This window comes from Podarcis erhardii (genome assembly GCF_964252035.2).
Source record: "Podarcis erhardii genome assembly, chromosome: 1".
Classification (NCBI taxonomy): Eukaryota; Metazoa; Chordata; class Lepidosauria; order Squamata; family Lacertidae; genus Podarcis; species Podarcis erhardii.
The window spans coordinates 53746301-53872977 of record NC_138497.1 but is presented as its reverse complement, the minus strand read 5'-3'; the positions used below and the strand labels follow the sequence as shown (position 1 = coordinate 53872977).

The 126677-nt window shown below is 42.6% G+C and overlaps 2 protein-coding genes and 1 long non-coding RNA gene across 5 annotated transcripts; 2 read left to right on the top strand and 1 right to left on the bottom strand.

Moving 5' to 3' along the window:
- Nucleotides 1-10116: 10116 nt before the first annotated feature.
- Nucleotides 10117-29179, top strand: LOC309326219 (1-aminocyclopropane-1-carboxylate synthase-like protein 1). The gene is made up of 15 exons (XM_081834756.1): nt 10117-11959; nt 14558-15174; nt 16682-16741; nt 17505-17575; nt 19251-19320; nt 19435-19501; nt 19909-20006; nt 21080-21157; nt 22396-22496; nt 23665-23754; nt 24989-25034; nt 25580-25721; nt 26778-26920; nt 28355-28508; nt 28723-29179. The coding sequence occupies exons 1-15, from the start codon at nt 11302-11304 to the stop codon at nt 29019-29021; spliced, it is 2694 nt and encodes an 897-aa protein (XP_081690882.1). The 5' UTR covers nt 10117-11301; the 3' UTR covers nt 29022-29179.
- Nucleotides 29180-33013: 3834 nt separating this feature from the next.
- LOC309327609 lies at nt 33014-38785 on the bottom strand. The gene is made up of 3 exons (XR_014150592.1): nt 38184-38785; nt 36198-36264; nt 33014-34175 (listed from the first exon to the last, which is right to left on the bottom strand). It is a non-coding gene; the product is annotated as an uncharacterized lncRNA (long non-coding RNA).
- A 5369-nt stretch (nt 38786-44154) lies between these two features.
- EXT2 (exostosin glycosyltransferase 2) lies at nt 44155-122617 on the top strand. Of its 3 annotated transcripts, XM_081834934.1 has the most exons (15): nt 44155-44388; nt 47142-47191; nt 48202-48767; nt 49143-49232; nt 56316-56432; nt 59965-60160; nt 63124-63263; nt 63676-63769; nt 86154-86285; nt 94624-94813; nt 104138-104304; nt 113560-113703; nt 114252-114380; nt 115621-115703; nt 121204-122617. In XM_081834934.1, the coding sequence occupies exons 3-15, from the start codon at nt 48232-48234 to the stop codon at nt 121340-121342; spliced, it is 2157 nt and encodes a 718-aa protein (XP_081691060.1). In that variant the 5' UTR covers nt 44155-44388; nt 47142-47191; nt 48202-48231; the 3' UTR covers nt 121343-122617. The 3 variants fall into 3 exon arrangements, with proteins under 3 accessions (XP_081691060.1, XP_081691059.1, XP_081691061.1); XM_081834933.1 differs by lacking the exon at nt 47142-47191 and having other exon boundaries at nt 44156-44388; XM_081834935.1 differs by lacking the exon at nt 47142-47191 and having other exon boundaries at nt 44166-44265.
- Nucleotides 122618-126677: the final 4060 nt, after the last annotated feature.

Below are 126677 nucleotides of genomic sequence, written 5' to 3'. Positions count from 1 at the left end.
TTCAGTGTAGCAGCAGCTTGAGTTATGAGACATGGAAGATTCAATGATGCAGCCAATGATTTCATTTGATTTTTTTTTTTTAAAGGCCTTCAGCCTTTCTAACTTAAAGATCAGGGCCCAGTACAGGCCACATGATCTCCTGCAATGACTTTGCAAAGTTTTTTGCAGATAAAGTCGCTCAGATTCGAGAAGAGGTAGACTCCACTGTGGGAGCAGGGCCGGGGCGGGAGAGTGCTAGAGTCCTGTCTAGTCAAGTTGTGTGGGATCAATTCCAATCTGTTACCCCCGAGGATGTGGACAGGCTGCTTGGACAAGTGAAACCAACCACCTGTCTCCTTGATCCTTGCCTATCCTGGCTTATAAAAGCTAGCCAGGAAGGACTGGGTGATGGGCTTCATGGGGTGGTGAGTGCTTCCCTCTGTGAGGGAGCCTTCCCAGACCCGCTGAAAGAGGCGGTTATTAAACCGCTTCTTAAAAAACCATCTTTAGATGCGGCCACGATGGCCAACTATCGCCCAGTCTCAAATCTTCCATTCTTGGGCAAGGTGATTGAGCGAGTGGTTGCTGAACAACTCCAGGCACGCCTGGAAGAAGCGGACCATTTTAATCCCTTCCAGTCGGGATTCAGGCCTCATTATGGGACTGAAACTGCCTTGGTCGCACTGGTTGATGATCTTCGGCGGGCTAGGGACAAAGGTGAGAGCTGTTTCCTAGTTCTGCTCGATCTCTCAGCGGCGTTTGATACCATCGACCATAACATCCTTCTGGACCGTCTTGAGGGGCTGGGAGCTGGGGGCACTGTCATACAGTGGTTCCGCTCCTTCCTCCTGGGCCGTGTTCAGAAAGTGGTGGTGGGGGATGAGTGTTCAGACCCCTGGGCTCTCACTTGTGGGGTGCCTCAGGGTTCTGTCCTCTCCCCCATGCTTTTCAACATCTACATGAAGCCGCTGGGAGAGATCATCAGGGGATTTGGGCTGGGTGTTCATCAGTATGCGGATGATACCCAGCTCTACCTCTCTTTCAAATCAGAACCAGTGAAGGCAGTGAAGGTCCTGTGTGAGTGCCTGGAGGCGGTTGGAGGTTGGATGGTGGCTAACAGATTGAGGTTGAATCCTGACAAGACAGAAGTACTGTTTTGGGGGGACAGGAGACGGGCAGGTGTGGAGGATTCCCTGGTCCTGAATGGGGTAACTGTGCCCCTGAAGGACCAGGTGCGCAGCCTGGGAGTCATTTTGGACTCACAGCTGTCCATGGAGGCACAGGTCAAATCTGTGTCCAGGGCAGCTGTTTACCAGCTCCATCTGGTACGCAGGCTGAGACCCTATCTGCCTGCGGACTGCCTCGCCAGAGTGGTGCATGCTCTGGTTATCTCCCGCTTGGATTACTGCAATGCGCTCTACGTGGGGCTACCTTTGAAGGTGACCCAGAAACTACAACTAATCCAGAATGCAGCAGCTAGACTGGTGACTGGGAGCGGCCGCAGAGACCACATAACACCGGTCTTGAAAGACCTACATTGGCTCCCAGTACGTTTCCGAGCACACTTCAAAGTGTTGGTGCTGACCTTTAGAGCCCTAAACGGCCTTGGTCCAGTATATCTGAAGGAGCGTCTCCACCCCCATCGTTCTACCCAGACACTGAGGTCCAGCACCAAGGGCCTTCTGGCGGTTCCCTCACTGCGAGAAGCCAAGTTACAGGGAACCAGGCAGAGGGCCTTCTCAGTAGTGGCGCCTTCCCTGTGGAACACCCTCCCACCAGATGTCAAAGAGAACAACTACCAGGCTTTTAGAAGACATCTGAAGGCAGCCCTGTTTAGGGAAGCTTTTAATGTTTGATGTATTTTAATATTCTTTTGGAAGCCGCCCAGAGTGGCTGGGGAAGCCCAGCCAGATGGGCGGGTCATAAATAAATTATTATTATTATTATTATTATTATTATTATTATTATTATTATAAAGGGTTGTTCCAGTCAGTCCATTATATGTAATTTTAACTGTATCCAACTGAGAAGTCATATCATTGTAAAGATCATCTTTGTGTAATAGTCCCTGGAATCTTACACAAATACCACCATCTGAGACTGTGTACCCACTATACCTTTAAAGCACATCATTTCTCTCAAAGAATTATGGGCATTGTGGTTGACACCTGACAGAGTTTCAATTCCCAGCTGAGTGCCACAGCTGAGGTCCAAGATCTCAGCTAGGTCTCATCACCCAGACATCTCAAAGCAGAGGAACACACAAACATTCAGGGACCCACAGCTTCCTCAGAAGATGAAGATACTATTGAGTGTCATCAGCACATGGTAGATTCCTGACCCAAATCTCTATGCAATCTCTCCCATCAGCATCACATAGATGTTAAGCAGCACAGAGTGTAAGAGGAATCTCTGCAGCACCCCATGAGATAATTCCTAAGGTGTGGAGCAGTCATCCTTCCAGCACCATCTCCTGCAATTCCCTGGTTAGGCAGGAAGTACTTGTTGGAGGGTTTCCAGTCGCTAACCCTGACTGGTGGTGTGGAAAGATATTAAAGGTGACTGAAACATCTGGGAGAATCAACAGAGTCACATGCCCTATTTCTCCGTGCAGTTTATCCACCAGCCAACCAAAGGAGTTTCTCTGTAAAACCGAACTGAAGTGGTTCCATCTAAATACATAGCCTGGAACTGACCAGCCATCATTTGTGCTATCACTTGCCCAGGCATGACAACTCTGAGACCACCATCGGTAAATGGGCTCATCAGATCCATGCTTATTTCAGAAATTTCTGTTCAAAGCACAAGCGATGGAAGATCTATGTTCACAGCAGGATACTTAGTGAATGCCTTTGTTTTGCGGAAACTTGGCATGATTCAGGGATGTGTTTTCCTAGCATGCTTAGGATTCATATAATGGGAGTGGCAGATCAAGGTTTTTAGTTAGCTGTTATCCATCTCTCTCAAGAAACAATAGAGTGTGCCTCAGGGTTGAAATAACTAGACTGACTGTTGTAGTTGAATGCAGTGGAATTCCTATTAGTGGCAGGGTGAAAAAAATGTAATCCCTTCTACTTTGGGGAGGATTTCTCTGAAGCAGTTTATAGCAGCTTTAGGGTAGAGTGGTGTGGATTTTGATTGGGGAAATGATATGAGGAGGAAGGGTTAACCCTCCCCTCCATTCCCATGGCTCCAGTCCAAATTGGATCCTGTGGCTGCTTTGAAGTCTTTTAAAAATTATGGTATCTCCTGGGGAAGGTATAGTCTGGATTTCAGTTAAAAGGCAGTTTTTCAGCCCATTCCTTCCCTTTGATGTCTAAGCCTTGAAAACAAAACATGATACTGGAAGTAACGCAAGTTCAATTTGTCTTTAAAATAATCTCCTATGGAAAATAATGGGAGTCTCACAGCATGAGCTTCTGAACTCAGAAATGGATGAAGCTGTGCAGCATGCAGAAAACATGTTTGGTCACAGGATGAAGTGCTGCATTATGTAGTACAGGGGTCACCAACCTAAGGCCCATGGGCCGGAAGCGGCCCGCAGAGGTCATTTGACTGGCCCCCGAGCTGCCCCCGAACCGAGCTGCCCACTCACGTGTTGTGATAAACCGGCGCAGCACAGGGAGTCGCTTCCGCTGCGCCAGAAATGGCGTCTGCGCAGATGCAGATGCCAAAAATCGTGGGTGGGTGCGCACTCTCATGCACACACGCGGTCCAGCACCCATGGGACTGAACCGGTCCAGGCAAGATAAACCTTGCTGACCCCTGATGTAGTCTCATCACCTTTTGTTCCCCAAGAACGTCATCAGATTTTGATAACGCATTACGGATTGCTGCATTTCATTCAGTTGTGATGACTGTATTCTTGAATAATAAACTCATCGCTGTAGGACAATATGACTGTTGTCCTGCTGTGAGGTTCTCAATATATGCCAACTTCTGTTTTTCCAGCTCTGATTCCCACGTTTCTGGAATTTTAATTCTTAGGTCAAAGGTTCTGTGTGTTTCTAAAAATAAAACAATCCTTCTATAAAACTACGTTACAAGGGCCTCTGTACTCTAGCCACTGCAGTAGTTGAACTACTAGTGACTTTCGGACAAATGTCACCAGTCTTCAAGAAGGCCAAGGAAGGAAGAAGCAATTTTGGTTTAGAGAGCACATAGGGCAAGGTAGACCTTTGAAGCCATGATATCAGCTAAAGAAGATTCAACTACCCATTGGCTCCCATCCTTTCCTTGGGCTCTCCTTTAGGATTGAATTAATGGACCTGCTGAACAAAGACATTTTGACAGTTTTGGTGCAGGATGCACTGTTCATAATTCTCAAGGCTCCTTAAGAACTTGCCGAGATGGAATATGAGGAAAAAGCAAAATCAAGAGTGGAAAAAGAAACAACAAAAATAAACTGGAAAGCCTGAATAGTTCAGTTGGTTAGAGCATGGTGCTGATAATGCCTAGGTTGCAGGTTCGATCCCCATACGGGACAGCTGCATATTTCTGCATTGCAGGGAGTTGGACTAGTTGATTCTCAGGGTCCCTTCCAACTCTACAATTCTATGATTCCAGAAGTCTATGAAATTAGCTGCAAAAAAGGACCTTTCAGGATTGTTTGATGGACATGTAATTCTAAATGCATGGCAAAGAAATGCCTAGGTTGTTAATCTGGAGATCCAAACAATGCTAAGTCATACGATGCCAATTCCTGGTCATTGCACCAATGTGAATTAGGTCCTTCAACCAGGGCTCTGCAGGCCTAGCAGGGCCCAGATTAACATAGGTAGGAATGGTGTATACATACAAATTGTGATGCATGCCATTCCATCACACCCATCAAAGGGATTTAATGGGATGCCTTTAAAGGGAATACGTATCAAGCATGGGACTTAAGGCACAACATGTCATTCCCACTGCCTTCACGTATAGCCTTCGATAACTGCTAGTCTGCTATTATTAGTACTTCATTCTAGATGAAAGGGAATATTCATTTTTATCAAAAGATTTGCATCACTTGCCTCTGGTGGTGGTGGGATTATAAACAGGTCTGAATAGGGATGGGAAATAAATTATTTCAGTTTGCATTTTAAATGTGAAATTACCTAATAATTCATGGTGTCCAAACAAAACAAAAAAATGAACTGAAACATAGCTCTCTTGAAAACTGCACTTATTTGAATTTTGCAGTGCACTCCTTATGCAAAGGATGTGTATAGAATTATATAAGGCACACTCTTCCATTGTCTCCCGAGACAGAGGATGCCAACCAATATTAGTAAAAAGGGTCCTATAGGATGAGTGTATTAGTGAAAAGGATGTACAAGAAAGCATTATATCAAGGGGAAATTGCTTGTAAAAAAATCATTTTCTAGGCAAAATTGCATACAAAAATATGTGTATTAAGAGAAAATAAAAGGACCCAAAAATGTGTACAAACTGTCATGTAGACACTTTTAAAATGTTTGCAGTTATATGAGGTAATGAGAGTTAACCAAACATAAGAATGGAAAAATGAAAAACAGAGAGCTGAAACTAACACATTCATTCATCTCTTGAGGGAAATAAAATGCAAGTACAGATACTGACAATTCAATTAGAGCTAGTAATATCATTTGTACATTTAAAAAAATGTGAGCAGATCATGCATTTCTACTAAAAAATTTAAAAGCAGACCCTGAAAACTCAAGCAGCCCCCACTTGAGCTAGATTTCAGGACACTTGTAGCTCTGGTGTTTGGGGATATTTAATTTAGAATAAGTAGACTATAAAATTACCCATGGTATGCAGAAAGGGCCGCTTCAGACTGCTGTTTTATAGTAAGTGGTGGAGCAACATGTTGTTGATACCTTAATAGTGTGGTATTAGTGGATGTATACTGGATTGCCTACACATAAACTCACTTTATCATTTGTTCTGCAATGCTTCCACAATGTTCCCTCATTGTTGTGTTCAGACTTTAACTGCCCATTCCATCATCCATGCTCCCAACAACTTGAATTCTTTCACTTTTTTTTTTAGTTACTTGTGCACCCATAATTTCATCTGTACATTCATACATATACTAGTGGCCAAAATTGTGGGAACCTTTTGGGAAAAGTGTATTTCTGAGGTTTGATGGCTCATAACACCACTTTTTTTGGAGTAATACCATAAAATTATATATCAAAGGAAAGATAATTTAATGAAGAATGTAATGGAATAACTTTTATGAAGGATTATTTATTACAACAGCAGCCATAAAGAAAAAACGTGAAAAAATGAGATAAACAATACTTAGTTGAGTAACCTTTAGTTTTAATTATGGCCTTACAACGCTTTCCCATGGAGTGAACCAAGTTTTTTTTAGTTCTGCAGCTGTAATAATCTGAAACCAAGATTGAATTATTGCCTCTGTTAATTGGGTTTTATTGCTGGGTTGCTTCTGACAAACAAGTTTCTTTCATCGGCTCCACACTTCAAACCATGTTCATGGCAGCTTACAACATTTTTAAAAATGCATAATCGCAACATAAGAATAGTAGTCGTAAACAATAAATGAAACATTAAAAAAATATACAACCCAACTGAAAAATTTCCACAAGGTCCAACAGCAACAACCATCCCAACAATGCCCCCCCCCCAAAAAAACAAGAGCCCAGCCTAGGATTCGGTTCAGCAGCCTCAGCTTTTGTAGTTGGTCAGTCAGGGGGGCCTCCCCCCCCAACAAGCTAAGTGGAAAAAAGCCTGCAATCTGTACACTTCTTGTGTTTGCTATGATTGCTTTGCTACACCATTGCTCATTTCCACCAAACAGAACAAAACAAAACGCCCACTCTCCAAAAAACAAAAGCCCACATGAATGCTGGTATCCAGCATCAACCTGAAGTATATGTGAGTCGTTACATCACAAAGAAGCAGATGCAATGCAGCACATTGCCAAGGCCCCCTTGTGCTATAGCGCAATTAGAAGCTGGACTAAAAAGAAGAAATAGAACATTTGTAGTACAGTGGTACCTCGGGTTAAGAACTTAATTCGTTCTGGAGGTCCGTTCTTAACCTGAAACTGTTCTTAACCTGAGGTACCACTTTAGCTAATGGGGCCTCCCGCTGCCGCCGCGCCACCACCGTGCAATCTCTGTTCTCATCCTGAAGCAAAGTTCTTAACCCGAGGTACTATTTCTGGGTTAGCAGAAGTGTAACCTGAAGCGTCTGTAACCCGAGGTACCACTGTATATGGGATTTCAGGAGGAAACTACTGGACATACAATGCAAAGTAGTGTGACTGCTCCAAAATCTTTGAGAGCGCAAATCGTATTTACTTCAGGAGTGCAGATAACCATCTCAATACCACCAAGTGTATAGATAATTATAAATGCACAATAAATAGGATGTAGGTTTTCTCCCATTCTTATTCTACTAGAATCTGGAGTGAACCAATGAAGCTGGACATTGGAAGACTCAGGACCTAGAAAGGAAAATTCTGCTTCACACACTGCATAGCTAAGGTATGAAATTCACTTCCACGGGGTGTAGTGATGGCCACAGGGCCTGCCCAATACATTTCGGCGCCTGAGGCAAACCACAAAATGTTGCCCCCCGCCAGGGAAGAAGTGGCGAGTGAAGATCTAGATCAGGAACAAGGAAGGACTAAAGATCTACACTGAGATCTGCTCCCCTAAAGATCTGTTGCGGAACACCAGTGAGGAGAGTGCTCAGGTACTGCTTGAGAACTTCTCACAAGCAACTGGTTGGCCACTGTGAGAAGAGGATGCAAAACTAGATGGGCCTGTGCTCTGATGCTCTATTTTTCTATGGCCATGTGTTAGCAATTTCCAACAACACATTGCTTGTTTTCTTGTTGGCAGACACTGCAATGTGCAAGGATGCAAAGAAACTTCTGGGAAGTCTTCAAAAAGTTAGTTTTTCAGGCGCATTTTAAAACAAGATAAGCAGATATTTACATGCTCCAACCCACCGCCCTTTTCCTTTGTGGAAATTGCGAAATTAGTTTGTTTCAACTGAAATCATCCTTATGGGAAAATTCATCCGCTTTGGAGAACAGAAAAGAACAAAAACTCAAAAGAAACCAATGCTGGCATCCAGATACTTCTTAACTCTGGACCAAAGTCCCCACCCAGCCAAGATCTCTTGGCTTGAACATGTTTTTCATGCTCCCAGTTCAACAGCCTGGTATGTTCCAGCCAGTGAAGTCCTACTGCAAGTCCAAATTAGGTTGCAAGTTCAGCATGCTTTTTGGCTGATCACCCAGGAAATGTGGGGGCCTACCGCCATCTGTTGGTAAGTGTCTTTCACAGCAGATGCAGCTTTCAAAGAAGAACACGAAACGATCCGTTTTGTCTTGCACTTTTGCAAGCTTTCAAGTGACATGGAACTTTTCATTAGTCCAGGTAGAAACATTGCTAGGTCTTCAGCATGGGAGACCATCCTCTTAGATGTGCGATATTCAAGACATTTCAGAGAGACTGTCTAATTATAAATCTCTCTCTCTCTCTCACACACACACACACACAGAGAGAGAGAGCATGTAAAGGTTAAGGAGAATTCTGAAAGATATGAAAGTTTGCAATTCTTGAAGTGGGGGAAGAGAATTTTTATTTTTTTCTCCCCTTTCTCTAGAAATCAGGAGTGTTTCTTAATCTGAATATTTAAAGGCCTTTCTGCACAACTGGTCAGGATTGCAACCTTCAGATTGAGGAGCCTACAGAGAAAGAGGGGGAAGGGGTAGAATCTGGCAGCCTAGATGAAAATTGGGGAAGGGGGGAAAAGAAAAACATGCCTTTTCCCCCCTTCCCCAACTCCTGAAGCGCCCTTCAAGACCTGAACAGAACTAGCTTTCTGCTCAAAGCTCTCAGGTGTCCTAAAAAGCACCCCTCTTACAGGGTGGGATGCACTACAACATTGTGTTGCAGTTCTCAGAAGATAAAAATAATAAATTATAATTACTATGCACAACTCACAGCACATTCCTATTGGTTGAATGGGGCTTACTCCTAGCTAAGTGGGAATAGGAATACAGCCTAAAGTTTGAAAATGGTCCTTGGCTGATATCCAGTTATGGTAACAATAATGGAATAGGCCAATACTTAAAGAAAGAAAAATTGTTAAAAGCTGAGATTTGGTAACTCAATATATAAAAAAGAATTACAAATCTCAAGAAGAGGAATAGATTATTTGTACTTATAAGAGAAAGAACATTTGGAAAGCTGGCTCGTACTTTTGAAGTGAGTGTAATATTATATTGTTCATATTCAATATTTATTAATAATTTATTTGAAGGTGGGTAGAGTTGTTTTTGCTTTTTTGCATTTATACATATTGTATGTATTGTATAATTAAAGTATTATATGAGTTTATAAATATTAGCAAATGCATTCAAATGTTGAATTGTACTAATCTGTAGAGTATAATCTATACTTTTTGCATATTTCACTTTTTGAAGGGTAACATGTGCAATAGTTTATGGGCCAGTGTTTATCATTTCTTCTTCTTCTGGCTTGCACAAGCAGAACTCAACATTTCTTTCCCACCGCATCTTTTTGCTGTTGTGCAGTTGAACAGAACCATAACCAGGAAAAATGTGGGACTGTTTCCCTTTGAAGGAGAATGTTGGCAAACTGGAATCACTTGGGTTGTAGTTATGGGCAAAAGAGATCTCTTTGGGAAGTGCTCCTTTGGGAGGAAGGCCAATACATAAATAAAATAAATAATTGAAACAGAATAATAATAAATAATAAAAATAAATAATAAATAATAAAAAAGGGACGCGGGTGGCGCTGTGGGTAAAACCTCAGTGCCTAGGGCTTGCCGATCGCATGGTCGGCGGTTCGAATCCCCGCGGCGGGGTGAGGTCCCGTCTTCGGTCCCAGCTCCTGCCCACCTAGCAGTTCAAAAGCACTCTTAAGTGCAAGTAGATAAATAGGTACCGCTTTCTAGCGGGAAGGTAAACGGCGTTTCCGTGTGTTGCACTGGTGCTGGATCGCCAGAGCAGCTTCGTCACGCTGGCCACGTGACCCGGAAGTGTCTCCGGACAGCGCTGGCCCCCGGCCTCTTAAGTGAGATGGGCGCACAACCCTAGAGTCGGACACGACTGGCCTGTACGGGCAGGGGTACCTTTACCTTTAATAAAAAAGTACTCCTAAAGTCAAAGGAAGTGTATGTCAAACCTCCTAAACCAGCATAGGAATATAATGCAATCTTCTTCTTCTTTTTAAATGGAACATCAAGGTCTGTGTAAGTAAAAATTAGCTGAGTAACGACTGCACCTGCCATAGGCTTTACTTTCTGTAAAACCAAGCTGTATGCACAGATGCGTAGAATCGCGACCTGTTGTACTGTGATCATAAAAGTCATAATTTTTGCCCATTTCTAGCGTATAATTATCCCTGAAACAGGCGGGCTTTTAAAAAGAGAAATAAAAGTCAGGCAGATCTGGCTTCCTATCCCCATTCCTAGAAGTTTCAACCGCTGCTATATATTGCGGCGTTTTCGGATCCAACACTGAACTGTGCCGAGCTTGAATCCTACCAGCGTGCGCACAGAACGCGCTTCTGAACAACCTGCAAGCGTTAAAAGCGCGTTTTCTCATCATCACAAAGACAAGGCAAAGCCTCTAGAGGCCGCTGGATCTGGCAGAGACTCGGTGTCCTTCGCCCCATCCTGTTATTTATTTGCCCGTTCTGGGAAGCTCGCCTTCTCCGCAGGGCTGCTGGTTCCGTCTGCTCCGGCCAGCGTTGGCATCTCCGAAAGGGGTCGGCCCTGAGCCGCCTGCGAGGGGCGGAGCTTCCCCTAAGCACCGCCCCCTGGTGCCTTCGCGCGGCTCCGCTTTGTTTAGCCCAGCCTAGCTCGGCCGGGACGGGTGATTGACACGGACCAAAGTTATCCCGGAATAAAGGAAGCACGCATGTGCCATCACACCGGATGTGAACATGCTCATTTGGCCTCCTCCGCCTCCAATACCCGGGAGCTCGCTTTGTTTTAAAAAAAAATCAGAAGGGGGGGGGGGCAGCAATCGTGCCAAGCCGTGCCAAGCCGGTTTATTTCGCGCTGCGGCTGCCGCAGCAGGACAAAAAAAGAGAGGGAGGCAGGATAAATGCATTCGCCTCTCGTCCCGCTTCCTAAAGACGATCCCCGACAGTAAAGCTTTAGCACCAATAAACTGAAGCGGGTCAAATCCGTGCCAGCCCCAGATGAGGGTTTCAAGCACTCCTTGCGCCTTGCCGGCCGCTTCTCCCTAATGCTCGTCCCCTGCGCTTCCTGCTGCTGTTGGGGAGCTGCTGGGCTTCCCCGCGCCGAGGGGGCGGCGGCAGGTTCAGAGGCCGGGGGTCGAGCATGGATTTCCGAGGGAAGAAGTACGAGCGGGGCAGCAACTGGTCGGACCCCGAGGTGGTGGAGCTGCTGCACTTGTGGGCCGACGAGTCGGTGCAGGCGGAGCTGGAGAGCTGCCTTCGGAACCAGCACGTCTTCAACCGGATCGCCGAGGTGCTGCGGGAGAAGGGCATCCACCGCACGGGCGACCAGTGCCGGGAGAAGATCAAGAAGATGAAGCTGGAGTACCGCCGCATCAAGGAGAACAACAAGGCCCCTCGAGGGGGCAGGACTTGGAAGTTTTACGACGTGATGGATCGGGTCCTGGCCAGCCGGCCGTCCCTCGCCTACAGCGCCGCCGCCGCCGCCGCCAACAGCAGCAGCAGCAGCGGCGCCTTGCTGATGGCGCAACAAGTGCTGCCGCCGGGGAGCCTGGTGGAAAGCTACCGTCCCCACTTGGCACCCTCGTCGGCTCTGCCCTTCCCGCCCTCTCAGCCCCCGGAGCTGATGGAGATCAAATGCGAGGAGGTGGATTCCGAGGTGGAGCAGTGCTTGACGCCGGAGCCGCCGCCTTCTCTCACTTACCAGCCGGGGGGCTCCCCCGAGGAGGAGAGGGCCTTTTTGGACGACTCGCCCCTCTCCAGGCTGGAGATGCCCATCGAGACCAGTGTCTCGCCCTCAGGTAGGACGGCGGCGGCGGGCTCGGCTCACTTAACGTCGACATGGCAAGGGCCTCTTGGTCACAACAGAGCAGGCCCCACCCGAGACATGTTGGCACTGGAGGGGGGCATCACATGCTGCCCCCCTTCTCTCAAGTCAAGGTACACAGTACCCAAGGCAGGTGAGCGCCCCCGAGGCAGACAATCCCACAAGCACCTCCTTCCCTCACAGTAAAAATACAACAATACATTAAGTAACCAACCATTTGCTGTCCTGCCAGGAGCTAACACTGTTTTTGTGGTGCGTGTTAGTTATGTCAGCAGAAGATCGGAAAGCAAAGAATCCAATTTCTGAGGGATCTGGCTTTCAGAGTGGTCAGTTACAATCTCTCCTTTGCTCTATAAAAGATGAGGCATATGCTCCCCACCCCACCCCCCAGCCAATCTGTGTTTTCCCACAGAAGGACGAACCCTCTATTTTAGTTACAAAACTGTCATTTTTAATCAAGTGCCTTTCCCTGATCTCTCCAAAAACTCCCAGTCCTTTGATGCCAAGCCCCTCTTTCCTGCATTGAGACTAGGTTTACCTGTCCTCTGGTTTTGTAATACAGCATAATTTCAGCCTCTCTCTCCCCTCTCCCCTATAACAGGTGTGTTGTGTCCATCCCCCTCCCCCAATTCCTCCAAGGGTTCTGATGTGCTGATTTGAGAAACTTTTATCCTATCTTTATCTGAAGCCACAGAACATTGCCTTGGGCATGTTTCAGGAAAAAAGGCAATTAAATAAATAAACGGTATACTTTGGGCCTCTGAAACACTCTGAGGCAATGAGTTCTGCAACTAAATGCCCTTTGCAGTTAACAAATAGTAACCTGAGTTTACAGAATGCTGACTTTCTTGGAATTGTCCCATGTGTCAAATGGGGAACAATGCAAAACAGTAAACTAAATCCATGACTCAAACTACAAAAAAAGGTTTAAAATAGAGGTTTGGGTGATTTCTGGGTGAGACAGGCTGCTTTGGATCCTGGAGCAGTGGCGGACTTTGGGCTTAACATTTCAGTGGCACCTTGTGCAGCACCAAAATCCCCACCTCTCACCTTCCATTGTTCATCATTATAGCAGTGCTTCCTGTGGGGCCCTGTGACTCCACAACTGGTTATAATAATAATAGCAACAATTTATTATTTATACCCTGCCCATCTGGCTGGGTATCCCCAGCCACTCTGGGCGGCTCCCAACAGAATAAAAAAGCGATAAAATATCATACATTAAAAACTTCCCTAAATCCACCTCTGCCTGGAGTTTTAAATGCCACAAAGCAAATAAATAACTAAATGCTGAGTCTACAATAATACCTCTGTCCAAGTCACCTTGCATGAGGGAAAATCTATACCACGAGCAGATGTACCAGTGTAGATGCTTAGTTTGGCATCATTGGTATCAGACTTCAGAATGTGAGCTTCCACACCATCCATTATTTGGAACCATTTATAATTCTGACTGGTGGCTTGCTGGCATCCACCAAGATTGATCTCCAGCATCGGTGATTTTAGAAATTGAAACAGTGGCAGCCACATGCATTGCAGGGAGTTGGCCTAGATGGCTCTTGGGATCCCTTCCAATGCTACAATTCTTCCAACCCTACAATATGATTCTATGTCAGTTTCTGTAGCTTGTTTGAAGCACAATGCTGAATGAGTTGCATCTGTATATCAGGTACTTGTTGCAAAAAGTTAAAGGGTGCATTTCTGGATGTGCAAATTTCATGCTAGGAAACATTAGGAATAGAACTGAAAATAAAACTGCCAATACCATAGTGCCACTGTATAATGTATAAAAATCTATGGTGTGACTGTAACTGCGTACAGTTTTGGACACCTTGCCTCAAGAATGATATTTGAGAGCTGGAAAAGGTTCAGAAGAGGCCAACAAAGGGGCAGGAACCCCTATGAGAAAAGATTACAACATTCAGAATTTTAGTTTAGAAAAAACTTGAGTAAGGGAACATGATACGGGTGCGCAAAATTATGGAGAAAATGGATAGGCAAAAGTGTTTCCTTCCTCTTACAAAATACTCCAACTTGGGGGCATTCAGTGAAGCTGGGCATTAGAAGATTCAGGACAGCAAATACTTCTTCACTCAGGAAACTTCCCACAGGAAACTATGGGATTTGCTCTCACAAGAGGCAGTGATGGCCACCAACTTGGATGGCTTTAACAAGGGATTAGGCAAATTCATGGAGAATAATGACTACTAGCCATGATGACCTTCAATGTGGGAGACACTAAGTGTCTGAATACCAGTTGCAGGGAGGATACTGCTGTTGTGCTCAGGTTCTGCTTGCTGGCTTCCCCCAGGCAGCTGGTTAGCCACTGTGAGAACAGGATACTGCACTAGGTGGACTGTTGGCCTCACCCATCAAATGCTGCTTATGTTATGTTGATTTATCAATATCCTTACTAGTTTGGTTTGCTTTGAGATTCTGCTATGGACAGGACTAATACTAATTAAAGGCAACAATGGCAGGCGGTTCAAGCAAGTCTGACTGTAGTCAAGAAGTGTGAAATGATTTTGTGCCTCAAAGGAAGGAATTTCCCTTTATCTGTTTCCTCCTTCAGGTTTCAGTGAACCCAACATGGCTTCGTCATCCCGGATCCAAAGTCTGGGGCCACGGCCTGGCTTTTCCACCCTGCACCGCCTGCGGAAGAAGCGGAAAGCCCAGCGGCTGAAGGATCCCCTGGACGCGCTCTTGCTGAAGACCCTGGCGGCACAGCGGGACATGGAGGAGCGCTTTCTGCAGATGGAGGAACGGCGGCTCCAACGGGACCTGGAGGCGGAGGAGCGGCGGATACAGCTGGAGCAGCGACGCTTTGAACTGGAACGGGACCACGAATTCCGCATGTTCAACGTCTTCGCCCAGATGCTCAGCATCCTAAAACAAAGCAATAACGGCTCCTTTGCAAGCGGGCTGCCCCAGGGCATGGACCTTAGCCAAGCATTTTCCGATAGCACTGGGGCAGGCGAAGGGGCACAGCAGGAAGTGAGGACCACACAGCTGGTGCGGCCCGTCTTGGACAGGACAGCCTATGTGTTTGATTTCTGCAACCATAGTGATTTCCAAAGCAGCCCATACCTCTCGGTTCGAGGCAATATTGCCAACATCTTCAGGGGGTCCACAGAGGAAGGGTACAGGGCCTATCATGCCGACAAGTATGAAGAGGACAAAAACCCCACGGTGAGTAAACTCTGTTTCTGCTGTGTGCCTTCAAAAACAAAAATTATTATTTAATATGGCTATGGATTTTCCACGCAGATCAAGGTTCAGCATAATCAAGGAAGAGCTCTCTGCTGAGGAGCTTATATTCTGACGTGTAATCAAGGGTGAAGAAGGGTGTATGAACAAAGGATAAATCTGAGCACGTGCACTTACGAAGCCTGGGCTTCATTTTGGTTGGGGGTAAAAACTAAGACTGTAATCCTCTGTATAGGTATGGGAATAAGCTGCATAGAGTTCAACAGGATCAGCTTCTCTCAGTATTGGGCCGCCCAGGATTGAAGCAAAGGCTAAATGGGAAAAGGTGGCTTTGAGGAGGAAAAGGGGATGGAAAGTCTTAATTGAGGCATCCCCCACCTCCCGCCACTCCTTGGAGAATTTAATATAGTGAGTGAACAGAATCCTCCTGTTATTTAAAAACAGCTGTACATCCACCCACCCAGAGAAACTGGCAGTTACATGCACGACTCCTAAATTTACACAATTTACATAGCATTGTATCTTTTGATAACTTTCCTGGAAAAAATGTTAGCCCAAGGGGACTTATAATTATGGGTTTTTTTTACAATTCGGGGGCCATGTTATCGTGACCACTAAACCACAGTCTAACACTATGTAGATGAGTCTCCATGTGCCCAAGTGATACACTGGACTAACATTTCTTCCTCTTTCCTTCTCCTCCTCCACATCCATGGGTGTAGCCAAGTAAAACAATAGAAATAACTAACTGACCAATCACATTGGTTCTACCCCCCCAACAAAAGTCCTGTCCCCCACCCCCCAACAAAAATCATGCCGATGCCAATGTCTTTTGCTTTCAAATAGGTTAGCATGATGTATGTTGAACTGGACTTGAAAGACTCAAATCCTTACTGGGTAATTTTGGACCAGTAACTATTTATCAGCCTAACCTACCCCCCCCCCCCCGGGATGTTGTGAGGGGGGAGATGAGATCTGTGCACACCACAAATTATTAGAGAAAAGGCAGTACACAAATGTAGTAAATAAATAAATTACCTGGGTAAACATGGTGACTGCCCAAGCTACTGTCTCCAAGAAAAATAGTATCTATACTTACTGACCTGCATTTTCTTTCACACTGTATGAATGATGAAGTGTCTATATATGAACATAAATGAACGGCATGAAATGATTTCGTTGAGGAATATGAATATGTGCCGTGTAAATGCATGCAAATTTACAGCTGAAGCCTCTCACGTAACTATACAAAGAGAGAAATCTTGGATTCAGAAACATGCACAAGTGAATTGAAGAATAAATTACATACTCTTTGTTTATATGCCTGATCTTTTAAAAAATCTATTTCCCAAAGTGCTCATTGGCCCCAGTACTTAAAGGAACTCTGGTTCACACATTTTTTAACGGGGTAATAGCACGTCAGGTAATGTGAAATACATATACATGCAGTGATTGTTTTTCTTAACAATACTTCTGTCTCTGTCTCCAGGGCATCATTAATTTTGGCACCAGTGAAAACAAGCTGTGCTTTGATCTGATGTCCAAGCGGGTAAGAGAATCATAAATGTGCTTGATTCCTGAGCTGTGCTCTTTCCCTTCCCAAATCAGTTAGCCCTCAGAGGCTTAATTTTACATGCTGAAGCATCTTGATATGAATACTTGTTGACCCCTTTCTTTTCCATTTGTGCCTTTTCTAGAGTAGTGGTGGTGGGAACATGGCACCTCTCTTGGGTTTCTTGCAGTCAACCACTTCCAAATATTGGAGAGAACTTCCTGCCCTATTCCTGGCCCAAGCCCTTGCTTCCCTAGAATGCATGAATTTATCTATCCCCAAAACAACTGGGGGAGAAAGCGGGCCAAGGACCCAGAAGAGGATTGAGACAGGACTCTGCAGAGGAGCTGCACCCTTTAGAAGGATGAAAATGTTTCCCAAGCTAGCAACCTTACACCTCCTTGACCAAGCTTTAAACAATAATAGAAATCAAAATTATTGTTGTTCTTTTAACTTAGGGCGTTTCTTTGACTTTCAAATTCTGGGTACTTCTAGAGACAATGTCTCTTTCCAGAATGAAAGTCCTCTTCTGATAATAATGTTGCAGGAGCACTAGCAGTGTGCCTGTTCCCTTGAAAGGAAAAGGGATGGACTTGCCTTGCTGACCAATATAGATTTGCGTGTTTTGGGTTTTGTAACTTGTAAGACGAATGCCCTCCAGCAGGATGGGAGCATTCGGTTCTACAGGTTTGATTCTTACCTTTTCCAGACCAATTTGGCTTGCTTAATTATTGTGCCCTTTCCTTCTCTTTGCTAATAGCTGACGCAAAGTGACATGAACGTCATAGAACCTCCACTGCTACAATATCCTGACTGGAAGGGCCATATGTTGTGAGTAGTAACTGCCCTGTATCTTTTCCCCTTCGTAAGTATCTTCACCCTATTTTCTGCACCTACAAGGAAATTATTATCCTGTTCTGCAGGAAATTGCAGGTGTAGTACAAGCAATAAAGAGAGCCTTTTCCAGGCAGGCAAAGTCAGATATCTCTAAGCAGGTCAGGATCCCGGTCAGCTGCTCTGCTGAGCTGTGAAACATGTTTCAGCAGAGAGCTGGGGCCATCTAGAATCTTGAGGTTTGATGTTGGTTGGTTATGCCTATACTATTTTTCTAGAAAAAGAGGTGCAGGAACTCACCATGAACCCTTGTCTTAGAATGGCAATGGTGCCCATTTGAGAGGCACCAGAACTGAATTCTGGTGAGTTCCAGCTGGGAAAAAAGCCCTTCCTCCCTGAGGAACTGGCTGACCTGAATTAAAGTGCCCTCCTGCAGGAGGGGCTGTAATTGGGGGAACACCCTAAGACTGTGAGAGCCCTGTGGGAAGTGCTGAAACCCATGCTTACCCCCTCCATGGGCAGCTAGTATTTCCCCATCATCTTTATATTCCCTGAGGTAGTGGAAGGGGCTGAGAGGTCATGACAGTTCTGGAGGAGGAGGAGTATTTTTTAAAGTGCCTGAAATGGCTACATGCTATACAAAAAAAAATAAAAAAAAAATCTATGATTGTTTAAGTACCAAGGGTGATGTAATGAGCATGGTTGTGTGCATCTGTGTATAAGAAATCAGAAAATAAAATACATAAGGGGTATGGTGGTGGAAGGGTGTGCTGAATTATTTCAAAATAGCACCTCAAGAGTGCAATGGACTGTTTGCTAACTGTGTGGCATGTGAAGTCTTTGCGCCTGAGGTCGTCTCTTTAATATAGTTGATAATTTTAATAACCATATATTCTGATAACACATTCATTCTCCGAAGGCTGTTGTGAGCATAACTTGGGTGCAGGGGAAGCTATGTACACTGCCTTGGAAGAAAAGGAAGGAAGGAAGGAAGGAAGGAGCTAAAGAGGACTGTGGTAATACCCAGGACATGCAGTTTGAACTGGTCCAGCCAGGAACATAACATATTTGTAACAGGAAGGGCTGATCTTTCAGTGAATTAACTGTATGTATATTCTCCTTTTCCTCAAAGGAGCTCATCTCAAGCATACCAGGGAACCTGTGCCCCTCCATTTGTTGCTGACTACAGCTCCAGCATGACCAACAGTCAGTAGAGATGGGAAATGTAGCACAACAACTTCTGAAGGGCCATCTCCATCCCACCAGGATATGGTTCTTTTAAGCAGGGTTGGGGAGTCAATAACCTCCAGATGCTGTTGGACTCCAACTCCCATCAGCCCCAGCCAGCATGGTCAATGGTCCAGGATGATGGGCGTTTTAGCCCCACATCTGGAGAGTCTTAGGTGCCCCATCGCTGCTTTTAAGCATTTTATACCTTCAGTTCTCGTTGCAACCAGACCTAAAGTGGAAATTAACAATAATAAAGTGCAGGATTTTATGGCATCTTATGTGTGTGAACAACGGAAATGTTTTGCGCTGGCCCAGTAAAACTTTATCCTGTTTCCATGCCTACTGCATAAACCTTCTCTGTGTTCTGGAATGCATCCTGGTGGAGAGCGAAGCCTTTCCTTGGGAGAAACTAATTCCATGGTTGCTTTTATATCTCCTTCAGCTTGCGAGAGGAAGTGGCTCGATTTTTGACCTATTATTGCAAGGCACCTGCACCTCTTAAAGCAGAAAATGTAGGTCAATTTACTTCTGGCTTGTTTGTTCTTTTAGTAATGTATTGGCACTCATATTGATGATTATCCTACCCTAAATGGGAGTAAACATCTATCCCAACATGTCTTCTGCAGGTGATCATACTGAATGGCTGCGGCTCTCTGTTTTCTGCTTTGGCTACTGTTCTCTGTGATCCAGGGGGTAAGTGAGATAACTAGAGAAATATCGGGTGGTATTCAAATTAATGACTCAGTTAGGTGAATTTTGGTAGGCCTATTTTGAGCAAAACATAGTTGAATACAACCCTTAATATATGGATTTGTTGGTTGGTAATGGAGCAGGAATATTGCAAAGAATAGCAACAAAACTGCTAATGTTTATGGTCGTATTTCTGCTGGGTACTCTTCTTTATTCCCTTGCCCATTGTACTTGCGCTAATTAGCTACATTAATCAGGGCAAGTAAAAGTTAACTTCAAACTGGTCTCTCTGGACTCGTAGAAAGGAACTGTTCACAAAGACCCTGACCTCAGCTGCATTGTCCCAGCTGTAAACTTCAGGGGCACAAATTGCAGCAGTGGGATAACCGGCTTTCTTCTTTTGATTTCAGAAGCCTTCCTGATCGCTACCCCTTTCTATGGAGGCATCACCCAAAGTGTGTTTCTCTATGGGAACGTGAAGCTGGTCTATGCCCATTTGGATAGTCAGGTAAGAAGGAGAGTGGACACCCATCACATTCTATAACCTAGGGGTCCGGATGTGGACTGAAATTTCCATCTGCCCCCATGCCAGCATGTCCATAACATCTGGGGGCACCATGTTGGCTACCCTTGCTATTGTCCTATGGCATTTTCTGGCAGCAGGCAACTTTACATATCTTCTTCACAGTTCACTTGAACAATAGTTGCTAAAAAATGGGTTCAGGCTCCAAGTCACGGGGAAAGTTGGGTATGGGTTGCCAAACTGGCTGACAGAGAGGAAAGTATTGCACACAATATATATTTGGTTTTTCTGAGAAGACAAAGTTTCTGAACAGAAATTACCTGTGTGTATCCCTACAGGGACGCGGGTGGCGCTGTGGGTAAAACCTCAGTGCCTAGGACTTGCTGATCGTAAGGTCGGCGGTTCGAATCCCCGCGGCGGGGTGAGCTCCCATCGTTCGGTCCCAGCTCCTGCCCACCTAGCAGTTCGAAAGCACCCCTAAGTGCAAGTAGATAAATAGGTACCGCTTTATAGCAGGAAGGTAAACGGCGTTTCCGTGTGCGGCACTGGTGCTGGCTCGCCAGTTGCAGCTTCGTCATGCTGGCCACGTAACCCGGGAGTGTCTTCGGACGGCGCCGGCTCCTGGCCTCTTGAGCGAGATGAGCGTGCAACCCTAGAGTCGGTCACGACTGGCCCGTACGGGCAGGGGTACCTTTCCCTTTATCCCTACAGTAAGAAGTTTTGGAACACCTTTCCTAGAATATGTTTGCTGAATTTAAGGCTTAAGTAATTTGGGCTGTGAAGGCTGCCTTTGCTTGTATCCAAATCAGCATTCTGGCATTCCTCTGTAGAGGTCCACGAATATCCCTTCCTCAGTAGAAGTTGAACTTCAGCTTCTGTGAATGGCTGCTCAATTCATGATGTCACTGGGAAGTGTGTAAACCATTCTTAACTCTGTAATAACATCCAGTTGAAGGGAGTGGAGTCCTTGTTAAGACTTCTTGAGATGTGCAGCAGAAATAGCTTTTGTGCGGTTCCGAAAGGCTTATGTGCTCATCCTACTCTTTAATGCGTTTCAGGTCACTGGCACCTGCAACCGTCCGTTCCAGCTCACTGTGGAAAAGCTAAAGAAGGCCTTGCAGGATGCACAGTCAGAGGTGAGCTTGCTTCATCTTACAGTTGCTGAATCTTCCAAGGCTTCATTGGTGGGTGGGGCCACAGATTACAGGGATGTTGTGGAATGTAATACAATAAACCTTTAGATTTTGGGGTAATTCAGTGTTGTGCTAATACAGCTGTTCTGCCAGGGCAAGCATTTCTGCTTGCCTGATGGAACAGTCTCCCCCGCACACTGTTCTGGGGTTTTTCCCAAGCTCCCAGAGCGGATTTAGGGGAGGCGCAAGGGGAAGCCCCATTGCTTGTGGGAGTCTTTGCGCTGGCTTCTGCTCACGGGCCAGGTTAGCTGAATCTGGCCCCTAGTTTTGATTCATTTCAGTGGTCCAGGGTGGTCTAAGTATAAGCATTGTTGAGGCCAAGTGTGGTAGAGGCTAGATGTATTATGGTGTTTTTACTGCTGCATTACAACTTTGGAGCTTTGATAGACAACTATTTTATTACTGCATATGGCAGACATAGGCAAACTCTGGCCCAGCAGATGTTTGGGACTACAGTTTCCATCATTCCTGACCACTGGTTCTGTTAGCTAGGGATGATGGGAATTGTAGTCCCAAACATCTGGAGGGCTGGAGTTTGCCTATGCCTGCCATACGGGATAGTATGAATGGACCCTTATCGCTTGCTTCTTCTTCTTTTGACAAAGTTTATGCTCTGTTTTGTTCTCATTTGGAAAAGACTTCTGTTTTTTGAAGGATACCTTCCTACCTCTAATAGCTTCCTTGATTCTGCTCATTAGCCACATTGGCATCTTCTTGCCCCTGATGGAGTCTTTCCTTTATCTGTGATGTACTTCCTAGCTCAGTTTGTATGAATGAGATTTTGAACAATCTCTAAGTATTTTGGTGAGATTTGACACTTTCCACTTCCCCATTCAACTTTCTTTTTACCGATTCCTTCAGTTCCTCTTTTAAAGCCAAATGTGGCTGTGTTGGATTTTCTTGGCAATTGTCCACTTAACATCTATGGGGAATTTGATTGCACTAAGACATTTTTTATTTAAAAAATATTGTAAAGCTATAAAAGAGAATTCAACCAAGCTCCTTTACTTTGCTACATTCCATGATGCATTGGCAACAGGCAGGTAAAAGCAGCCTGATAATGAGGGTCACTAATGTTATAAGCCCAAGTGCCTCAGGACAAGCAGGTTTCTCGACAGGCAGTATTTTATATAAGGTCTCTTCCTCTTTGTGTTTTACAGTTTGATGCTTTTGTTTTACAGGGTGTCAGAGTAAAGGCTTTAATTCTCCTGAACCCCCATAATCCCTTGGGGGACATCTATTCTCTCTCTGAGTTACATGACTTCTTGGAATTTGCAAAAAGGTATGATCTAAGAGTTTGTTTGGAGATGGCTAGTCCAACAGACAAAATATTGTAGGCTGGGATGAGTGAAAATATGCATTTTTACATCTGCCTAGGCTACATGTACTTAGTTTCTGCAGAGCAGGAGTAGGGAACCTGTGGCTTGTCAGTTCTCATCAGACCCAGCAAGCATGGTCAATGGCCAGGGATGATGGGAGTTGCAGTTCAGCAACATCTGGAGGGCCAGAGGTTCCCCACACCTGTTGTAGAGGATGAAGTTCAGCTGAAGACTCAACATAAAAGTTTAGGGACATTTTGTAGGGTGAGGTGGTACTTGAAGGCAAGAGTTGGGTGTGACACTAGACATATTCCCAGAAGGAGCTTTAGCTATAAGGGGCAGCAAAGGAGAATTGATGGGGTGCCATTCAATGGTGCAGGAGGTCTTCATCTACTGGAGAGTAGTGGAGCTGGAGGAGCAAATGCCATGACTGGGGGTAAATTTCTGGTTCCATTCCATTGATATTGCTTACTCTTTAGAAAGAATGCCGGGGGAGAGTTACACCTGTGTAGCATCCTGGTTGCTTCCAGATGACCTATTTTATTGCACATTCATCCCGATTTGTTCCCACAAAGTTTGCAAGGTTAGATATCATTGGTCATTTCTTGAGCATTCCCTCTGATTTGTTTGCTGGGATGCCTATACGATGTTGTGTCAGCAATTGTTACTGCCCAGTTGTCATTCAGTTTCCCATCGTTTTCCTTATCACAAAATGTCCAATTTTAGTGAGGATATTGCCCAAGAGAGCCAAATCAACTTTTAATTGCATGGCCTGAATTTGCCCGTATGTGATTGAATGCCAATAAGATTGAACCCACCCGAAAATAGCAACAATCTGAAAGTGCCCCCTGTTGTTATCAGCAAGCTGCTTTGCGTGTCAGTGAAAAGCAGCCTTTTCGGTGGGAAACCTAATGTCCATGAAGGTTTTGCTGCCATCTTTAGTAATGGGAGAGCAAATGTGGCTACTAGGTGTGATGTTTTTACTTTATTCCTGCTGTCCGGTTTTGGGAGCATTGCCCTACTAAATCCTCCTCTCTAGTGGCAGCCGGTTGAACTGTGCCCGCTTCCTGGCAGCAAGCAGTCTCTCTACTCATTGCCAAAAAATCCTGTTTTTCCTTCCTCTCGTTCTAGGCATGAGCTGCACGTGATAGTAGATGAGATCTACATGCTGTCAGTTTTTGATGATTCTGCCACATTCCACAGTGTGCTTGAAATGGACAGGTAAAAGCATCTTTAGTGCTTCTATCACCTCTTAATGGGGGTCGCCAATACTATAAAGTTATGTGAAACAGAAAAGCGGCACTGAGCAAACACTTTCACATCACAAACTGCTATTAAGAGTCCTGATGGGTTAAAAGTTGGCAGCTTCTACTGGCAGCAGTGTGATACATTCCCTTTTTTAGAGGCTTGTAACTGGGAGAAAGTGCTCTCCATGCTTCTGCACCACAATATCTCAGGGCTTCAAAGGTTGCTTTCTAGCACAGTTTTAACAGTAGCAGCACTGTGAGAATGACTCTCTGGTTCAGGGGCGAGGAACCTGTGGCCCTCCAGATATCAGTGGACTGCAACTCGCATCAGCATTGGCCGTGCTGATTGGGGATGATGGATGTTTGAGTCCAGCAACAGCCACAGGCTCCCCACCCTGGATCAGGACCATGGAGGAGAGGAACAATGTGCATACAATTGTCCCTGAAATTCTTTGCATGTCTATGATGGTTGGAGGTTTTCCTAAACGTGGTGTGGAAATACGCAGCTTGGAAGCAGAGCGGAGAGACCTCAGAGAGTCTTTTGACTCTCTGAGAGCAAACCAGGCCTGACGCATTTTTGTTATGGAGATGGACTACCACAGGGTAATCCAAGCAGCCTTGAGAGTATGTGGTGGTGGGGAAGGTTTTTGAAAATTCTTTTCCTCCATGCCACGGTCCCATGGATGAAAATCCCCTTTCCAAGCAGCTACTTTCATTTCAGGGGGAAATTTTGTTGGTGTCATTGGTAGAAAAGCTGCTCTTTCCCTTCTCTTTTCCAGGTCTTCTGGCGAATCAGAACAGTAGGGAGCCCCTAAGCTGATAAGAGAGGTGGATTTAGGGCAGTGCGACTGGCTTCACTGCTCTGGGCACTGAGGCTAGGGAGCGCTTGCAGGGCATCGCAACTATGACATAGTGAATTGAGCAGAACAGAAGGCGAGAGGCGGGGATGACAAATTTTGGTCTCACGCTGCTGAAATAGGAAAGACCAAAGTCCAGCCTTTCAGATAACATAGGTGACGCAGGGGAGGATGAAGAGGAACTCGGACTGGGTGGGAACTAGAGACACTTGCAGTTTCCTCGATAAGTCTTAGTGGGTGTCCTTGGGAACCACACTGGGGACTGTATAATTTCTTCTGGTGTTTCAGAATACCCTAGAAGCCTCATTGATTTGTTGCTAACATCTACATATGCATTCTCTTTATGCGCAGATTTCCTGACCCGCAGAGGACCCATGTGATGTGGGGAATTACTAAGGTGAGTGCTTTTTTCTTTTCTTTTTAATGTTATTTTCATTTTCACCTTTTACAAACATTTTTAACAAGAAAAACAAAATCTTTCAAATCTCATTTACGTTCCCCTCTACTTCCCTCCCCTCATTTCTGCAGTTACTTATTTTATATCTTTTTATTACTGCATACCCAATTCAAGTCTGTTTACTAATTTTCCATTATCTTCCCCTTGATTATCTCTTACTGCATGTGTTTATATCAATCCTGCTAATGTTTTGATTTGTTTACAATGTATCTTCAAATAATCAATAAATTGTCCCCATTCTGTTTTTAAAAGTCTCTTCTTGATTTCTCATTCTTCTGGTAAGTTTTGCTATTTCTGCGTACTCCATTAATTTTAATTGCCAGTCTTCCTTTGTTGGAACTGTTTCTTCCTTCCATCTTTGAGCATAAAGATGCATTTCTTTCTGATGCTCAGGTGGTATTATTTCAAAAGCCTGGGCCATGCATGAGAGAGATTTGTTTATTCATTGGTTGGCTCAAAAGATTATTAATTTCTGGCGCCTGCAGGATTTTGCTGCTGCTGGGATTCGCTTTGGGACACTGTACACGTTGAATCAAGATGTTGCCAATGCTGTGGCTTCCTTGTGCTACTTCCACGGAGTCTGTGGGCCTGTCCAGTACAAAATGGCCCAGCTACTCCGAGACAGAGGTGAGGCCAAGAATGTCGCACAACCCCTCCCTGCTCTGTTCTCCCTTTGAGAAGGGAGCTTTGCCAAAACTGCAGCTTTTGCTTGTCCAGGATTCTCAGGCTGTAGCGTGGAGATGCTTGCCAATTCAGCAGCATTTTCAATTAAAGCATAAAAATATTGCACAGCCAACAACAGCCCTTTTCATAGCCTCCCCACCATAGACACAGCAATGTGTGGAGTAGGAAGTGACGCCACATACCCAAGCTCTGCATGTTTGGTTGGACATGTGAAACAGCCCCCTTTGCGTGTACAGCTCCCAGGAGATCTGGAGCTCTGCTCAATCCAGGGGTCCAGATTGCCTGGGAGCCCCACCTGCATACAAGTTACTCGCTTGGGGGACCCTTTCAGACATTCTGCCTATGTTAGAGTGGCTTAGATCAGGCATAGGCAAACTTGGCCCTCCATATGTTTTTTGGCCTACAACTCCCATGATCCCTAACTAGCAGGACCAGTGGTCAGGGATGATGGGAATTGTAGTCTCAAAATATCTGGAGGGTTGAGTTTGCCTATGTCTGGCTTAGATGGACCTCCTTATATTTTTAGGTGTGTATCTTAAGATAGTTTTCATGTGCACACCTGAAATGTGACCAACAGGAAATTGCAATGCATTGCATAAACTGACAAGGCCCTGAGGATTTTGCATCATGTTTTGCTGCTGCAATAGTTGATCATGCAGAAGGTGAGAATAAAGAAAAGAAGGCAGTGGAGTGAGACCAACATTTCAATACAAAATATGGGCAGTGTTGTGTAGATCTTGTCCACTTTCTTCTCTGTGGGATGCTTTGTGTGTGCACATAGTTCGCCTGCAGCACCAAGTGATGATCAGTGTTTGAATGAGTTGCTGCAGATCAGCTTGCCACAGGCAGAACTTGCCTACATTCTTGAATGGCTTCAGATGCAATGCTTTTCAATGGAGTCAGTTCACACGCTGAACCACCAGTCATCAAAGAGTTGAGAAATCAAGTGATTTTATATGTATGTGTCTGAACTGCCTTATGTGTCTTCCTCTTGGCTAGACTGGATCAACCAGGTGTACTTACGGGCCAATCATGAAAGGCTGAAAGCTGCCCACACTTTTGTAACAGATGAGCTCAAGACCCTTGGGGTTCCCTTCCTGAACCGCAATGCAGGCTTCTTTGTATGGATTGATTTCCGAAAGGTCAGTGCTCATTAAAGGAGGCCCTGCAGGATCAAACCAAGTCCCTCTATTTTAGCAGTGGTGTGTGTGAATCAAGCAGACATCCAATGTTATGGATTTCAGAAAGATCTGGCTGGTGTGTGCACACACTGTCTCACTGGCAAGGCATTGCTTTATTTTGTAAAAGCAACCTCACCCCCCCCCCCCGCTGCCGCCCCACTTCAAATAATTCATCTTCAAAGTTATCCTTTGAAAGAGCTTACTCAGAATTTTCTGTAAAGTAGAGAAGTAGCATTAGTTGTTCCAATTCAGAAACACATCTTGAGATCTTTTATGAGGGAGTGAAATAGTTTTCTTGTATGCCTCCTTTTCCTAGGTTTGCTTTTTTTTTTACAACTGTAGCATTTTTGCCTTTAGGCGACTGCTGATTTTTTTTCTTTCTAAGAGGGTTTCCCTGAAAAGAGACTCGGCCATTTTGTATTGCATTCATATGGAATCTTGTAATTTAATTCTTTAAGAACTTAATTCTTAAAGAACTGCTTTTGGACTGTTCTGCATATTCACTTTGACTATAGATTTGGGGAGGGGTTGGTACTTTTGTACACCATTTTGAAGACATTTGTTGGGAAGCAGTTTATAAATCCTTATATAATTAAATATTCCCCAGTCTGATGGGTGCTTCCCTTTCAACATCACAGCCAAGGGAAATAAACTTGCAAAGATTGTGGTTGACTTTCTCATCCCACTGGTGGAAGATGGAGTAGTTCCCAGTTCTCTGAAGTCTTTTGGGAGCAGGGCTGTCTCCCGTTCCCAGAAATAGGAAAATGCCTCCCTTATAGCTTCAGACCTTTAAAAAAAAACAAAAAACTGTCCTTATTTTTAGTGGGCAGGGTCTTTTTGCATGATTCTAATTCTATGACTGGGCAGAAGGCAAGTCTGGATCTACTAGTAGATCTATGGGTAATTTGCAGTAGATCCACATGATGTTTCTGACTCCCAGAAGTTTCTCTTCCACACATACACACATCCCTGAGTGATGTTGCCCCTGACTCCTGTCGCTGGATCTCAAGGTTCTATTAAACAGAGTAAATCCTGAGGGTGTGATTCAGCTAATGAATCCCGTCAGCAGACGCCTTGTGTGATGACTTTTCACAACTGAGCTTTCCACCCCTTCTCCTCCTTCTGAAACTGAGGGAAGGGGTGTCGAGATTTTCCCGAGAACAGCTTGTGACGGGGGAGAGGGGGAATAGTTTCACCTGAGAAGCCAAAATCCTTGTTCTAACAGAACGATCGGAAGATTGTGGCATTGAATTGTCCCCCACAAGCCTGAATCCTGCCTGCCCCTACTGCGAGGAACCTCAGGTCTCCATGGTCTTACTGAAGTTGAGGAGATGTGGCTGTAACTCCTTCTTGTGAATCGGAGCTTACTTGTTTCTTGACTCCTTTACTCCCCAGTACTTGCGAAGAGGAACATTTGAAGAGGAAATGCTGCTCTGGAGGCGCTTCCTGGACAACAAAGTCCTGCTCTCTTGTGGTAAAGCTTTTGAGTGCAATGAGCCTGGCTGGTTCCGCATCATCTTTTCAGACAAGATACATCGGTTGCAGCTAGGTCAGTGTTGTCCTTCTATCTTCTCTCCCAGCTGGTGACCCAGCATGCCAAACCCACCAGTAAGATACTGTGGCCGATAGCTCAGACCTGTTAGTTGGTTCTCTTGAACTGCCAGTCACTGCTTGGTTGCTTCAGGACCATAGCTCTCCATCTGAATCCAGCTTTCGTTCCAACTGGTGAGTTTTTTTCTCCCCCCCCCCTTCCTTTCCTCCAGGCATGCAGAGGGTCCGTGAGGTTCTGGAAGAACACGAGCATGGAATCCTGAATGAAGGTAAAGACCAGCCTTGTGAGTCTGACTCGGAAGGCAAAGCGGACAGCGCAGATGAAGTGATATTTGTGTCCCACCATCAGGAGCCAGCCTCAGCTGGCGGCTCCAACCTCGGCGATCTCATTGGCCTCCTGCAGCAGCAAATGCGCTCGTCTGACTGGCTGCAGAAGAATACCGTGGAACAGTTTGCCCAGGAGAAACCAGAGGTCTATGATGTTTTCCGCAAGTTGGTGGGGAAGCAGTAGACAGTTTTGGTGCCCTTCCACATGGATTGCCGCTGGAAGTTCTTGTTGCCCGGCTTTGACTTACCTAATGATATATATTCCATATAGCAGGAAGCCGTTTGTAAACCTCCTTCCTGTGGCCATCTTCTCATCATTCTATTAAACTGGGGCCAACTACAGATGGGTGGCTTTTATTCTGTCTCCACCCTTTGCGTTACAGTTTTAAAATTTTTGTTTCTAATGACCAAGCTCATGCTCTCTTGTGCAGACGGAGAGAGAGATTTTATCTTTGTTTGTACTGCTTCTGGTTCATCTTCACTCGTTTTCAGTTTTTACCTCTAAAGAACTTCTCTCTCTCCTTTTTTTTTTTACATCTTCCATGACCTAAAATGAAATCGAAGTACAATTCGCTATGACCTAAGTTGAATATTTCATTAACAAGTTGTTTTAATACAGAATTTAGAGGCAGATTTAAATGCGCACCATCTCTGATAATCTACTACTGGTAAATAATCAGTGTTTTTATGTAACTCAGCTGGTGTGTATTTGTTACTAACAACACTGAATTCGAGTCAATGTATTTGTAGTAGGAACATAAGAGAAGGTTGCTAGATCAAGACAATGGCGCATCTAGTCTGGCAACCTGTTCTCACAGTGGCCAACTAGAGGCCCATGGGAAGCCAACAAGCAGGATCTGAGTGCAACAACCCCTCTCTCCACTTTAGATTTCCCACAACTGGTATTCAGAGGCTTACTTAACGCTTCCTGCTTCTTAAGCAGGGTTAAGCTTTCGGGAACAGACCACAGCCTCACATGCACTCCCATCTAGCTCTTTTCCTCTCATACTAGAATTTCCCTTAAATGTTTCAACCATGGTTACTTGTAATGGCTGCACTGATGTTAACTTAAAGGTAAAGGGACCCCTGACCATTAGGTCCAGTCGTGCCGACTCTGGGGTTGCGGCGCTCATCTCACTTTAATGGCCAAGGGAGCAGGCGTACAGCTTCCGGGTCATGTGGCCAGCATGACTAAGCAGCTTCTGGCAAACCAGAGCAGCACACGGAAACGCCGTTTACCTTCCCACTGAAGTGGTACCTATTTATCTACTTGCACTTTGACGTGCTTTCAAACTGCTAGGTCGGCAGGAGCAGGGTCCAAGCAACGGGAGCTCACCCTGTCGCGGGGATTCGAACCGCCAACCTTCTGATCGGCAAGTCCTAGGCTCTGTGATTTAACCCACAGCTCCATCCGCATCCCGATGTTAACTTAGGTTAACCCTAATCTTGGTTTGCTTCTCCCCAAAATCTGAAATGTTGTTCCAGGGACAGCCAATGGGGTGCCCTGCAGATGTTTTTAACTACAGTTCCCATCTTCCCTAATCACTGGTCATGTGGATCACGGCTGACTGTAGGAGAACTGTAGTCCAAAACATACTGAAGACTCCACATTGGCTACTTGTGTGTGCTAATCATAGCTAGGGTTTGTGCATATGCCACGACTAACCATGATTAGGGCAAGAGAATTCAAGCCAGGGACAGGGCCTCTCTACTGTGGCAACTGTGACATCAGGTGCACACCTAGAAGTAGCTGAGAGACATGGGGCAGATATACACGTCTTTCCCTAACTTGCAAGTGTCCTTTTGACAATTAAGAGTTGATTCCTCACTCTGGACATTCCTGGCCTGAGAGCACGGCGACATCCAATTATAATTAGGAACCCATTAAAAAACACAGATTCTAGTACCAGCAACAGCATGACGAGGAGAAAAATCAGCAACCAGGTATCTAAAATACAAAGACGACACCCAAATACAGAATCTTTTCTCAAAGGTAAACCAGGTAACTGCTTTTAAAATGTCACGTGGTGTTAGGTCGATGAGAGAAAAACGAGACAATGTCTTCCCTTTTCCTTCCCATTGCAGCTAGAACTGGACCTTGTACTGCCATTAATGCCACTCCCTTATCTCCCCTTCCCATTCTGAATATGGCTGCAGAGAGAAGTTGGGTGTATTTCACCAAACTTCTGAGTGGCACAATGGGAGCAGCTTTCTGCTCATGACCATACTTTGTCCATGTCAAGCATAGCTATTAAGGAAGAAAGGGCTTTCCAACAGTAGCTCAATTGATTAGAGTGGTCTGATAACACCAAGGTTAAAGGTTCAATCCCCTTATGGGACAGCTGCATATTCCTGCATTGCAGGGAGTTGGACTTGATGACCCCCAGGGTCTCTTCCAACTACAGTTCTGTTTCCCTCATTGTTCATCCATAAAGCTAATTTGTGGAGTGGAGGGTGGAGCAGGACCACACACTTTGGGGCCCACAATATCTCCTGCAGCTGTGCATAGTGGGGCCTGCTGAGGGGCTTGGCAACACCCTGATTTCTCCATCATAGGCATACTTTGTGAGCAGGCTGCCATTGGCTTTGGACACAAGTCTATAGAGCACGGGTGGGGGACCTGCAGCCCTCCAGGTGTTGCTGCACTACAACTCCCATCATCTCTGACCATTGAGCATGCTCGTTAGAACTGATGGGAGCTGGAGTCCATAGGTTCCCCATCCCTGGCTTAGACCAAAAAAAAAAAAAAAAAAAAGCATATTGGGAGCTGGCTGCTTGTAGATGAAAAATAAATAGAAAGGAGGGTAGCCTGCCAAGTCACAAGGTCCAGGCTTTTCAGCAGTTTCTTGTTCAAAAGACTTTACTTTTTGTCCTCAGCTTGCTTGGAACACTTACTCATAGTAAAGGACACGAGCAAAACCAAGCATAGCAAAATATATTGGATAAACACTGGGAGCAAATGCTATTTTTAGCTGCTCTGCGTATTCCCTGCTGTTCTCCACCAGATTCCAAATGTGCACAGAAAACATGCAGGAGGGCTTAGCTATTCTAGGCAAGTCCTCCTCGTGACCCTTTCCCTTCTGAACACCCGAATGCAGAAAACGTTGGATGGATTAAAGATGAAAGCTAAGGCAAGCCACGGCAACAGCCTTTCTGTAACCGGCGTTTGAGTTTGCTTTCTCAATGACAGAAGAAGCTGAACGGAGCGCTTCCAGAAAAGACTCAAGGCAAGCTAAGTCAACTCACCAGGCATAAATTCGGGAGTCACTTGATCTGAACACAAAAAGCGAAATGTTGTGCATTTTGGTTGTATTCTTCATGGGCCAGACCACTGCTGATCCCAAATGCTGTATCTCCCAATGACTAGGTGGTTCGCAAAAGTAGTAATCTTGTACATCTTGTAAAATGGACACCTAGCACAGGAATGGCGCACCACTGTGAAGGCTAGATGCCTTCTGGGGGCTACATACCATTTGCAAACCCCTTTCTGTCATCCATCCAGGCAGGGAAGAAACATCAGAGCTCATGGACATGTTCCAGCTAGGCAAAAATACTAAAGGAGGTTGCAAAGAATGCCTAGGCAGGGCTGTGGCCTTTGTATGATTCTGAGGGCCAAATAGAGAGGGCTGAATTTGCCACACACACACACCCCCCTCACCCATGCCTAAGTCTCATCCTCATCCCTGATCTAGTAATATGCCTGGTATAGTAGTGTGTGATACTGTGACCCAATGCTTCGCTTTCTATTTTTATTCCTCTTTTATGTTATGGAAGCACTGGTGAGGGGGTCAAATGTTCCTGGGTCTAGTGTCCAGAGAATACAATGGCTCCCAAGAATTAGAAGCTCCCCATCTGAGAGGATGCATGTAGCCAAGGTTCATAAGTTATGAGATAGGGGACTCCACTTCTAGCCAACCATAACTTTTTCTGTAGTAATCTTATCCTTAAGTACACAACACTTCACTATAACAGACTATGAGGTGATAACTCCACTATCTGCCCTCCTGTACAAGATGCTGTCATCACCAATCCAGCATCGCTAAAGATAACCAGCTGAGGAATCCCAGCTAAGCCCTGCTGCTATTTTGCCCTCCTCTGCAGTAATAATAAGGAACAAATGGAACTGGGTAAGCTGATGCATCTAGAATATGAATGAACAGCAGACAAGGAACCGGCTGCAAGCTGAAGGCACTTTATTTGTGTTCTGAAACTGACCTCAGTCACGCCGCACATGAAGGCGAAAGGGCGGAGTGGTGGAAAAAGCCCAGCTCTGACGTATTTATACAAATTAATAGCTTGTCACCCTGAAGCTGATGAATAATTTTGCGGGATATAAATGGCAAGCCGGAGTCCAAAAATAGATCGGCTTGCTGCAGACCTGTCTGCCTCAGCTACACTGCCAGAATACAAACAAGATCCCTTGCTGGGTTTCTCTGCAGAGCCAAGGAAATCTCTGCTCAAAGCAATGTCCCCAAACCTAAGTAGTAGTGGAAGAAGGAATCACTGCACAATATATACACTTTGCTGATTTGCTTATGTTACCTCAATTGCCCCCTGCCCCTTGGTGGGAATTTCCTGTTTTGCAAGTGAAACTTTTAGTCCTGACATTTTGCTTCTGCAGTTGACCTGATGCAGCATATTCATTCTGGAAAAGCACTGACATGAGACATGCCTGTGGGCATTCAGTGGGCATCAGCATGGCATGTTCCTCCACCCTCAGTCCCCTGCCCTCTTCTCCGTTGGCAACACGTGGACTGGCTGGTGTTATTCTCACATGGCAAAGTTCTTCCCTAGGGCTCCGTGACATCCAGTCATCACCATTCGCATAGATGAGAGCCTCTCCATTCATAAAGAGGCAACACTTGATTCACAATGCACCATTTGTTTCTGCGTATTCCTAAAATAGCATCAGGGTACGTGTTTTGTTTGTGGCAACCTACAGATGCCCTGTATGAGGAGCAATATATATTTGTGGAAGGGTTTTGCATACAGTTCCTCCCCACACGAGAAGCTGCTATGGGGAGGCGAGAAAGGTGATCCATTAGGGAAGGGCTGTAGCTCAGGGACAAAGCATCTGTCTTGTGTGCAGAAGGCTATATGTTCAATCCTTGGCATCTCCAGGTAGGGCTGAGAGAGGCCCTTGTCTGAGACGCCAGAGAGCTGCTGCCAGTCATTGCTGAGCTGGATGGGCCAAGAGTATAAAGCAGTTTCCTAAGTTCCTATTCAGCAGTCTTGGTTGCTTGTGGGCTCAGTTCAGAGACCTGCAAATTCATCTGCATGTGTGCTGCTGCTACTCTCTTTGCAACTGAGGAATGCTTGAGTACAGGAATCCCCCTTCCTGCAATAAAGGCTAGTAGACGATATCCTTACTCTCCCTGAATTTGTCTCATGAAGATAAACACAATAATCTGGAAACCAAGCCTTATGAGGAACGGTTGAGGGAGTTGGGTATGTTTAGCCTGGAGAAGATTGAGAGGGGATATGATAGCCACCTTTCAAATACAGTGGTACCTCGGGTTACATATGCTTCAAGTTACAGACGCTTCAGGTTACAGACTCCAGTAACCCAAAAATAGTACCTCGGGTTAAGAACTTTGCTTCAGGATGAGAACAGAAATTGTGCTCCAGCAGCGCGGCGGCAGCAGGAGGCCCCATTAGCTAAAGTGGTGCTTCAGGTTAAGAACAGTTTCAGGTTAAGAACGGACCTCTGGAATGAATTAAGTACTTAACCCGAGGTACCACTGTACCTAAAGGGCTGGCACATGGAACATGCAGAAGGCTTATTTTCTGCTGCTCCAGAGGGGTAGGACTCAAACCAACGGATTTAAGTTACAAGAAAGGCGAGTCCAAGTAAACATAAAGAAGAACTTTCAGAATGTAAAAACTGTTTGACAGTGGAACAGACTCCCTTGTATTTCTGAAATTTCGACTCTTTATCCTCGAAGCCTCTTAATCTTAGATCTTTTTTAAACATTTCATTGATTTGAAACTAATGCAGCCAATCATTAACATATTCCTTAACTACCTCAAACGACTTCAGCCTCCATTTACCTTCTGTTTTTGTTATTAGATTCTGATATGTTGCCCATCCCCCTTTCATATTTATTTTTTTCACACTCAGCACCTCTAGTGGTGACAACCAATACAGAGTTTTTGCTTCCAATAGATTTTTATACTTTTCCCAAACCTCTATCAAAGACCTTCTTATGATGTGGTTTTCGAAACCTTTATGTACTCGCTTTTTGTCATACCATAAATAAGCATGCCACCCAAATCTATTGTCGAAACCTTCTAAATCTAGCAAATCAGTGTTTTCTAATTTCATTCATGCCTTCAACCAGCAGAGGCAAGATGCTTCATAATATAATTTCAGGTCTGGCAGGGCGAAGCCTCCTCTTTCTTTCGCATCAGTCAATAGCTTAAACTTTATTCTCCGCTTCTTACCCTGCCATATAAACCTTGAAATTTCTCTTTGCCAATTTTTAAAGATAGCTGCCCCCCTGATTACTGGAACGGTTTGAAATAGAAATAACATCTTTGGTAGCACGTTCATTTTTATTATTGCAATTCTTCCCCAAAATGAGAATTGGACTCATCTTCACTGGAGGTTTTTAAACAGAGGTTAGATGGCCATCTGTTATGGATTCTTTAGCTATGGTTCCTGTTTTGCAGGAGGTTGGACTGGTCAACCCAGTGATCACATTATGTTGCTAGTAATGGTGCAAGAAAAACGGCTGCTGTTTGGCTGGTGGGAGAAGGGGGGCGTTCATACCTCTCCAGATTGAGCAGGACGGTTAAATAGATTTATTTATTTTTTAGTTAAACAAGGGAGGTCTCACATCATTGTCGGAGTATGAAATGAGCAGCGGAAGGCTGGTTACAGAATTACACCTTCAATCAACTCTGACCCTGATATCTCAGGGTAATGAGCATCCATTCTGGTGGGCAACTGATGTGGTGCTGTCCTACCCTTTTCTTGGATGAAATGCATTTGAGAGAGTGCATTTGGCAGCAACTCTGCTGCTTGAAACTCTCAAGGATGGGGGGGGGGGCACTCGGCTCGAAAGATGTGGGACGCTACTTGAATGCTAGCAGCTCTGGAGTGATGGGCTCACTTTCTTGTGGCAATGCTTGGCCATGGAACTCCAGTCTGGGACACAAAGAGGTGCAGAATAAACCAGGAGTCCATGGTACATTTGTGGACATGTTCTGTGAAAAACAGGGACACGGTTTTCTAAAATGGCTCCAGGGTGATATTTCCTTCACTGTTTGAAGAGCATCTCACCAAAGGGGACTCCCCCATCCCTATCCCTCTGTCTCACTTGGAAACATTTGATCAATGGCTATCATCTGGACTGACATGGCTTAGGGCCAAACTCCCTGGTGATTTCTTTATTTATTTGATATTCTGCGCCTCATCAAAAGATCTAAAGGCAGTTCACAAGAAAAAAAACATAAGTTAAAACAAAAACAAAACAATAGCCTCCCCCCACAAACACATTTAAAAAAGCTGTAGAATATTAATCAGCTAAATTAATTTATTAATTTTCTATCCCACCCTTCCTCTCAACAGAGCACAGGGTGACAAGAAATAAAACAGCAAAACAATGTGTGATGGCCTGGGAATCCGATTCAGAGGCTGAACTGGAGGAATCCCAGCCTACACAGGAGTCCCCGCTTCCAGGGCCGGCTGAACTGGGGCAGGGCCTTGATTCTGAAGCGCCTGCACCTGTGCCGGATCCTCAGGAGCAGGCACCAGGTGAATCCACTCTGGCCCCGGAGGTGGTTGAGGACTCAGTGCCTACAGGTGAGTCTCCCCCTGGGTCCAGTAACCCTTCAGCCTCTCCTGAACTGCAGAGGCTCAGGGCAGAGAGGCGGAGGGAATTGGTTTCTTCCAGGAGGAGTGCTCGCCTTAAGGCCAGGAGAGGCGGGTCTCCTGGGGGCCGGGACTGCCCCTGGCCTCAGAGAAGATAAAGGCGAGTCAGCCCGGTCCCAGGTTGTGGGAGCAACGTCGTCGAAGAGCTGTTTCGGCCAGCACCCTGTCCTGTTCCTCCAGAGTTCCTGTCCTTGCCCGGCTTCTCGCTGTGGACCCCGCTTCGCCTGTGGAGGACTGTCTGCCGACCCTCAACTCAGGTCCTGGACCTCGCCCCATGGTAACCTCCCCCCTGGACCAGCAAAACAATGCCATTAATATGAGAGAGCTTCCTGTATTGCAGGAGGTTGGACTACATGACCCTCAGGTCCCTTCCAACTCTACAATTCTGTGCCTCTATAAGAGAGAAATGATCAAGTATCCCCATGGAAGGCCTTCCATAAATGGGGAGCCACTACCAAAAAGGCCCTATTGTGGGTCGGCACCAACTAGGCAGGACCCAGCTGTTGCATTATTCACACACTACCATTTAGAAGAAATAGAAGCTGGGGTTACCTATCTGGAAAGTGTTCCCAAGCTGGATTGGAGCCTCACACCCATTTCTAGACCTGCTCATGTTGAACGCACCTGGTATTTGCCTGTTAAGATGCTGTTTCCTACAAACACTGTCAACATTTTTGTGCGTGTATACATGCAATTTTCAGCAGTGAATCTTCACAAGGTGCCAGTCTAGATCAGGAGCATGGTCCAGACTTGAATCTCACAGCTCCTTTTCCATCATGATCACAGCTGCTAGCTGGATTACACTTACAGTCGTACCTTGGTTTTCGAACGAAATCTGTTCCAGAAGTCTGTCCGACTTCCAAAAACATTCGATAACCAATTGGCTGCAGGAGCTTCCTGCACACAATCGGAAGCTGTGTAAGATGTTTGGGTTCCAAAGAACGTTCGCAAACCGGAACACTCACTTCCGGGTTTGCGGCATTTGGGAGCCAAAACGTTCGAGTCAAAAGGCGTTTGGGATCCAAGGTACGACTGTCCTTTTTTAATGAGTGAATAATGCAAGACATAGTTTGGGGTTGGTGAAAAGGCCATTGCAGTGCTGGGGGGGGGGGGCATGGAGAGCTCATAGTTGAGCTTTTCCAACTCTTACTATTCTGAGCCAACATTTCTTAAATGCAAAAATATATCATGTGTTCAGAACATTTGAAAATGGAAAATGATGAAATATCAGTTCCTTGGGAAAAACCTAATTGTGTATCCTAGGAAAAAGCTGATACTGAAAGACACACTATTTCTGTACCGGAAGCTGTCTCATCTCCATGCATCCATCCAGCCATTGCCCCGTTTAGGTATGGGTTAGAATAATCTAAGCACCAGTTACTTGATATTTGGGATGTGAGCACTAGGAACTTCTCTCGCTACATAATCACGTAGCCTTGGGGACCAAGCACATGGAACAGATTGACTTACCAATATAGTGGTAGCACACAGCGTTGTTTACATTTCACAGCCATAGGCAAGTTCCTCCACTGTGACTTATGTCCCATAGACATTTAGCTTTGATCTTTTGGCTTCACGGTTGTCCCATTCCAGAAGTGGTGTGGCAACAGACTAAATGCAGACCTAGACCTAGCTATGCAATGAGTAATATCGTCATCCGCATCAAGGCTGGCAGTGAGAGCACGCTCCCTAAATATAGCAGGGTATAAGGTTAAGGGGAGCCTTGCCAGTTGCAACGGGTGCGTGAACGTGCACATTCCCAGGAAGAGGCCCAGGCAGTACTTACGTTTGCTTGAACCCCCTTGGGAAAGAGCAATCGGCTATTCAAGGGAAAGTCATCGGAGTCACGCAATCTTACGTGTGTTCACTTCAACGGGCCTGCAGTAAGTCTCAGTCATAATTAAAATAGTACCATCAGCAAAATGGGAAATCAGAGCATGAGTAAGTCATGGCCCTTTCGCTTTCCTGGGCGATCATGGAGAAATAGAGGTCCAGTACTGAGGTCTGTTTGCTGAACTGCCTCAACTTTTTACATTCAAAAGTGTTTTTTACATTCAAAAATATTTTTTACACTCAAAAATATTGTGACCAATCTGATTAAAAGCAGTGACCAATCTCTTTAAAAATAAAACCTAACTTTTTAATGACACATTTTTGGGGTATGGGGTTAGGTAGGGTGCATTATATTATATTATATTATATTATATTATATTATATTATATTATATTATATTATATTAATATTTCACCTTTTTCCCCTGACAGGACTCAAGGCAACTTATATATAAAAATAAGAACCATTGAAAACATAGGAAAAGCAATAATTTAAAACTTGAATTAAATTGAATTGAACATTGATAGAATTAAAGCAGGTATAGGCAAACTCGGCCCTCCAGATGTTTTGGGACTACAACTCCCATCATCCCTAGCTAACCGGACCAGTGGTCAGGGATGATGGGAGTTGTAGTCCCAAAACATCTGGAGAGCCGAGTTTGCCTATTCCTGAATTAAAGCAACCGGTGTACAGTGGTACCTCTAGATACGAATGGGATCCATTCTGGAGCCCCGTTCACATCTAGAGGTAAATGTAACTAGCGACGGAGCGTCTGCGCACACGCATGTCGCTTTCTGACACTTCTGCGCATGCGCGTGACATCATTTTGAGCATCTGCGCATGCGCAAGTGGCGAAACCCGGAAGTAACGCGCTCCGTTACTTCCAGGTTGCCAAGGAGTGCAACTCGAATGCACTCAACTCGAAGCATATTTAAGCCGAGGTATGACTGTAATTCTTTCAGAATCAGTGCAGTGTGATTTCATCTGGCTGCATAAGTTAATGTTCTTCAGCCACATTCTGAACTAACTGAAGCTTCCGGGTAGTCTTCAAGGGCAACCCCATGTACAGTAAATTACAGTAATGCAAATGGGAGGTTACCAGAGAATGGGTCACTGCAACTAGGCTACCTCTGTCCATGAATGGTCAAAGCAGGGAACCAAAAAGATGGAAAAAGGCACGTCACACAACCAAGACTACATGAGCCTCTAGAGACAATGCTGGATTGATGAATACCCCTCCTTCCCCTGGTGTATCTGCTCCTTCAAGGGAAGTACAATCCCATCCAGTACAGGCTGTACACCTAATTCCTTGACACAAGAATCATTTACCCATAATGCCTATTCTCTCCCACTTCCTTCAAGGCTTGTTCTATGATTAAATGGCTGTCACTTGATAGCAGAAATCTTCAATGATTTATCACATTGGTTTTAACTGAGCATTTGAATCAATTACATCTGCATAAATGCACACATGTATAATAAAGCAATATGGCATGGGGTGGGGAGAGATAACCCGCATCCTTGCCCCATGTTCCCCAACTGTGGCTATTTGAACATCTTTTTTTAAAAAAGTAAAGCTTTATAAATGCAATCACACAATTAATGTCTTATTTAGCTTCATCCTACATGAGAAGAGATGGCTCTTCAAAGGTGGCACTTATCTGCATTTTTTTTGTACATGCTTGTCTAGAAGTTGTTTTTTTTCAATTCTGTCCTTTCAAAGTAATCACAATGTTTTAAATGGATTAATGTAACCAATTAATCAACTAAGGGTTGTATTCAAGGCTAGTCCTACTCAGAATAGACCGACTGAAATTAATAAGCCTAAATTTGTCATGTCTGTTAACTTTAATGGGTGGGTCTACTCTGAGAAGGACTATTATTCCATCCTAAAACTGTGAACTTGTACAGTACTCACTTACTTGAGAGAATTGCACTCAGTAGGTTCTACTTCTGAGTACAGAATTGCACCCTAAAAACTGGGGAAATTAGCAGTTTTGCTAATCGTCAATATGTCTGGGTTTTTCATCAGAACCAGGAAGTGTCCAGACAACTTTTGTGTCCAGGTTTTTACTTCTTGAAATATGGCAACCCTGCCACCCACACTTCCATTTCTGACCTAAATAGAGCAGCACTGCCATCTGGTGTTGGTCCATGTTACAACCTTAGAAAGAGCTGTCCAAAAACCTATGGCAAATTGCTTAGCAAATAATTTTTCAAGCGGACTTAGATTTAATAGGACAGACCTCACATTTACATCATGGGGGCAATCTATAAGGTGTGATGTGTAGCTGGGATGGGTCAGGCATGGAGAAGCTGAGATAGAAAGGCTAGACTGGAAACAGGCAATATTCCCTTTTGGAGGAATAGCAGGAAGAGGCATTTACTGTACATCAGGGGTGGACAGTCTTCAAGGCCACAAGATCTACTTAGCTTTGACTAGAATCACGAGGCTTTGTAACCAGAGCCAGATGCAAAACAGTAATCTAATCAGAAAGACATATACCAGGAATTACTGTTAAGGAGCAGGGTGTCTGAGCACCTGCTCAGTTCAGTGATTAGCACGAGAATCAAGCTCAGAAGCCCTTTCCACACACCACTGGTTTTCCCTCAAGCATCGTTTTTCAGTCACCCAATTTTAGGCAGAAAAGCTTTTTGTTGCTGTTGTTAGATCATTGGGAGTCGGAAATGCTTGCTGACCTATAGACTCATCCATAGATCTCTTAGTAGGTCTCAGTCTACCTTTTGCCTATCCTTCCTTTGCATTAGTCCAAACAAGATATGCTGAAGAGTGGCCACCAAAAAAACAGCCCCATAAAGACAGAAACTATGATAGGGGATGAATGCCAAGCTGAACTTCATGACCAAGTGGGGAATCCGAACTGTATAACAATTGATTCTTTGTTATATAGAAATACTGGTATTTCCAATTTTGTGTCAAGTTCACCCTCGTGGCAGCTATTGTGTAGCCAGCTACATCCCCTTGTGGCAGCCATTTTGTGACTGTAGCATCACATACGTGGAACAGAACTGTTATCATGGGGAGTCAGACTGATGTCTGGAATTAGCCCTTTAATGCCCCAACATAAGGCCTAACAGACCTGGACCTGGAATTGCTTTCTATTTGTAACCATTCTATTGGGTTGTTTTTGTTTTTATTACGTATTTTGTGATTTTACGTTGTAACCACACTGAGATCTGCGGGTATATTAACGAATTTAATTAATTCATTACTAATAACCATGCAAGAGTTATTCTGAATCTCTCTAGGTAACACATATGCAGTAGTAACTAGCAGAATGTCACATGGCAGGTAAAGTATAAGAAGCAAAATAGTAATGGGGAGGATCAAAGACTGGCTAACTGTTAAAAATAAGCTGAGAGAATTTCTCACACAGCTGCTTTTCATTTCAAGGTCACGAGAACAGCAATTGCTTGATATCTGCTTTAATACTCCCTCTCCCAGAAATGCATAAGGAATGTTACAGCCAGTGATATATAGCTCACATCTGTATACAGTGGTACCTCAGGTTACATACGCTTCAGGTTACAGAATCCACTAACCCAGAAATAGTGCTTCAGGTTAAGAACTTTGCTTCAGGATAAAACAGAAATCGTGTAGCAGCGGTGCGGTGGCAGCAGGAGGCCCCATTAGCTAAAGTGGTGCTTCAGGTTAAGAACAGTTTCAGGTTAAGAACGGACCTCCAGAACGAATTAAGTACTTAACCCGAGGTACCACTGTAATTGATACACCCATTCAACTTGTAAGCACATTGCAACACTATGTAAGAGGCAGACAGTTCACCAACCCAGCTTAGACCCTGACACTCAAACAAGGAAACCAGAGCTAACAGAGTTGTTGCACCCTGGCTATAAGAAGCCATTCCATTGCTGTCCATGGGTCTTAACAACTACAGGGAAAAGCGCAACAGGCTCCTGCCTGGTAGCCTGGTGTTTTACTCAGTAACAGAGTGAAATATACTCGGAGTCGAGAGTGGATTTCATGCGCTTTATTCAGCTCATAGTGGTGAGGAGGAATGGAAGATCCCCCAGAATGTCAGTTTATATACATTATTTATACAATGGGCCCCACGTGATTGGCTAATTCCAGGATTCTCCTGTCAGCCAATCAGGTTGCGGATTCACTTCCACCTGGAGCTGGATTGGGTGGCTCCTGTGGACCAATCAGACTGCTGCATTCTGAGTCCTTTTGTTCTAGGACCAATCAGACTGCTGCATTCTGAATCCTATTGTTCTAGGACCAATCAGACTGCTGCATTTTGGATCCTATTCAACTCAGTACATAACACAGAGACTGCACTCTTAAGCTTAATTTACTTTTGCTGGGCTTCCCTTAGGCTTTAATACGTTTTGTGCAGGCTAGTCCTGTGCATTATGTGTTCTGTAGGTCGTGTGTCTTGCTGTGCTTTATTCTTGTTGTACATGAATAAAACCAGTATGTCTTCACCCAAAAGTGTGCCTATTGTCTCTGAATCCACAAAGCACAGCTGCCCTTGTAGAATAGGTGCCCACAGCATTCTCTCAAAATTCCAGTATGCCATAAATTCCTGGGACCATAAAGGTTGGCAGCCTAATCAAAACACAGGCTCCTACATTGGGTGGGGGTGGGGGACTATTAGACAGCTGTGTCTGAGCCACAAACTTCTGCTTTGACTGGCCCTAAAAACCCCAACCCATTCTAGATCTGGCTGAGAATGTTCCCCCTCGACAGACGCCCCACCCATCTGCAGCATCTCCTTAGCGCGCATTTGAACACCATGAGACCTGCTCTGCTCCAGAGGAAAAACTGAGGGGAGAGACTTTCTGCAGGCAATGGCTTTTCCACCTGCCCTGCCCCACCCTCGTCCCAGACCATGACTTTGAGAACAGCAGAAGCAGCTGGGAAGGGAATAGTTCAGGAATATTTTTTCAAAAGTTGTGTGTCCTTGTTTCTACTTTGATCCTTTTACAGGGTTTTGTATCTTTGGAGTATTTTACGCATTGTGATTTGCTGTTATTTTTATTGGTTATACATTAGTAATTTTTTATTGTAATAAGGGTAAACTGTTTAATTATTTTTGCTGATGTCTAATTTTACTGTTTACTGTTAGATTCTGATGTATTGTTGAATGTTGCTTTATTGGATATAAGTTGTTTATTTTAAAGTTATTGTGACTTTTTATATTGGATCAGATTGTTACTCTTAATGTTTGATGCATTATTATTAGTAGTAGTAGTAGTAGTGTTGAAAGTCGCCCACAGTGGCTAGGACAACCTAGCTAGATGGGAGGGGTATAAATATTATTATACCAGCATTGCAGGGGGTTGACTAGATGCCCCTTCGGGTCCCTTCTCACTCTACGATTCGCCCTTGGTCACATGCTCAGTCCATACAAGGATCTCAGCAATTCTGACGACTAGCTGAGGAGCCCATGCTTAAGAGCCATCTCAGCCACCGGCTTGCCGCTGCTTGCCTTACTTTGGCTTCAGATGGGCGCCGGGAAACAAAAGCCCAGCGAGTGCTGGGCTGCCAACCGTCGTTCCCCGCGCGGAGAAGCTAGAGAACGGTCATCCGCCTGCCAGCGTTTCGTCGCGCCGGAAATGACGCTCGGCTCGAGCGGAAGCCGGAAGCGTCGGCCGCGGCTGGCGGAGGCGGAGGGGCGTGGGAGGCGTACACCGTTTGCGGTCTCTTCCTTCCCCTCCGCCGGAGCGCCGTGAGGTGAGGAGGGCGCCCATGACGACCTGGGTCCTTCCCGGAGCGTAGCCGGCGTGGCGACTGAGGGGGAAGCGAAGAGAGCCGGCAAGCCAGTTCGCGCTGGGGTCCTCCTCCTCGGGCGACCGGGTGAGTGGCACGCGGGCGGGGGGACCCTCCGATGCCCCCTGAGCTTCGGGGTGGCTTCGGGTGTCCTGGCGAGCTGGGGCCCAGCTACTCGCCCTCCGTTGAGCCCCTCCGTTGAGTCGCCCTGCAGGTGAGAGCCATTCGAGGTGGTTTCCTAGCAATGCCTTGCCTCCTCACCTGTGGCCGAAGAATCAGAGAACTGTAGAGCTGGAAGGGACCCCGGGAGTCATCGAGTCCAACCCCTTGCAATGCAGGAATCTCAACTAACGCATCCGTGACAGGTGGCCATCTAACCTCTGCTTATAAGCCTCCAAGGAAGGAGAATTCGCCAACTTCCAAGGGAGTCCGTTCCACTGACAGCACAGCACCCACTCTATAGTCCGGTTCTTTTTTACTCTCAGTTCCTTTTTCATCGCCAAGGTTCAGACACACACGCCTCTGTCAGATTAAGTGCTACTTTCACAGTAACAAGAAGAATGGGAATAAATGGGGCCTGGTGACACACATGTGTGTCGGTGGGTGTGTGGGTGTGGGTCCGTCCTGCCCCCTTCCCCCGTGATGGAAATTCACTGAATCTAAGTGGCTTGTGGGTGTGCCTGTAGAAGAAGAAGAGCCTCTACCCACATACAAAAGGAAGTTGCAGTGTTCATACCAACTTAGGTGTCCCAACACCTGATCAACAGTGTCAGCTTTACTGGTGCCAGTTAACATACTTGATTCACATTAAAAGTAATCTTTTACTCTCGGGGGATTCGGTCTCTTATCTGCTCCCCGGCTGTCATCAATGACTGTGTGGGATAAGGCGATAGTGCTAAGCCTAGTTTTCTGCCGCTTCTTGATCCAAGCTTGAAACCAGTATGCAGGTCCTTAATTTCTGAATGTAGCTGTCCAGTGCTGGAAATTCTAGGCTCTTTTCCCAGTCTAGATGTGAATGTGCACAGAGAAGATAGCTTTATTTGCCTCACTTTCATGGGATCTGCAGAGAATATTTAACCATCTGGTGTTATTCAGGTAGGATGTTGAAGTAAACACTGCACAAACATTTTTAAATGTCAATAAAGGAGTATTTCAGCTTGCACTTCCTACTAATTTGGATCTTTAGTGGCTTTCAAAGCCACTGTTCTTCAGTCATGCATATTCTGTTTTACTGCACTGGTACAGAGCTTACTTCCATTTTCCTGATTAGTATCAGTCCAGTTTTTACACATTTGTAAAGCAATGTGGAAATGACTGGGCATTAGTTGGGGGATATGTATTCTAGAACCCTGTCACTTTCCTTTAAATTATTGATTTTCTCAGAAAGCTACTGATGCTAATTGGGTAGTATCTAATTCTAAATGTGACTGTGAGGATGCAAATGCAGTTTATTATTTTTTTAGAAGGAAACATCATAGGCTTTATTTAATATTATTTGTTTTGTAGGAGTTATAAAATATGATTAAGTATCTCCATGGAATGACTGTGTATGCTGTAGCCTGGCATGGAAAAATATTTTCCTCAGCGACATAAGAACTTGTCATGAATGCGTGATCTCAGTGATGCATCAGGATATTCCATTGTTTGGTGGGAAGAAGGTGTCAATTAGTGTCATTAAAATGCTAATATATTATATTGTAATACTAAGGGTAGTGTTGTTTTAGACACTGAAACCTCGTAATCCAGGTTCTGGGAGGGACACCTTAGTAAGTTAAAGAAGCTTAATGAAGAAGGCTTGCAGCATGTGGATCAACTTGAGGGAGGTGGAAGTGATTGTTTTGGTGCTTTTTGGTAGTAGAATATGAAAACTTTTTCAGATAGATCCAAAGCCCATAAGACAGGCATAGGCGGTAAACTCAGCCCTCCAGATGTTCCTGTTCCTTGCTGTCTTGAAGCTGTTTTTTCTCCAAGGGTGCGAAAGCAGACTGGGTGGTGGTGGTTATGTTGAGTAGACAGCTGCAGTAAGAGGGAGTCTTAACGGTTAAGCAGCCCTTGCTTTTCCATTCCTAATCAGAGTCTGTGAAGTCATTTTCCTGTAAATAGCAGTGAAACCATACTAGGCAGATATGAGGCCCAAATGTAGTCCTGCAGAATAGTAAATGCATAATAGTAAATTACCAATAAACTTGTATTCCTTCTGATTACTGATAGATTTGGCAAAGAGAGCCAAGAACGCTATTTTGCTGAGGCAATCTAGCTGAAATGTTTAAGAGCATACACACCCACTGTCATTGTTGCTACAATACCTGGCATCTTCCTGTTATCTTTGTTCTGCATGTGGTAAATTGGCATCCCTCTAGGCAGGAATGGGGTTGGTCATAGAATAGTATTTTGCTGGGTGTAGTTATGTTGCCCTGGGAATAACTAGTCAGTCACAATTAAAAGTGTTAACACTTCTTAATTTAAAACTGTTATATTACAAATCATCCAAGGTGAAATAAAAAAAACTTTAATCTACCACAAGCCATGATTGCATAAAATATTAGTTTTAGAGAATAAATACCTTAAGATTGTACAAGTAAAAATAAAATTCTGGCAAATGTTAAGTATATACAGTTTAATATGTGACTGAACACTTAACATGTGCATGCCTTTACAGAGATTAGGGTTTATTTTTTCCTAGAAATTGTAAAATAGCAAGCTGCAATATAAATAAAACTTCAGGGCATTTCAGCTTTATCTGTTCTGCTATCTGCAGAGTTGGTGCTAGTACTTAACAAGGACATGTGTTGTTGCTACTATCCTTTTATTATTGTGTTTCTCAAAATGTTTCTTCCCAGGTCCTAACTGTGCCTGCCCAGTTCTGCTTTGCCAATTGTGCAACTGAGAGGTATTTTGTATGCGACATTTTGTACTCCGGTTTGATGCCAATATTGAAGTGCAAAATACTCACATATCAATACCAGATGTGAAGGGTTTGGACATATATAAATAGCATTTTCACCTTTTAAAATATACATGAGAAGTGAATGAGAAATGAGAATGAGAAATAATTACAACCATTGCTGGTACGTACTTAAAAACAGACGTTCCATTTTATACACATGTGTGCCCCTCACATCTAATGCAGTATAACTGGGACATGGGTGGTGCTGTGGTCTAAACCACCGAGCCTCTTGGACTTGCCAATCAGGTTGGCAGTTCAAATCCTTGTGATGGATTGAGCTACTGTTGCTCTCTCCCAGCTTCTGCCAACCTAGCAGTTCGAATGCACATCAAAGTGCAAGTAGATAAATAGGTACCGCTCTGGTGGGAAGGTAAAGGATGTTTCCGTGTGCTGCTCTGGTTTGCCAGAAGCGGCTTAGTCATGCTGGCCACATGACCCGGAAGCTGTATGCCAGCTCCCTCACCCAATAAAGCGAGATGATTGCCTCAACCCCAGAGTCGTCCGCAACTGGACCTAATGGCCAGGGGTCCCTTTACCTTTTCCTTTAAGTTTTGTATAAATGCTGCTGACCATTTAGTTTCCCCTTTTCCCCAGGAAAATGAATTCTGTCTGTAAAACTATTTTGTTTGTTTTTTATTGTAAGCTGCTAAACCCAATCAAGAACCTGCCTTCTGTAGCGGCACTAGATGTTAAATAGCAGTAGATGACAGAAGAAAAATTGAGAGGTAATCCACATTGGTACATGCCAATGATATTGCCTTGTTTGGTCTGTTGAAAAACAACAGTAGCATTTTCATCTTAACTGATATTCTAGTGTGTTGGCGGTACAGTTGCAAACCACAAGAGCACAATAATGTTTTTATTTTATTTTACTTACATGGATTTCTGACCAGGTTGCCACAAATTAAACATACCCTTTTAAATTTTGTTTTTCCATATATTCTGTTTTCCAGAAGCTTGTGGGAAAGGTGGCTTGTTTCATTATGTGTGCGTCAGTCAAATATAACACCCGGGGTCCAGCCCTCATCCCAAGAATGAAGACTAAACACCGCATTTACTACATTGCTCTCTTCTCCATTGTGCTGTTGGGCCTCATTGCTACAGGCATGTTCCAGTTCTGGCCACACTCCATAGAGTCCTCAAATGATTGGACAGTTGAAAAACGCAGCATTCATGATGTGCCTGTGGTCAAGATTCCAGCAGACAGTGCCATCCCAGAACGAGGAGATCTCAGCTGCAGGATGCATACATGTTTTGATGTCTACCGCTGTGGCTTCAATCCCAAGAATAAGATCAAAGTCTATATTTACTCTCTAAAGAAGTATGTGGATGAATACAACATGCCTGTGAGTCATACCATTTCCAGGGAATACAATGACCTGTTAACTGCCATCTCCGACAGTGACTTCTACACAGATGACATCAATCGTGCCTGTCTCTTTGTGCCATCAATTGACGTACTCAACCAGAATATGCTCCGTATCAAGGAAACTGCTCAAGCTTTGGCACAGCTCTCCCGGTACTTACACATATCTTACTGTGAATGCTAGAGCTACAACAGTAAAACAAGGGTAAGGGGACTAAGAGGGGGAACCAGATAGTCAAGGAGTACATTGGTTTTCAGTCTTAATTATTGACCACCCTGTTCTCCCGCTGTTTGGTAATTATTCATTTGGGCTTAAACATCAAGCAGGCCAACTGCAACTCATTTGAGAGTGCCTGGTTCAGAAATCATGCAAATGATGACATTTATGGCTAATCTGTGACCATTGGGCTCCTGCATTTTTTATAGAGCTGTTTTGTTACAGAGTGGCTTTGGATGTGTGCTTATCTCTGAAGCTCTGGTTTCAAGCATTTGTGGTGGTCTCATTTCCCCATCATTTTTCTTTCTCAGTTGGAATCATGGGACAAATCACCTCTTGTTCAACATGTTGCCTGGAGGACCACCTGACTACAACACAGCACTTGATGTTCCAAGAGACAGGTAGGCAACTCTGGGTGCATCTCAGCTTGAAGCAGAGGGGTTTGTATGGGGGTTAACACAGATTGAGTGAGGGACATCCACATTCCCACACTATCCCTGTACCTTTAACCTATCGGCATGCTTCTCCATCTCATTGTTCTTTAGCACGATACATCTTAGGTTGCGTCCTGTTTACAACTTCCTGCTTTCACTTCTCTCTCGGACCTCAATATGAGAGAGAGGTCATCTTTAACTGTCCTCTGAGAAGCAAAGGAGCAGGCATGGCTTCCTGGTTGTTCTCTAGACTAGTTAGTTGGACTAGAACTAGAAACCTTTCTATCTAAGCTATGTGTATCCTACAATAAACAACTTTATTTTTTTCCTACCTACAAGCATCTCTGTGTGGGATTGCAGCAAGAAGAGTCTACTCTCTAACCATGATTAGCTAGCTAAGTGCTGCACTTTCTGCATACTAACGTGTTTCAACAGGGTAATTGGCCCACTTCTCCCAATAGTCAACTTGTTTCTGTTTCTTTGAGACTTTTTAGAACAAGTCTCTAAACAAGATCCAGAGCTATTGGGAGTCAAAGTGTGAATTTATTTATATGTCACAAAATTGTAGAGTTGGAAGGGACCAAGAGGATCATCTAGTCCAACCCCCTGCAATGCAGGAATCTTTTGCCCAACATGGGGCTCGAACCCATGACCTTGAGAGTCTTACACTTCCCCCCCCTCCATTTTATCCTCATAACATCCCTATGAGGTAAATTAGGCTGAGAGACAGTTACTGGAACAAAGTCACCTAGTGGGCTTCAGCACTGAGTGGGGATTTGAACCACTACTCCACTCTGGCTGCAAGTGGCTGAATGTTTTGGACTGGCCCTGTTAACACTTACCCTCCTTGTGCCATTTTGTCAACTTTGCTGCTTCTGAAACTTAATGGAACATAAATATACTGCTTTCTAAAACAAATTACTTCTACATAGCATTTAACTAGTTGGCCTTGATTTACAGCCAACCAAAGGGTATCCTCCTATTGAAGACGAGAACTTTTTTTAAATCTAAGTTTTACATCTTAGAAACATGGCTTCAGTTTGTCTCTACTGACTGTTAGTATCTGCATATCTTTATGTGGAGGTTTTGCCATTGATTTGAGTGGAATTTGGATTGCCCTCAAATTCTTGTGTATATATAGAAAGTCACACTCCAGAAGTTCCTGTACAGAGAGCAGTCAAGGAGTATTTTTGTTTCCTCTGTATGACTTGTCAGAAAAAAGGGATTATTATGTATGTATTGGTATGGGTAATTTAGTTTTTTAGCATCTTATGTCACAATACTTGAATCCCTCCTGTGTATATATGATGTGAGTGGCCAGTAGAGGACAGTCAAGTATTATTATTTTACCATCTAAATGTGTAAGTGTGTGTGTGTTCTTTAGAAAATCCAAGGTATAGTCAGGCTGATTAAATATTTGATATCACTAGGTGTAAGTTTCCACATTTTTATTTATAAAGTCTTATAGGATTCTGTGCCCTCCCCTCCCCATTATAGGTTAAATAAATAAAACATTTTGTCTAACCCATATGCTTTTTTGCTGCCACTTTTTAACTCCAATCTGTTTCTTTAGCCACCTTTTACTACACACGGCAGCAAGGTATAGACATGGGCTGAGCAAACTCAGAGACTTGCATCAAATATGTTATTATTTAATAAAACTTATTTAATATAATAGGGATTTACTTGAAGAAGAAGAAGAAGAAGAAGAGTTTGGATTTGATACCCCGCCTTTCACTCCCTTTAAGGAGTCTCAAAGCGGCTAACATTCTCCTTTCCCTTCCTCCCCCACAACAAACACTCTGTGAGGTGAGTGGGGCTGAGAGACTTCAGAGAAGTGTGACTGGCCCAGGGTCACCCAGCAGCTGCATGTGGAGGAGCGGAGACGCGAACCCGGTTCCCCAGATTACGAGACTACCACTCTTAACCACTACACCAAACTGGCAGGTTATTTAATCAATTAATAATAATAATAATACCCCAGCCACTCTGGGTGGCTTACAGCATATATTGAAACCTAATAAAACATCAAACATAAAAAACTTCCCGATACAGGGCTGTCTTCAGATGTCTTCTAAAAGTTATGTAGTTGTTTATCTCTTTGACATCTGAAGGGAGGGTGTTCCACAGGGAGGGTGCCAGTATCGAGAAGGCCCTCTGCCTGTTTCTGACAGTGCCTGTAACTTTACTTCTCACAGTGAGGGAACCAGCAGAAGACCCTTGGAGGAGGTGTCTGGGCTGAACGATGGGGGTGGAGACGCTCCTTCAGGTATACTGACTGTTAGGAGACATCCGAAGGCAGCCCTATTTAGGGAAGTTTTTTATGTTTGAAGTTTTATTCTGTTTAATATTCTTGTGGGAGCTGTCCAGAGTGGCTGGAGAAACCCAGTCAGGTGGGTGGGGTATAAAATAATAATAATAATAATAATAATAATAATAATAATAATAATAATAATAATAAAAAATAAAATTTATTATTTTTTATTATTATATTACTGGGCCAAGACCATTTAGGGCACTTTGAATTGTACTCAGAAATGCATTGGGAGCCAATGAAGAACTTTTAGGACTGGTGTTGATAAAATCCCGGCAGCCACTCCCAGTCACTAGTCTAGCTGCCACATTCTGGATAAGTTGTAGTTTCTAAGTCACTTTCAAAGGTAGCCCCACATAGAGCGCATTGCAGTAGTCCAAGCGGGAGATAACCGGAGCATGCACCACTCTAGTGTGACAGTCTGCAGGCAGGCAGGGGCTCAGCCAGCATACTAGATAGAGCTGGTAGACAGCCACCCTTGACACAGAATTGACCTGCACCTCCATGGACAGGTGTGAGTCCAAAATGACTCCCAGGCTGTGTTCCTGGTTCTTCAGGGCACAATTACCCTGAATTCAGGACCAAGGAGTCCCCCACACCTGTCCGTCCCCTGTCCCCCAAAACAGTACTTCTGTCTTGTGAGGATTCAACCTTAATCTGTTAGCCGCCGTCCATCCTCCAGCTGCCCCCAGACACTCAGACAGGACCTTCATTGGTTATGATTTGAAGAAGAGGTAGAAGTTGATATCTTCTGCATACTGGTGAACACCCAGCCCAAACCCCCTGATGATCTCTCCCAGTGGCTTCATATAGATGTTGAAAAGCATTGGGGAGAGGACGGAGCTCTGAGGCACCACACAAATGAGAGCCCAGGGGTCTGAACACTCACCCCCAACTCCACTTTCTGGACATGGCCCAGGAGAAAGGAGCTGAACCACAGTATAACAGTGCCCCCATCAGTGCTTGGTTTGTTAATAGTTGATATGCCACTGTTACTTTAGCAGATGTTACTGGTTCTTTAAAAGTGTTGTTGCTAGTTCTCATCCCTGTGCAAAGCTAATAGCCAGTCCCCTTTTCTCCTCTTATGGTTAACTCACAAGTACTCCACCTGAAGCCTTCTCTCTGGTCAGGGTTTTCCAAAGCGATACAGGGTGGAACAGGATCTCCCAGCTGTCACTTCTTGGTTTCGGTTTTCTTCTGAAACCTTCCTCCTGGTCAGGCACTTGAACACTTGGCCGTGAAGACATCACAGTTCTCTTCTCTGATGTCTCCTGCAGTCAACAGTTAGCTTCTGACCAGAGTTGTAGTAACTTAATGGAGAACTTCCTTCAGAGTCTTCCTCTCCAGACTAGCTTTCCCCTACTTCTGCCTAGAAGTCTCTTCACTTTCTGATGGCACAATATTGTGCCTGTCTCTATATTCTCTGTCAGAACCGTTTTGGAATATACTGTATACTTGTCCAGTAGGTATAGGGTGGTATACTACTACTACTACTACTACTACTACTACTAACAATAATGATATTAATCCCATAGAAATGGGTCAGTGGGAAAACACTCACTAACATTGGATATCAGCCAGTGATCTTGAACAGAATGTACACTAAGTGACCTATCACAATGTGACCCATTTCAATTCTCCTGTCCCATATAAAAGCCAGATTCTGCTGTTAGCTGTCATAACGGAAAACCTTACAAGAATGTAAACACCTCTTTTGAAACTAACAGCCTAGCTGCTTCTTGGCCTGCTGCCAACTGAGCCTCCACACATTATCTTTTCCTGGCTTCAGTCACAACTGAACTGCCAGTTTTTTCTCTTCATACCGTTAACCCTTTACCAAACAAGCACTGTTTATAACGTAGCAGTGTTGCTAAATTTAAATTTTCCCTTACCATGTTCCTTTTTCTTCCCACTTGCCTTCAGAAATCTAAGAGTTAATATTTTGCTTCTTGTGCTGCAGAGCGCACACCCAAACTGAAATACTTAACTGGGTGTTGGTTCCCTGTGGCTTTGCTTAGGTAGATGCACACCTGCGTTCTCAAGGTTGATGAAGTGGGGTTAACATTGCTTACTGGATCTAAATTAAAACAATCTGGTTACTATTTCTTAATTAGGAAGGAGAAACAAGGAGCAAAAGTGCAGGAGAAGTAACACATGAGCCAAATTCAGTTTTTTCTTGCTTTCTTGTTCAACACCTCTGAATTCATGTGAAATTGGGAATGTGAGGCTTGAAGGATAACAGCAGCATTCTGCACTGCTGTGCTGCATGTCACTTAAAATAAATGGAAAAGAATGCAAAATAATCACTGGTTTTAGGAGCTAAAACTCATTCAACACTTCCCTCATCTAGGTCTCTTTCTGTAAACACACATGTAGCCTGGGCTGGTATGTTTGAGTTTGCTTCCATTTTTTTATGGGAGGTTTGAAATATTATATTTTTTCAGCACCTTTTGGGTGATTTCCAACATTAGTTAGAATACACTTGTTGAAATCAATGGACATTGAACTCTGGAACTCTGAAAGCAGTTCACAGCATTTATATAGCATTAATTGTTCCTCCTTTCTGGAGTTCAGCAACAGCTGTTTCTGGTTTTTTTTAATGCTCAAAATAAGTCATGGAAAATAACTTATGTAAGATTGTCTATTCTGATATAAACCAAATATTTGTTGTACCCCTCCTGAGCATGAGTTTTGTTGGCTGAGTAGAATGTGTTTAGATGATCAAGGAGTTCATGTGGGCTTGATGGGGTGGGATCATAGGAAAGGTGAGAAGGCACCAAATTTCCATGCTCATGAATGCTGGAACTTCTGCTTTTCACTAGAGGTTGCATTAAATGACTCTGCAAGTGGAAGGCAACTCACACAACAGAACTTGCTCTCCCTCCTGCCTGCAGCCCCTGTACCCACCCAAAGCCTCTCCATGGGGTTGAGGAGGGGGCTACAGAACATTGTCAGCTGTGCCATATGGGGCTGAAGTTAGTGGGGGATCATCTCTTGCAATGGGTGAAGGAACCTTCTGCTCATGTGACCAGTGGAATCCTCTCATTGTCTTCTCAGCCATGAGGGCTACTATTTTCTTTTAAAGTACCGTATTTACAGGAACTTGCACATCACATTTCATGCAAAATCCTCTGTTGGATCCTGATGGTGAGCTACTCTGGGCTCAAAGTATTTCATATTCTTAGGTACCAGTAGCTGCAGCAGCTTGAATGATCAGCTGAAGAAATTTGCTCACAGTTAACTCAATAGTAAATGTATGTAGTGAGCAGCTGCACTGCCCAACGGTGGTCCTTGCACAGTGCCTATAATGGGCATGTATCTATTTCACTGAGCGAAGTTTAAGATCTAAGTGAAGTAGATGCTAGTTGGAAGTAGTGTGTCTGGCCCTGTTTGTTTTAGTGTCTGGAAATAATAAATTCTACTGCTGTTCAGGGGATTTTTGGCATGTACTTGAAGTGATGGGTTATGTTCATCTAATCTCCAGAACCTGAAGTGATTAAAAAATAAAATAAAAAGTATGCTAATTTTCCTGCAATGTGAAAATCGTCTTCCCCATAGGGAAGTGCTATAGCTCAGTGATGGAATATATGCTTTGCATACACTAGGTTCCAGGTTCAGTCTCCAGGTAGGGTTGGGAAAGACCCTTGTTTGAAAGGTAACTTGAATTTAAATTCACTGTTTAATGCAAGCCATACTTTGGGTGGAATCTTGAAGATTCTTCCTTTGCAGTTCTACTGAGGTTGGACTGGGTGTGTGTTCTTGATTGTTTCTTTGAAGTTTGAATAACCTGACATCATATGACATAAAGAGGTTTACAGGAGGAGACACCCGCCTGTAAAAATGGACCTGCTCACGGGATCCGATTCCCCACCCCTGAAATAAAGGCCTATTTACTCAAGGAAGTTTCTTAAAAGACTGTAATCTGAGTTGTTTTAGGTGCGAGGTGCCGAAACTACATATATAAAGAAATAAAAGTTCTCACTTCTCAAAAGCTGCACAGAGACAAAACAGTATTTGGGAGATAATTTTATTTCTGATGTATTATCTGCAATTTTAAGAGTAATACAGCGAAGTCCTTCCCCCTAGAATTTGATGCTTAGGCACACAGTCAACTGTAATGAGAGGGGAAATGTTGTTTGGGTTTTCCCCTGTTGTAAAACAGTGCATGACCCAGATTAATACCACATTGCCAGTAACATGTTCCAAGAGATGCAGTCTTCTTTCAATCTAGATGTGTATACTAGATTCAGGGTATTGAAGATGAGCTTTGCATCGCATCAGGTCATAGGCTACTTTCTGGGAATGGCAGGCTGAGAGCAGCTGTCATCTGGAGGCTCTCTTCACTTAATATTTATCAATGTATTTCAAAAATGTATACCACCTTTCCAGTGGGATTTTCTGGGAATTACAAGTGGGGAAAGTGCTGTTGAACTCAGGGTCTGCTTGCAAGCTTCTCGAGAACAGGATGCTGGACTAAATGTGACAGTGGTCTGATCCAGCAAATCAAGCTGTGCTTATGTTCTTATTTGAACCTAGAATGCCTATGTAGGATCTTCAGATATCTGAACTCATTACATATATTGTTTTTGAATGAAAATGTTTCTAAAACTACAGAGAGAGCTTGCCATTTTCCTCCACTCCACCTCTCTGATTTTCTGTCTTTTGAATAGGTGTTGGGTTGTTGCTGTGGGAGGGGGGAATGTAGCTGTAACTTATCTTTTTCCTTTTCTCCTCAGAGCTCTGTTGGCAGGAGGAGGTTTTTCTACGTGGACCTACCGACAAGGCTATGATGTCAGCATTCCTGTTTATAGTCCACTGTCCGCAGAGGTGGAACTGCCAAATAAAGGGCTGGGGTAAGCTGAAGATGAGTGGGAGAATGCAGCATATTTTGCCTTCTTGCTAACAATGTCATATAATGCCAGCTGCATCTGAGCTGCTAAGAAATTCAGCCCAGAAAACCAAAAGCATTCAGTATCGGGGACAGGGGGAAGCTGGTTGTATAACTGCTCTTGTAATTGTTGAGAGCTATGAAGCCAAAATATGGCTGTGTATTATCTGTCAACAGATTATCTCATAAGTGCTATAGAAAGCCCAAGTTCTAATTACACTTATCAAGGTTTCCTGAGCAATAATGGATGCTTTCCTGGGAACCTCTGACATTTGCTTTAACTAGCAAAAGTTAACAGCTAAAAGTTGGGGAGGAAGGGAAATTTATTAAAGTGAAAGTGGTTTCTGCTGCTCCAGGCTTGGCCACCATCACAGGCTAAAACGTGTGACTTGCTTTCGGGATCATCTGTTTCTGAAAAGGGTTTGTCTCTCTTGTTATGTGTCCCTGGATTCTGCTGCCTTTCCCACCCTAGTAGTATTTGGCAATTTCAAACTTCCAAAATAAGAGTGCCTAATTTTCACTGTCTTGCTTTCCTTGTTGAATCCACTAGAGTAGAATGGCAGTGAAGTGTGGACAGAAACCTTGGAGCAGGAAACCATGCATTTGGTCAGGAACCATAGCAAATGGGAACTGAAAATTACTTTTGATTTAGTGGGTATTTGGGCTTTCCATGGTACTCATACAATAATGTTTACTCCTTTCAGCTTTAGTTAAGTGACTTACATAAACACTCTTTCTCAACTTATCTTCAGCGATCTTTTGCTGAAGTAAGATAGACATTGAGAGTACTGAATCATAGGCATTGTTTCTCTCTCACAACCATTTTTTGACAAACGTGACAGTGTCACTTCTGGAGAAAAGTCAGTTACAAAGGGAGGAATTCAACATTGCGCTTTTCTGAACGTTTCTTCAGCACAAGCATTTTAATTTATCAGACAGAATGATTTGGGGAAGGTGTGGGGGGGGGAGAGGGAAACAAGAGAAAACCTCATTAGTTGAACTATCACAGGTTAGTTGAATCTGGGCCAATAATTTCAGTGAATGGAAAACGGTGCATATTCTTGCAGTCTTGTCTACAGGACACTAATTTGAATATTAAAAAATAGAAAACAGCTAATGTACTTTTCAAGAAAGCAAAACAGTGCACAGTAAATCATTGTCCATATCTTTGCCATACCTGTTGGGGAACCTCCCCCCAGAAAAAGTATCAGGAGACTCCCCAAGTATGTAGAAAAATATTTGTGTATTTGTAAATTAAGAGAAATGCCACCACCAGCCCTCTAAAAACAAACAAGTGCTGAACATCCTTAGTAGCTTCCAGAACTCATAAATAATTGAAGTCAGGTGAACATTTAATTACCGCATTTCTATCCCACCTTTTATCCAGGCAGCTCAAGGTGCCATACAGATTCCTACGCTTCCCATTTTAACCCTGCAACAACTCTTTGAGGCAGGTTAGACTAAGTGACTATGGCTCATCCAAGGTCATAGTGGGTTCAAATCCCCTGAGAGTGGAGATTTGAACCCTAGTCTCCCAGGTCATAGTCTGATACTCCAACCACTTTAGAAGCATTTCACCAATTTTAAAAGATATGTTATAGATTTTGTTTTTTTTTTACTGTTCCTGAAACTTTTGAATTCTTCCACGGGGGGAAAAATTCAAAACAGCCCCCTCCTCCCCTCCAACCCCCCCTTTCCCTCCCTCCCCAACCTCTGTTCTGAACTTTCGCATATCTAGGTTTAGTATAATTTACAATTTTCTTTCATAAGGACTGAAGGCTGTGTTGTGAATGAAGAGAAATATATTTAAAGTTCTGTTCTGCTCACAGTCCTGCATGTTAGGTGTTCACCATTGTATTGGAAATTGATTTCTCTTTTTATTCATAGTTGGGCTTGAATGGCATTTTTTTAAAAATAGCGACTTCAGTCACGTGCCACTTAGATCATTGGCATTTATGGTATTTGCCTGAAGCTGTGCTGATGCATATTTTAACTGTTAATTTGTTTTGGAAATCTGAGATGAGAGTTCAGTTTCATTTTATTACACATCTGTGGCTTTGCAGATATAAAGCCTGGAGTGCCTGCAGTAAGCATGTGGGGAAGACTTCAGATAACAGGTTTTAAAAAACACTAATCTCTACATATATCTTGCATCTCAGAGCATCAAGTAGGAATATTTATCTTCATATGTGCTACAAAGTTGTAAATGTAAGAGGCAGCTATTAAAAGAAGGTAAAGATATGGGAAATAGTTGAGGCATTGGTTAATTTAAGGTCTTACCATAGACAATGAGGTTCAAAGGTGGGATTATATACCTGGTAGCTACCTCTCTCAGAACAACCTGCTGGTTTTTGAGGTTTGTAAAGCAGGTGCTCAGCAGACTGTATGTTGAACAAATGGCTCCAGATTACTCAAGTGAACCAAGACAGATGCAATGAGGAAAGCGACCTCTCTTCCTGACCCAAAATATGGCAAGCAGCTAAACTCTGACTGTTAGAGACACATCTTGAGTTCCAATAACACAGTTGTGTGATTTAAGCTGTAGAATACTGCTTGTATTACTTTTAAAGTTATGAGCACTTCACTGAAGAGTTGCATAGGTTTTTTACAAATTGCTACCCAGTCAGAAACACACTTGTAACTTGGATTTTCTAATATGTGTTTGTTGTTTCCAGAAGAAATCCATTTGATTATAACCGAGTTCTTGTTTTTTTGTTTCTTGTTTTTTGGAAAAGGAGGAATGTCTGCATTGCATCATGGAGGATATAGGTCTTTAAGTTTTATGGAGAACTTGCTGTGTTAATAAGCAGAATTGGTATGGCAGCAGTTATCAAGAGGAAATGTCACTTCTGTTGTGCACTTGCCACATAAGTAGCGCTTAGAACAAGCTGGCATTTAGCCAAATTAAGAAACAATGCAAGAGTTTAATTCAGTAGGAAATCCTTATCAGTATGATGCCAAGCCCCCTAAAATGCTGTGCTGTCCAATCTGCTTTTAAAGACTATTAGCAGTATTTACTGGGAGCGGAGTCCCACTTATTTCAGTAGTGCTTCCTTCCAAATAAGTATGCTTAATCTTGCTACACTACATTGCAGTTCTCTGCCTGCTTGTTCAAGTAAGTCCTGTTACCTTCAGTGAAACTGTCATGAGTGAACATGCAAAGGAACCGGCTGTAAACTTGCAATCTTGTCATACTTGTTCATGGTGGGACTCCTTGTGTATACTTCACTCATAGTTCACAACTATGTATTTTATTTATGTGCTAATATCTACTGCTAGTTGGGTCTTACAGCTAGTATATGAATCCTTCCAGAATTCAACTTTATTGTGCCAGTATAGGATTATTCCCAGCTCACTTCTTTCTAAAGAAAAGAGAAATGCTATGGCTATAAAGCTAAGAAGTCTGAGTCCCGCAGCAGTATAAAGGGAAACACATATCAGATTATCTAGTGAGAATCCTGCAGGATTTGTCAGGCTCTCATTTTTGGGGTCTTCAGTCCCCGTAGGTACTTCCTCCTTTCCTCTCAGATGGCTCTTCATCCTGAATACCGTTCTGAATTGGAGGCTCTTCAAGCTGAGAATGCAGAATCTGTGCTGATCCTGGACAAGTGTACCAACCTCTCAGAGGGAATCCCTTTTACTCGTAAGCGTTGCCACAAGAATCAGGTCTTTGATTATCCCCAGGTGCTTCAGGTAAGTCTGCCTATAGTGCCTCTATCACTTTTGTATTTGATTACAGGAAATTATGGATTGTGACATATGCAATTCTATGCAATTTTTATTCTGAAGAATAAGCTGTATTATATGGTCTGATTACACTTTGGATATTGTTTTTTTGCTGTCAGTTCTAAGGTGTTCTGGTGTGTGATGCTATGTGCTACTTTTTTAATTTAAAGGAGAGAGAGGATGATATACAGCTAAGTCATACTCAAGAGTAGACCCATTGAAAGCAATGGAATTATGGGTGATATTAAACTAAGTTTGAATATGTAAAGTCTATTGCTTTCTTGAATATGAGTTGGTTGGATATCCCCTTTAAGTTCATTGCTTTCAGTGGATCTGCTCTTTCTTTTCTTTTTTAAATTTTTTTGGACTTACTCCAGTGTCCAAATTCATTCTTGTACCGAGCATCGCTATAAGATTTCTTGTCCTCATACTTATTCTTGAGAGAGAGAAATTGTAGGTGGATGTGGCTTACAAATATAAATGGCCATGGACATATTTGAAGACCATATTGCCGTAGTTAAATGTACTTCCCTGAAGTCATGACAAACGAAGTTGTTAAACTAGATTTCATGCCTGTACTGCTGCACCCAGGAAGTGGCAGTTCTGTTATATCTACAGCTCCAAAGTCATATTTCATCAGGCAAGGAAGATAACATCTGGCCTGCATGTCTCTTTAATGGCTGCAACATATACAGCATAAAGGTGCTTTGGTGTAGAAATATGGCAAGGGAGGTTTTGCTCCTAACTATAGCAAACTAACTCATTCTGTATGTAAGTTCAGAGATTAAAAAATGGACTGTTGTGCAGATGTTTAATTAGTTGCAAAAGAAAGATGCTTACAGGTCTGTGTTGAGTGGAAGGAAGGGCTTCCCTGAATTCAAATGTTCTGTCTGAAGATCAAACAATTTCTCTTCCCCTTCTTTAAAGGCAGACAGAATCATCCTAGAATTGCAGTTGTGAGTTTTTGCACCTTTAACAAATAAAACTTTGAGGAGAGCTGTCCTGCAGAGATAGTTAAAATAGCTTTCCCTCACAGAACCCTGCATCTCCATTTGGAATGTCTGGCTGATAACGGTGATAATGTGAGGATATGTATTTATAGTAGGTTTTGTCTAGACAGGAAAAAAAGGCTAGTTGGGTAAGAGGAGCGTTTTCATCCACATCATAGTATTTCCTTTCCCTCTTAAACCCATTTTTATTCCCTTACTCCTAGGAAAACTACAGGGGTTTCTTAACAAGTGATATTTGACTTTTTTGTTCCTTGTAATATAATAGTATATTAATATATGATAAAATAATCTGGCATTATGATTCCGGAGACCATGCATAACAACATGAGAAGAGCCTGCTGGATCAGGCCAGTGGCCCATCTAGTCCAGCATCCTGTTCTCGCAGAGGCCAATTAGATGCTTGTGGGAAATCAATAGGCAGAACCTGAGCACAAGAGCACTCTCTCCACCCACAGTTTCCAGCAGCTGCTTCATAAGTATCAGTGCCTCTGACCAAGGAGACAGAGCATAGCCATCATAGCTAGTAGCCATTGAGAGCCTTTCCTCCAATGAATATATTGTGTGGGGGCACATTTTCCACACAAAACAGCACTGTTTTCAGACACGTACTTAACGGTGTAAAAACATTTGGATTGGGGGGGAGGGTCATAAACCGTAATGCTGTGAAGTAGATACTTGAAGTGGTTTTATATCTTACGGGTTTTTAAATGCATGATTTTATAAGCTGCTTTATGAAAAGTATTCTTGAGAATTGGATTATAAATCTCTCAATCAAATTAATCAAAGTATACTGTGAATGCCAGTACACTTCACAAACCATATTAACCTTCTGGGCAAAATGCAGTTCCTATCACAGGTCCCGGATATAAATTTGTCTGCTACAGAATACACACAATTACAGCATTTTTATTTAGGAATAATTTTATTTCACACACACCCATAAAGATTACATTTTTTAAAAAGAAAGATCTATCACTTTTTATCTTATTGGCTTGCTTATAGCACTGGGTGTAGTTATGTTTCCTAAGAATTCTTCTGAAACTAGAAAAAGTGTTTCACATGTTATCAGCAATTGAAACCCAGAGCAAACTTTGAAATGGTGGTCTAGAATTTGCAGCACTCAGGGTTTTAGGTGCTGAGCCTGCTTCCTGCTCTCTTATAGTACAGTGGTGCCCCGCAAGACGAATGCCTCGCAAGACGAAAAACCCGCTAGACGAAAGGGTTTTCCGTTTTGGAGGTGCTCCGCAAGACGAATTTCCCTATGGGCTTGCTTCGCAAGATGAAAATGTCTTGTGAGTTTTTCCGACTTTCCCCCCTTTCCCCCCTTTTTCTAAGCCGCTAAGCCGCTTATCCGCAAAGCCGCTAAAAGCCGCTAATCCGCTAAGCTGCTAATGGGCTTGCTTCGCAAGACGAAAAAACCGCTAGATGAAGAGACTCACGGAACGGATTCTTTTCGTCTTGCGAGGCACCACTGTACCTGTGTTTTGCACCAACTGGAGCAGAGAAAGCCCAAATTTCCTTTCTTTCTTAAAATTGCATGAGTGGACTTCTGTTCACAGTACATTGGAACCCTCTTCTTACTATCATTTGTTTTTTTGTGAGTTTCAAATCCAGCCTACAAGGCAGCATGTATTCATTATATGGTGTGGTAATAATGGGTATTGACATGACAAATAAATTAACAGGGGAGATAGCGGAATTAAAAATGGACTTTCCTCCCTCTCTCCCATGCCACCTGAGCAGAAAAGGCAGTGTGATGTCTTCAGATGATGCTGGACTGCAGTCCCCATCATCCCTGGCTATGCTGGTGAGAGCTGTAATCCAATAACATCTGGAAGATGCCATGTTAGCTACCCCTTCAAGGGGTAAGGAAGCGTCTTATATCTTATCATGTCTATTTTTGTTTCCATTTGCTACCAGGAAGCTACATTCTGTGTGGTTCTGCGGGGAGCCCGCTTGGGACAAGCTGTGCTGAGCGATGTACTTCAGGCTGGCTGCATTCCTGTTGTCATAGCTGATTCCTATATTCTGCCTTTCTCCGAAGTTCTGGATTGGAAGAGGTAGTTTCACTATAGTCGTGTGTGCTCCATTGTTGCAACTTGTTTGGATCTGGAATGGCTTTACAAAACCAATGCTGAACACTCAGTTGGTAGAGCTTGAGACTCTTAATCTCAGATTCCTGCATTGCATGGAATTGGAGCAGATGATCTTCGTGGTCTCTTCCAACTCCACAGTTCTAAAACATTGAAATAAATATACTTATAGACTGAACCCCATTAATGTTTATCCAGGGCATCCATATCGTATTACATTTATATGGTGTGTGTTGAAGGGAGGGGTAATTCCTTTAGATTTATTTTCAAATACTTCTCCATGGGCTTATCTGTTTGACTCTGTGTGAGGGGAATCCAGTTTTGGGTAATTAACTACCTAAAATTCTCATTGTTTTCCTTTTCACTCTTCTGCATTTAGAGCTTCTGTGGTGATACCGGAAGAAAAGATATCTGAGATGTACAACATTCTGCAAAGCATACCTCAACGACAGATTGAGGAGATGCAGAGTCAGGTAGAGTAAATTTGAGTATAGGCCATGAATATTTTCCTGGGAGCCAAACCTGAATTTACCTGCCTGGCTGTTGTGGAGGTTGAGGCAAATGTAATAATGATTTGCATGTTCCCATATTTTACCATTTAATTAAAGGTGCTGAATATTGCATGTTGCTGAATTGTGCAAAGTACATACAATGAAGTTACTCAGATGTAATTTTATGTATTGTTCTGGATCAACACTGCATATCTGTTAAAATTAAATTACCACCCATATCTTGCCACCTACGTGGCTGATTGGACCTGCTGAATGATTCGCTCCCAAGTAACTTTAGGATGAGGAGGATTTCAAAATTCTTTGACAAACTGGTTTGGATTTGAAGCTTTGTTCATTATGTTTTATTTACCTCTAGGGCTCTAAATGATAACTTGAACTCATTGGGGCCACCAAATGTGTGGCTTAACACACAAAATGGAAGAAAATGGCACCCTCTTGTGACTAACACATTGAACTAAATTAATGTATGAGGAACTTGGTGTTAGCATGCCATATTTGCAAAATCTAGCAAAGATTTTTATATATTTTTTGTTTTATTTATTAAGTTTGCATTCCACCCTTCATCTGTAGCTCTCAGGGTGGTTCACAAGATAAAAATACATAACGAAAAAAGAACTCCTCCCCACCCCACAAACACATTTAAAAGGACCACCTGAATGAAGTTGGTGGGTTAGTAGTGGTCTGTGGACTGCAGTTGGGAATTCCTGTGCTACAACATTTCCTATTAAATACAACACAACATTTCTCTGCAGCAGAAACACATTTTATTAAACTGTGACCTGCATATACACTGTGATTCCATGCAAGTACAAATTAAATTATCCTGAGACCTCTAGCTTTGAGATTTTGTTTTCAAAAAATGTTTTTCCTTAAGGACATGAACATCTGGGCAATGCCTGGTGAAATTTCATCATTCCCAGAAATCAAGGAGAGGGGATTCAGTACTTTTTATGCATCTTTTCCCTAGTCTGACTAGAGGAAGCAGAATAAATTATGGAAAATAAGCAAATATATGCAGATTGCCTACTTTGTATAACATTGATAAGTTGCATGATGTATATAGATCATGGAAAGTTGCTTTCTTTAGGGCGGAATTTTAGTTTTGCTCAATTAATTTTCTTGTGTGCAGATTATAGGCAAATCTATTCATAAACCTCCGGTTTGCTTTCCCCCCAATATAATTACTCAAATACAGTGGTACCTCGGGTTAAGTACTTAATTTGTTCCGGAGGTCCGTACTTAACCTGAAACTGTTCTTAACCTGAAGCACCACTTTAGCTATTGGGGCCTCCTGCTGCTGCCGTGCTGCTGGAGCACGATTTCTGTTCTCATCCAGAAGCAAAGTTCTTAACCTAACCTGAGGTACTATTTCTGGGTTAGCGGAGTCTGTAACCTGAAGCGTATGTAACCTGAAGCGTATGTAACCCGAGGTACCACTGTAGGTCCATCACATACGTAGTATAACACAAACCATATATACATTTAAGAAGGTAGTAGACATCTATCAATGCTGTACATTACAGAATGGAAGCAGCAATGAGTTAGTGATTTTCCAATTGTATAGTCCAGATTACTGACTAAATGAGACACACAACACTCTTAAGTATATTATAGGTATTTGCACACATGTTCATATAACAAGCTACTTCAGTTTTGATTAAAATAGATAATCTACACTGAATTTTAGAAGTAAGATGAGGAAACCTTGCTCTAGGACAGAGTTGTCTAGATTATGAATGAAAGGCTATCAGTATAAAATATGACTGAGAATTGACACTTCAAAAAAATTACTTTAAAAAGGGGGCACCTAATACCAGTCTGAAAATATGCATGTTCTGTTTTCTGAGTACACATCAGTTAAATTCCCAACACTTTCTTCACAATTATGAAGACTGGACATGGCTTTTATTTTTTTTATTTTTTAATAAGGAGTCAATCTCTTGATCCAGAGGCTGTGAGCCTCTGATAAAAAGTGTGCCTGGGGAATGTAATCAGGAGCACAGGGATAGTATTGAGATACATGAAACTAAGCGTATCATAAAACTTTCATAAATAATATGAAAAGCATATTTGTGAAATACTAGGAATCTTCCTATCCAAGTCACTTGATATGAGGCAGTTCTGGAAACTCCAATATGCACTTGGATTATGTATGACGTAATTGGATTACTTGGGGCTTGGGGGGGGGGCGTGTTTCTACAGTTTTCTTGTGCTCAGCCACTTTACCAATATGACAGACGGCCAGAAGAGGTCTCTGTTCCCTTGATTCATACTGATTTTCTTAGCTTCTCACTAGGCATTCTATGTGGGCATAGAGACTCAAGTAGCCAGTTCAGTTAGGCTGGAAAACACTGCCTTTTGATTTGCTACTGGGGGTCATGAAGAATGTGGCTTTGCTGTAAGAAAGTTCATAGATGTGACCTGATAACGCTAGCTATTCAGAGTAGCATTATTGACTCTTTCTGTAAATGCGTGAGTGCTTGTTTCAGCAAACGTCGTAACTTCAGTCCTGTGCTTGTGGTAGATGCCGTCAATTACCATCTAAAATCTACAGTAGTAATACAAAGAGCTGCAAATACATCTCTGTACATTTGTAACTGTGTTTATAGGTACCGTAACCCTTCTTTCGTCTACGTAGGATGCAACATCTGGCAAAGATGTAGGGATGAAATTAGAGCCACATCTGTCAGTGTTCTGGAATCGCAGAATTGTAGAGTTGGAAGAGCTCCAATAGCTCCTCTCATCAACCCCCTCCCCCAACTCCAATTTAGACTGCCCCAGACTTTAGAACCATTGACATAGATCTGTCTGGCTGTCTTGTGGACCCTCCAAGCAATGAGGCACCACACCTCCCATATGTAATTTAGTTTCATACTGCATTTTTGTTAGGAAGTTTAGGCTAAATCTACTTCATTTAAAAATAATTCCTTTTTGACCTGAAAGGGTAAACTCACTACAAGTGATTGGTTCTGACCTGTCTTAATGGAGGAGCAAAATGAATGGGAGGGGGGAGCACAGAGAGAACAGGAAAGAGAGTTGGAATAGCATAGAGCGAGGGAGATGGATGGGATGACACAGAGCTGTGCAGTCCTGCAATGAGGCAGACACCACTGGTTTTGGCTCTGGCCCTGCCCATTGCTGGCATGCAGACTCTGACAGATTACCTCCCAGGGAATGCAGCCCTGCTTTAGAAGTATATAGAGAAGTTACGTGGGTTCTGTAGCTCCTCCCAATGTTAATTTCTGTGGAGTGTCTGGACTGCTAATAACTTCGGCTTACACATTTAAGTGAAGGTATGAGTAAAATAAAACCCTGAATGATTAATGCCACCTTAGCTTAATTGCTCTGTCAAAATGAAGCCCCTGTTGTGGGGTAAAAAAGTTTTCACTATATTTTTTGTAGATTGCCAGTACCTAGGGCATATAATTTCACTCTGATTTGAGTATAACTTAATGAAAACTTCCTTTAAAAACATTAAGTGCAGTGGGTGGGGAGAAACACTGCAACATCACAAAACAGTTGATTCCTTTATTGTAAGGGAATATGTATGGAATGCGAGAGTACAGGTTTTTTTTATATGTCTTCAAGATCAGTTCTGAACCCAAATGCATTTCAAATACAAATTTGAAGGAGGTAGCATTAGAGTCGTAGGTGTCTCTTGATCAGAATGTATGAGGTTTCTTTTTTCTAGCCCTAAGATTAATATTTGTGAACAGAATTTTTTTTAAGGCAGCAGAATATATTCCTGAGCATACCTTCCAATGGCTTTTCCTGAACTCTGCTGTTAGTTCTACATATCATGCACTGAATGCCCACATTTTGCTTGGCAACCTTATTGATTAGTAGATTTTTATGTTTCAGCTCCTATAGAATCTCTCCAGTGACAGACACCTGGTTGTGTGACATTTGTAGAATATGCCCATTCAGAAACTGGTCTCTACCATAGATACTGACTAGCAAAATAGTCCAGGGATGCACATTCTTAGTTTGTGTGAAGAAGCCCACCACCTGCTTAGCAGCTGTGCACTTTTTTTCTTCCCCCCCTTTCTTTTTTTGCCATGGAGCTATTTCACAATAAAGTGATGGGTTAAAGATGGCCCTTGACACAAAGGTTAAAAACATACTTGTTTTCTCTCTAATGTGAAGGGAGTGGGGTGGGGCGGATGTGAGAAGAGAGTGCCGGGACTTGCCAGCAGGTTCTTTTTTTCTGTAGCTTTTCAATCTCTGCCCTTCCATTTAATGTTTTCCTTCTTAAAAGAGATATACTTCTGTAGTACTGTGCAAGCACCCATGATTAAAGAAAAAAAAGGGGGGACAGAGCTTCAAGGTCTTGCTGATTTAAAACTGCTAAGGGAATTCCAAGTTTGAGGGTGTTTGAAAGCTACTGCATCAGCTTGTGGCAGGTAGGAGCCAATATCATAGATGCACAATGGTCTGTGTTGGCCAGGGAAGAGAAAGGGAAGGGGGTGGGGGTGCAGGGATGTGTTTTCTACACTTTGAGGGCCATTCCCTTACCATCATGCTGTCCCATTTTGTGATTTGATCTTCTGTAATATTGGTTTGTATCCCCCCTACTTCACTTCTTCTAAGATTATTATATAGTGCTTTTAAAAGCCAGATGTAGCTTGGGGAGTGATACATAAAAATACATTTGCTTACACATCACAGTTCCGTTGTGACAGTCATTTGTGTGCAGGGCTGTGATACAATTACTGTGCAAGGATGCGAGAGAAGACACCTACATGCTGTAAGCTACATGCACACCTGACACAGCTGTCTGGGAGTGGGATGTGAGGTATTCGCAGCTTCTCGCCCTGTAACAAATGAGCACTGTGAGGCTGGCTTCTAGAGGAAGTCCTTCACAATATCAAGCGACTTTTAGATGTGAAGAAGAGTGTGCATAGCTCTAGACCTTCTCCCTTGCAAACGTGATGGTGGTGGGCTCCAAAGCCCTTTACAGTGCAAATCTTTTGTAAGAGCAAGACTAGGCTATCTCTATTTTCCTAGTTCTTTTGCCTGTTTGGGACTATGTGTCTTTGGACTACTATCCTAATGGCTCTGAGCACTACAGCCAGAGCGGGGGGGGGGGGGGATTATGTGGCTTTCAACTGTGTGGCAAAAGCTGTAAGAGAATCTTGTACTACATACAGGCAGAAGGGTGCTGGCTGAACCAGGGGCAAACTCCCTCATTAAGAGTCTTAAAATGATTTTTGTTAGAATGAGGTTTCTGTTAGAACAAACTCTTACCTGCCTACCACCTTCTGTACTATCTGATGTGAATTTGAACGTCATCGCTACTCAGATGTTGGTTCTAAATGATGCTACATTGTTTGGCATCCTTGCCTGGCCTAGTGTTGAATTGAGAAAAGATTCAAGATTCTTCATTTGCAGGCTCTAGTTTTTGAGTCTCTGCTAAATTTAATCATGGTTGTTGAAATCGCAATACTTTTAAACCCTTCCTTGACCAATTTCATTTATCTTCAAGTTTTAATAACAAATATTTCTAAGGAGATATTTAGCTTTTTGTGCTTCAGCTGCACATGGGGAAGCTGGAGGCAAAACAATAATGTTGAATTCTAGGGAGATGATTTGATGCATACTCTCCGTTGTATGTTCTGTTACAGTGTGGAATACATAGTGGAGTTGGGATTTATCATGGATCATGTAGGCAACTCCGGGCCCTCTCAACTTCCACATATTATTTTTAGGATGTAATATCAATCATTAAAATTGGTTGCTTTTGCAGGAGCCCATTTGTGGACTTATAATTATGATGTGTTACCCATCTGTAAACTTTTTCTTTCTGCTCTTGAGATTTTAATTTCCTAAACTCTGTCAAATAGCTTATCTCTCTCCATCTTTCATGAGGAGTTGTTCTTCTGCATTTTCTATTTCTCAGATCAAAGATTACTGACATTGTGAAAGTCATCATTGGATGGTTTCTTGGTGGCCAGCTTTATCCCTAGTTTTGCTTCTTACCTGTCAAAGTATATTATTTGCTCTAAAACTGAAATTGATTTTCTGATTCCTGGGCACCCAAATTTTGATTGAAAGCATTGTTTTTAGCATTCTAGGTTGTTGTGATTAAAATTGTTCTGGAACTGCTATGATTTAGTCCTTAACAAGTATCCTTTAGACAAGAAATGGCATACATTTGCAGCACAGAAAGGCCTGAAATCCCCCCCCCCTTTTGGGGGGGGTGAGTCTCTGCTGCTGAGGTGGAAATGTATTCCATACTTTTTGAATTAAATCATCTCTTAAGATGAGTGTGCAATATGTGTCCATGTGTTACTTTAGCCCCCAGGAAAAGTACTTGGATATTGTGGAGGCAAAATTTATTTAATATAAACTTACTTTGCCAGGAAAACATATAATATATAAACCAGAGTTGAGGAGCTGTGGTATTTTATGGTTAAGGATTGTGTGGCTTAGGCTTTCTTGTCCTCTTTTCTCTCTGCTGACTTGCTTGCAATGAGACCTTGGGCAAGTCCAGCAATCTAGACTTTTTATAATCAAATTGGCTAAACAGTTTGCCGTACAAGGCCCCAAGCCCACCTGAATTTCTGACACATCTTTGACTGCTAATCCTGCAAACTGATTTGTGTTCATGCTTAATCCCATGCAGTTATGCCTTGAAAGAATAGAAATATGGTGTCCATGTGTGCTTGGAGTATGTGAATGTCCCCATTACCCCCCACCCCAGCCCCTCCTTTTAGTTTTACAGAAACCAGAGGTTTCTTCTGGCTTTATCTAACCCCAGCAGACTTGCCACTTGGAAGAGACATGAGCCAATTGAACTTATGAAACTGATAGCAAGCTGGCTGAACACATGGATTTCTGAGACCACCCCATGTCTGCTAAGCAGCTCTGTTGCCAGCCTGATTTCTTTAAAAAAAGCCACCTAGTAAGCATTCTTCTCAAACTCTCCCTCCCTCATATTAGATTCACATGGAGCCGGAAAACTAGATGTTCCTGTGAGTGGCAAATCCAAAGAAAGCTCTGCATTTGTCATAGGCTCCTGTCACTTCCTGTAGATCTCTGTCTTTGATCTGCTTGTAAGTCACAAAAGTCACAGAATCACAAAAGTGCAGAGAAACTGGAAAAAGGTATTCAAGTTGGTAGAAAAGAACTGCATGCCTGCATACAGGAACAACTACAGTGGTACCTCGGGTTAAGTACTTAATTCATTCCGGAGATCCGTTCTTAACCTGAAACTGTTCTTAACCTGAAGCACCACTTTAGCTAATGGGGCCTCCTGCTGCCGCCGCGCCAACGGAACACGATTTCTGTTCTCATCCTGAAGCAAAGTTCTTAACCCGAGGTACTATTTCTGGGTTAGCGGAGTCTGTAACCTGAAGCGTATGTAACCTGAAGCATATGTAACCCGAGGTACCACTGTACTTCATTTTTATTGTCTCGATGGCTCCTGTTCGCTGAGTGGACAGGGTCACATGTAGATCCTTGCGGGGGGAGGAGTCATCCCACGCTTTTCAGACTGGCCCTGGCTTCCCAGTTGCGCAAACAGGGTCTTTTAGTGCTGAAGAAATTCAGTAATTCAACACGTGGAGTGCTTCTAATTTTATTTCCTTTTCAACTTAATTTCCTTGCTTTGGATTTTCAACGCTTAGCTTAATGGATTACCTTTTTTTCAGCGGAGCTTCCCTTTCGGATTTTTTTCTTCATTTCCTTGTTTTCCTCTGCCCCCTTACTTCCTGGAGGCTTTTTGCCTTTCCCCTTTTGGGGCTCAGGTACCCAAGGCACAAGGAAGTACAGAAGAACCCCCTCACCACTCCGGCAGAGGCAGGGTAGCCGTTCAGCCAGGCTCTGCTTCAGGAATGGCTTCCTGCCCATCAGCTGGGTAGTGCAGTAGCAATCAGATTTCCCGCATGCCATTTTGAACCTACAGAGCCTCAGCTCTTAAAGTGCCATGGCATTTTAAGAATACAGTCGTACCTTGGATCCCGAATGCCTTGCAAGTTGAATGTTTTGGCTCCCAAACGCCGCAAACCTGGAAGTGAGTGTTCCAGTTTGTGAACATTCTTTGGAACCCGGACGTCCGACGCGGCTTCTGATTGGCTGCAGGAGCTTGATAATGCAGCCAATTCTGCATCCTTGGATGTAAACTTAATCTGGGAATAGCCTGAGGGCAGGTGGAGGACCATAGTCTCACTTTTTAAACATTTAAAACTGTCTAAACTCTGGGCTGGTGAAGAAACACTTACGGTAATTCCAGACTTGAAGAGTTGGTGTTTGTTCTTGTTGATAACATGATATATGAGAGAGAGTTTTATATTATAATGTAGTTATATTTCAGAAGGTTGGTTTTACTGTACTGTATCGAGGGGAGGAAAATGATTGGGTTAATGGGTTCCTTCTAAAAATAGTTTAATGGAGCTGATCTTCATATAATTTCTGTTCATAGTAATGGAGCTTGTATGAGAGATACTGTTGGTGGATTTTGCCTGAGCCCTTTTGTCCTTCTGTGAGCCAGTTAAAAGAGATTTATTATAAAACAAGCAAAGATACCCTCTGCTTAATTGGGTAGCAAGCCTGAAGTTTTCTGTACTGCCCGTCTCCCTTTTATGCCAAAGAGGAGGGATTAGTGCTGCTTTGACCTCTTTATTCAGAAGAAGCATTGCAGTGGCAGCGTGTTTTGCTTTTGTTCCAAATGTCTCAACTCTGACCTCCAAGTGGGCTTCAGTCTCCAGGTCAAATGAGACATTTGCAGGAGTAAATAATTTATTTGTTTTTAATGCCACTTTAAAACAGCATGAGTGACTGGTTTCTGTGACCCTTCCCCTTTTTCGTTTAATGTGCTGCTTTTGGCTCTTCTTTAAAGGGGACTCGGTGGAGTAATTTTGACTCTTATCAGTTCGTTGACAGCTATATGAGCTATTACTGGCTCCAGGCAATATATGCAGGCGTGTGAAACCTCTCCTTTTTTAACCCGGGAAAAAGTTCTGCACCAAATGGATTGTGAAGAATATGGAGATGGGAACTGGAGAGAAATCTGCCTAGGACAGCCTCATACTAGACTGCTTATATAGTGTACAACAGATTATTTATTTATCTCCAATCAAAGCGTAGTCTGTGTTTGGTTGTGTATGAAAAAATGAGAATGCACGGATTTTAAATGATTATTAAAGGAGAACGTACGGGCAACTGCTAGATATTTGAAAGGCATTTAATTAGTATATTTGACTTTCGGCCATCTGTCTTCCCCTTGAGGGAAAACAGCCTCTTTCTCAGGCTCTTTAGAATCATTATCACATTGAAAAGAACTTTTATCCATCTGCCATTTGTACTATTTTAGATTGTGTGACTGGAGAGCCTAACCCCACTTTAATCCTCCCAGAGTGCCTCTCTAGATTTCTACCTTCATAAATGTCAACCCTGGACACTTTTCCATCTTATCAGATGTATGAAGCAGAAGCTCTCCGTTTCCCATTAAGAGAGATTGTATGTGTGTGTACAACATAACATGTTTAAAAAATAACTCACCGAAATATGGAAGCTGAAAGTATTACTTTTGTAAGTTTGTGTTACATTATATCACCTCAGGTTTTTTTGATCTTGCAAAGAATATGCTTCTGTTATGCTGGATCTTAAGAAGGATCATGCAGTAAGGTGAAAAAGAATCTTCTATTACGTGGCTGCTTGCCAGAAGTTATAAGAATCCTTAGCATCTAATAATATTTTCTATATTTATAAATTTGTCCATAAGTGTTTTTCCCCTAGTTACCTCATTTCTCACATAGTGTTCTTGGTTTTTATGTAATGAAGCAATCTTTTGTTAGAATTTTGGGGATGCAGTTTTTTTAAACAAAGCATTTACAGTGCTAGATCCTCTACCTGTGAGCATGTCACCTGTAAACCTGCACTATACATTCCTGTGACATCACAGTAAATGGGTGGCATAAGGCACTGGAAGACTAATCAAACTTCATGTGGCTCAAGGAGCGAATGCCGGGCTGAAATAACTCCTTGCCTCCCCTTCTTCTAGGTTTCTCCCTTCTGCAGTTAATTGGAGGCCTTCTTATTTGAAGTCTAGGGGTCCTAGGGTTCAGACCTAAACCTATTTTGGGGCCAGGCATCAGTCCTGAAAATGAGAAACAGTAATAGTGTCTCGTGAGTCTGTGAAAAGTATCTGCTCCTAAGTCATCATATCCACCCCTCATAGTGGGGCTTAGTGCTTGACTTCTGAGCAGACTCTTCATCTTCTGTTTATTAAACACTGGTCACCAGAACAAAATTATCATTAGAGCTTTTCTTGGTTACACACTTTATGGAATACTGTGACACTGAGGACCTTGTGAGATACGAGGCATCCCTTGTGTAGTCTAGGATAAAGGGCAGCCCTGTAATAAAACAGATCCCTATTTGAAGCAAAAAGAAATTTGGTCCTGAATTTCCTTCATATTTAACCTCTGCATTCAAAGGAATTAAATCTTCTATTCCCTTGCTATGGCAATAATGAGAAATCTCAAATAAGATCGATGTTGTTGTGGCAGCAGGCCCTTTGTATTTATTTACTCATGATGTTGGATACTGATTAAAAGTTTCCAGCCATGTTGTAAGCCTGCCCAGTCTAGAGCCAGGGCAGCTGTCGACCAAGGGAGATGGCTAGGGGACATAGTACCAAATCACAGTAGGAAGCATCAGTAGATAGCTCAGAAAGCTGGGAAAGGTGTAAACAGAGCCTCAATTTATCTGCCGAGTGGGTTCTCTAAACACAGTTTTATTGGACAGTGGCTCCTGCTTTACTAACCTCTAACCTCCGTGGTGCTTGGAGGTGCTACCCACTGACCAGCCTTGTCTTTGAACCTCTCTTGGTTCTTGCCACCTCAAAGGCTTGCTGTTGGATTCCTATGTTTTTCTTGGGACTTCACCTCTCAGCTGGATGCCTGCAGCAGGGAAAACTGATCCACCCTTAGAACACTGACATATTTGAAAGCGATACCCTCGAGACTTGAAACCTATTGCTTTCTGTTTCGGGAGCTGTCCGTCACTTGTCAGAAAGTGTAGCTGAATCCTTTTTCACCCTTTTTCAGTTGGCAGTCATATTGCGTTATATATTTATGCATAGCACTGATTTTTGTTCTCCCCATTCCTGGCAAACCCCTCTTGTGTTGGCAGTAACTGAAGCAGATGTGAATATCTGTGGATTTGGGTTTGTGAGGTGATAAGTACAAAGCAGAATGTTGGATCTGTGAAACATTTAGACAAAAGGATTGTAAAATTCCCCTGTAGAATTCCTGTGTCTGTCCTTGCTTATTGACTCATTGCTCTGAAAGATCAATACAGTGGTACCTCGGGATGCGAACGGGCTCCGTTCCGGAGCCCCGTCCACACCCTGAAGCAAACGTAAGACTGCGCGTGCGCAGGTCACGTTCGCCGCTTCCGCGCATGATGTCATTTTGAGCATCTGTGCATGCGTGAGTGGCAAAACGCGCTCCGTTACTTCCGGGTCGCCACGGAGCACAACCCGAAAATATTTAAGCTGAAGCGTATTCATCCCGAGGTATGACTGTACTACAAACTTCGTACTGCCTGGCTGTTTTCTGTTGTTCTGATGTATCTCCTTCAGTGGAATTAGGTATGATTTTGTAGAAGAAATCTCATGGTCTTTCTGCTCTTCTTCCTTCAAAGTAACATTGTTGTCTATAACTATTGTCCCTCCCCTCTGAAATATGGCAGTCCTGAGTCTTTTTGTGTGTGTGTGTGCCAGCTTAAAACTCACCTGTTCACCCAGGCATTATTCATTCCTAGCTTGGTTAGTATATGATTAGCGACCATGGTTTGAATCTAGAGGAGTTGCTGTTGTCTGTTCCCTCCCTCCCAGCCCAACACAATTGCTTGCTGAGTATTGCTGATATATTTTTCAGGTGTGCCAGCCTTGGTTGCTTGAACTGTCTTCATTACTTGAAATAAATTTGATGGCAGGTTATTGTGCAGTCAGTAACCTGTCCTGAGCTCTGTAGGGCCTTATATGTTAGTACCCAAACCTTGAGCTTGGTCTGGTAGCAAATTGGCAGCCAGTGCAAATCCTGAAAAGAGGGTGGGTGGGTGGGGGAACTACCACCTGCATTTAACAAGCAACCTAGCTACCATGTTCTACACTAGCTGCTCTGGAGGAGCCCCACAAATAGCAGAGTGCAGAAATCCAACCTTCAGGTTACCAAGTTGAAATTGGAGGAGGGAGGATATGTTACATCAATGTCCTTGCTTAGATATGCAAATGCCTACATGTGTCTTCACGCAGTATTTGCCATCATTAGAACTGAGCAAGAACATAGAACACTGGCAAGTGTGCCAAGTCTGGCACTAGTAGACATTTGTAATGTTTCTCTTTTGCTATTATGCATCTGAATGACTTGCATAAAATGATGCTTTGAATACTACTGAAATGCAAACTCAGAATAAGGATCAATAAAAGGTAGAGTTAGTAACACAACATATCTTCCCTTTTTAACCTCACCACTGGGACTCGTCTGTGATGTCAGTAGTTTACAGCAATGAAACTGAGAACCTATAGAAGGCAACTCCCAAGTGGCCAATATCTGGAGGGTCAGACAAGGATTTTGAACTGTGACCTTGGTGCTCCTTGTGAATCTGAAACTACAAAACAAATGTTGGTACTAGCTAAGATTTCATTCTTTACATACAGGTTTCTGGTCTGATCAATAATGAAATATTCCTAATGTGTGTTCTTACAAAGTGAGAGTTCAAATTTCCTAGGTTGGCATCTCAGTTTGCCAAATGCTTGCAATGGTAGTTTTAGCTAGGCTTGGCATTAAAGTACCATAAAGACCATGGGGTCAGTTGGTGGCTCGATGATCTCAGTATTCTTGGATAGGGGCCAACTAAGATACCATGGGGGAGTTCACCAGCAGGGTAGAATGGCAATACAAACTTCCTTTTCTCCCTGTCCTGTTTTAAATGCTTTAAAAAGCATTTATACAGCAGTCCATCATTGCCAGGCCTGTTTACTCGTTACTTCTTTGTGGGGTAAAGGTAAAGGTACCCCTGACTGTTAGGTCCAGTCGCGGATGACTCTAGGGTTGCACGCTCATCTCGCTCTATAGGCCGAGGGAGCCGGCGTTTGTCTGCAGACAGCTTCTGGGTCATATGGCCAGCATGACTAAGGTGCTTCTGGTGAACCAGAGCAGCGCATGGAAACACCATTTACTTTTTTGTGGGGAGGGGATGTCAACTCTCTACTTGGTATGAATCTTGGGTTCTCATGTTCCTTCCACCTCAATATCCACAGCAGGTAATAAGTTAGCTGGGCTGTACTATGTTTGTTTTGAATGAAGCATCCCTTGCTCACCCAGTCTGTTGGGGCAAAATTTTCTTTTGTTTTTTTATTTAAAAAGTTCAAGGAAGTATCATGTCAGATAAACACAGTATATCCTGTTCACTTTTTACTCTTTCCTAGAGTGTGAGGGTGTTCACTCCAAGTTTCATACCACTTAAATAATTTTCTTTGGAAAGTAACCTACAAACTGGCCTAATACAATTCTCTTAAGTTACTCTTTTTTTTTTTATAGTGGAAAGCGTCTTCCTTCAGTTTCTATTAGCTTATTATCAAGTTTCAGTGGATCACTGTGGAACTACTTTGAGGGTTTTTTACAGTCAAGCAGTGATAAGTTTTATGAAATAAATAAAATAAACATGTAACGAAATAGGTTTTATCCAATACTATGTAAGTGGAGTTCATGGAATAGGACTTCCCCTTCTTCTCCTCCCCTCTGTGAGCCCCCCAAATCTGCTCTGGAGGGTCCCCAATCCTTGTGAGAGCAATCTGATGCAGTGTGCATTTATGTGGCTTGCCTCCCACATGAAAAAATTGTGAAATCAGCGGGACTTGTATTAATACAACTTAATGCACGTTTGCAGTATTTCATAGGATATCAGGTTTAGATTTGCATCAGGTACAGATGTACCGTTAATGGCAGTGGATATGTTGATAAGTTGAAGCTTGTGAAAATTTATGGCCAGAAGCTGAAACAGAGTCTGGGTGGAGGGAGTTGGCTTTGCAAAGACTAAAAGTTTAATAAAGGACAAAGACCAGTATAAAATTAGGGATAATTGCAGTACTGTTAGAACAGTCACCTCTGTTTTGCTTACCTGGAGGTAGTAAAAGATGTATTGGTTTTCTATAAAGCTTTTCCAAAAGAAAGCCATTAACGTAACCTCTGCCAACATGAAAATGGTAGCACTTCAGGACCTCATAAACGGTGTGAAGTGTGGCACTCTGGGAACACTTGACTCTTGCAGTGGGGCAACAACTTGCAATGCTATGGCGCCTGACCGTTAGGTTAGGCAATTAACTTTTATTGCTTTCTTCCAAGTCTTTCTCCCTTTCTCTTGGCTGATTTTTCTCTTTTCCGACTAGAACTTTGGTCTAGGTGATTGATGCAAGCCAAAAGTTTTCCCCTGCTGATGTAGCCCCCATGTGATTAATCTGTTTTCATTAATATTGCCTTTTTGTGCATTTTGCCAGTATTATTTTTTTCATATTAAGTTAAGACGTTTGTCATTGTGCAGTATGATGAAGCATCTCTAATTATGCTAACAGCAAGTTTTGCTCATGCTATGGCAATAAACTGCAGTATATAACTTGATGCTGTGCAGGCCTGGGGGGACGGAATAGGTAGTTAAGCATGTGCATTTTTAAGGAAAATAGCATTTTTGCCTAAATCAACTTTCCCCTGCTAGGGAGTCCAAAACAACTGGGAGGTCACCAACTCCCATCAGCCTCCACCATCATAGCCAATGGTCAGGCATGATGGGAATTGTAGTCCAAAACATGGCGAAGGCTAGTATCTATGGTTATTAGTTTCAGTGTGTAGATTTCTGCAAATGCTACATTCCTGCTTGATCCTGGCAAAAAGATTCTTCTAAATATCTACCATATACTTCAACTTCTCTTATTAGCATATTGTTGTGCTAAAACCAAGTCTGGCCTGAGTTTGTGTTATACTACCTTGTTAGGGAGTGTGGAAAGTTCCAATATTGCCAATATTTATGAGGTACAAGTGGAAGCGTGCATGCATGTGGAATAAATTGATCGTGCTCTTCCCAATAAATGCATCTTGGTGGAGCTAAGCACGTGAATAGCTAATGCTAACATTTGTTTGTATACCAATGGGTGGGGGACCCTAGCGCACATCGATCAAAATTGGCCTTCCAGATCTCCTCATTCTGCCTGCTAGGCCATTTCCCCTGAACTCCATCCATCTGCCTGATGTCATGTGTAAACTCATGAAGGCCCCACATACCTTTTTGAAATTTTATTCAAATAAGATTTATAAGATTCTAATTGCAACTCCCAGGCCACCCCAATCACATGGGCCTCCTCCCCCTCCCCATAGGCCTTATAGCTGCACAGATGCATTTAAACATACTTTCTTGAACCCAAAATGTCTTGTGCCAGTGGAGAGGCACTACAGCAATGCAACACAGGGTTCCTGGATTCTGTTGCTTCCATGTCCCACTTCAGCCTCTTGTGCCTTATCCCATATGATCCCTGGACCCTAGAAGCAGCTCTTTATGGGGTACATAGCACTGCAGTGGGGCTCAAATAGGAACCTGTAAACCCCATTGTGCAAGTGGAGTTGTGGTCTGCCTTTTCTGGATCAAACCCAGAGAAAGGAAGAGATAACTTAGAGGGAAAAGATGAAACAGATGGGTAGTATAGAAGATGAAATTATTTATCAGGTTTGAATGGTTTAACTAAAGTTATAAACAGAAGAGTGTTATAAATTAAGTGCATCATTCCTTTACATAACAAATACAAATTCCATTAATAGGCAAATTAGTTTTGCGTCTGCTGCTTATTCCTGTGCATCCCTCAATCCTGAGCTTGTTTGTTAATTTACTTTATAAAAACCACAATTTTTTTGTAAGAACCAAAAATTACACTACAATAATAAAGGACATCCACTCCAAAAACAGCACAACAGCAGCTGTTCTTGAAAGCAGCTAAAAGTACAAGTTATTTTGCCTGGTCTGTAAAATACTAAAGAGGTTGAGCTATGATGGAGCTGGCTCATAGACGGTCACAATGTGGATGTCTAATACTGCATATCTACTAGTTCTTCTAGGATGTTGTCACAAACTCTAAAAAAATTAGTGAAGACCAGAATTCTAGTAGGTTCTGGTTCTCCATGATATGAAATGGATTAGAACGGAATGGATCTGTGACCACCTAATAAATTGATTTGAAGGAAATTCCAGGGGGAGGCAAGGATGAAAAGCAGGACAAATAAATAGTCCAGTGTGGAGCTTTAAGCACACAGCCTCATTGCAGAAGTACCTTGGTCTCCACATGCAAAGTATGCATGGATTACCAAATGAGGCAGGTTTAATAGCCAAACAGCTGCAGCTGGTTGACAGGTAGTGATGAAATAGGGCTAAGGTGCCAGAACAACAACAGCAAAAATGCAGAGAAGTTCAACCCAGAAACTCTGTCCTGACACCTTATTCTACAGGGCAGTACCCACAGCTGAAATGTCAGGTTTCATCAAGTGTCAGCTCTCTGATGGAGAGGACTTATTGTATCTACAATCACTCAATTTAATCTGTCTCTCTGATTTAAAATCAAATCAGTCAGAAAAAGTTGTGCCATGTGATAGTGCCAATTACCTGTGTTTCCTTTTCGTCTAAGTTTTTAAATTATGTGCACAGTGGGGGGGGGGGAATCAAAGCTTTCTTTGATGAAATAGGGAAGGGGCATTTCTTCTTAAGCAGAAGAATTTCCTGTTGTGCTTAGTAATGTTGTGTATTGGACAGTACTGGATGACTGACTAGTCATGCTAATCAGTTTTTTTCCTGGAAAAGCAAACAAGGTGGGAAGGATTCACTGAGCTCTGAAAACATCTGTTTGGAGATTTGCAGCCTCCTTGGAAAGTTTTGGATTTTGCCTCAATGAAACACAACTTAAAAGAAGAAAGATTGCTAGTAGATTAAACCCTTGCATCATTATCTTTTTAAATTAATAATTATTTGGCTATACATGGGCATAGATATTTAGGCTATAAAAATTGTTCCCTTTCCTTTCATGTCTTCCTAATTCCCCATCCTTCGTGGGACAAACATTACATTCTTTTTGATGTTTCTAGTAGAAGTTTGAGGAGGTGAATGCATCCTGCAGGAATTGAGTTCTTTATAGACACTCTTACATCATATCACAGAAACCTGTTTCCACAGTATAAAATTGAGTGGAGAGGGCATTTGATGGGGCCAAAATGATTAAACTAATAGCTCTTCACTATTATGAAATAATAGTGCAGACCTGGATATTAACAAGAAAAATACTAATATTTCAATCTGGAATATTTCCAAGTTTCATGGAAATACATGGATGATTTTGCATGCTGTTTGCGAACACCCTCATTAAGGTGTGTGAAAACTTCCTGTTATTGAAGCACTTGGCTTGGAACACCCAATAGCTTGGAACACCCAATAGCAGAACTGAAAGGCCTCTGGATGTTTTTGTTGATTGCAAAAGATACAGAATATGGAAAGAATATGGAGTATACAGATAGGAACATAAGAAGAGCCCTGTTGAATCAGGCCAAATGCCTGTGAAAATCAATTGTGCATTTTGAAAGCAGCACATAAGCTAGTTTGTTTAATTATTCTCATCATGCAGGAACTATTAAAAAATCTTACAGTTCTCCTGATGATTTCCTACTTAGAAGCCTAAGCTAAGGACACATATTAACTAGGATACACATATTAACTGAAGGGAGGAAAACAAAAAAATGGCCATACCATAGACAGATTTATGGGGTAGTTTTCTACCCAAAGCTTGACATCCCCTGTGGTGCAGTTTGCCTGTCATACTAAGCCAAACCATGACTAAGCATGAACAAGCAAGTATGCAGTACGTGGAATAAAAATCACAACCACTTGGCTTCTCCTCAGTCCTGCTTTTATGCTCTTCGGAGCTAAGACATGGTTTGGCTACCTGGGCTTATGCTTACACACACACACACACACACACACACACGGAACCAAATAAACCCAGACGTTAGCCAAGCACAAACCCTGGCTACATCTTGTGGCTTGTGTGGAGCAGATACAATTTTTTCAGATAAACCACCATGTTAGACTTAGTGTTGTGTCTGAACCAGACCTATAGAACATCTGTCACAAGCCATGTGTGTTGTGTCAGGAGAATATCACTTTAATCTGCTTCCCTGGAGCAATTTTTGCTTGAAAAACCACGTGGGACATGTTAGCTAACACATTAATTCTTAAACAGAAACTAAGAATCTAACAGGTTTTTGGGGGGTTGTTGTTGTTGTTGTTTTACCCCAAGTTGAATTTGTATGTCCTAGGGTGGTGAAATGTTACAAAAATTCAGGTCTGCTTCTCTGGGTCAATCTTTGCTGTGAAATACCATTGGGGGCAATTTCCCCTCCCAGTACATTAACATTGGTTGAGGGTGGGGCAGTGCCCCTTTGGTGGGATTTTTTTTGCCTCCAGCACTTTTTACTAATGGAAAGAAAACTGTAAATGATATGGGGCTGAAATTTAGGGACGTTGCATACTACTGTGCAACTGACAAACCAGCACTGTGTTGTAGGTCTATTTCTGTATGAATTCTGCAATGAACCCAGGGTTAACGTCAACCCTGTTTTTCATAACTAACTGACAACTTGGCTATGGGAATCCATGTATTGGTGTCAGAAACTACATCTTCAGAATCTTCTGGTTGGAGCTTGTTCTTTTTATAGGGGACTTGGAACCGACAACTTGTAAAGGATAATGGGCTTGTTCCATTTTGCAGGCACAGAAAAGCACTCTGTATTTAATAGACACTAAGCATTCCCTGTCCTGCTTGAGAGCTTATTGTAATACAGAGACCACTTTATCTGTTCAAGGACAATAATTTATCTGTACGTAGCAGTGAGAGTCTTCAGCCACACAGTACAACTGCATAATTTCATAAGTTGTTTTTAATTCTGTTATTTCACCATGACTACCGTATTTTTCATCCCATAGGACGCTCCGTCCCATAGGACGCACCTAGTTTTTTGGGGGGGAAATAAAGGGAAAAAATTTTCCCTTTATTTCCCCCCCCCCAAACCAGGTCGGGGAAACCGAACCAGGTCGAGGAACAGCGGGATGGCGGCACTGCGCCTCCTTGCTGTCCCCCGAGCTTGTGGGGCTGGCCGATGTCTGTCTGGCATGCAGGGCGCGCCGGGTGGCAGGCTGCTATCCGCAGCGTGGGGAGCCCTGCGGGGAACTCCCGCAGGGCTCCAACACGCTGCGGATGCCTGCCTGGCGCGAGGGGCGCTCTGCTTCAGGGTGCGTTTCGCGCCGGGCGGCAGGCTGCTATCCGCAGCGTAGGGTGCCCTGCGGGAACTCCTGCAGGCTCCCCACACTGCGGATGTCTGCCCGGCGCACGGGGCGCTCTGCTTCAGGGCGCCCCTCATGCCGGGCGGCAGGCTGCTATCTGCAGCGTAGGGAGCCCTGCGGGAACTCCCGCAGGGCTGCCTAGGCTGCGGATGTGTTCCCGAAGCGCCGAGCGCTCTGTTTTCAGCGCGCCCGGCGCTCCGGGAAGCAAGCTGCTATCCGCAGCCTAGCCAGCCCTGCGGGAACTCCCGCAGGGCTGGCTAGGCTGCGGATGTGTTCCTGAAGCCTGGAGAGTGAGAGGGGTCGGTGCGCACCGACCCCTCTCGCTCTCCAAGCTTCAGCGAAAGCCTGCATTTGCCCCATAGGACGCACCCAGGTCTCCCCTTCATTTTTGGAGGAGAAAAAGTGCGTCCTATAGGGCGAATAATACGGTATATTTGTGTTGCTGGTTTTTCTTCACAGTTAGGAAGTCAACCTGATAAGCATCAGTAACTCATGACCAGCTGTGTTATGCCTTTGTTTTTTTATCGTGCTCTGAAATTTTATGCACAGTCAATGCAGTTGAGGGAAAAAACACTGTTTTCCTTGCTGGCTGGCTGTCCTACACAAACACATGCAGATATTCCTCCTGGCTGATACTGGGCCTTGGGGAGGTCTTTAAATTTAAGTGCCTTCTGGACACTTAACTGTGTTGGAGATCTCTGCAGAAACAATTAAGTGGAGAAAATAACTTCTGTAAGGGCAGACCACTTGAGATATGATTATTGGCAAAGTATGTTTCCTTTGGGGTTGATAGTTTTCAGAATCAATTTGATTCCCAAGTCCTTACAAATTTGTTTTGTTGCAGTTCTGTATGAGAAGCAAGGAATGAATTAATTACATTTTTAAAAAGCTACCCATTGCCTATTCTCAGGGCTTTTTTCAGCCAGAACTCGCTGGAACTCAGTTCCAGCACCTCTTGGGTGGGCGCAATTGCCATTATAAGAGAACCAGGGAGGTGCTCATGGTGAGTTCTGGCACCTCTTTTTCTGGAAAAATATTCTGATAATTGGCAGTGAATTTAAAATGATAACAAGACAATGTGTTCTCTGTGTACATCCTTGCATTTTGAGTTCTGTAGTTTGGATTTGGCTGCTTGCAGTATATGGCACCAGTAGCCATTGTTTCTAAACGGCTAGAATAGGAATAGCTTTTTCTACAGTATATTTATTATCAGGAAACAGTAAACTGTTTTGAGGTTTTTTTGTTTTTGTTTTTGCAGTCAAACAGTATATACACTATATTTAATAAAAAGCAAATAAATAAGATAAAATAGGGCCAGACCCATTGCCTCTCCTGCTTTTTAGGTGCACTACCATTACATGTTTACTGTCTAAAGAACAAGAAAGGCAAGTCTGATCAACCTTTTTGGCCATGTTTTCCTGCCTATTCCATATCCTCCCTAAGGAAGCTCACCAGTGACTCCAAAATTGCTGTCTATAATTAGGTACATGGCAAACCTGCCTGTGAAGGTGGCCTCCCTAGAAGATTTTAAAGCCCAGCCAGGCTCATGGCCATATATGGCTTTATAGTTCATAACCAGCACTTTGAATTGTGACAAAAAATGAACCAGTAGCCAGTGCAGCTGTTGTCATAATGAGCTTCTCTTCTCCTTGTAACTGGCTTGGGTCAGCTATTTGGACGCAGCATCTTGGATCCACCGAAGTTTCCAAACACTTTTCAAAAGCACATTGCAGCATGTAACTAAGGATGAATGGATGAATGTAACAAAGGTGTGCATCATTGTAATAATAATAATAATATTTTTTTATTTATACCCTCCCCAGCCAAGGCCGGGCTCAGAGCGGCTTACAAGCAATAATAAAAACAAGATGAATGATTACAACTTAAAAACAAAAATAAAATACAACATTAAAATAATGGAACATTAAAATATTAAAATGTAGCCTCATCGCAGGAGGAGAAGGAAAAGAAAAAAAAAAGAGAGGGAGGGAGGGAGGGAGGGAATCAAATTGGCTCCAAGCCAAAGGCCAGGCAGAACAACTCTGTCTTACAGGCCCTGCGGAAAGAAATCAGATCCTGCAGGGCCCTGGTCTCATGAGGCAGAGCGTTCCACCAGGCCGGAGCCAGAGTTGAAAAGGCCCTGGCTCTGCTTGAAGCCAATCTAACTTCCTTAGGGCCAGAGACCACTAGGGTGTTGTTATTTATGGACCTTGAGGCTCTCAGTGGGGCATACCAGGAGAGGCGGTCCTGTAGGTACGAGGGTCCTAGGCCGTGAAGGGCTTTAAAGGTCAAAAGCAGCACCTTAAATCTGACCCTGTACTCCACCGGGAGCCAGTGCAGCTTGAAAAGCACTGGGTGAAGATGCTCCCATGGCAGAGACCCCGTGAGGAGCCTCGCTGCAGCATTCTGTACCCGCTGGAGTTTCTGGGACAGCTTCAAGGGCAGCCCCGCGTAGAGCGAATTACAGTAGTCAAGCCTGGAGATGACCGTCAGATGTAGCCAGATTGGATGGCTCCAGGAATGTGTGCAGCTGGCACACTAGTTTTAAATGTGCATGGATGATGTGTATATAGTAGGCCTCCCCAGTCTAATGTCCTGTAGATGTTTGGGGCACACGTCCCATCTTTCCTGATCTTCAGCCATGCTGTCTGGGGCTGATGACAGTTGGAGTCAGAAACATCTGGAGGGCTCCAGGTTGGACAGCTGTGGTGATTTAGTGAATCTATGTGTTTACGGCATCACTCTGTGGGATCAGTCTGGGCTGAAACAGCCCAGTGTTAGGAGAAACTTCTGTATAACATGGTGGAGTCACTGAGAACCAGATCTGCTTTAGTCTTCAAAACCCCATCCTAGATTCAGTTTCTTAGCGACAGTTGCATGTGACACATATATGTTTCAACCATATACAGATGTTTGATATTTCTGTCTGACATAAATATGTTGTGAAAATACTATTCATTATTCTTTGCAGGCAAGATGGTTCTGGGAAGCTTACTTTCAATCAATGAAAGCTATTGCTTTGGCAACCCTCAAGATTATCAATGACAGGATCTACCCATATGCTGCCACATCATATGAAGAATGGAATGATCCCCCAGCAATTGTAAGTAGAGCTATATTTCTATTAAATTTAATATGTTGGGCCTCTTCAAAAATAGACTCCCATTGTGATCTGCTGATATTTTATATTTTGCTGGTAAACACAAATTTCACTTAACTTTGTCCAAAATATAGCCTAAAGGGAAATATTTGTGTATTAGCTTGCTACACTATTTCTCTTAAAGTGGGAGTCTTAAGCTATTGTCATATGTTAGAAGGTCTAATTTTGGCCATTGCAAACAGTTCTTAAGATAAGTGCACTGCGTTTCTGCTTTAAGAAATTTGAACTACTTGTTAGCAGAGGTACTTCCAAGAAAGTGGCCGGGAAAGCTTTTTGTCTGAGAATAGTAAATGTTGGACTCAGGATGGCAAATGAGTGATTGCTGTTTGTTCAGTAGGCATGCTCTGTCTGACAATAGAAACTGATTATTATTGCTGAATTTTGGTGATTGTAGTGCTATTCCATGATTACATTGCAAAATGTAGAAGCTGAAATTGTTACTAATCTCCAATAAAGAAGTTAGGACATCTTACAAGCTTCTACTCCAGAGGGACTCTCCAGAGTAGATTTTAGGGGTGCTACAGCAGGGAGGAAATGAAAGCAGAAGTCTTGTTGTGCAAGTTGAAGTCCTCTTGCACTCCATTGGATACAACCCAGTGTGTAGCAAAACAATACCTGTGGCTCCCCTCATCCTTTTAACTGAGAATTTTAATTTATTGGTTTACTACCCCTATGACACTTGCAGAGTCAAGGGAGTGTTCATATTTGTCAGTTTATTGCATGTTTAGGGAGTTCTCCTGTGCCACCTTTTGAGCACCATTGTACAAAATGTATGGCTCTGTTTTGTCATTGCTGTTTCAGTGTTCTCAAAAGGGGTGTCATAAATTGTAGTTTAACCACCACTATTTTAATAATCGCCAGGAGACCTGCTGTATGCAGAGCAATAAATGTACTTTCTCAGCAGACCTCCATTTTCTCTGTGACTGACTGCTAGAGAGCAACTTGGCTGTGAGACAGGAAAAGAGATGCCCTACTAAATGAAATAACAGATAAATACCGGTAGTTCAAAGAATGGCTCATGTTTAAGTTAGAGTGAGAGAGCAGCTAGTGCAGAGAATGGTATGAAGGTTCTACTGCTAAAACTAAGCAGTTCTTCTACTATAAGCCATCTTGGGGAAAGATTGCTTGGGACCAATATGTCAGTTGCTCTGAGCAACTCAGGGAGAGCCGATTACACAAAGATACTGCTATCTAAATGCTTGTTATACAAAAATTCACTTATCCAAACGCAAGGAATTAGTATCAAAACCATGCTATACACGCTACAGATTCAGATACCTGAACAGCTGAACCTGTCATATATTCTCCTACCTCATGTCAAATGTAGCGTCCCTAATATGTTGTCTGTTCTAGTCTAAGCAGTTTGCCTTAGTCGTGTAAAGTTAAGTTATAGTAGGTTTTGAAAAACTCTCCTGCTTTTCTAAAGGACTTATCTTGAGAGGGTTTTTTAAAAAAACAAACAAAAAACACCCATGAGTTTTATTAGTGTCCAGTGGGTTTAGTTGTCATGATGATAGATATCAATACTGTATTATTATATCGAGCCATCGTGTTAGCAGTGGTCTGAGAAAAGCATTTTATATAAAAACTAAAGGTATGCCTGTTGCCATGAGTACTTTAACTTACCAAACATACTGTTTGGAAAAGATTTTACAGTGCATCAGCTGAATATCTTTCAGAAATGTTTCCAGGTGAAATTTTATGGCATCTATCCTACAAATTGTAGGACAAGGTAACGACAAAGGCCTCTTAAGACCATACACTTTATAGCTATATGCAGCTTGATTGAAGGTTTTGGCACAGAGGTAGCCCAAAAATGTTCACTTAAAGAAAACTGTATTGAACCATTTTAGTTTCAGATCACTTGACACTTCAACATATCAGTTAAAATATTGGAAATGTTCAAGTGTTTCTGTAGCTAGACACTTACCTGCTTATTTGAGGAGAATATATTTCCTTTCACATGAGTAACTTGTCAGCCCTGAGAGACACCTCAACGAACAGCTATTAAAATAGCACAGGGTTTTTCTTTTGGACTGGCCAACAGATCTTTGTAGATCCTAGTCTGTTTGGACTAAGTAACAGGCATAGTGGTTGTGTGAATTATGACTTACCTTTGGAGAAACTTGCCCCTAAAATTAATGGAGTAAATACAGAAACTGTTAAAAATGCACAGACACCATGGTGCTTAGATGTCAAGGCCATGCCAACATTTAGGTAGAAGCTAATTTTGTCGTTGCTAACAGCTGCTAAGTTTCTGTTAGTGGTAAATGAAAAAATGTAGATTTGCTACCTATTACAGGTTGGTTTAACAAAACATGGAAACTCTCAGTCATGGAGAGATCTCAAACCAAATTAAAGGGGCATGAAATCCATACTCTGCGGGTGACTTCTTTTTTAAGGCTCCCATTTCTTGTATGTGTAGACTCAGCAATAGCAATGCACAAAATACCATTGCACCTTAGTTCAATTTTTATTTTGTCATGGATAAGGATAGTAGAAAACTTGTTCTAGAATTTTAGGGTGTTTTTTTTTTTTTTTTTTTTTTTTTACTGAACTTGGTCTTTCTCACAATTTATAGCCTGAAATGTAAATAAACTGTAGTTTTTGCTTGGTTTATACACCTACTGCTGCCACCACCCAAACTTCCACTGATCAGGTGTCGACAGGGAAGAGGAGTGGAGTGGAGGAGGATGCGACTGAATCCACCCCCCTTTCGCCTTTTAAACTAGCTGATCATCAGGATTTTAGTTTTAAAGAGAAGTTCCAGGTTCCTGCTTGGCTGCTGGGTTATTACAAAATGCTGGCTGAAAAGGGGGAAAACAAACAAGCAATTGCTTGGCAAGTTTGAGTGCTAGTTTTAGCCTAGGTAAACTAAAGTGCTTTGCTTACTGAAGAAGTGACTGATGACATTTATTATGAAACTCAAATTCTGGATTAAGAGAAATTATGTTCAAGACATATTATGCAAATTAACACAGCATTAAGGGTTAGATCAAGACTTCCCCAGAACAGAACTTTGCTAACTAGACACAGCCTCAGGTGGAATAAAGGAGGCATTTTTCATTGGTCCCTCCTACACCTCACTATGTCCCCTCAAAATCTGCTCTGGAAGGTTTGAGGACCCTACAGAATCATGTAAGAGGTTGGAGGGGTTGCAGAGGGAAGGAGAAATAGGTGTCACTTTTTGCCACTCTCCTTTCCTCCAGTGGGAGCTGCCTCCTGGATCCAAATTCTTTCTGTAAATGGAAGGAGCTCTTCAGGTTTGCCCTTTGACAAGTTGTGGATGGGAAGCATGGGGGGAATGTTGTCTCTATGCATTCAGTGGAAGTACATTCTGCTTGCAGAACAAAATAAAATAAAGGTATTCATTGTCAGGTAATTCATAGTAGAAACTGCATTGAGGTGACAATAGATACTTAAAACAACCCAGCCCCCCCCCCAAAACCACCCTCCCTTGGAAAAATGATGTAAGTATAATTTTAGTATTAAAAAAGTGTTGGAAAGAACATTTTGATCAATGTATCATTAAATCCTCCTTACTTCTTTCATAATAGTAGTCTGTTATGGTTCAAGCGGAATATGATTTCACAAAGTAATAAAATATGGCTGCTGAGAAGAAAATTGTGGGAGGGAAGGAAAATAGCACTGCTTTTGTTCATGAGAACAGTAAAAAAAACTTTTATTATCACCATGTTAGCTATCCAGCAATGGGGGAGTAATATTCACCCTCATAGTGTGCATGTGGGCGAGACTGAAGGAGTGAGTAACCAGGAACAGGATCTTCAAATTGTGTTGGGTAGCTCAACAAAAATGTCCTATCACCTCAAAAAGGATCCAGAAAAAGTTCAGAAAAGTGGCAACCAAAATGATCACGGGGTTAGGGCAAGGCACTATGAGGAAATACTACAACACTTGGGACTTTTTTAGTTTAGAGGAAAAGGCAACTAAGTGTAGACATGATCAAGGTGTATAAAATCATGCATTGCATGAAGAAAATGAGTGCTAGAACTCAGGGGCATTCAGTGAAGCTGGTCATCAGAAGATTCAGGAGAGACATAAGAAAGTCCTCCTTCACACAACACGCAGTTAAACTATGGAATTTGCTCCCACAAGGGGTGATGATGGTCACCAACCTGAACAGCTTTAAAAGAGGATTGGACAAATTCATGGAGGATCAGGCTATCAGTAATGGCTGTTAGCTGTGTTGGAAGCAGCATACCCCTGAATACCAGTTCCTGGGAATCACATGTGGGGAATCACAGTTGTTGTGCTCAGATCCTGCTTGCAGGTTGTGCAGGCTGAATAGGCAGGTGGTCTTCATCTTCCTTCTGCACTCCAGTCTGTGCCAGCGAAGTGGCTCAGGAGCATTATTCTATCTTCTCCTTTTTGTTCTCTTTCTGTCTTGGGGATTTATTTCATTTGATTATTTATGCAACATATTTATATGTTGCCTTTGAAAATAAGTTTAACGTCACAATAGTGTTCTTTGACTTGGGTATTGCATTGTTGGCACATAACTTCTGTTGTATTTTTAATTATTGTAATTGTGTTGGAGATAGAGTACAGATGTTTTCAGAAACAAACACTATAAATGATTATACACTAATCATTGGGAAATCAGTCATTTTCACTTATTACTCTTAAGATTAGCCCCCCCCCATGAAGTTTTTCTCTTTCCATGTGGGGTGAGGTTCAGAGTCCTTCATATCTCAGGAGACGTGAATTCCATCAGAATCTTTTTTGTGTGTGGGATAACTTTCTTCATTCTTTATTGAGTCTTAAAATAGTTTTAATACTGCATGCAGTTAAAGAAGAAGAAAGTCCACTTAGCCAAAGCAAAGGAAATAAATTCTCCAGTAGCAAATGGAAACTTTAAAATGTTTTGGTGTTTTTTTCTTTGCTAAATGGCAGTCTGACACAAATGAGTCGCTTCTTGTGGAGATGTTGCTTTAAAAAAATCACCAAAAGTTAGGCCAGTTTCCCAGCCTCCCACTCAGGTTCTGGATCCCAGTGCTTTGGCTTTTTTTGCTGTCTGCGGAAAGGAGACCGCTGTCAAACAGCCAGGAATGCCAGACCGAGCAATGTGAGAGCCCTGTTGCATTGCAGAGTTGACACTTGCAACTGGATATGGCTTGTACATAAAACTGATTCACGATAAATACCCTATCAGTCTTGGGTTAATTACTGTGGCTCCTGTAATGAATATTAGCTGGTTGAGCGTTGGGAAGGCTGGCGGCTGGGGGTGGGGAGTGAGTTAGAATTGTCTGAGCCATGGCTAAGTGTCAGCACTTTGTCAAAGAAAGTGATGGATGATTATACCATCAGTACCAGTTGTGGGGAGTGTGTGAGAGAGAGTGAGAGAGATCAGTTGGTGATCTCCAATACAAGGCCTGGATGCACCTGAAACAAATGTTGACTGATGCGTTTTCTATTGTTGGGAAGAACCATCCTTATGTCACCATCAATTTCATGCCCTGCTTCCATAATAGGGATTTAATTAGGCTTCTGTTGAGTTAATTACCTGCATTGTTTGCCTTTCTCCAACAGAAGTTTGTAAGACTCAAGTAAATCATGGAGGTTTGAATTTGCCCAATTTCCTGCCGAAAGTGAGGTCAATAGGTCCCAGACTGTAGACACACTTTTCAGGCAGGCAGCAGGGGGTTGGCTCTTAATGGTGCTTCAGCAATGCCTAAATGCCCTTTTGAAATGTTACTCTCAACTAAGGAAACTTGATTATTTTTGAGGTGGGGGCGTTCACTGTTGGATGTCAGAGTAGCAGAACATATTCTAGCTCAGCCATTCTTTGCCAGTGTCTCAATTACACAGTGGGCTCCTTTCAACAAAGTGGCACAGCTGCCTAGATGCTACATTTCTTTATCTAGACTTAGAAATGTGCTGGATGTTAAATGTACTATAAGAATTTCCATCATAGTTCTAGTATCAAAAAGTAAAACGATGCTTTTATGATATTGTTCATTTTGAAGGCAAACCTACTGGGATCAGTAGTAAAGAGGGTCAGGCAATTTGCCTCATTTGCCATAGCCATGAATCAAAGCTGGAGCTCCAGCTATTGATTAGAGATTACTTAAAGGAAGCTTTTGATTGCTTTGTTTCATTTGTCATTTGTCTGCCCTGCCCATCATTTGTTCCTGTGCTGCATTTGCAGTACAGTGGTACCTTCCTTTAAGAACAGCCCTGGTTACCAACAATTCGGTTTATGAACTCCACAAAACTGGAAGTAGTGTCCTGGTTTGCAAACTTTACCTCAGTCTAAGAACGGAATCCGAACGGTGGAAGGGCACTGGTGGCAGGGGCCTCATTAGGGAAAGTGTGCCTCAGTTTAAGAATGGTTCCGGTTTAAGAACGGACTTCCGGAACGGATTAAGTTTGTAAACCGTGGTACCAATGTATATACATGTAATGATTAGCAGATGAACAGTGAAAGACAAGAGCTAAAGAACAACTTACATATGAGTAGGCACCCCGTCTTGTTTTAAGTGGCAAATAAGCTCCCCAACTTGCCATTGCAGACATGAAGCTTGAAAGAATGCTACTTTTAATGTTTTGTCCAGACATTGTAAAAAATATTGTAGGAAACACCATACTTTTCCAGACAGAGGGAGAGAGACTAGTTTTTCCAGAAAAAATGCATATCTTTTCTAATCATTTCTTGTTGGTATACCACTGCACCATTTTATACCCATTGTCATTCAGGCACCAGTAACCTCCTGACTGAACTACTCTAACATGCTGTACCCAGAGCTGTCCATTGACCTTGCTATGCCATTAAATGATTCAAAATTGTGCTGTCTGACAGTTTTCTGAGATGGTGCTTATTACTCTGGTTTTATTTAATCTACAGTGACTCCCTAGTCATGGTGCTGGTTACTACTATTTAAAAGTCCTAAATGCAGTGGAGGACGCTGTGATTGCTCCACATTAAAAAAAAACTATATAAAAAAACTTGGTGCCCAGGCAAAACTAGTGTATGGGAGGATCTAGCAAAACTCTATGGCAGAGAAGATCTAAATGACTTTCCTATGAACATTAGTAGATGACTGCATCACAGTAAGCCTTCCGATCCAGCACTGTTCAAACTATTGCCGTGTTCTGTAGTGTTTTGTATTACAGCTCCCATCATCTCCCATCATGGGCCATGCTTACTGGGGCTGAAGGGAATTGAAATCCAAAACTTCTGGAGGACCAGTAGGTTGGGCAAGGATGGTCTCTTTAGGACACACATCCCTTCCAGCTGCCCCTGACAGTTGGGAGATTCCCTAGAGCATTTTTCAATAAAGTGTGAGTGGTTCTTGTTGGAAGTGAAAATTGAGAATATCCATATGTGCAACAAAATTATTTAGCTGCATATCAGACTCTGTTGATCCTAGCCAATATGTTACAATGTCCTATGCAAGGGTGAAGTTAATTCCCTAGTTTTTCATAGGCCTAGATTTTTTTAAAAAATCTGCTTTCCCCCTGTCTATATTCTTTAATGTTAGACTTTGATTGTGTCTCTGGGAAAAGAAATGTATACTACAAAATGCATTCTGTTGGGACTCTACATTTTGGCTCTATTGTGCCTTATCTGCATCTCTGCCAGCTAAATTGGCTTCCTTATGATGGTAAAATAAGTCTTTTAAAAGTATTTAGGGAACATTAGGTGGAGTAAATAACTAAAGTTGATCTTTGCCTCTCTCTTTTTTTAAATGCTTGAAAGGTAGACTGTTTAAAACCATAGAACAAGCCTATTTTTGTTGAAGGTTGCTTTTTTATCCTTCTGTATTGAACCAAGAGTATGTTTTCTTTTTTATTTGTGCCCATTTTGTGTCAGGTTTATTAATTTGCCTCTTTTTACTTCATTCCCCCCCAGAAATTGTGGCACTAGGCTGGTTTTCTGTTTGTTGGCCTAGTCTGAATTCATATAAAGATTAAGCTTCCTTTTGGGAAGAGAGATGTGGGGAAGAAGCAAGCCAGGGTAGCCGAATCTTTCTGGTTTTCCAGTAATCTGTCTTTTATTCTCCAGTAGCCCTGAACATACTTGATTACTTTATTATACTTTATTATGACTTGAACAAATGCACAGAACATGTTTATATTTAACCGAGATTGGTGTTTTATCACAAAAAGAGGCTTTCAAAGACCAGTTTTCCCTCTAAAATGCTTAATGTGTTGGTGTGCTGATCTGGTCCTAATGATGGAAATTGCATTCAGTTGATTTATTCCAATTTTATTACTGAAAAGTGACCTTTGTTTAATCCTACTTCTTTCCTTTCTGCAGAAATGGAGCAGCGTAAGCAATCCACTATTTCTTCCGCTGATTCCACCTCAGTCGCAAGGCTTCACTGCTATTGTCCTGACCTATGATCGGGTTGAGAGCCTCTTTAGAGTCATCACTGAAGTCTCAAAGGTGCCCAGCCTTTCAAAGTTGTTAGTAGTTTGGAACAACCAGAACAAAGTTCCACCAGAAGGTAAGTTGTGGGGAACCAAGCTCCTCCTATGAGGTGACCCATTTTTCCTTTACACCCTGGCTTGAAGTCATGTCATGCTGAAAACAGAAGAGCTTCCTTCATAAGCATGGGGATGATCCAAGCCATGCCTGTGAAGGAACTCACTGGGGCTTGAAGTCACGTCTCAAACGCTGATTGGCAGTGACTTAAAGCTTCTCTTCCAACAGGGATCAATTGCTCTCCAGAGTTCATGAGTGTTGCTGATTCTGGCAGGGCTTGCATCTGGCCTCTAAATTAAAAAGGCACTGGGTGCAAGCTCTGCTAATCGTAGAACAATCAGGAGCACCACTTTTAAGGTTCCTGATTGTTCCTTAACAGCCACATCTTGACCTCCACCACAGTTGATGTCATATACAATGTTGGCTTGGAGGAAATTGCCTCATGAGCCAAATTAGGACCACTGCTGTGCCTAACTAGGTCTGTGGTACCAAGGCTTCACATACCTGCCTTAAGAGCTTAAGCACAATATTCTTTGGAGCCTACTTTTGACCGTACTATTGAGGAAGGAGAAGTATTTTTTGTGATTGTCCATCAGTTGTGGAACTCTGTTAAGAACGCTGTGAAAGTTGAAGCCTTTGAAAAACGTTGTGGATACTGTACTTCACTGTTTAATGGCTTTTAGTGCCCAGATTTTAAGTAGATGCGCAGTAATGTGAATTCCTAAATGTAATTTAATTTCAGTATAACCATCTTGAGAAAAAGCAGAATAGAAATTAAAATACAGTGGTTTAAGGCACAAGTATACTTGATTCTATAACTCCACAAATTATTTCTCTTCCCTTGTCTCCTTTTAAACAAGTTATGCAACTTCCATGTTCAGATTTTCAAAATCACAAAGTAGATCACTTACTTGGCAAGTTGTGAAATATTACTATAAAAGGAAAATATGCACTTAAAATAAAATATTGGGTGCTGCTCTGTTCAGCTATTAAGTCAAAAGCAACCACAGACTGTTTGCCAATGGAAGTTTTCCTTCCCTGCCAGACCATACTCATGAAAATACTGACCAATTGTTTAAAAGCTAGGCTTCATCTCATGAATGACTCTGGTGTGCCAGTGCTTATTGCTTTTCCAAGCCCTATTTGTTACCTTCAGTTCTCACTTCATTGTACTCTTGTTCTTCTAAATAGAGCAAATCCTACCAAAATTTAACAGTGAACCTTTTCATGAACTTTAATATCAGTATATTTCAAATGTCCCATGAAATTACTGCTTAGGCCCTAGAATGTTGTATGCCATCTCAACCAAACTGCATGTTCATCTACCAGTGATGAGTAAATGTTAATTGACGGTTAGTGAATTTCACTTTTTTGCTTTGAGGTAATATAATTATCAAGTGTATAATTGAACATTTCATTTCTGCATGAAGCCTGATTTTGCTGAACTTCCCATTGCTTGAAATTCTCTAGAATCTAAATGCATTCTCAAAGTCAGAATGTTTAACCCAGGGATGCAGGCCTCCAGGACACTGTCAGGCCATGCCCCCTCCCCAGCACTCTCTTTGAGTGCTTTTGCCTGGCCGAATGTGCCCTTGAACTCTGTTAATGCCTCTTGCTTGCCTGGATGGAAGGAAGGGGTGTGTGTGTATGTAGGTGTGTGTGTGTAAAAACCTCTGGCTTTTGCATGGCTGAAATTTAGTCTACTGTATAAAGGTAAGAGTTTCATCTGTTATTCTTCTCTCATATGCTTCTGGGCCTGATCACTTTTATCTCTGGCCACACATGCCACTGGCATGTGGCCCCTGGAAGGCCACCCATGAGGAACTGTGGCCTTCACGTTACCAGGTTCCCACAGCTAATTTAACCCGTGGTCCTTTCGCAGTATACATTAGATTGTGAGAAGTGGTGTTACAGGGAACCAGGCAGAGGGCCTTCCTGGTAGCTGTGCCCACCCCGTGGAATGCCTTCCCATCAGATGTCAAGAAAATAAACAGCCATCTGTCTTTTAGAAGACATCTGAAGGCAGCCCTGTATAGGGAAGTTTTAAATGTTTGATGTTTTACTGTGTCTGATGTTTTAATTTGTTGGGAGCCGCCCAGAGTGTTTGGGGCAACCCAATCAGATGGGTGGCATATAAATTATTATTATTATTATTAAAATAGAAATGTGTGTTTCTTTCTTAAGATCTGTTTTGAACATATATTTCCATTCCAATAAACTAAACAATGAAACGTACATGTACCAATATATATTCCAACGTTTCTTGACATATTGCCCTTTGGTATAATATGCATGTGCCACATAACTTTGTGTGCAGAAAATGAAGGATGCAGTTTAAGAGGTTGAGGAAGGGTAGGTATTGACCTCTAGTAGTAGTAGATGCCACCAAGCAGTGCTGGGTGGTATATCAAATGAAACTTTCACCTTAGAAATCCTCCCAAACTTGACATGCTTAGTGGTGTACAGGGGGCATACTGTGACCTGTTTGCTGAGTACTTAAAGGATAATTCCTTGTAGTTACTTCAGCCTGAATGCTAAAATTGTGCAGTGCAGTCTGGGAGCCGCTCGGAGCACTGTGCAGTCCTGTTTTGTGGTACGTGTTTTGATTGCTATGGCATGAGGACAAAGACAAGGTGATTAGAAGGGTCCAGCATTATGTACTAGCACATCGTTCCTCTTGGCTTATTACATCTAACAGAAGGGGCTGACTGCCTGGGTCCACAAATGAAAGTGATGAAATACTCCATGTTTGGAGTGGTCCCAGCTACCTTTAGAATGGGCAGTTACAAGGTCACGTCTAAAGAGAGCCTTCCTGAATTCTAAGTATTGCAACAAGTACTGACTGGCTGTGGAAAAGCCCCTCTTCAGTAAAGTGCACAAGTGGCTGCTTGTCAGCTCCAAGCCCTTTTGGAAGATTATTTCAATCCATTTTAACCTGAATCCCTGATTGTGAACTGCTTTTACAGCACTTGAGTGCTGAGAGTACAGGTTATAATGGCCTACAACGAATAAACCCTGTGGCCTATTGTGCTTGCTTATGGATCTCTAGTCAAAGACAGTCAAAGCTAAAGTGATTGCACCAGCCATAACTTGCTGAGTAACCATGGATTGGATATGCTGCCAAGCTAGGAGGAAGATGGAGTAACTTGCTGCCCACTCTTCCCTTCCACACTTGAGCATATGCCTTGAACCTGCTACACTCCAGTTTTCTTGGCGAAGAAGTCACTGACTGCCTACTGCTGTTCACCAGAACTTCTCAGAATCATTGGTCAGCTTGGGATAAATAAAAGGGCATGGCATGTTGCACCCTTCTCCGCAGCCCAGACCAAGCTCCAACAATTGCTTTAGGAGTGGAGATTTATTTAGGGGTCCATCCTCCTCCAGTGCTCTCTCCTTTTTGTTTGTTTCTTTCTAGCAACTGGACAAAAGAATAGTGAAGGAGTATGGGATCCGGATCCCTCTCTTTGTGTTTCTTGAGGAAGAGAAGTTGTGCGAGGGAAGTTAGAAGTAGGTGGGGGTTCATATCTTCATACATACAGGTTCATACATATACGTATACACACAGAATTGTGTGTGTTGCCCTGTCCAAGTTCACACACTGATTTCTGGGTGTGTGTTTCCACTTTCTATTTATATAAATAAAAACATGCACTTTATTTTTAGTATTTTGAGCTATTGTGCTTTTAGTGTGTCAAAGAAATAGAATACTAGAAATGATTTGGGGTAGAAAGGGGTTAATTGTGTGAACACTGATTGATCAGTTGATTACTGGTCAGCTTTATCTGATGCATGTAGTTCATAGATACTGAAATATTTTGCATTGGGGTGAAATATTTTTGTACCTTTGAATAAAAGAAGCCTATCTGAAGCTTTGTTATAAAATGTATAAGTGTCCTGCCTCTTGAGAGCAGAACAATCATTGGGTTTCTTAAGCTCGCATGGCTTCTTATCATCTCTCCCCTGTGTGTGTACATGTTCGTTTATTTAATCCTGAGATTTGGATGAAGCCAAATTATTTGATAGCAAAATTGTCATGGCCAAGTAGTATTTCACTATTTTTAAACTAAAACTCTGTTCATTGTAGCAGATCATTATATAACCCTTTTTCATTGATATACTGTTGAAAATATATTAAGTTGTTGACATGAAAAATAATTGGCCCTGAAGGTCATAGGTTTGTTTCCTTACTGAGACTTAGTTATTTAGCTTTACTTTCTAATAGGTATGTATTTTAATAACTTTCTTATGTGACCGCCAGCTACCCCCTTCATCTATGTATTTTTAACACTTGGATAGGTTGTGGAATGTCCTGGTCTGCTGTCGAGGGGTTTAATTTAATTTGTTTTAATTCAAATGCATACAGTTCGTTCCACCTAGCTCTTTGGTAGGATAGCAGAACTTGGTTTCACTAAGTCTTTCATTCAGTCTGTCTATTACGGCTCCTAATCCTTGGACTTCAAAGCTTCTGCCATTTATAGCCTATTAAAGCCAGGAAGTTTCTGATGGATTAGGACAAGGAATGAGTTTGAAGTTAGTAATGCACACCGCTGTCAACGATAAGGTTTAGTTTATTACCCTACGGTAGTATCTGCACATTTATGGCTATTCTCTTTTAATTGGTTATAGTAAAGCTGGGACCATTAACCTGGTTGAGTATCAAATGCAGGATATCCTGGCCAGTGCTGTATAGGGAACACATTTCTGGCTTTGAGCAAAGTCAGGTACGTTTTCTGTTATTTGAACCAGTTGTATTTTTGATATACATTAATGGGAACTAGAAAGAGAACATCAAAGGTAATTTTTGCTCATGATGGCCCTACAGTAAATTCAGATTTGAAATTGGCTCTTAATATTGGCTACTGCATCGGTGGATATAAAGGCAGTTAGCTTATCCACCTCTCCCCACAATTCCCCACTGATGGCCCCATAGTAACTGTATAAATTCATCTCTCTTTATGTATTACCAATTCGTAACTTGGTTGTATAATAAAAAATATTGTAAGCCTTTGCTACAGGCTTACAAAAATTAAAGAGAAATAAAATGAACTCATGCCAGTGTTCACTTTAAGAGTGTAAAGTTACAGGCAAGTTTGAAGCCCCCACCCTAGTATCTCAATGACTACCTGACATTTCTGAAGTGTGCTTCTTCTGTTTTATTTTAAAATGAAACAATACTAACAAACATGTTGCAAGATTGTAAATCATGTAAATTGAAGTCAGGCATAATGTTGTGTGACATAGCATGAAACTATTAATTGCACAAAATCTAGAACTTGTGCTCTGCCACCTTGGTCCTTAGAAGCCCGGGGAACTATAATTGTAGTAAAATCCAGAAATTAACAAAAACAGGTTGTTTCCATTAACAAAGGTAGCAACGCTAGACTCCCAGCTCAAGAATTGGTTTCTGAATAAAGAATCAGAAGGACCTTTCTGAGCTGTATTGGGTGCAGCTGCAACCTAAGGTCTACTGCATTCTTACAATTCAAAGATCTTTCCAATCTGGGTTCAGGCCTGGCTAAGGAACTGAGTCAGCCTTGGCCGCCCTGATGAATGACCTTTGCAGAGTGCAGGGCAGGGGGAGTGTGACATTGCACCTGCTTCTTGATATCTTCTTGGCATTTGATCCTTTCAACCATGGTATCGTCTTGGACCAGCTCTAGGGAATGAGAATTGGGGGCACTGTATTACAGTGGCTCCAGTCCTACCTTCACGACTGAGTCCATAGCGTAGCATTTGTAGAGTGCCTTTCTGGCCCCTGGCAGCTAATTCTGGGGTATCGCAGGGGGCTGTCTTATCTATGATGCTGTTTAATATCTACATGAAGCTGTTGGGAAGTGGTCATTGGGAGTTTCAGGGCAAGGTGCTATCAGTGTGCTGATGACACTCAGCTCCGTTTCTCCATAACATCTGAATCATCCATGGAGAAATGGATGAGGGTTAGAAAAGCTGAGCTTGAATCATGGCAAGACACTGGCAGTGTGGATGAGTAGCTCCATTGTCTCAGTTGCCTGCCCTGGATGGGGTTGCACTCCCCTCTGTAGGAGCAGGTTCACAGTCTGAGTTGCTTCTGGATCTATCTGCCACTGGATGCTCAGGTAGCCTCAGTAGCTATAAGCGCCTTTTACCAACTGTGGGTGGTTCCACAGCTACAGTCATTCCTCATCCAGGAATGCCTTCCCACCATATTTCATGCACTAGTTACTTCAGGACTAGATTATTGCAATGCACTCTTATGTGGGACTTCCTTCACAATTAATCTGGAAGCTGCAGTTAGTGCAGAATGCTGCAGCACAATTGCTGGCAGGAGTGAGGCCTTGTCAGCATATACACTTATGCTCAGAGATCCGCACTGGTTGCCAATTTGCTACCGGACCAAGTTCAAGGTGTTAACATTAGCATATAAAGCCCATAACGAGTTGGAACTACTTTACCTATGAGGTCGCCTTGTGCCACATCTGCCCACTCGACCACTTCGATCAGCAGAATTGGCACTACTACAGGTGCCCCGTAACACCTGTTCTACATTTAAAAGAACTTGATCATTTAGTGTGGCAGTGTCCATACTTTGCAACAATTTTAATCTGTTTTAGTATTTTAACTTTTGTATGTTTTAAAGTAGGGTTGTACATTTTTCTTGATTTTACTGTTTTATCTTTCGAGGGGTGTTTTGTTTTTGTTTTGTTTGTTTTAAAAAACCCAATCAAGTGTTGTATCAATTTTATGAAATAAATAAATAAAATAATAAATGAATCCAAAAGTGTCAGCTTACAAGTATCAAATCTTTCAGAAAACCATAAATTCTCTCTCACTGGAGTATTAAAGAGCCTTTGAGGGCTATTGGCTGCATGTATGTAAATAGGTAGTTAGTCGTCATTAGCAGAATGTTCAGTGTGTAAGGAGGATTGTCGGCTCAGCCAGAGTGCCAACAAATGCATATGACTTGCACATAGGATATTAATTTTAAAAAAGAGACTGCTTGGAAGCTTTGCAGTGTTATAGGAGAAACTGATGTTTTTCACTTAGTCTGCATTTGCTAAAATAAATATTGTGGTCTAAATGTCTGCTGCTAGAAATATTTGTGTAGGCAGAAACATTATTATAATTCTCCCTTCTTATCCAATAACTTTTCATTAACATTTAACTCTAAACTGATGGTTTTTATGCTCAAGAAAATTATGCAGAGTGGGTAAAAGTTACAATGTTAAGAGTTGATCTCGTTTCCACTGCTATTGCCACACTATATTCTACAACGTGAAATTGCTGTCATCTCCGTAGCATCCTCACTTCACTATTGGTAGTTATACCTATGTGACCTATGTTTAGATAACACACGAATCTCTAACACAGTTTATTCCTGCTCCTTAGCAATGCTGACAGTAGAAGGATATTAATTTAGTGAACTTACCTCTATTTAGATGCAGTGCAAAAAATAAAAAATAAAAACGTTTCCTGCTTCAAGCTGAAATGATGCACAACCTGCTAAAGATGGATATCTATCTGTCTATCCCAACCTTCCCTTAAAGAACGTGTGGGGTGACACATCTGGCCTTAGCCTGTTTCTTCTCATTATGACCTTTTGAGGTAAAACTAAACTAAGATAGTGCCTTAGGTCACCTGGTTCAGTAAACAGGATCTGTCTGTTAATTTCTTGCAATTGTTTGGAGTTAAGGAAATATACAAAAACATACACATATTAAATTATCTACTACTGAGAGTGACTAGAATTTTTGTTTAGGTAATGAACTTATATTTAGGTCATCACAGTGTCACAGAACATGGCTCTAGAAAGCCACCATTTCCTCCCCTCATCTTCTCTTGTGTCTCACTAGATACTCACATGGCTCCGTTCCTCTTCCATCTCATCTGATTCATACCTAGCCTTTTCTGGAGTGTATACCTTATTGCCCTTCTCTTAGCTTGCGTGTATTTGTGTACACACAAAGTGTGTGTTCTGCCACTGAACCAAGGCCTCACTAAGAGTGCTAGTAAGAATTAATTATATAAAACATTTTTTAGTTTTAACAAGGGCCACCTTGGAGTAGGAAACTGAAATGATTATATTTCCAAAACCTCTCACTCTGTATTTCTTGTTTCTTTTGCTCATCTGGGCCAATTCCGCCTTTCTTAAAACCCCTCCAAGGTAAACTTTCTTTTCATAGTTGTTTAGTGTGGTTTGGAAAGGGGTACAGTTTTCCTAAGGAAGCTGTCTCAGGTATTATGTTTGGATGCCAGCATCTGAAGTGTGCAGAACTTTATACGTTCTTTTGGAGTACTCTGTAAACTATGAAATCAGACTCTCCTAGCAGTGAAAATGGACATCTGACCATAATCTCCATCAACTGTGTTTTCAGGAAACAGAGATGTTTTCATGTACATCTCTTTTATGTGTACCTACTAGTCACAGAGCAGTGAAAGGGATCTCTTAGGCCTGATATCAGTGCCACAGTACTAAGATCAGAGAGAACGTATCCTTGTGAGGGATCTCTTGTCTGGTCTTAGTGCTAAGCACCACAGTGCCATGATTGGCAGTGAGCCCTCTGCCTGCCTTTTCTGTAAAGTGCAGGCAGAGGGTTCTTTCCAGTTACACCCTTCTCCCAGATCTGGAGTGGAGAGGGCTGGGAGTGCTGAGTGAGTTACTGACCTGCTTGCCTGATGTGTTGGGAGTGCATGTATGAGTGTTATAGAGTGCTGAGTGCTTGGTGTCTGGTGCATGTGTATTTGTAACAAAGGGAAGATAGAGGTACATACTTTTTTCCCCTTGGGGGGGGGGTTGTCCCATCTACTTTTGCCCCATCAGTTGTTGGAATGTGTGCATGCAAACACACACACACACACACACACACACAGAGAGAGAGAGAGGGGGGGGGGTATGGGTTCCCCACCCCTGTATTAAATAATGATGTATGTTCTTACTGCTAGTAGTATTCAAAGTCGTACCTGTATCTCAAGGTTATTTGAATTAATTGGAGTGTTGGAATACATTGGATGAAGTTCAGTGCTGTGAAGTTATAAATGTTGTATCAGTGCAAGCATATCAGCTTGCCAGACAAAATTATTCCCTCTCCCCTCTCACCGCATGCTGTCTGGGGTTCTCCCACAGCCAGTTGTGAGAGGAGGAGAGGGGAGAACAGTCCCATTGTGCAAGCAGACACCCATGCGTAGTGCTTCCACTGACAGGGTTTGTCAAGTGAATCCCTCCCATAGTTTAATTGTCCTGCTGTACTCATGGCCTTGTACGTGCATAGAGCACAAGGACTTGATGGGGGTGGGGTGGAGGTGTAATAAAATTGCAGCTGAGATACAGCAAAAATGCAAACAAAATCTTAGATTTTGTTCTTCTTCACAGAAACTGTTTGGCCGAAAGTTCGAGTGCCACTAAAGGTTGTACGGACCACAGAAAACAAGTTGAGTAACCGCTTCTTCCCCTATAATGAGATTGAAACGGAAGCAGTGTTGGCCATTGATGATGACATAATCATGTTGACATCAGATGAGCTGCAGTTTGGTTATGAGGTAAGACGGCTTCTGCTTTTTGCATGACTTGAGTTGATTGAGTTAAATGCTTCTGGGGACAAATCCTCAGCTAAAATGTTCTTAACCTTCAAGTAGTGCCATGATGCATAATCAGCATAAAGTTCTTGCAGCTATCCAGGAAATGTTGTTAATCTTCAGAAAATATTATCTTTGCATTTTGCTGCCCTTGCTCCCCAGCATGGAGGGAGGATTAGTTATAGTTCTTTTCCAACTCATATGCAAGGTTAGCACATAAAGATGTGTGCCAGAGAGCCTGAAAAATGAAACTCTTGGACAGAAGCAGAGGGGAAACTATATGTGTGTTTCTCTCATGACGCTTTTTGGGGATTTCCAAAACCTGTCTTCCTGTGTTGCCCGTTTAGTCTTCTACTATAAGCAAAAGTTTGTCTACAGCACATTGGATGATTATTATGACATAGGCCTCCCCAAAATGCTCTCAGGACAGCTTAACATAAAATAGAAACAAATTAAATATACAATAGCCATATGAATGATACCATAAAATATGAAGCAGCATAAGAATAAGTCAAGAGCAGAAAATAAAACAGCACATTCCACAACCAGGATGCTACCACTAAAAAGGCCCTATAACCACCTGCCACATCCTACCTGGCAGGAGTCCCTGGAGAAGGGATTCGAAGATCCTGGAGTAACTGCTACAGCTATTACTAGCCCTCATCCAACCCACTACTATGTCTAGATACTGGTTTAGGGCTTGCATGGCCGCACAACAAATTTCCTAAAGATCATCCCCAACAGCTTCATATTGGGGGTGTGAGTGTGCCCAGCAGTACTTCACAACGCAGCTGCCTGTGGCAATCACCCAGTACCATTCTCTGAAACTAACCCCATAGATAGGAGCCAGACCACAGAGTCTGTCCAGGATGATGCCATCAAAATGGACTAAGAGATAAACCAGAAGCAACAGGGTCGCACTCCCCTTATTCTTATCTCAATAAAGGTCATCAATCAAGGTGACCAAGAGCAGTGCAGTCCTGTCACCAGGCCTGAACACAAACTGATAAAAGGTATAGAAAATCTGTATAACTTACAACCCTATTGAGACTCTTCTCCCCAAAAAAGAACATTAGCATCCAGGTGGTAGCCAGGATGAGCAAAGATCGAGAGAGTACGTGCTGATTGCATTGTTGCCAGTACCTGTTGGCACTGCTGTTGGCAGTGTGATCAGGCCACATTAATTTTGTGGTGCCCTCCAAGGGTGTGAGGTTCACCACTCCTGGAGTTCAGCACTGTGGAAGCTATAGAAATCAAAGAAGTTGACAGTGCTGAACATTACAGAATAATTTAGGAAAAGTCATTGGGTTTGGCTGGAAGTTGAAGGTGTGAGAGGAGAAGATGAAGTCATGTCAGAAAGCTTGTTTTCCCTTTAAGTGTGCAGGGTTGTTTTTTAATAAGAGGGGGATATTGTTTTAAGTGGCAGAGAGGAGAATGAGATGGTCTGGATCCTCAAGTAAGGAACTAAGGAAGAATTAGAAAGGAGTGGGTGAACTAGCTTAGTACAAAAGTGCTCTTTAGATTTTCCTCCATAATCATGAAGAATAAGCTTAAGACAGTTGACATTATATGGAGTTGGTTTGACAATTGACATACTGACTTAAACAATAATAAAATATATGTGGAAAAAAGAGATTTAAGTATGCCATATGTGTCTCCAGACAGGGAGGTTCTCCCATGGGGATTAGCAGCTATATGAGCAGCCAAGCTTATATTTTCTTCTTTTGGGGAAACATGGAGGATGGAAGGTTACACTTAAACAGGAGTGTGGACAAGTACAGAACAGCTGTGTATTCACAATGGAAGGCTAGACAAATGAACATGTTGCCTGCTCTGGTTCAGAACACACCAGGAAGAAGGACAGAGGATAAGTTTTCCTTTGACATACAAGCTTTCAGAAAGAAGAGAGATCTTGACATGGGACTGCTTTCAAATAAGCAGTTTCCTTGGGCAAGTTTCCGAGAGGACTGTGGCATGTTGGTTTGAATAGACTTGGCTAAATAATCTCATGTGTCTGGACTGCTGGCAAAGGGCATGCTGAAGCAGCTGTAATATGGGGAATTGGCTGGAATATCTGTATATTCATTGTTTTTGTGTACTTGAAGAATTTGCATTTTAAGTGTGGCTTAGATTCGGTAAATCAAAACTTACAACAAAGTGTAATAATATAGACCATTTAGGAGAGGAGGATATAAAGGTGAAATTTGTTAAGAAAAATCTGGGAGAATGCAAAAACCATCAGTGACTTGACAGGCCAAATGCCTATTGTTGAAATAGAAAGGTCTCCACAAGGTGGCAAAAAGCCATAAAGAAGGGCGCAAAATAAGGCCCCTAAGGATGCCCACTAGGAACGTGCTCTGATGTGTCCCAACCAGCCATATATCTGATGTTGGGGCTCGGAGGACCTTGGACATGGGCAGGAGGAAGCTGCAGCTCATATTTCACTTTAAACGTAAGAACATCAGAAATTATACCAAACACGCACTGACCACTCTTTCCGTATATAGATCACTTCACAGTGGCTCATGTTAAAGAGGCTAAGTTCGTTTCTCAAGGCAATACAGTGATTCAGTGACTGAACTGGGGATCTGTAACTCCCAGTCCCACATTTGAACTTCAGGGGCCATTTTACCTAGTTTGCCTGACTTATGTTGGCCAGATGCTTGGATTGTGGAACTGCCTGAATAACAGCCTGGATAGTCTTTGTGTGAATTTGCTGCCATTTGGACAGAGCTTCCTCTGATTTGGCAGACACATCTGAGTCTTGCAAAAGCAGTTTTTCTCTTAGTGTGTTTAAAATAGTAATAATCATAACAGCCACCAATTTATAGAATAATTCTAGAATCCAGGGCAATGCCATACATGTGGGATAGAAAAGAGCCCTAAAACATATCTGTTTTAGCACAACCATGCTAATTTTTAATATTAACCGGGGTGGGATGGGGTTGGGGAACTGAATCAAACGTCCAGAGTGTGGCAGTTCCTTTTTTATGCTGTTTCCTCTATAAGAGCATGAGGGGAAGTGTGTATAAATGCAGTTCCTACCTTCAACCCGCAAATCAGTGACTGCAGATCAATCTTCCCTGGGCCAGAGTGTCTTTGACTTGCTTGACAGGCCTGAGCTGGCTACCAGATGTTTAACTTGTCCTCAGCCTGTGGTAATTTATTTATCTGTTTATGTATTTCACCAAGAAAGTATCTGTTGCATTTCTGAGCAGTTTGCAAGGGAATTCTGAGGGAACAGTAGCAACATATAATGTTACCAGGAGGGTTTCTTTTTTAAGTGTCTTGCTTCAGTCAGGAGAAACATTTGGAAACGTGATGTTGGTAACGTTCTTCCTCTGCTTATTCTCCAGACCTTGTTTAAACATGTGGCTGAACTTTCTAGCAGCACAGACTTGTCTGGCTGTATCGATTAGGCTCTTTTTATAAAAAGAAGAAGAGAAGGGGGTTACTTTGATCTCTGTACACTTTCAGCCATAAAAATTAAAGTAACACTCAAAAGTGTCAGACATTTTTTTTACTTGTTAAAAGTGAACTATTAGGGTCCCTAATGATTTATTGCATGGTGCAAAACTACTGAAGCAAGAGCAATATAGCCCCTATGTGCTGTTTAATTTAAGGAGGCATGCGGATATCTACGGCTCTGTGACTTGAAGTGGAAGCTTTGTGAGAAGTAAGAGGACAGCTTTTCAGCATTGTGTTGACAGAAGTACTGACAGATAGTGTTCTGTACTCTTAAACAGTTAGGACTATACAACATTTCTACCCATTCATCAGCTGTTTCTGTTCCCCTTACAAGAAAGATAAAAGCAAAAGAGCAAAGAAATGTAACATGGATTCAGCTGAACATAATTTTTGAAAATGAAGGCGAAGCAGACCAGTCTTGCTCTAAACCACATTTTTCATTTTCAACCTTCATGCAGCTGGAAGCTACCTTTCTTTAACCATGATGTGGTTGTGTTTAAAATTTGTTTCTTTGTGTCCCAAAATATACATTTAATAACAGTTGTAGTGCTTATGAATCTCTCTGGTTATCTCTCTGTGTTGGGAATTGCCGGTCTTGTGTTCTGTGTGAGAAGCCAGTGGTTTCAGCTCTGCCTGCTTCTGTCCACTGCTGAAAAAGAGGGATAACTCTTGCTTGTTCTTGTAGCCCAGCTTGCTTGTAAAACCAACACACAGGGGGCGACAGGCATGCTAAGCTCCACCCCCATCACTGTGACCATATTCCTTGTCCAAGAGCCATGGTGGTGATAAGGGGGAACTGACTGTGCTCATCCCTGCTTCCTTATGTGAATAGAATGCCCGAGGCAGGCTTATGTTTCACATTGATGATAAATGCTAAGTGCCTGTTGAGGCTGAGCAAAGATTTCTGCTCTTCTTGCTGTTTAAGGTTTAACTTGGCACACTTCCTGTATATTCATAGAAAAACAAGTCAGGCGTGGGGCAAAGCCAAAGTGTGTCAGCTAGGTATGGAAAAATGTTTGGCTGCTGCTGTTGTCGTTTTTACCTAGTTCTAATACTCTTCGACATGTAGTTGCTGGACTTACACTTTGCCATTCTTCTGCTACGGTAATAAAGCGAGCACTATGTCCTATATGAGCAACAGCTGTTTTCCCTATTAATCTAAAGTTTAGGCTCAAAACTTTCCTATGCTTATATTTTCTTAACTGTTCATAGAAGAATGTATGCTGTCTTCAACATATGAGCATGTGATTACCTTTATATGTGGTCACCAGTTAGCAATAAAACAGAGACTAAGACTGCCTTTATCACCCATTCTAGCTCAATCTTTATGCATTTCTGGTCATGAAACTGTGGTTTGGAGGCAAGGAATGTGATGTCTGAATGGAACCTGGGTTTTGCCTCTGTTCCTAACTTAGAAGTAGTAAATAGCCCATCCTTTCGGGAGCCTCTCATTTCTTCCCCATCATTGTATTATACATAAGTATGTTTTGGGTGCTGCAGAGCAGAAGAAAGGTGGAACAACTCCAGCATTTTAGTAATTTTAAGATAATTTATGAATAAGTCAGTTTATAAGCTATACTACAGGCCTCCTTATATTTCAAAGCTAAATTAGACTAGCTTTATCATACTTATACAAGCAACTTGTATAATTTTTCTGAAATAATATAATTTAGCATGATAAACCTTAAAATGTTTTTATTTCAATTTCAATGCCTGGTTCCTTCCTCTGCTTCCATTTATTAGACATACTTCAGTTTACATCAGAGTGTTGTGATGTGCACTGTGCCAGTCAGCTGAAACTGTCTTCACAGCTGAGCCTGCCTATTTTCAGCTTTCTTTCCCAGTCTCTCTTTAACCATTATCTCTTCTCTTCCCCTACAGCTGTCCTTTTCAACCCTCCCCCACCCCCAAGTTTTCCCCTTAAGTTTCCTGTCTGGCCTCTCATGATCTGATCTGCCTTTATGGCACAACACTTCTGCACTGGTAGGTGCAAAGAGTCGCAAACTCAGTGAGTCTGTAGCAACACTTCTGCAGGGCAAAGAAAAGGATGGGACATCATTGAGACTGCAAGGAGAGCTGCTCCCCATTTTGCATTATAGGTCTGTCCATAGGGTCAGAAATAAGGGACTGATGCTAGATCCTTGGACAAGGCCAACAAAATAAAAAATAAGGGTAGAGAAGAGGGGAAAGCCACCAAAATAATGTTTGGGAAATGTTTGGGAAATGAAACCAGGCCAGGTTTGAGCTGTGAAACCCTAGATTCTGTGGCACTAATGTATGACTGACAGCGTTAAAAGCAGGGAGAAAGAAGGAACCGAAGAGCAGAAAGACAGGGTGTGAATCTTTGGGTTTGACAAGTAAGATTCTTGTGTAAGATTCTTGTGCATTTTCATCAGAACTGTCTTGGTTGAATTATTGGGATGTAAACCATATGAAATAAGTCAAGAAGCATTTATCAGAGTGAAAATGGAGACACCAAATGTAGACTGACCACATGAGAAGTTAGCTAGCTCTTCCATTGTTTCTTATGTTTTGACTGTGATCTGTCAAAACCGATCCACACATTATGTGGCAGTCATGTTTAATGTGAATACACTGGTGATCACAATGTTTAATGTGGTGAGCACTCAGAAGCGTCAAGGCAGAGATGCACATCTCCTGTCACTTGCGGGTAATAGTGGAGATGAATTGCCATTGGTACATATATAACAAGTAAGAAGATCTCTGCTGGATCAGACCAAAAGCTTCATCAAGTCCAGCATTCGGCAGTGGCCAGGCAGATGTTTCTAGGAAACTTACAAGCAGGGCATGCCAGAAACATCCCTCTCTTGCTATTATACCAGATCAGACTATTTGCCCAGCATTGCCTAGTCTGACTTGTTTGACTTCCAGTGGTCCTTCCTGGCCTCTAGATGAGGTCTTTGCCATCACCTGCTACCTGACACCCTTGAATGGAGATGCTAGGGCTTGAACCTGGGACTTGCCTGATGCTGAACATGTGCTCTTCCACTGAGTATGCTCCCTCTGCAGAAACTGCTATTCACTGGCGTACTGCCTCTCAGTATTTACTTACAGGCATACACAACTTCTTCCGTGCTTTACAGTGCTCACTGTAGTGAACAGTGGTACATAGGTGAAGCACACCTGTCACATTATCCCTAAAATGTCTGATTAGTGCCAATAGCATTGCTTGTGCCAAGCAAGGGAAGCACCCATGCTGTTTTTAAATATTCACACATACACATAAGTTTTCTGTGTGTGTAATTTATAACCTCAGATAACTAAACAATGCACTTCACAGATAGAACTTCCTCTCTCTTTAAATGGCCTACCTGCAATTTGTACCACCGTATTATTGGGCACGCGCATCTTTCCTTTCCTGCTCACTCCGGGAAATGTGTCTTTGAGTAATGTAGCCAGCACTGTATAGAAGCTGAGGGGTGTATTAATGATGACTTGTCCCTATTCTTGTCAGCTTGTGTTTTGATCTGGTAGTCGCTAGCAGAGTAATGAAGTGATAGTAATAAGCATCCTGATTGTATCCAGGTGCCAGGAACAAGGCAAGTGGAAAGAAACTGTAGCAGTACTGCTACCAAAGCACCTAGAAAGTTGTTGAAAAACATAAAAAAGTTCTCATGTATGTCCAAAAGTGACTTGAGCCACACTAGGAAATGATTCATACAAAACTACTAGATTTTACTAGATTAGTCTATATAAAAACTGTTCACCTCATGATCAAAGCATTTGTCTTAACCCGCCTATCCAAAGTCTAAACAGGAAAGCTGAAATTGTTTTCTGTTTATTTTTGTAATAATAAGACATATTTGCACAAACATTATTTTTTTTTTCATTTTTGAAAGTGCATATTGTATGAAGTACTCTTTGTGAAGATTTATTGTTTCAGATTACTGTGTCACTAGGATATTTTTTTTTACTCGCTCCAAATGCAGTATCACAAACTGTCACTGTGGTCACTGATTGAAATGAAAAACAGTCACATCTGAAGCTGTTTGCGGGAGCATATGGTAGGTGAAAGGAATTGAAGAAAGTGAAATAGGCTGTCAGGAAAGACTGTTGTATGAAGCAACCATTTAATCTCGAATAATCCTTTTGCAAGGGAAATGAAAGCAGATGACTGCTTAACACAGCTCAAGAAAACAACTTAAATGTTTCGAAGACACTTGGTTATAACATCTCATAAGGATGACAGACTGCCTGAAGAGTCTTGATCCCTGTACAGTGGTGCCTCGCAAGACGAAATTAATTCGTTCCGCAAGTCTCTTCGTCTTGCGAGTTTTTCGTCTTGCGATGCACGGTTTTCCATAGGAATGCACTGAAAATCAATTAATGCGTTCCTATGGAAACCGCCTTCCCCCGACCTCTTCTGGCGGGCGGCATTTTAAAATCGCCCGGGACAGCGGAGGACTTCTCCGCTGTCCGGGCGATTTAAAAGCCCCTGGGAAGGCAAGCAGGGGGGACAAAGACTTTTGCCCCCCGCCTGCCTTCAGAAGAGGTCCAGGACAGGCTTCGCGGACCTCTCCGCAAGCAGCAGGAGTGCTCCTCAGGCTTCGCGGCCCCGCCGCCCGGCTTCGGGACATCGTTCCGATGCCAGGCGGCGGGGGGAGGCTTTCTCGCCCCGCCGCCCGGCATCGGGACGATGCCCCGAAGCCGGGCGGCGGGGGGAGGCGTTCCTGCCCCGCCGCCCGGCATCGGGACGATGCCCCGAAGCCGGGCGGCGGGGGGAGGCTTTCCCGCCCCGAAGCCGGGTGGCGGGGGGAGGCTTTCCCGCCCCGAAGCCGGGCGGCGGGGGGAGGCGTTCCCGCCCTGCCGCTCGGCTTCGGGACATCGTTCCGATGCCGGGCGGCGGGGGGAGGCGTTCCCGCCTCGCCGCCCGGCATCGGGGCATCGTTCCGATGCCGGGCGGCGGGGGGAGACTTTCCCGCCCCGCCGCTCGGCTTCGGGACATCGTTCCGATGCCGGGCGGTGGGGGGAGGCGTTCCCGCCTCGCCGCCCGGCATCGGGGCATCCTTCCGAAGCCCGGCGGCGGGAGGAGGTGTCCCCGCCCCGCCGCCAGGCTTCGGAGGAGGTCCGAGGACAGCGGGGAAGACGAGCTGCGCTTCCCCACTGTCCCGGAGATTTCCCTATGGGCTGTCGTCTTGCGAAGCAAGCCCATAGGGAAATTCGTCTTGCGAAGCGCCTCCAAAACGGAAAACCCTTTCGTCTAGCGGGTTTTCCGTCTTGCGAGGCGTTCGTCTTGCGGGGCACCACTGTACTATATTGAAGCGCAGTAGAGTGATATTTAGCAACCACTGCCAAGTTGACAGAGGGATAACTGAAAGTTGGCTATAGACCAGAATTGGGCAAGGAGCAGCAGCAGTGCTGATGCCACAGTAGGGGGTGGGGGCACACCCACCATTCCCACAAGAACAGATATAATAATAATAATAATAATAATAATAATAATAATAATAATAATAATAATAGTAGTAGTAGTAGTAGTAGTAGTAGTAGTAGTAACAACAACTGCTTTCAGAAAGGCCCAAGGAGAGAGCAGCTGCTGAAGCAAACATCACAAAATGGGGAGGGGAAGGTTGGTCAGGGGAGTTCTGATTTACACCATTGTAACCTGTGGCAGACATTCTGTATTTATCTATAACTGTTATTTTCTGGGGACAGGGGGACAATATTAAGCCAAATTGTCCATCTTTTTGGCGAATACCATTAGCATAACACCTCAGTTATACTCTGCAGGTATGGAGAGAGTTCCCTGACCGGCTTGTCGGATATCCTGGTCGCCTACATTTGTGGGACCATGAAACAAGCAAATGGAAATATGAGTCGGAGTGGACCAATGAAGTTTCAATGGTGCTCACAGGAGCAGCGTTTTACCACAAGGTAAGAAGTGACATAATTCTGAAGTGGTGGGTTTGCATGTGGCATAGGGACAGAGCCTTGTATGTCAGTAGTGGATGGTAGACACATTATAGCATAATGCAGGCGTTGGTGATCTTCCTCTAATGTGCTGGTAAAGGCAGATATGAAGGAGAAAGAAGCCACATTCTGTTGATGGATCCCTTTGAATAAAATGTCTATCTGTTTGGAATATTTGGATACAGACTCAGAGGTATAATGTTACGGGTTTTTCAGCAGAGGGGAAGGGCTAATATGTTTGCATACAAGTGGCTATTTTTATTCATCTCTTTGCCCTTGAATGGCACATTCCATATTTTAAAAATGTTTTTGAAAGATTCATTGATTTGAAAGAAGTTCACCGTGTGACATTAGGAAGCAAACCTCTGTTAATTCCCAGTGGAAGCTGCTTACTTAACTCCCATTCCAGTTCAAAGCTGTCTTGGTTTTTTATGGTTTAGGAAACATGCAACTGCAGCAAATATTCACAAATATTACTTTTTTTTATCTCAAATCGCTTTTCCTTTCTGCAGTATTTTAACTACTTGTACACATACAAAATGCCTGGGGACATCAAGAACTGGGTGGATGCTCACATGAATTGTGAGGACATTGCCATGAATTTTCTAGTGGCCAATGTTACGGGAAAAGCGGTCATTAAGGTAAGCTTTGCTTCCGCTGTTCTCTCAGACTTGGTAATATTGTATTTTATTCATGCCATTTTTTTAAATCCCACCCTTCCTCCAAGGAACTCGATGTACATGCTATCCCTCACAACAACCCTGTATAGTAGATTACGTTTATGCTGAGAGACAGAGTGACTGGCTCAGGGTTATCCAGTGATCTTCATAATAAAGATTTGAATCTAGATCTCCCATATGTTCCCAGCTATTACTTTTGGGCAAATGTCATATGGATCTGAGGAGTTTGAGCCATTTTGGTTGCGTAAGGAAGTGTTGATCCCATTAGCTGTGATCATTCTGACCAGACAAATGTTGTGTTGGGTGGGTGGGGGGGTGGGGTGGAGGGGAGGAGAGAGCAAGTTAAACATTTTTTGTTCAAATCACTGAGCAAAATTAAAAGGGGAAAACATATCCAACCCGATCCATCCCTGTCTATCTTAACTGGCAACAGCTGATTTATAGGAATGCTAATTGCAGGAATGTTAATTGCAAGATCAGTTTTTAAATGAACTTTTATCCCTGAATTAATTTCCTGACATGTTTCAACACATTTCCTTGTCCTGGATGTTCACTTTGTCTGCTCATTTCAAAGTGTGTCAACTCGGAATGAGATTTAGAGGCCTCCAGGCATTACTTCAATTAGCAAGGTCTGCTTTCCTGCCTGTCCATCATCATTTATCCAGACCGGTGGCTGTGTTTCCTAGAAAAGCCTTAGAAGATAAAGTGTGTGTGTGTTTGCTGTGAGAGTTTCTGAACTGTGCAAGGGCACTGCAGAGTCATTTGGCACCTCGGTGCAGTTGGGAGAGCCTCGCAGAGTTTGCCAGTCAGCTATTAAGTGAGCAAAGTGTGTCTGTTGGATTAAGGTTACGGTGAAGTATGGGAAGCTATATTTCATCGCTCTTATGGCTGCAAGAACAAATGGTGTTTATACAGGGACCTTGGCAGTGAGAAAACAGTCATTAAACAGGAATTAAGGAGCTTGTCATCGCCACTACTTTCCACTTACAGAAGGCAAAACCCCTCCAAGCATTTTTTATTGGGTCACTGTGAGTTTTGCAGTCAGCTGGGCCAGATGGAACTAAGTGGCATAGGTTCTCTCCCCCCCCCCCCCTTCGAGGGTTTGACTTACAGTACAGATATGTTCAAGGGCACTCTGCTGCATTTCTGAATGCGGGGATTAATGTTTGTGCTGTGACAATGTTGTGTTGACTTTGCACAGGTGACCCCAAGAAAGAAATTCAAATGTCCAGAATGCACAGCTATTGATGGGTTATCACTAGACCAGACACACATGGTGGAAAGGTGAGTGTCCCATCCTGTTCCCTTTGCCATTCCCAGTGCTTAATTCATAAGAGTCTTTGAAGTTAGGACCAAATCATTCACTGCTTTTTATTTACAAAAACATGGTTACACAAATCTAATTTGCAAAGGCAGTTTTAGCATGAGACAACTTGCCCGTTACTTATGCTGAGAAGCTAGCTGATTGCATCCCGAGCCCAGCAGGTCTATTGGGCTTGAATATGTACTATACACACATATGAGCACAGGCATCCTTGTGCTTAATAAGAAGGCATGTCAAGCAATAATAGAATTGTTTCAAGTAAATTAAAACGATGAACTTATTAGAATGATAGAAAACCAGAAATAAAATGAGTATAGGAAAGAGAGAATGATCTGAGCTCAAGGCTTTGGGGGTGCAGCCTGCATTGATATTTTAGCATGAAAGCAGATAGAAGTAAAACACGGTCCCCTTTTGCATGGTCCCCTTTTGCATATCTCCTTTCATACTTCCTTGATGGCTCCATTAAAAAGCATATTTTGCTACCTTTTGAAATAGGGTTTAGTGATATTGAACTGATTTCAACAGGCCTTAACTATCAAGTCTACGTTGCCATGAGAGAGGGAAAGTATGGCATATGAAGAATAATCTGAAATGCATACCTCTAAATGAGAGTAACTGAGAGAAACAGTATTGTAGTACAAACAAATTACCTATTGTGTTATATTTCAGAATCTTGAGCTCTGTAATTCTGTTTTTTTTTTTTTTTTATAAATATTTATTAAGGTTTTTTAAAATATAAATGCACACATCAAACAATCTTACTTTTATAACAACAAATTCTTCACTTCTTTGGACTCCCTCACGTCCCCCTCTCCCATTTACATCATTAAAAAAAAAGAATTTTTCCAAACAAATTATCAACTTGTTTACAATCTCATGTCCACACATTCCAATATAATTTAACACTTTTTCCAATAAAGTTTTTATATTTTCTTTAGTCTCACTTATCATCAAATTTAAATCTAGTTTAGTGGTGGCCAGTTTTTTATAATCTAGCATCCTTCTTAACATTCAAACAAATTACAATGTTTTTGTAGATACATCTTGAATTTCTCCCAGTCTTCCTCCATCTTTTCTTCTCCCAGGTCTCGGATTCTGCCAGTCATCTCGGCCAGTTGCATATAGTCCATCAGCTGCATCTGCCACTCTTCCAGTGTGGGTAAATCTTGAGTTTTCCAATTTTTTGCGATGAGAATCCTTGCTGCCGTTGTTGCATACATGAAAAATGTTCGATCCTTCTTTAACACCTTCTGACCGACAATACCCAGAAGGAAGGCCTCTGGTTTCTTGGTGAAGGTATACTTAAATACCTTTTTCAGCTCATTGTATATCATTTCACCTCTTTTCAGCTCATTGTATATCATTTCCCAGAAGGCCTTCACCTCTTGAGCTCTGTAATTCTGGATAGAAGGGCACCCAATCAGAAGAGAAGTAGCTATTAGAAGCACACTTACCAGGCATCTACACACTCCTTCCTTTATAATGCCTTGCAACTATCACAATAGGGATATTTTGTATTCACTTTGTGCTCTTTCCATCGCCATGTTTTACTGAGAAGTTAAGAGATCACTGATGAAATGGACACTGTCACAGCCTGTATGAAGGACTGATTTATGAGAAGAGATTAAGACAAATATATATATAGCCTCGATAAGAAATTACTAAATAGGTATAAGTCTTCAGGTATTTAAGAATGTAAACACCAAGCATGGTGATAAGTTATTTTGGGTGGCACAAGGATATATAATATGAAAAAAGGGGATTAAATTCAGGAAAAGCCATCAGGAAGTACTACTTAATCATGACATCTTATGCTATAGATTAGAATAGTTTCCAATTGGAGGGGGTGGATTCCTTAGGAACTTAAAATGTGAAATGAATCGTATCCTTTTCCTCCTGTGTGGGCCCTCTGACACTCTCATCATGAGTCTTGTCAATGAACAAACTAGGCTGTCACCTATATAGCACTATATTCCACATTTTAACCAGGCCCTAACCTGCGTTAATTTTGAGAGGAACCTTTCCTTCCAAGCAGTCTTAAGGCAGGACTGCACTAACTTTAGAGGATTCAGAGGCAAGATCTAGTTGCACAGTATTCTTCATGTTCAATTTAATGTCATAGCATTGAATCCTCTTGTCTGTGGCTTAGATCTTATTTTGTGTTCTACCTCCCGTGTTGGAGGCGATATTGCCTCTACATACCAGTTGCTGAGAATCGCAGGTTGGTTGGTTGGGTGAGTGCTGTTGTGCTCAGCTTCTGCACACAGGCTTCCCATGGGCACCTGCTTTTCTACTGTGAGAACAGAGTGCTGGATTGGGTAGGTTTGGCCTGACCCAGCAGGCTCTTCTTACGTTATCATACCTGGCTTCTCAGATTTTCAGGCTTGGGCATGGTTCTACTGCTGTAGACTTAAATTCCTCATCCGCACCACTTCCACAGCATATCTGGAAGAGATAATAGTTATGAGCATCATCCATTGTGGGCGTTGGGTGTGTGAACGGATATTAAAAGAGCTGCTGTACTGACGTTATTCTTATTTATTCTTATAAATAAATCTCAAAGGAGCACAGGGTGGTGCACTTCATACATATTTGTGTGTTCATTTTGCAGGTATCGAACTGAATATACTGCATACAGAATTAGTATCCTAGTGCCTATGTTTTTGTCTGTTTTGGAAATCCAAGTTTCCAATCCTAATGCTTACTGAGAAGAACTTTCAGACTTATAGGCATTGTTGATTTCAAGCTAGTGAAAAGTTTTAAAAGTTTCTAGTGGCCTTATGGAAGGGACACTAATACCCCACAATGAACATCATCCTCCATGGCAATTTTTTCTTGCTTCCCTCAGCTTACTGACCACTTAATCATAATTGCCAGGCCCTTACTTCCCTTGTTACTTTCACCACCCTATTCCTTACTTAAGACTTTCCCCATCATAAAACTGTTTCCCACTATTTGGCATTAAATGAGTTTTTGTACCCTTTGTATTAGCATGCTCACTGGAACTTAGTATGTTAAACATCCAGCACAGTTTACCAGGGTACCTTGTAGACATCAGAGTTCTAACAGTTATATTCTTTCAGATAAATTTGTTCTGTTACTTACTGCTAACCCCGTGGGGAGGTGGGGTAAAATGCAATATTATTAAATATGGATAGTTTATTTCACTCAGTTGGACAATGAAAATAAACCAGTCAGTTTCAGGTTTGGGTTTTAAAGTAATGTTGTATTTCAAGCTCTCAAGTACAATCAGTGCTGTAGAGACCCTAAAGAGAATGCTTGTTTGTTTTTAGGGGAAACCCTGTTTCCAGGGAATTTTTAAAATAAAATAAAAAAATCCAAGAACTATTTCAGAATGCCTTTTGGTTTCTTAACTGCTTATTTTTGCAAGGCCTGTTCTGAGCCAAATTCAACCTGACAGTGGCTCTTTAAGAGCTATGTTGGCAGCTAATCCACCCTAGTTTACAACATGTACATTGCTTTAAGAATGCCTGGAATTCTGGTGGGGAGGGAATAGGGAATCTTTGACCTCTGTGGAAATGTGCAGCTGACAGCATCTCCTTTCTCTTTGCTACGATTAAATGCTTCAGTCAAAGAGCTTCACATCTTTGCCAAATCCTATATGGTATGAGGCTCCGCCTCCTGTTTCGTGCATCTGACCAAGTAGGAAAATGCATGCAATAGTTTGCTAGGTTTAAAGTGCCAATGGCCCCTTTACTGTACTTCCTGTCAGGAGCTCATCCTACACTTGAGTAGGACCCTGGCAGAGACACATGCCCAACTGGCATGTTCTCTCCCTCCTGGTTGATCGCTCGGGAGCTTCAAAAGCTTTTTTCAGCCCGAACATCACAGCGACCAATGTCAACAGACATTGGCACACTTAGGGATCCACAGAGTGTTTGCAGTTTGTGTAACAGACCTCAGCAACTCAGCATTTTGGCTAATCTACTTTATTTACATATAAACACACATGGAGCACTGCAACATGGCTCCCTCTCTCTCTAGCATCAGACAGCAAAGAGAAAAAGGACAAAGGACAATAGTTCAACTTCATGGAACACAGTAACACAAACATCCTGTCTCCATCACTTCCCACTCTGTGGAGTCAAAACATACACCATCATGTGATAGACAAAAATCCCATGACTGCAGTCATGGAGCAGGAATTCTAAAACTTCCTACAACTTACACAGTGACTCCTCCGAACCCACTTGTGTGCTCACCACCCACATGTATTTGATGTACAGCTCTGGGAAGACTAGGATCTTCAGACAGCAAGATTACAGATGCACACCTTAATTATGAGAGTAAAGGAGAGTCCCTAACTACCCAAGCCTGAAGACTGAGTGTGATAATTTGCTGCAGGAGAAAAAAGAAGGGAGGGAGTATACCTGATCTAGGAGCAAGTGGCGTGCAAAGTCAGGGATAGCGGGCTGTGTCTTCTGTGTTAAGCTCTCTCCTTAGAATCCTGTGCCAGCAAAGTTACAGTATTCTTTGCCCATTCTTTGGTCTGTGGTCTAGGGAAGCAGAAAGCTTTATCCCTAAGATCGCAGAGCAAATAGGGGGTTCTGTTGGGGGTATGAGCTACCAAAGCACTTAAAATCTGAGGTGTAAATACAGTTTTGGGCTAATACACCTCAGTGGATAGGCTTTCTGGATGAGGGAATAATATAAGACCTGTATTCCTTTGTGTGCTTTTTGCAAATTCCTATACTTTAAAAGCATCCCAAGTTATAGAGGAAAAGTTTTGCCTGGTGCCTAAAGATAATACAATGATGGTGCTAGGTGATGCTCCTTGGGGAGAGCATTCCACAAATGAGGAGCCACCACAGAAAAGTCCTGTTCTCATGTTGCTACTTTCCTGGCCTAAGATGATGAGCTCAGGCTGGTTCAAATGAAGAAAGGCGGTCTGCAAGATATTGCTGTCCTGGATTGTTTAGGGCTCTATTGCTCACAAGCAGCATTTTGAAATGGACCTAGATTGGCAGCCAGTCCTGTCAGGGCCAGGATTGGTTTTATATGCTTAAACTGTCTTGCCAAAATTCTGCACTAACTGAAGTTTCCCAATCGTCTTCAGAGGCAGCTCCACATATAATGCTTTGCAGTAAAACAACCTAGAGGCTACTAGAGCATCAGCAACAGTGGTTAGGCTATCCCTGCCCTGCCCACAGCTGAGCATCTAGATGAAACTGATGGAAGGCACTCTGTCCCACCAAGGCCATCTGAGCCTCAATCAACAGCAAAGGATGCAGAAGTACCCCCAAGCTATGTACCCACTCTGTAGTAAAAAAAGAGAGCAAATGATGTAAAAAATCCACATTGGCACCCAGTGTTAACAGTATATAGTGTTTTAAGAGAAGATTAAGTTATAGTAAGCTGGATAGTAAGTGCATAGCTAAACTTAGCATATTATAGTGAAACGGATCTGTTGCTAAGCAATGCAATTGTTTCTTTTCCTAGGTCTGAATGCATTAACAAGTTTGCCTCCGTCTTTGGGACCATGCCTCTGAAAGTGGTGGAACACAGGGCGGATCCCGTCTTGTACAAAGATGACTTCCCTGAAAAACTGAAAAGTTTTCCTAACATTGGAAGCTTGTAAAGAATAGACGCAAGGCCAATTGGATATTGGGATCCAATACACAAACAGTGACTGGTGCCGAGCATCAGGCCTTGGAGAAGAGTTCCTGGGCGTATTACAAAGAGGATGCAGAGGTGCCTCACTCCTGGTGTAATTAAAACTTTTTCCATGGACAACACAGGGCAAAGAATCAAACCACATGCTGCAGCTGCCTTGCTATGTGGGTCTACTAAAATGCCATACAAATATTTATTTGTTCCACAGACCTTACATTCTGACAAAGAGTTAAGCACAAACAATACAGAATCCTACACACACACACACACAGTATTTTTTCCTCTAAAGGCCATTGGTTGTCACTTAAATCTATTGTGGAATCTATTATGGAAAACACTGCTAGCTCTCCTAAGTGCTGCTTTCTGCTTTTGCTTCATAGACCCCACATTTCTCTTCTATGCAAGCCTGGCTTACATGCAGCCTTTGAGATTTGTGATTAGGATTAACTCTTGTGCAGATATGCTAGGGGTTTTTTTGCTGAGTAAGATTAGAAAAGATGACTGGCATGACACCAGACTTATACAGGGGGCGGGGAGATAGCAATTGGAGTGAGTAGCATAAATCATTTCCTTTACTCAAATTACTTCTTCATGAATGTGAACACATTTCATGTTTATTTTCACAGAAGAGAAGACTGCATGCTTGACCAGCCTCAGTCCCCTTTTCTTACTATGCTGAAACATTTTTTTTCAGTTCAGGCGCACGTGGTCAAGACCTATGCAGCATCTAAACAAAGTTGATACTTTGAAACTCTGCTTAGGAAACAACATGCCATGTTCTGATTCTTAAACATGTTTCTGGAGAGAAATGCACTTTTTCTATTGGATTGTGCAGGTATGAAGTACATTCACAGCTAATAAAAAGCAAACTTTTATGACCAGCCACTATCTTAAAGCCACACACAAAGTGTTGGTACGTAGAATTCACTGCCCACAAGATAATTAAAATTCATTCACTGCCCCATAAAGGACCACAGTTCTGTAGAATGTGCTTCCCCTTGAAAGCAGTCAGCCATCAACCATCTGTACTTGTTGTACACGAAAACCTCGTTTATTTCTGTAGGCCTTCCCAGAAGAAGGACAAACCTATTCACAGATAGGAATTTGTTGGCACTTTTTAATGAAAACACATTGTATGTTTTACTGTATTTTGTTTTGTTTTTTGTTTTTTATACAGTGCAGGGTTAGCACTTCTGTAACAATTTCTAATAAATAATACAACACATGCTTTACATGCAAACGGGTTCAGTCCCTGACATCTCAACATAGAACAGGGAAAGACTCCTATCTGAAATCCTGGGGACCTGATGTCAGTCAGTGGAGGACATGATGGGAATGCACATACAAAATAGTACATGTTCATCTAAGTGAGGAAAGAGTTTTCCTCTTCGCACCAACAGTATGGCGTTCCAGTTGGATGCATTATGGGAGATTAGCACATCTCTCTGAAGCCCGCTCCACTGTTGTTTTCAGAGGTTACTCTTATCTACGGTGTCTGCTCATGCGATTTACCTAACTGCAAGCTGCATGACAAATGCTAGGAACCTTTTTCATCCTTCTCACATGAGACTGAATGAAAGAAATTGAAAATTGCATAGATTCTCCCCCACCTCCGAGTATCCTGGTGAAAAATGGGCTTGCTCCTTGTCAGGGTGATACTGATAGAACACTGGCTGGAAGGGGGTGTTTCAACTTCAAACTCTCAGGGAGTTATAAAGTAGACTATTCTGTTCATCAGGGAAGACGGGTTTTTCCTACGTATTTTTTTCTAAAGTTTTCCAGATTACATCCTCTGCTATATCTTTGACTAGAAAATAATGATAGATGATGGCGGATTCACTGATTTCAAAACACCAGGAGCTTTATTTTGAACCACAAAGAACTCTTCAATAGACTCTGATTTGCAAAAGGCTTAGCTGTAACTAATTTTGCATCTGTTCTGAGTGAGATAGTGGGCAAAGGACTCTCCTTCCTTCTGGTTTAAGAGTGCTTCATCTAAGCTGGTTCTCTTTTCCTTGGTACAAGTCAAGTGAGAGTGGGCCATTCTCTTTTTTTATCAGTGAGAACTTAAGCTCAACAATCTAACTACTTTTTATGTATGTTTCATTATAAACTATCATCCCTGCCCCTAAACTCATTTTAGGAATACCGTGTGCAAGTTCTTTAAAAAGTTATCCTACATCTATTGGTGTTCCGCAATTTGATTTTCTTTATCTGGGATAAGCTCTACTTTTAAGCTGAACTGCTGCAGAATCTATGCCCATCTTTGCAGTGTTTCATGTCCTTTTAATTCTTGCACCCATTCACAAGGCCTTAGTTTGTCTATAGCAGTTAGTTGCTCCTAATTGTAAAAATTATTTCACAATACTTCTGCCATTAGAAGGTATTTGTGTCCACCAGTGTGAACTAGGTGTAAAGTTAGGGTAAACGATTACCCTGACTTCCTTTCCATTTTTTGCAAAATTGCAAATAAGACCAGATACATATTTTTTAAATAAGGAAGAATATTTGTTCCCTAAGTGCCAGAGATTTTAAGACACTTAACAATTCATAAACCTTTGTTTCATTATAGGATTCATTTCATAACCAATCCATTTATCTGTCTCATCAGTTAACCACCAGCTATCTTTGACAGCTTCTGCTTCTTTATCTCACCTCTTCCACAATCCACATTTCCTAAGCTATGATAAGGATGTGGATATCTCTACTATGGTTTACTAGTTACCTTCTCAGATGTTACTAGATCAGTATATTCTTTAGGTGTTTCTGATACACTACCAGGATCTCCAAGCTGAAACATCATCCTGTTCCAACTGTATGGAATCAGGTTTTTTTCTGGAAAATGTGACGTTTCAATGTTACCTTTCAAGATGTCACCCTTGGTGATTCCTCTTAGTGTCACTGATAGTTCTTGACTTCCAGTCTTAGGGTTCATCCACACTTTCATTTGACCCATGTTTTTTGTTATATTACATATTGATCTCTTATCCTGGGTCCAAGAGCTGCTCTTTTTCCTCCACTGCTTGCTCCAATTAGAACCCGATGCTAACTGCTGAATCAGGTTTTACGAGATCCAGAGTTACTGTGTTGTCATGTTATCACCCTAAATGTGTGTATCTCGGCTGTAGTATGTTAATGCATATTTTCATAAAGGCAAATCATACATAACTGGGAGGGCAATTGTACTCACTGCCACAGGTTTATCAACTGGAAGATAAACTAAGTGGAATTCTGATTGGCAATGGAATCTCATTTCACACATGGCATTTTTAAAGGTGTACACTAAATGTTAACTGCACATCTGAAAGTGAAAATGTGAATGCAGTAAATGGGTTTGTACTTTTGTCAGGGAGCTATGATAAGTTGCAGCTCCTTGTTGAGTGTACACTCAGTAGCAAAATGAGTGTACACTCACATTTGCTGCTGCCTAATGTGAAAACATTCAGAAGCAGGTTGAAATATCCCTTTCTTACCCACCTAGATTTCAGAAGCATTAAGTGAACAAACTCTTTGAAGGAGTTCCAGTGAAGGTTGCTTTTTAAAATAAAAGTCTTCAACCAGTAAAATGTGTCACAGGTATGGTCCTAAAACATTTCACAGCTGCATTTATATTGGAAACAATTTTTTCTTCTACTGTCTGTTTGCATTCTTTAATGACATTGTCCAGGGATCACTTTTCCCCTGTGTGTGTGTAAATGCGTTTTCTTTTTAAAAATTAAAACATTTGTAAATACAATGTGCCTGAGTCAATATATTCTCTTGATTGTACAACCTGAGGGGATAGTAATCTTAACAATGTATCAAAGATGACTTGTGATTTGGGGGCGGGGGGTATTTTAAAAGAAAATATGCCAGAGTGTGTATGTTCTGTTTTACTCATGGAAAATTTTACTGTGGGTTCTAGCAGCTCTACTCTGATTCTTAAAACAAAAAACAACAAATAAGCAAACACAAAACCTACACTGAATCTTCTAAAAATATCAACTTTTCAAGCATCTGGTGGGTTTCAGCAAATAATTTTATTATGTATAGATGCCACATTTTTTTTTAGAAGCAGATGTTTTTATTCTACAGGTGAGAAAACTGGGTCTTGAACATGGTGTACCATATAAGGCTCAGGTGGCAGCTCATCTGGCATTATATCCCAGAGTTGGAGGCTAGAAATTATCATCATTTATTTTCTAATCAACTTTTAAACAACTGTCTCTATGTGATGTGCACTGCAGATAATATTAAACAGTTAAACACAAAAACAGCAAATACATTTAAATCTAAACTAAAACCATACAAAGTAGATACAAGGTAGATGGACCTTTCTTTCTGCTAGCTGATGTTTGGTATAGCAAGGTACTGCTGTAATCCTTTCACAAACCCTGTAAAATAGGCCAGTATCCCATTACAGCAGGGGTGGTGACCCTGTGGCCTGAGCCATGGGATATGATGGGAATTGGTGGCGAACATTAAATGGAGAGCCATTATTTCACCGCTTCTACATTACAGGTATGGATCTGTGGTTTGAGAGGCAGTAGCTTGTCAAAGGGCCACCTCATCTGACTACAGGCTAAACTAACATTTGAACCTGGGATTTAGAGCACATACCTCATTTTTTTAACCAGTGTACGATACTCACAGTCACTGCAGCTTTGCACTTCCAAACATGGGTATGTAATCTATAGTGTTAATGTGATTCTAACTTCCCTTCCCCACCCATTCACAGTCAACACTAGAAATGAATTAACCTCAAAAGGAAGTGCACGAATTAAAGCCCATTTAGTTTATTTTAAAATCAACATTCCCTGATACTTAACAGCTATTGAAGTTGGTGGGACATAATTTAAATCCAAGGTTTTTTTTGGTTTTTTATGCTTGCCTGTACTTTGCTCAAGGATAGAAGTTGATCAGAGGATGAGAAAAGCAAGGCCAATTGAGGAAACAGAAATATAGAGGGGGGTATATGTGATTTGTGTATTTTTCAGAGCCTGCACGGTCTTGGACATAGCAATCATCCCTTTTCAAACAATAGTTTCTGTGTTCCTTTAGACTCATTTCATTAAAAGAAAATGTAACCTAGTGCCACAGACATGTATGTTATTTAGTTTAGTTAAACTGCAGAAGTCTCGTTTTCTAAGGAGCTGATAAGAAAATACAAATAATTGCTAGAACTCACGGGGGCAGAGATGGTTTTCCTTCACCTTTTCTTGGGACTGCAAAACTATACTGACATTCCCTCAGCACTTTGAATCTCCTCGCCACAGCACATTAAGCTGAGCTATATACATTTGAGGGAGGTAGGATTCTGT

What these genes read in the sequence shown, in the direction of transcription:
- EXT2 (XM_081834934.1), top strand. Translation starts at nt 48,232, where the DNA reads ATGTGTGCGTCAGTCAAATATAACACCCGGGGTCCAGCCCTCATCCCA. An exon ending in CTGCCAAATAAAGGGCTGGG is followed by an intron (nt 56,433 to 59,964) that starts GTAAGCTGAAGA and finishes TGGGGTCTTCAG; the next exon opens with TCCCCGTAGGTACTTCCTCC. An exon ending in TTGAGGAGATGCAGAGTCAG is followed by an intron (nt 63,770 to 86,153) that starts GTAGAGTAAATT and finishes TATTCTTTGCAG; the next exon opens with GCAAGATGGTTCTGGGAAGC.
- LOC309326219 (XM_081834756.1), top strand. Translation starts at nt 11,302, where the DNA reads ATGGATTTCCGAGGGAAGAAGTACGAGCGGGGCAGCAACTGGTCGGAC. An exon ending in TTGATCTGATGTCCAAGCGG is followed by an intron (nt 16,742 to 17,504) that starts GTAAGAGAATCA and finishes CTTTGCTAATAG; the next exon opens with CTGACGCAAAGTGACATGAA. An exon ending in CACCTCTTAAAGCAGAAAAT is followed by an intron (nt 19,321 to 19,434) that starts GTAGGTCAATTT and finishes TGTCTTCTGCAG; the next exon opens with GTGATCATACTGAATGGCTG.